Below are 144,179 nucleotides of genomic sequence, written 5' to 3'. Positions count from 1 at the left end.
TCAACCCAGGGCACCCACACCTTCTCAGACTTGTGTGAGCCGCCAAACGTAAGGTAAGTGACCTTATAGAGCTGCTACCTCACATAACAGACACACCCCAGGATTCGTATTAGGAAGTCCACAAGTCCCTTCAACAAAGCACAGCCTTTGAAATACCTGCACATCCACCCCATACAGTGATAAATACTTTATGGACTTCAAGAAAACTCCAGTAGGGTCCATGGAATTCAGATCAAGGAAATTCCTCTTACTGGCGAGAATCCTTCCCATAACATTGAAAAATTCATGTCTTCCACAGATCAGACATATTCAAGAAATAATTCCAGCGGCTAAACTGTGCTCAATTTATTATAAATGTAATTAATAATAAAACAAGTGTTTCTGAATATCTAAAGAGACAGCAAGTTACAATTGTACACATTCAAGCGCTGGATACATTTACACACTTCTGGGTGTATTTAGGATAGAATGATACACAACAGGAGGTGCTTCACAAACATTAACCATCAATAGTGGGGGCATGGCCCAAAAAAGTTGAGGAAATAAAAAATGATTTAATCACAGTGGGCATTGTTGTAGGATTGTATAGTCACACAACATACATATTGTGACAGACATACTACGGCGCTGCGGATACCTTGTGGCGCCTAACAAATAAACGATAATAATAATAATAATAATACTATTATATGACAAGTAATTTATTTAGCTATGACTGAGGGTTGGTTAGAAGTGGTTAAAATATGTTATTCAGAAAATGTACATAGGAACAGAAGGGGACCAGTTAATTATACAAGGTTTGGGTAAATGGACATACTCTCTGCAGACTTTATTCAGGGATACACTGGATGTGGAATCCTCCGTATTAATACATCTAAAATGTAACACTGTTATAACTTGATGTGTGGATCATTTCATGGCCGGGCAATTTGGAAACGTAGAACTAGTAAACTTCACCAAGCAGACATGTAAAGATTCCACGGTTTGTGACTAGTATGTGGTAACAATGTGATCATGGGGTGTAAATGGGACTTAATACTTGTGTACAACACGCTCTGTACCACATATCATGGTATGCACTCTCCAAAAAATTGTGTTAGAGATTGTAGAAGATGCTCTTCAAAACAGTGCCTTCAAATTGCCATAGTATTAAGCCAACTTATCATGCTAAGAACGGTTGACATGTTACACAAGAGCTCACGGTATTAGTCATCTGCTCAACTTTGTAGTGTCGCTCCGAAATAAAAAATATGGACATCCCGGCACAAAGGCACCGCAGTCCATAAGCAAAGAAGAGGGGATTATTCAACAACTTGAAGATGTTCGACAGTGTATCAGCTGTCCAGCCAAGAACAAGCTATGGTCACTGCAGAGATCCATGTCACTTGCTGGAATGTTATTTAATACACCTGCTGCCTAGACGGTCTGTTTGTGGTCTGAACCCATAATTCAGGAGACTGCAGCCTATCCATTCATCGGTGACATCATAGAGGATACCTCTTAGGTCACTGGTTCCTGGTGATAGGCTGGATTCTCATCAATATTGCTTCAGACTACAACGGTTCACTAGGTTGCAGAATGACAGTAGGTGCATATATGGACTGTGTATACTGTGCACATATGCATTGTGAGGGTTGTGGGGATGTTTACTCTTAACGGATTGCTGCCACTTAAGGATGCAACTTAAATAGATTTAAAATTGCTTTCCAAAAATCACAGACACAAATCTGCCGACAATACTTGAGCAGATTAAGTGGCTAATGTGTCAAGCCATGCCCTAAGCTCAGAGGCGGAACTAGCCAGCTGTGTGCCCCGATGCAGGAAGGCGGGGATGAGGGAACCGGGGCCCCTGACCCTCTGCATCTGCCATGCAGCAGGCCCCATTTTCTCCATGGGCCCCTGCACCAATGATAGTTCGGCCACTAACTAAGCTGCCAAAACTACAGCCTTACAGTCAAAATCACACATTTTTGGGTAGGCCCCCACCACTCTGCGATTATTGTAAAACTATTGCAGGTGTATAGAAATAATTTGAATGTAAATTAGAATGTTACGAGCACTTTTGCTACCAAGACCGGTTTCATGGTCGGTTGAGCAAATCATTAACCATTTCCTGACTGTTCACAGTGCAGCTACACGACGTCAGTGCAGTCCACACATGTACTATCCACAGATTGGATGATGGAAAAGTGCACTTACCCAATTGCAGAATATCATGAAAAACAAGCCATTAATGAAAAAAGCACCCTGCAGACGTACTTTTGTACTAATCAGAACAACCACAACATCATATATTGTTTTAAAACTCAATACATTTTTTTCAGTTCCAAGGGTCCTTTTGAGGGGATTAAACTCTAGAGAAAAAGGACCACTATGTATTTCAATGAATACTGATTAAGCAGAATATAAATTGTATACCTCAGCTTTGCACTGATCCCTTTCACTGCTGCACATATCAAGCTGCCGGAACACCCCGTCCAGTTGTAGCGCCATTTCATCCACCTCGCTTGTGCCGTCGGCCTGTCCCTCCTTTACCAAGCCGTTGCCATGCTCACACTTCAGGTCCTGCAGCGTGTTACACAGGGTTTTCAACCTGCTGATCTCTCTCAGGGCCTGCTCATACTGTGACACTAGCTGCTTGCTGGAATTACCAGGCAAGTTCTCCGAGCTGAGGTCAGTCTGCGTCCACTGGTCGGAAGGCTCTTTTTTCACTTGCTGGCTTAACGTTACAGCCAACTGATTCTCTAAACTTTTCACTTGAACCTGCAGTTCCTCGTAATACTTTTTGTAATGTTCTTTTTCATGGTCAACCACAGAAGCGAGACTATGCTGGTGATTTGTTTGGCGTGTAGGGTCTGCGTGTGAGTAGGTTCCATTGCATTGGCTGTAGGCAGTCTCGTTTGGCATCTGCTGGCTTGTTTCAAAGTCAATGTAATTGCTGGAATCTTCTTCCCGTTTAACAGTGATTCCTGGCCTCGTTGTCTGGGTAGAGGCTGCCACCATGGCTTCTGCACTATCCAAACTGTCCATAGGGACAGGACAAGGACCGGGGCTGTTTTTAGGTTTTGAGTTATCGATCTTGGGTTTGGGTGTACTGACGTGCTCAATGATAATCACGTCACCATCATCAGCCTCTTCGATGTCATCGCCGTCTGGAAGCTCTATGGTCTCCACTATAGTGCCCGGCGGCTTTTTCACAGGGACCGGAGGGGAATCTAGTGGAAGTAGACGTTTTCGCCTAAAACAAAAAATGTGAAAGATGGAGGAAAAACAAAACAAAAAAACAGTAGGTCTACTACTCTACAAGTCCTACATCTGAAAAGCCATTAGCCCAGATCTTGCATGGACGAGAACTAAAACGACGTATACAGGTCTCACATATTGCTCTAAGGGCTAGATTTACTAAGCTGCGGGTTTGAAAAAGTGGGGATGTTACCTATAGCAACCAATCAGATTCTAGCTTTCATTTATTTAGTACTTTCTACAAAATGCCAGCTAGAATCTGATTGGTTGCTATAGGCAACATCCCCACTTTTTCAAACCTGCAGCTTAGTAAATCTAGCCCTAAATATCTGACTGCGTCTGATATTACAAGTGTGGAGGAACATAGGAGTGATTGGCAGGTCTCCACCAACAATTGCTTAAATGGACTCTAGCCCTATATATTTTTTATTTTGCCTTTGTAAATATTTAGACATGAATGTATAAATATAACCCTGATACATCACTTTACCTCGTTTATGTGATGGTGCTAGTAAGTCGGCTGCATTTAGCACAAATCAAATTGTTTTCTTTTCTCCCCAGAATCCTCTATTCTTCTCCCAGAGTTATGTCAATCTAAGAGATTTTGTCTAGTGAAGTGTGTGTGTGTGTGTGTGTGTGTGTGTGTAGGAGGGGGGGGGGGGGGGGGGGCTGTATTGAAAGATCCATAAATATGTCCAAGAACAAGCAAAGAAGTGGACGACAACACCCACTGTACATAACCTGTACACATAAGAAGACACTATATACCACACACATTCCACAGTGCACACAATTCACCACGGATCGTTGTACAGGATAGTGTACCTTTAGGCAGGGCTTACGCCCCTTGTATTTTGGTTTTGTGAGACAATGTATGAAGCCAGTGTGGATAGAATGACCCAGCAACCACTTGGGTACAATTACAAAAAGCACCACAAATACTAGCAGCAGTGTAGAGATCTAGGCATTTGTCGAGGGAAGGATTCATTTTCCATGATTTAATATCGCATCTGGCACTGTAACGGTTTTAAATTTCTTTTTATTCAGTAATATCTTCTAGCAAGTTGACCGTTAATATGCATTTGATTTATAATTTTTTATTTGTTTTTAGTGTTCCATAGGTTTGGTTGTGTATGATGCTGCAAGTATGCAAAAGTTAGTTGTCTCTTTATTGAACTTACGAGCGATCGGTTTTGCTTTATATTCATCCACATTGTTAGTAGATGGTTTATGTTATACTCCACTCTTAATAAAATAAACTATTATCCCTTTGATGGTTCCAGATATAAGCTGAAGAGCAAGAGAACCGTTTTATTATTTGGTGTAAAATAAAAATATATTTCTTTTTAAACAGGTTTCAATAAAGACCACCCAATTGGATTGTGTACAGTTTGGTGATAATCACAGACATTACCTTCTTGTAACAAGATAGACGATGTTGCTGCCTCTACCGTCTATAAGATGATTTTCCCTTTGGGAAAACATATATAAAATGTACCTTGCTTTTTATAAAATGTATTTTTTTTATGTCACAAGGGGACTTTCATACACAGAATTTTATTTTAGCATTATTGGCCCCATGATACAAGTGACATACCATGATGTTGGCCTCTCCTGAACAAGATTAAATCTATCCTTTTATACAGCAGCACAACCATGTACGCCAGAAGTCTGCTTTGGGCACCAAGTGTGGTGAAATGAGGTATTAATATCACCTCAGCCAGTCTGCACCTCGTATCTCACAAGTGGACTATAAAAACATATACTTTTTCTAGCCCTCTGGTTCCCCATATTTGTCAGTCATATTTAAACTTGTATCTCTATTTGAAAGTTGTTAAAATGTCTGCCAGCATGTTTTTCTAGTCTTCTTGCAGACCAGTCCATTGTTTCAGCCTAGGCAAAAGGATTATTGTCCACCAGTCCTGTATGAATGTACATCACACCAGGAGGTCTCATGTATCAAAATAGGGAAAAGTTCCACAGACAGAGCTCTATGTTTAATTACAGAGGACTGCATTGTGTATTTAAAATGTAAATGTGTCTGGATTGTGATCTCTCCTATTTAAACAAACTTCGCTGAATAGCCACAGAACTATACCTATCCCTAATTATATCAAGAGTGGCTCATCTGCTATGCCTTTGTCTGTATGTTTACCTGTGAAAAGGTAAACGCAGTAAAGGACCAATCAGGCAGGTCCTGAAATTTCAGAGGTCGTCATTTTTGGGCTTAAAAGAGAAAAGGGCCAATCGGTCCCTGGAGTACTGCTGTTGCCCTGATCTACCTCTCCAGGTCTTGGGGAGCTGTGTGTCCGCCAAAAGCAGAGTGAAAGTGACTCTGGACCACTACCTTGCTGGTAGCCTTAAAATGAGAGTGGGGGAGAAGCTTGGATGGATAGACAGCAGTCCCCGAGAGCGGCTAGGATACTGGTAAGGTGTTTACATTATACCCTGTATGTTGTCTGTGCCAGACCGTAGTGTTATTTGCTGCAGATTATTATTTAAAGATGTTTATTGCTGTTTGGTGCTACCATTTTGTTAAATAAACGTATTTATTTTATTTTGGATATTTGCCTGGGTGATTTTGAACCTTGGATAGGTACTGGGTAGGCCAGATGTGCGGCGCAGAAGGTTACATTAAACCCGGTATCATCACACCAAGCAATGGTCTTCTAATAAAAGACCATTAAAGATATGAACATACCCCATGTTTTACTGAGCAAGAAAGGTACAATACAAATCTGCTTATTTCCCAGTGAGCCATTTCCAGTGTAAATGTTCATTTAATATCGCAACTGGCAATAACTTATATTTACCTGCTTGGATGGATGGCAGGTGGGGCGCCAGGCTGCAGTGCGGCCTCAGGCGTTGAGGCGAGAGTTGCCGCCGAGGGGCCCGGTTTATAATGCGTCTGCACGTGATTCAGCGCCGCCTGCATTTCTTTACTTGGTGGTGTAAACAGAATTGTGCCTTTTTGAAAGACCTGTACCAACATAAGGAATTAAGAGGGAAAATGTAATTTTCACACATATTAAACACCTTAATATAACGTCAAAAAGTTTGATTTAATTTAAAAAAAAAAAAAAAAAAAGTGTCAAATTTTTTTGTAAGATGTTAAAAAAAAAAAAACAACAACAAAAAATACCTGTTGAAGTTGATCAGATTTTCTGTAAGGAAAAAATAAATAAAAAGTATTAGACCGAGAGAGGTTTTATTTTATTTCATCATTTCTCATCTGTCAAAGCTAAAGATTTAAAACAAATGTACATTCAGTTCCAGTCTGCATCACCAGAAATATATGTTCAGAGATTAAAGATGAGTATTCAAAATATATGTATAAAAACAAAAAGAAAAAAAAAAAAAAAAGGACAGCCAACAGGAACAGGGGGCCATTTCCACATACACTAATAACAACCATTACTCTCATCTATATCAATAGAATATGAATTGAGTTCAACAGCTTTCTCCACTTATCCCAAAAGATTCCTATCCCCCCCAATTATAAGAATAGCGGGCATTCTATGGGCAGAACATACCACCTTCCCCTGTGACTGAGCTGTAATAGTCATTGTCGTGCGTCTACTGGATGGATAAAATAACTCCCGAACCACAAATATACAAGAAACAAAAGAACAAATGCAGTCTTATAACTCCACATGTGAGGACCTCAGAATAATTCAACTGACACAGGTAGAAACCAGGGCTATTAAAAGCCTTGCAATAAAACATATCTTTTACATGGAGGTGTAAAATAACATTAAAAGTCTCCAAGTAGTAAATTATATATTAAATGTAAAATACATATCAATGGCTGTGTGTTTAGCTGGCAGCGGAACTTTAACTAGCAAGACAATGACTGAAGGAACGTCGAGGACACATTCTCTGCAATAAGCCCTCTCCAGGAAACCCAACTTGCCTTCGCTTAGGCGTCTTCTCATACGTCGGATGAGTGATTTCATCTTCATCCTCTGGTTCCTCAGGTACGCTGCAGTCTCTGGTTCACATAAAGCAAACACAAACCAGCAATAAATCACACGGCGAGTACCATGATGAGCGCTATAAGATGAGAAGGGTAACACTTACCGGAACTGAGGGTCAGGGTTCATAGAACAGTACCACTTTGCTGGGAGTTTCCTCATGGCATCAGGAAGCTTTCTCCATTTCAGGCAACTGTCGCACTGGGCCCAGGTCTGATCAGGGTTTTTCCTGTGTAGACAAGAATAGCACAATCACAACTGTCCCTGCAAAAATGTACATAAGGCGACAATAGTTGTATACGTGTAAGATCCAAAACGTATTGACCTCTTCACCAATAAACTTGCATTGTACCCATTTACAAGTCCTGTGCATTATGTTCCTTTATATTGCTATGCACCTTGGTCCGTTAAATAACAGGAGAGGTATCTTACATCTCCCATATTCTCCAGTTTCTCCATTATCTCACTTACTGGACATCTTCCACTGGAAGGCTTTGAGGATGTGAATTCATCTTTTCTTTCATCGCATTCCAGTAATCGTTCAGCTTGTCTCCTAACGCAACCAGTGTGAGCCTGGACAATGACAGACGTTTCACAGGTTTTATAAACACAATCTGGGAAGTGAATTGGGGTCGTATTTCATTGTGTCCCACATACTCACCTATAGTCATTTGTGTAGTCAAAATCCTGTTTGTTATGGGTGGGCTGTAAAAACTTACATTCCACAATACCGACAATACCAACGCCCATGTTGTTAGCCTAAAAAAAAATTAAAAATAAATCTAAAATAAAAAAATCCTTCTAATGAACCAATTATAGAAACCATACATTAAAAGCAAAAAACTCACCTTTAGCTGACAGCCAACTCTGACATATGCCTTAATGAGTCTGTTTTTGTGGTACATCATTATCCCATAATGGTCCTTGTTCCGACAGTTGTAGCCAAAAGTGAACTTCACGGTATTAGGCTGACAGCATTAAGGAAAATCTGAAGTACACATCTGTCCTGCTTGGAATATATCCCCAGCAAAATAACATTTTATGTTTGTGGTAGAGGAGAAGGGTGTTTTTAGGTTACAGGTAATCTCCATCCAAACCTTATCTTTTTTTAAATAAATTACACTTTTAGCTTAACTTAAAAAAAAAAACTACAATTTTATGTTATTGCCAAATATTATTCAGTAGATACAGCAGCATGTAAAATGGATAGGAAAAGCTGATGGCCATATGGATCACAGACTTCTTTACCTAGGACCCCACTCTTTCAACTATATAACTCTCAGACTGTGGTTTCCTGATTGTCTCCATTCCCTTCCTCACATCATGTCACTGCCCCTGTCCTAATAAACACATCACTCATCTCCTGATATACTTTGTGCTGCTGAGACTCTGTTCCTTCTAAATATAACTCTCAGTCCCCTGCTCACTTCATGTCACATGCAGCCCTGTCCTCTCTATGACTGGACAGGACACTGCCTCCCACATGATCAGTTCACCTACTGCTGCTGTGAACATTCTGATGATCTGATTGGCTACTATTGGAAGAATAAATACAACAGATGTATTTTAAACTGTGTAGCCTGTAAACAAAGATAACTAGGGATTCCCAGCATTCCAGATGCAATTTAAATCTGATCAACTTTGCTTACTGTTTGAGAAAGAAATGGAAAAAAAAAAAGGCCCAATGATGACACTGGTCCCCAAGGAGTTGTTAGCCTACTTTCTCTTAAGTATTACCTTAACCCATAAGATGGCTGGTTTGACTGGGAGAAGGCAATAAGTTTGCTGTGTAAGTCCCACTCCCAGTTATTACAAATGTAGTAACCATTTTGGAATGCAGGCAAGCACAGGATTCCAGAACACATCTCGGAATGCAGGCAAGCACAGGATTCCAGAACACATCTCGGAATGCAGGCAAGCACAGGATTCCAGAACACATCTCGGAATGCAGGCAAGCACAGGATTCCAGAACACATCTCGGAATGCAGGCAAGCACAGGATTCCAGAACACATTTCGGAATGCAGGCAAGCACAGGATTCCAGAACACATTTCGGAATGCAGGCAAGCAAAGGATTCCAGAACACATTTCGGAATGCAGGCAAGCACAGGATTCCAGAACACATCTCGGAATGCAGGCAAGCACAGGATTCCAGAACACATCTCGGAATGCAGGCAAGCACAGGATTCCAGAACACATCTCGGAATGCAGGCAAGCACAGGATTCCAGAACACATCTCGGAATGCAGGCAAGCACAGGATTCCAGAACACATCTCGGAATGCAGGCAAGCACAGGATTCCAGAACACATCTCGGAATGCAGGCAAGCACAGGATTCCAGAACACATCTCAGAATGCAGGCAAGCACAGGATTCCAGAACACATCTCGGAATGCAGGCAAGCACAGGATTCCAGAACACATCTCGGAATGCAGGCAAGCACAGGATTCCAGAACACATCTCGGAATGCAGGCAAGCACAGGATTCCAGAACACATCTCAAGTTAGAGAACACCCTTATTGCAGCACCATATACAAATCAAAGTAGAACAGCTTTTGTTACTGTAGTAACAAGTAAGGAGCGAGTTGCTCCAGGCCTTCTATATCCTTCCTGTGTCCCATACCACACATTGTACTTCATCTTACCACAATATCTTACCCTAGTAACCCTATATACACACACAAGTTATTTGTAGAGAAAGAGACACTACCTACACTAGCTGGGAAACCAGCTTTAAAGCCAAACAATTGTGAGTGAGCCTTTAGTAATTGTTTTACACACTACAAATTAATATATGCAGTAAATTCTAGACAACTGTACGTTTAATGTGCTTTACATTCCAACATGAAGAGAGTCATACAATGGAAAACAGTTATCATAGGGCTTTTACTGTATGTTATTTGCATTTTTGACTCTTTTTAGTCCACATCACCTAATAGTAATGGCTGCTGCATAAATAATTAGATAATAAGAGACACTTTATCTCATACATTTCCACACAGTTCGAGAACCATACACATATAAGGATACCGCCAAAAACTTGGGCCTGTATACATCCTTCTCTATAAACGCAAGGCTCTTGGAAATGAGTTGTGTTTGAACTTTTTGGCCCCTGATAACAATCTGCATCCGTGGTCTCAAATATAAAATGCTGCAATATGCCTGAAAAACAAAAGAAATGTGAAATGAAACCATTTAACATTACCATTATCTGGCTACAAATTATATCTATACAATACACCCACAGCGATTAAAGCAACACATCTCTTGAACAATTGTTAAATTTATATATAAACTCTAGACAGCACTAAATAGGCAATTGCTCGATGCTAGGACCATTGTTAATGTAATATCATACCCATCATTTATATGGTGTAAGACATAATACTGCAATTTGTGTTACTATAGCAATCAAGCAAGTAAAAAGGCCAGATTCAGTATTACAGGCTGGGCAGAAAGGGCATTTGCCCCGGAAGTTCAGCTACAGATTGCCCTGCAGGACCTGCATTTCACAACACAATAAATTCCTCTCCATACTGAACGTTAATAGCCAAAACCTGAAAATTTTACTTACCAGACCAGCAGCACAGAAAGTCAGTTTTATTAGTCCACACAGTAGTAGGGACTAATTGAGTCTTTGTCACACAGATGACCACTCTCCGATTGATCAAATTCGGTAACATTTGCACTGGCAAATCTCGCATCTGTTCTTGGACATCAGCAAATATATATATATATATATATTTGCAGTCCAAGAAGTACAATGGGCTCTGCCAAACAATGTTCACCACAATAATTCCAGAACTGGCTCACTTCCTACTTAGCCAACCGATTCTTCAGTGTCTCTACCTGTGGCACATCCTCAACTCTTACAAGGCTGTGTTCTCAGCCCTCTGCTTTTCTCACCTTCTCTGGTTGAACTAATTTACTCATTTGGCCCCCGGTACTACCTTACACTGACAAAACTCTACCTCTGCTGCCCTGACTCCTCCCCTTCTATACTATCTTGTGGGCCCATCTGTCTGCGATCTCCCCATGGATGACCAAACTCCACCTAAAGCTCAACATGTCCAAAACTTAGCTCATCATGTTCCCCTTCCCAGAGTCACCAACTCCCTTCAAATCTCCTTCACCATCAACAACAATTTCCCGAGTGCACCAAGCCTGATGCTTTGGTATCACACTTTACCCCACCCTCCATTTTACTCCTCACATCCGGTCTCTCTCCCAGTCCTGTTGTCTCCACCTTAATATTGCCAGAATACGTCCTCTTCTTACCCAAGATGCAACCAAAACGCTTATCCATTCTCTCATCTCAAATGCTGCAAACTCCTCCAATCTAGCATTCCCCTCACCCATCTATCCCGCTAAATACATCTTAAATGCAGTAGCAAAACTGATCTCTGTCTCCACTCTACATATGCTACACCACTCTGCAAATTCCTACGCTGGCTCCCCATATCCTCAAGAATCCAATTTAAAATTACTCGCCAATACCTACAAAGCCCTCAACACCAACACTTCAAATCTCAACTCAAAATACTCTCTCACTCCACCTTAGCAAAGCCTGTGACTTCCACCTCATCTCCTCCATGATAACCACCTCCCACTCCTGCCTACAAGACTTCTCTCGTGCTGCTACTCCTCTATGGGATTCCGTACCACTGCTGATCAGATTTCTCGCCAGTCATCAAATCTTCAAAAGTGCTCTGAAAAACCCACCTCTTTAAAAGAGTTTATTGCTGAGGAAAATAAGTGAACGTTTAAAAAACTATTCTATAAAACTATTATCCACGCGCTTATCATTTCCCGGCTGGACTACTGTAACCTTCTCCTCACCGGCCTCCCCCGCTCTCGCCTCGCCCCCCTTCGTTCTATACTCAATGCGGCTGCGGGGCTTATCTTCCTTTCTCGCCGCTCCTCTTCTGCCTCCCCTCTCTGCCTTGCCCTACACTGGCTCCCCTTCCCTTACAGAATCCTTTTTAAACTTCTTACCCTCACATACAAGGCTCTCTCCAACTCCACTGCCCCTTACATCTCCAATCTCCTCTCCATCCACACTCCCGCCTGGCCCCTGCGTTCAGCCAATGACCGTCGCCTCTCCTCCACTCTGATCACCTCATCCCACTCCAGAATTCAAGACTTCTCCCGAGCTGCCCCCCTGCACTGGAATGACCTCCCACGGTCCATCCGTTTGTCACCTAACCTGTGCTCCTTCAAACGGGCACTCAAAACTCATCTCTTCCGCATTGCCTACCAGCCTTCCACCTAACCCTCTCTCCATGCTCACTCTCCTCAGTAGAGGGGAGCGATTGCTCCACTCCTCCGACATCCTCTGTGCCTGTCGTCTGTCTACCCTCCCTATAGGATGTAAGCTCGTATGAGCAGGGACCTCCCACCTCCTGTCTCGCTACCTTCTCTTCTGCTCCAACCTCCACTCACTTGCCTTGCCTGGAGCCTCTGAAGTTTTGGCACTACTCGTTTATTGTATTGTACTGTTATTCCCTGTACTGTCCATTGTTTGTATTGTGTACGGCGCTGCGGAAACCTTGTGGCGCCTTATAAATAAACGATAATAATAATAATAACGTGGCTGCTATCAGCATTAGGCCCATGACTCAATTTTATAATGTGTCCTCCAACTTATGTACTAACCAAGCTATTAGTCAGTATCATCATTCTTAGAGAAGACCTTGGACAAATGTTGAGTCTTTTATTTGCTTAAACTGTCCCGGGCAGCCTTACAGTTTTTGTCTGCAACATATGTAACTTTTAGTGTGCACAGACATGAATAGGTCTATAAATATGTGAAATGCTTCAAGATACATCTCTCGTGTCTGTAGTGGTGCCTATACCGGTGTGTGAATAAAAAGGATTCATTATTACTTTTATTGTTACATTATTACACTTTCTTTGAAGATTTGATTCTGGCCATATACACAGATACACCCTTGTTACTGTCCCAATCTCCACTGATCGATACTTGCTCCTCTCGTCTCAGCTCTGCCCTCTTCCACAATTTATTTTTACCTCTGCTTTTATTTTCCCTACCTTGTCTGCCCTTGTTTACATTTGTTCTACTTTCTCACTTGCGCTGAGGAACAATATGATGCCGTACAAATCCAGAACAACGGTTTCTCTTTGATAGAAAACAAAGCTACAAGGTGCCACCATTTATTATGTTTATACACTCAGCTGGGTGGATGGAAATACCCAGCTTGCAGGCACACCAAATGGGTACCCCAAAAGGACCAAGTAATAGGCTGTTTTCCAAGACCAGGGAGCTCGCCCAGGAGTGAAGATTCCCAATTAACACTTAAGTCACAGACCAGGCACTGAGTAAGACTACATATAACCAGGGCCCTGTGTATAACCTCTAGCTCCTATCAACCAGCAGTGAACAAAGCTATAAATGGGGATCAATTATCCCTACAAAGAACACAAGCTTTACTGAGAACGCAGAACTGAGCAGGAAAGCTACTTGCACCATTCTGTCCATCCCGTGTGATCTATAATGTCAATGTCTATAGACTATTGTCTGACAGCAGAAATCAGCAGCAGCTTCTCCCCATACATACCCTCAAAGAATAATCACTGTCCGGGGCGACCTGATCATTCCTCTCTTGCTTCTTGAAGCCTCCCTTCGAAGTCCCATTGATCTCTTCAGGAATCCTTATGTCATATTTATCAGTCATAAAATCAAATTCCATCAATCCGCGCTTGTCCCTAGAAGTGTGGAAAGAATATGGAGAGCCATAAAACCAGAACAAAGAACAATTTCACAGCAATTAATAATCCCGTATGGACAAAGGAACTGAAATGTCCTACAAGTGGTGCAGAGACTTTCAAAGCAGTAGGATCAATGAGTCCCTTGAATATGACACACTGCTCCTTACAGGACTCTTGACGCAAGGGAGCTGGACACGACTTTCTGAGCATGGGTTAATTTGGACAAGGTCTGACTTATATTGCCAATAATTATCAAAGGCCGAAGACCGTAACAGTCCCGTTCATACCCGTACAAAGTACTATATCTTGCAATCGTACATTTTAAATATCACATATATTAAAGAGGGAACTATGTGGTTTAAATTCAGGTCTATCCTTACCTTCTTAAGTTCCAGATAATGATCCTTGTTCCCTTTTTGGTACCAATTGCATTTATTTCTGCCAGCAGTTCGCTCTCAGTCGCCAGGAGAGAGTGCGTTAAGATCGCACTCATATTTGCGTCAGAGTCTGCCGTCTTCACCAGTTGCAGTTAGAAGTGTTAAGGCAGCTCACAACAGTTAGGGATTAGCAATTAAGCAGTAAAAAGGAAAGTATTCAACTTAATGAGGTATTCAGCCACATCTAACCTTTTATAAAAATGCCCAATGTGATTCTGTTCCAATCGAGTGATGTTGTAAGTTAATAAGAAAATGTATATAAAATGTGTACAGTATATAACCTTACTCTCTCCCTCTGTTTCCCTGTGGGATTAATTTTGCGTCTCTCAGTGTCCCCCAATGGTAGGAAAGAGAAATATAAATACATTCACTCCATCATGTTACCAAAAGAACGCACAGTCAGTTTCCTAAAAACAATACAACATAACAGGCCAATATAATTGCAGAAATAATTGGATTTAATGGTGTGCTTGTTTTTTCTAACAAAAAAAAAAAAGGATATATTTAGAAACAATTATGAAACTGGGAATTTTCTATATCATGCTCGACATGTTTATAATTTAAGGTTTTGTGTGTCCACCAATTTGATTCATCTGTGTCTATACATTTAGTGTGACACAAACAATACCTACTGTAGATCATGTACATTTGTAAAAGTTGCCATTATTAGAGAAAAATGTTGCAAGTCGAACCATAAATGAGGTGCCAGGTAATTATCCCAATTTAGAAAAGGCAGGTGTAACACTTTATAAACTTCCCTATTTACATCTGTACTCTCCTTTTTTTTCTGCATTAGAGACTTTACAACACATACACATGACTTGGTTAAAGCCTGAAATCAAGATAAATCACGTCAGAATTTTTCTGCCTTTAATGCAGAACCAACATAATTCAAGTGAAAAACAACATAGGAAAAAAGTGAAAAAAAAAAATTACAATACCCAAGTTCAGTGGATCCCAAACTTTTTCAGTTCAAGGCACCCTTAGGGTCTCCATAATTTTTTCAAGGCACCCCTAAGCCAAAATAATTACCAAGTAGTCCCCGCCTTGCTTACCACTGGCCCTGCCCAAGGCACCTCAATGAGATCGCTGAGGCACCCCAGGGAGCCTAGACGCACAGTTTGGGAACCACTGCCCTAGTTGCATAAGCATGTATAGCTCTAAGCCAGCGGTGGCCAACCTGTGGCTCTAGACCCACATGTGGATCTTTGAGCTTTGAAATGTGGCTCCTGTAAGGGACAAATAAAAGGCATGTGGGGAGGTTGATTGGCATGTAAGGGGCACGTGGGAAGGTCTGATGGCATGTATGGGAAATTTAGGTAGATTTGATGACATATGTGGAGGATGATGGTCATGTAAATGGCGTATGAGAGGTCTGATGGCATATAAGGGGCATGTGGTAAGATCTGGTGGCATGTGGGGAAACTGATTGGCATGTAAGAGCAATGGTGGAATCTGGTGGCAGGTAGGGAGGTCTGATTTGCATGTAAGGGACATATGGGAAGGTCTGATGGCCATTGTGGAGGTCTGATGGGCATGTAAAGATTCAGAGGGGCACATTAAGAGGTCTGAGGGATTGTGGATGCAGTAACAGTGTGATCTTCTGTGAAGAGAGTATAAGTATCTCTTTGAACCCTCCTCCGCTGGACACGGCAGCGAGGTAAGAGCGGAGCAGTGCAGAGCTGAGCTGATTTTATGATTATTCTGAACATTTTGGCAATGTTGGATATTTTCTTTTTTTTGCTTACCTAGATATTGTAAATTATGCCAAATTTTCAATGTATGTGTGTACGATATGTATGCACATGTTCATACTAGGTACATGTATTTACACACATATATAAAAAGGTAAAGTTAGCTCTTTGCAGTACCTATAGATATTATTTGGCTCTTGGACTCTGAGTGGTTGGCCCCCTCTGCTCTAAGCTAATAGAAACAAAAAGTTCCAGGTGCATCGAATTGCGCTGGGATCTCCAGTACACAGCCCTCGCTGGGGCATTGTGCACACCTTTCATAATGGCCCTGTAACTGTGTTAAAGAGTTAAATCGATGACATTCAAAATCATTTTCAAAAGGTTATTAGCATACACCGGCCAGCATTGAGTGACTGTGATTAAGCTCAAATAAAGATCGGCTGGTCCTGCAGGATTTCCTTGCAGTGATTTGAAACAAGCCCCGTTTGTTCTGGACAAGAAAAGGATATTTTGTTTGTTGAAGGAGATGATGGGAACTATGACATGTTGTGCTTCGATATTCTCCAGGAAGGTCTGAGACAACATCCCGATATGCATCCCGGAGTCATTTTTGGTAAATACAATGGCGTCCTTGCCCAGACGCATGGATCCAGATTTAAAGCCGTTTCCATAAAGCCCCACAGGAGCGTGACCATTAATGGCAACTTTATCACTGAAGCCGAAACTACAACACAGCAAGTTAGACAAGTGAGTGTTATGCAAGACCGACTCTCCAATTCATTTACTATGGACATATTTAACTCTCCCCGCGGTAGCAGAATGGCCATTGTGACCACACCCACCAGCTGTGACATTACAGGGTGTCAGACAATCCCAGTGTGACCACACCCACCAGCCCTGACATCACAGGGTGTCAGACAATCCCAGTGAGACCACACCCACCAGCCGTGACATCACAGGGTGTCAGACAATCCCAGTGAGGACACACCCACCAGCCGTGACATCACAGGGTGTCAGACAATCCCAGTGAGGACACACCCACCAGCCGTGACATCACAGGGTGTCAGACAATCCCAGTGAGGACACACCCACCAGCCGTGACATCACAGGGTGTCAGACAATCCCAGTGAGGACACACTTACCTGAGCATTTTATGCAGCTTGTCCTGAGTCATCCCATTCCCATTGTCTGTAAATGTTAAGCATGTCTTTTGTTTTAGAACAGTTTGATCGATCCATATTTGCTTAGCATTGACGTCTGGGTCATAGGCATTATCTGAAACCAGTGCAAGAATGACACCATCAGTTATTATCAGACATCCTAAGGGCAGTGGGAACAGTGAATATGTCAACATTGGTTGTACTATGCTAAATAACAGCTATGTTCAACATATAATCCATACATTATAGCAGCCGATAGTCTGTCCCCAAAATATTTACCGAACACCTAGCTGGCATAATCCTGTGCATTACATATATCTGTAACACAAGACTAATGTAATCATCCTGCTTTACCTAACATGTGCAGCTATAATTATAATCAAAGCTATAAAGCACATATCTAAATATATACAGATATATTATGCTATTATTAAACACCTTGGGACACATTTAGAGTAAGGAGCATATCCAGCTTGTTAAGATTCTGCAACTTCCGAGATAAGTTACACAAGTGTCTGCATATGCCTAGTAGACATAGATTAGATAAGAATGATATAATCTTAGCCTAGGATGTAGTAACATTTATATATAGATATATCTGCACTATCGCCTAGGATTTCCCAGGCAGCTGTCCAATGGGGCCCGATCTCTTGATCACCTGACACAGCATATTTTTTTCATTTTGCAAACCATCTCCACTGACTTTATTCTCTGCTCTAAGTATACAGCATTGTGCAGCCCGCTTTGAAAAGCAACCGTTATGGCAGATTCCTTTTATTGAACTGATACAAGGCTGTTTACCACTTTTAACACGTGAATTCTTACATTTAATTTCATGACCACAAAATCCCAAAATTTTTCAGATATGACACCAAAACACATTGTCCTGTGTTACCCTCACTGCCCACAGCTCTATTACAAAATAAGATATCGACTCCACATTATATTACAGACAACTGAAGCCCCTCCCACATCTTTCAGACAGTGTTCTGATGGGATCTAATAAAGCTCAAACTGACATCACTAGTCCTATCCACCAATCCACACAGTGCATTTCTGCACAGCAAGTTTACAAAACTGTCACTCAGACTGTGTCTGCCTGGCTAGGCAAGCGTCTCCTCCAACAACCAGCTGCGGGGAATGCAAACCAGCATAATGGACTCATTTAGTTATTTCATGTATATTATTCAGCTCAGTAATATGTAATAATGTATAACACAATATTGGTTTACTTGCCCCTTTAAATTTTAAGATAGTTCCCTTTTAAAGAGCATCTTAGATTTTTTGGGTGTGTTGGGTGGGAACAGCGTTAAATAAATAAAAGACACCACAAACATGGCACACAAAGTGGTTACCAAGCAGGAGCACAATAACCCAACAATTGGAAGGATTTAACAAAAAAAACAAAAAACAAAAAAACAAACAACAAATAATAAGTATAAAAGGCTATAATACAAGACGTACCTACAAGCTCCGCAATGGCACTGAAAGGCCAGGTGTGACTTGTGGAATTGGTGTGCAGGAACTTGGGGCACAACTGAAAAACATAAAGACAAAAGGAAAACATCAGCACAACAGACTTATTTTACAGAATGTTGAGTACTGTAGCGCAAAAAATTTTGTTACCACTTTTATTTATTTTTTTGCACCCTACATAGGTCACGACAATGCTGAGATTTGTAGACACACAACAGCTGTAGGGGCACGGGCTGAGAATTCTGATGTAGGGAATAGTTCAACAACTGCTCACTACTTGTATACAATATGCACTGTAAAAAATGGCTTATAGCTCGGTCATGATATCACTCTCTATAATGGATTGTCACAAATAATCTGCATATGCGCCAGTTTCTGGCTAGTTAATAAATCTTTCTTTGATTAAACAAAATGGCTCTCAGACATCCAATCGCTTTGCAACTTTTTGGTGTAAAATTCTACACATTCTTAATTGTAATCTATAAATTGATATTGCGGCAGATTGATACATTTGGCAAAATGGATGGAAATCAGTAATCACATTATTAAAGCATATTTTTCAGCGTTTAGTATTAATATTCCATGCAAGGAAGGCCAAAGTGCGAAGATGAAGGACTACCTCATCAGCACAATGGATCAATATGAGCGTTCCCCTAAATATATGAAACATTTCAGTGTTATACTGTAACTAGTCTGTGAAGATAGGTCTGCGACTACACTGAAGCACCCCAAAATTCATTTAGTACGAACAGCTGGTCTGTGGACCTATTCTGTTTCTCAGACTTGTGGATAATTTGTAATCGGTGCCCTTTACGTGGTTATGCGTTTATTTTGTAACATTTTATTGCAGTCTGAACAAGCACAACTTATTCTTTTGTAATATATAGCTAGGCTAATGTTTGTTCCATTGTTTTTTCGATTTGTTGACACAACAGCAAGTGCAAAACAATGCGTCCTGCATTCCCAATGCACTGCAGAATCCAGCCACATGCCAGACCCTGGCATAGCTGTTACACAAGCTTATGTGGTTGCATCTCAAGTTCCGTAAATCTTCTGGCAGTCAATAAAAAGGGGAAGTAATAAAAGATATTTGTAGATCGCAGCCCTGGGTGAAAGACGCCGTCTCCTTTAGTTGATCATTTACTTTTTTTGTGGGTGTGTCGATTGTGTTTTGTCAGATATTCTTGGTGCCTTTAGGTTTGCAGAGAAGGTGTGACATTTTTTCACTTTTAATGCAATTTTTCAGGGTTCCTCAGTGTGCACTTTGAATGCACTACAATTGTATTATTATTTAAAGTGTTGCCAATTTAGTTTTTCCCTATGATCATGTCATTCTTTACCAATGAACGGTTGTATTCTGTGCTGGGGAGAGGTCTTAAAAACACAGCTACAGTCTTGGAACTTGTGAGGAAACAGAGGATCCCACTAAGGGACTTTTACAGCCCTGGCCCCACTCAATCCCTACCACTGGACCTTGATTAAAGGGGTGCCTCTAAGCACAACACTTGTGGTGCTACTAGTGCCCAATTTATCCAGCAGTTCAATGTTTAAAACTGTAAATGTTGTACTGTGAATGTTGCTATATATGTTGACTATACAGCATGCCGATGTTCTGATATATTTCTTAAGTAAAACTATGCTATTATTAAACACAGTTATGTACGATACGTATTTAATAATTGCCTAGTACAAGTCACATGTTATAATTTAAGTGGTAAAACGGGCCCTTTGCAATCTGCAAGCAGACATAGGCTGGGTACACACTACAGGTTTTTCGCCCGACTATCAGGCCAACCACACGATAAATGATCGTTAGATTCGATATCACATAGGTGTGTACTCTCCAAGGATCAACAAATATCGTTCAAATGCACATCGTATCGTTTGATTTGATTTTTATAAACGGACTTAAAGTCTCTATAAAACGATGTTGTTCCAATTCTGCAGTGTGTACGCACTCACGACCGGCAGTGTCCATAGATCTCTATAGAATATACAGAGTCATGATCTTTGCAGCCGATGGTTATGATGGATGAATAGCACAGATCTGAAGGTAAATCTTGTAAAATGTGTATAGTGTATACATACGATCGAGACTTTCAGTTGTTGATAAAATCATTAACGATATTGCATTGGGAGAATTTTTTTGTAGTGTGTACCCAGCCATAGTCTAAAGATGCATAGGGGCAGATTCAATTCCCCCCAAAAAATACTCACAATGTGCCTCCGGCGCGGCGTGGAGACACCTTGCTCACATATTTTTTTTTTAGTGAAATAGTCACTCATTTATGATCACACCTCAGAGCTGCAACCAAAAATGATCAGATATTTTTACTGTAGTGCCGGTAAAAACGCACAGCCGCGATGTTCTCAGGAACATTGTGGTTTACTGAATTTGCCCCATTGACCATCTGAGTAAGGCACCTTCGTGTTGAGACTGTAACCTGTAACTTATTGTTGTATCTATTGTAAATACGAGCGGGCATCCCAGGCCGGGAGACATGGGTCAGTTATTTGTGTTAAATCCCACAAGGGCTGCGCCATGTATTAAGAGATGCTACCAAGACACTGTTGCTCACCTGGCTATCATGTATTGTATATTGAAATTTGTAATTTATTGATAAGGCGCCACAAGATTTACACAGCACTGTACACAATACAAACAGTTGACTATACAAGGTCAAACAGTACAGAACAAACCCAGAGTAAACCAAGAGCAGAAAATCCAGGTATAGCAATATAGAGAAGTTGGAGCAGAACAAATGGTATAGAGACAGGGGGGCCCTGCTCGTAAGAGCTTACATCCTAAAGGGAGGGAAACAGACAGGAGGCACAAAGAGTCAGAAGAGGGGATCAAGCGCTGGAGGAGCGAGTAAGGATCGGGAAGAGAAGGGTGATGAGAATGAGTATGGAGAGAGGGTTAAGTGGAAGTCTGGTCGGCTTTGAGGAAGAATTTTAAGTGCCCGTTTGAAGGAGTACAAGTTAGGGAACAGTCAGATGGAGCGTGGGAGGTCATTCCAGTGGAGAGGGGCAACTCAGGAGAAATCTTGGATTTGGGAATCTCTCACCCACAGAATTCTTCTGTATTAGGAAATCCCATCCTACAAGAGATCTCTATTTTTTTTTTTTTTAAATCTCTTTATTTTTGCAAGAACATGAGATCCACACAGTAGGTTACATAAATAAAAAATAAGTTGAGGTAGATGAATCAAGACATAACGATGAAAGTATAGAAAGTTATTACAAAACATGAAGCAGATTATTACAGAAAATTTGTTTTAGTATTTTAACAATGAATTAATCTATATAAATAAGAGAGATGAGGAAATGTAAATTAGACTAGAAGGTTGATCCAGTCTACCAATGAATTATAAAGAACTCAACTACCGTGGAACTCCATAAAGTTATTACATAATTTTTATCACTTTTTTTCTATAAAATAAGGGGAAAAAAAAAAAAGAAAAAAGGGGGGGAAAAGAAAATAGAAAAAGTGTGTAAAGAAGGGAAGGACGAGGGTAAAGGGGAGAAGGGGTATATCTTAAGTATATGTCGGAGGAGAACATTTTCAGGTGGCAGGCGTTGTTGCTTGATGGTAGGAGTACCAGAAGTCCCAGACCTTGTGGAAATTTAGAATTTTGTCATGGAGAAGACTGGTAATATATTCCATAGTGGCCAAGTACCACACACGGGAAACTACACTTTGAAGGCTAGGTGGGTGGGGGGGATTTCCACTCTTTCGCTATCTGCAGGCGAGTAGCAGCACAGATGTGTTGGACAAGTCTGTCTCCCTGTTTATTTAGAGCTTTAACTCGGGAACATAGCAGCATGACCATTGGGAGATCTCTATTTTTTACCGTTTATTGGTAGCCTTTCGTCAACGATCTTTGGCCAGTTAGGAGTTGAAATGGGAAGATGACCTGGGTGAGGAATTGGATGTGGACAAATGCTCCAAGATTAGGATGCGAGTTGCTAAGAGCTCTATCTGTGTATGCACTAAAGAGAATACATATAAGCTACTCTACAGGTGGTATTTGGTCCCCACCCACCTACAAGCTGTATATCTCCTGCTTCCTCTGAGCTTTGCTGGAGGCTCTGTGGCCAGAATGGCTAATTTTATCATATTTGGTGGTCATGCCCCAAGATCACAAGGTTCTGGCAAAGAGTTCACAATCTGATTTGCAACACTACCTCCATGACTCTACCTCCTCACCCTTCTTACTCTCTGACATAGATCAGTGCCCAACATTGATAAGTACACTTTGGCACTTACAGACCACATACTTAATGCCACTAAGTGTACCGTAGCAGCTGCCTGATGTAGAGGAGGTTGTAAGTGATGGTAAGAAGTTTGAAAAGAATTCTGTACGTGAAGGGGAGCCAGAGTAAGGCAAAACAGAGAGGGGAGGCAGAAGAGCAAGAGGAAAAGGAAAGGAAGAGGAGTTTCATGGGCATGTTAAGGGTAGAACAAAGGGGAGTGAGGTGAGCCAGGGGAGGCCAATAAGGAGAAGGTTACAATAATCAAGACTGGAACTAATACAATGGTGTTACACCTGCACCTGGTATCGGTCTGAGTGATCAAAAAGACCCTGTATCTTCACAGAACTACTCTAGGAAAATCTAATGGCTCCATTAAGTTATCCAATATAAACACATCTTCAGCAGTTTTTTTTTTATGGATTTGATGTGAATAATATTAGAAAAATTTGTATTTAGCAGCTATATTGTATTATTTCTGTGTTTTATTAATACTCTATGTTCCTATAGGTAGTCCTGTAACTGTTTTTCGAGGTGTGCAATTTCTTGACTGCTTTACCTTTTATCAGTTGATTAAACCCTCTAGACGGGACTTTAGCTTTTCTATTTTAACATGATCTCCGAAGAGAGTAAAAAGTCTGTTCAGGCGCCTCCTTCATATTTTGGTGGAGCTGCCTTAAATCAGCAATGCATCAGCATAACCTGACCCAAGTTTCAACAGAGGAGGTAAGGTCCCGGACAAGCCCCCAGGCCTGGCTTCTTCATCTTTTGAATCAGCCAGTTTCAAGATTTAAGAAATCTTAATAAAAACACTTTACCTTGGTGTTTAAATAAGTCCCCCAGTCCATAGAACTGTTAAATAAGACTGCTTTTACAACCTGCTACTAGAACTGCATGACACGCTCTATAATATGAGCGCGCACTACAGAAAAATTATGCATTTTTTTCACCCATTTTGGGTAACTCCACCCTGTCCACCACCTGCTGTGTGCCTATAAATTGATTGAGCACCATTGCTGTATTCCTCTCTATAATGTCTCATTGTTTGTTTATTTTTTTAGGCTAGCATTGATTATTCAGTACTGTGGCATTACATCTAGTGCAGTCGTTTCAGCTTTACAATATAGGTCACAATAGTTTCATAATGGCCACAGACCAGTGCATTTATTTCATTTGAATGGCCTTTCTGTACTCGTGGGTAAGAGGCGTTAAATGGCTTAAACAAAAAACAAAACCACTGCTTTCAAATTTATTGAGTATCAAAACACAAGTACTTTTGTAAACGCAATACAAATTTTATACTTTTCATTAAAATGGAGTAACATAGATAAATGTTGGTGCTTCCTACAGACAGGTAAAGAGCACAGAGCAGGCCAGAATTCACATTTCTCCTGCCATGACCACCATAATTAGATGATGGTATACTCAGGGGACCAAGCATCTACTAAACATAGACCCTTCAGAGGGGGAAGGTTAAATATAAAGTAGTATTTCAATAGACATCTCCTTTATGACTGTAGCTGATTGAGCGATTCATTTTAGTGTAACCCCTATTGCCCTCTCTGATGCCGGGAGCTTCTAATCAACCATATCAGTAGGGGGCTCACAAGAAACAGAGACATTACCTGATAGATAATGATTAGCATGGAATGCAATTGAGAAATGTAATATGTCCTTATGGTAATATCAGATGTATTCTGTGTATACATTGTGACTTGCCAGCGACATACCAGGTATTGCTACTTTTAGCAGTGAAAGTGACCAAGCTATTTGGACATAATTTCCATTGAATGGCTGACCACATGTGTAAGTTCCCAGATGGTTAGTGATGTACAGCTATAGGTCTCCGTATCAGATTTATAGACACAGACCCTGTAACATCTATTGATAATTTTTGGGGTGGAAAAAATTATTTATATTTTTTCATGTATGATGCAGGTTTTATAGATCATTTGTAATAAGACGGTACGTGTCATCCACTGTTACTGGTGTCACCTTGCCAGAGCCGTAACTTAGAATACTAGCGCCCTGGGCGAGAAAGACAAATGCCGCCACCCTAGCCCTCAATTTTAACCAAATTAACCTAAAATATTCCTAAATTGCGTCCCCCTTCAGCATTGCGCCATGGGCGGTCGCCCCCTGTCGTACAGCCCTAGTTACGGCCCTGCACCTTGCCACCAGACACTCGCCAGCTGCGAATGCCAACTGCGCAACAGTTGTAGGAGAAACTTGCTACCACTACTAGGCTTCTTTGCGGCGCCTAGAACCGCTTACTTCTGGGTAGCTGGTATAGCGGCTTCAGTGCCTCTTGGCTGCGGGGAGGCATGTCTTGACCGCTTACTATGCATCGGGACTGCTGTGTTGCGGGCAGAGCGTTGACAGACACTGGGTTCAACACAGGACAGCTGGGGAACTGATTAGAATGTAAGTAATTATCTGTTGGTCACAGGATGCAGCTGGCAATAGGCCTTGGGCAGGATCTTCAGGGAGTGATGTTTTAGTGCTCAATAAGTCCTTAAAAATGTACTAGCAATCTCCAGACGCTCAGATGGTATAATACTACATGGTCAAACAGAGCTTCTTATAAACTGTTGCTGACATGTTGGCAGGGAGTAACCCAGGCCCTGATCCTAGCTGGCACCACAACATCTGATATATTACATTCAATGTTTAACATTAGGATGCAATATATTCTCTAATCTTGGATTTAACACAATTTCCTTAACAAAATTTAGATAAATCTGCGATTAACTAAACTACATGCTGGTTGCATTATTCACGGAGTTCATCTTTTAACAAGACAGGATAAAAGGTAACACCCTCCTGCTGTGCATTCAGACTAAAAAGATGTTGGAAACTTCTGAGATGAAGACTTAATTAGCACGATTAGCTGCCTTCAGAAGTTACAAAAACAAATTTCCTCCTATATGGAAATATACAGCCTCAGAAATCAATACAGAAATACAACACAAACCAGTACATTTGCAATGATATACAGCGGCCCACTGTGTTCCTAATTCAAATAAATCCTTAAGACAATTTACTTTGTGTTTTATGTACAAATACAGAGTTGTTATTGTCAGCTAAGGAAAGAACAGCTAAGCTGTAGAATTAACGCCACTCTTGTATTCTACACCATATGCCTTGTCATCATCTGTCTTAGTTTCCAACATTACCCAGTCATCGTAAAACAGCATATTCCCATCAGCCCCAACTGCAAGGGCTGATGGAAGAGAGATTGAAAAGCCCATGCCACAAAAGAAAGACAATGATTCTTAGATTGTAAACTAATTTGGGCAGAGTCATCTACACCTCCTGTTATGTATAGTACATAATATGTAGTCAAGGTATCAAACCTGGGTAACTAGGCATCCCATTTGAGTGTCACTTCCCACTTGGTTCTGTTACAATGCAGAGTCTCAGATAATGGGGAGAGGGGATGTCCTGGCCATCAGATATGCTATATTGTTGGGGGGGGACGGGGGGGGGGGGGACAATATTAAGAATTACTGTTGTCCTTCAATACCCATGTGAGGACAAGTAAGCTCCTGAACCTACAAATTAACCATGTCTTAACAATCGGAATTTCCAAACCAAAGAAAAACACATGCACATCAAAAATTCTCACCCTGCTTTCCTATGTAATATCGATGTGGAGAGGGAGAGACTAGGGTCAATTAGATAGCAGCCTATTAACTAGGGGTGTGCACCGGGCACCTTTAGTGTTTTGGGTTCTGATTTGTTTTGCCAAAACACCTGACGAAAGGTTTTGGTTCTGATTTCGGGTTTTAGGTTCTGATTTATTTTTAAAAAAGCATAAAAAGAGCTACAATCCTGTTTTTTTGTTTTTTTTCTACTCCTACGCTATTATTAACCTCAATAACATTCAATAACAATCATTTCCACTAATTTCCAGTCTATTCTGAACACCTCACAATATTGTTTTTAGTCCAAAACGTTGCACCGAGGTAGCTTTCTGGACTGCGTAGTGGAGTGGGCCCGATACCAAATTGGGCCACAATACCTCCGCCTTCAAATGGTCTCAATTCCACTGCACAGCTGCCTGCTCCTACATCCTCTGCAGCATATACAGGGTGTAGTTCGAGCGCGTCAATACCTCTTGTTTTTGACGATGACAGGTCATTTTCATTAATTTTGGATTTGGCCCCAACATTGTAGTTTAATATCTGATACGCATCTATCTGGACTGCGTAGTGGAGTGGCCCCGGTACCCAATTTGGTACCGGGGCCACAATACCTCCTCTAACTGGTCTGAATTCCACTGCACAGATGTCTGCTCCTACCTCCTCCAACTGGTTTAAATTCCACTGCACAGATGGCGGACACCGGACGCACGTCTAACACCAACATAGCTGTGCCGGTGACATGGCCTGCAGGAATATCTCTGATGGAGATAGAACTAGGCCCCAAAGAGCACATAATGCCAAAAAAGAGTTGCAAGATGGAATTGTCCTTGGGCCCTCCCACTCACCCTGATGTTGTTGAAATAGGACATGCACACTTTAACAAACCAATCATTTCAGCGACAGGGCCTACCAAACTACTGTGGCTGCTACCAAACTACTGTGGCTGAAATGATTGGTTTGTTTGGGCCCCCACACAAAAAAAGCTATTCATCTCTCCCTGTACAAACTAAACAGGCTCTACTGAGGCAAGATGTCGTCCTCATCCTCAACCTCTGATTCCTGGCCCCCTTCAGTGTGTACTTCCTCATCCTCACACATTATCAATTCGTCCCGCTGGACTCCACAACCACAGGTCCCTCTGTATTATCTGGAGGGCAGTGCTGTACTTGATTAAGGCATTGATAATTCATTTTTATGAACATCATTTTCAACATTCTGAGGAAGCAACCTCCTTCCCCGCTCACTGACCAGGTTCCCCGCTGCACTAAAAACTCTTTCCGAGTACACACTGGAGGGGGGACAACTCAGGTAAAATAGAGCCAGTTTGTACAGGGGCTTCCAAACTGCCTTTTTTTCCTGCCAGTAAGAATATGGACATTATATGCAGCACAAGAGAGCGTACCCCTAAACCACACACACTCGGCAAAGCCTTTACAAATTATCTGCGGCACAGCAGAGTACCACTGGACTGGAGTTATACAGCAGTACCTAGTATTTTTAAACTATTTATTTTATTTATTTTTTTCAATTATTTTTGGATAATTTTTTTATTTATTAAGAACTTTTGGATAATTTTGAAATAACAATGCCCTTAGCAGAACAGAGCATAGGACACAGGCAGCACCACTGGACTCAGCAGGACAGAGCACAGGACACAGCACAAAGCTACACTAAACTGAAAACCAGGACAGGAGCTCCCTAACTACAACCTCTCTCACGAGTGATCGCAGCCAGAATGAAGATGGCGGCCGCTAGCGCTGAATTTATGACATCCGATATCCGATGCGAGACTTGGATGTCATAGCCTCGGTTTGGCTTCATTTCCCGCCCGGAAGTTCCCGAACAGTGCTCGGATCCCGTCGGATCCACACTGTTCGGATGGGCTCGGATTTCGGAAATCCAAGCCCGCTCATCTCTACTATTAACCTACCAGTATGTTTTTGGAGTGTGAAGCACATGGAGGAAACACTTGCAAACACAGGGAGACCATACAAACTCCTCAAAAGAGAATTGAACTCATGACCCCAGTGCTGTGAGGCAGAACCACATAAGCCCACTGTCTTAACATCGTCCACTAGTTTCTCAGCCCCAACGGTTTTGCATCGCTATAAAATAAGTATAAATCACACAGACCATGGCTAGGTTTTAAATTAGTTACATACAATTAAATATGTGAAAAACAATAACTAAATATACGGCAGGCAGGATACATCTGCCACCTTAGGCTCATGTTTCCATGAACCTGGTCCTGTTTACCAAGTGCCTAATGCTTCAGTGGTATCACCAATCCCTAGTGACCAGAATATTGGTACCTCCCACATATTGCACACATTTTAATAAGTACTCCCAAAACTTGAGAACGGGGACATCTGGGTGAACCAAAACTTTGTTTAGGCCATCACATTCAGATTTCCTTTTAGGCCCCAAGTAAGTTAAAAGTACCTATTCCCACTCCTGTTAAAGCTAATCACATCCAAAACTAAATGAAATCAAGTAAGTACAAATAAATACTGTGTTATGTACCTGCAATTCATGGATCAACTAAAAAAAAATAATATTAAGCTTATTACCTGAAACGGGGATCTATAGTGTTAATTGTAATTCTGTGGGCAACAGTGACTATTCCTTATGGAACATGGCACGTTCATATGTACTACCTATAGTCAGTTGTGAAGATATGTTTAATCACACAGGATTAGCAGTAAGGCCGGGTGCACATTACAAGTTTTTCAGCACATTATCATGCCAATCACACGATAAGCTGAAACGATGGTTGTTCGAAAGCACATCATATCGTTTCTTTTGATTTTTAAATGAGACTAAAAATCTCAGTCAAAGATGTCCTTCCAATTCTGCAGTGGTTATGCACTCACAATCAGGATTTTACAGAGTCACAATCTTTGCAGCCAATGGTTATGACAGATGAAGAGCACAGGTTGGAGGGTAAATCTTGTATGTGACAGGATTGACCGCCTATGCCACCCAGTCTGTTGTTGCTGGGAACCGGCTGGACTTAGTTTGCCACTGTTCCCTTTTGTTATCCCAAATGCGCCCTCTTACCGCAGTAGGAGGGGCTTACAAAGGCTGCCACCACTGGACTCCTATACCGGCATCCAGAACCGGGTTCCTTCTTTGTAACAGACGCTGCTAGCGTATCTCGTTGCTGGTGTACCTGGGCTGGTACTCCTGACCTCTTACTATGGATCAGGGTTGCTGTGGATGGATCCCCCCTGGCCTATCACACTGACCAGGGCTGCATGGGTAGCAGGCAGAGCGGTGGTACTGGAAAAGCTTGGGTCCAAACCTCAGAGACAGCCTGAGAACGGATTAGAGTTAGGGTAATCTGCAGGTCACAGGAATACAGCAATATTGAAGATGTTTTCAAGCAGGTCTTTGAAGCAAGATGTTTATTTGCTCTGACACTGGTTGGAGGTACCAGTGATCGGGTCAGATGTTGAAATCAGAAGAACAAGTTTCCAATACAAGCTAGTGACTTTTATACAGTTCAGACATAGACTATTTTTAGCATCGGGATATAACCTGCTTACACAAACATGGATTTACATGCATTGCAAAGCCACTAATATTTACACTTGGCTATGAAATTCTTAAAAACCTTGCTGTGATGTACTGCGTCTTATTTCAGAGGCAGGATACATACTAGAAAGTCAAAAGGTCTATCTGACATGAATACCTTCTTCAGACAGTCGCCGAATACACATTCCCACAGAACAACAAAAACCCAAAACAAGCCACTTCCCCACATCACAATACACCAAAGGCTTTGTAAACAAAGGCTCATTGTATCAGATATATACATCAGACACAATGCATTTCCTCTAGAGAGGCTAAACAGAAAAAACACATTTTCCACCATGGTCTCAGAAATAACAATTTCCTATCTCAAAATATACACAATATTAAAAAATAAGTGCATTGTCAATTTATATAAATAAACGCCCCCCGCTATTTCCTCTAAATAAATTCATACCACAAGTTATTTATATGTGATCCAGTCACATTGTAAAATGTGTGTAGTGTGTACACATGAATCGGCATGCTGATCGGGCCTTTTTTTTTTTCCTCCCAGTTGTTGGTAAAATAGTTACTGATATGGCATCGGGAGAAATTTTCTGTATTGTATACTCAGTTTAACGATTATTCTACCAATCTAGAAGCCCAGGTATCTGCAACGCTAACTGCATAGACTGCTACGTCTGGGATACATACAGTTTCCCCCTAATCACTAATGATTACAGCCCAAGAGAGAAAATGCTCCTATTAGGCCAAATCATTTTATTTTCTCATGGACTCTTATCTGCCCACTGATGCTCATTATCAGCTCAAGCAGACTTGGGACAAGGTTACACACATTGGAATAATCAGCAGCAGCAGACTGAAACTAGCACAGGATCTTGACAGTCCTGCGAAACAGAAGTTTTCTTTAAAAGAAAAGCAAAATTTAGCACTTTTCTACAATTTAAATATGCTATTCGACCAGCAAACAGCAACCCACTTAAAATGGGAGAGCCACAATTTGGATCACAGGGCCGGCACTGTATAAAATAATAAACAAGCAGCCCCTCCACCACCACCACCCACAAAAAAAAATAATTTAAAAATACTCAACTTATCGAACAACCCCCCATTCCCAACACCTCACTAGCACAGACTGCCACAAAATTATCAAAGCTGTGAGTCCCTAAGACTTCCCTTCACTGCCAGCCAAAAATGCTTATCCAGAGAGACTACTCGAGTTGATCAGTGGCATTCAATTCTCGCTTCTCAGCCTATTGGCTAAGATCAGGTGAGTACCTGTCCAGGTACGGGGGATGATGAGCCTGAACGGGCCATGGGAAAGCTTGGTCTGACTTGGTGGCTCGAGGTGTCTGTGCCTCCGGGGGACAGGGCCCAGAGGTGACCTGAAAATGCACGGGTAGTGGTGGCCCACTATTACATGCACAGAGCACAATACACCCTGCACCACCTTTTATTTCTTGGTCCCAGCCCTTTCGTTGGGCCAGAATAATTTTTACACCCTCCTGGCATGTGGCTGGGTCCTATGGGTACTTTTTTTTTTTTTTTTTTTTTACAACATATAGCACGTATGCACTTTTTTTGCACATATTTCCTTAGTTTGATTTTCGTTTGCACGGTTTGGGCTTGACCCTTAGGGGCACCCCTCTACCTAAGTTGTCCGAGACTCCCTCCTTCTGGGGGAAGTTGAAGAGCGAGTCCCCCAGGGAAAGGTTTGGCCGACCTCTGGGTAAAGGGGACTGCACGAGCCTTGCAGCGGAGGCAGCCCTGAAGACCCTTGCCCCCTAAGGGGCTTCTTGCCTCCGGGGTCGGGGACTTAAAAGGACCCCTTAGCTTTGGTGAAGCGGGTCTGAAGACCCTTATCTCCCTAAGCAGCCTTTTGGCTCATGGAGATGGGGAGTAACAGGGCCCTGTCCCTTTTGGGAAGGGTTCAAAGGCCCAAGCCCCCAGCACTGTTTTTTACAACACTGGGTGATTTGGAGCACTGCACCTCGGGCTTCAAAAAAAAAAAAAAAATGTGGCATTCAACTCTAGTGAGCAGGTGGATAGCAATTGTTTTTTTATGGGGATTTTTTGGCTTAAAAACAAAAAAAAAATATTTTAATGCCTTGTGATGTCAGCTGAATTTTGAGGTAGATTACAAAAACGTTGACTTAAAGGCCAAGATGATAGATTTGGCGATTAACAAATTGACTGGTAAACAATACATAAAATTGTGGGGGGGTTTTATTACTATTTCTGCAAATTTAACAACACTCCACCTCCCAAAATCTACCCATTGCAATAATATCTAAAAGTAACAAAATATCATTAGTAAAATAAACATAATAAAATAAAGGGAGTACAATGAAATGTATGAGTCCACCACCCAAGTACACATAAATTGTCCCTGCAGAGTGTAGACGTCACAAAATAATTTAACCCATTGCACTAACTACATAATATAAAAGGCAGATTCATGGTTAAGTGCATTCTTCCTTACAGTTCAATTTTCCCATATAACCCAATTAAATTAAATATATGTTTAGCAATGCTCCACAAGAAAAAAAAAAAAAAAAAACTTGTACAATGACAAAGTAATTCTCCAATAATCAGATAGCAAAAATTGTGAAAGTCTACAGTTACAAAGGGGTCAATAACATGAAAACCATTTAAGTTGTTTACAACTACTCTGCATTGGTGTTAACCAAGGGACCAGTAGGTGAATACTATGCATATATACTGCTTTCCAACAGTGCAGCACAGGTGAATAAGGAAATTACAGGGATGTAGTAACACTCTGCCATTTCTAAGAATATTTCCTGTAGCCCAGCACTAATAATCTGCTGATTGCAGCGTGAGGCCAGTGACATATAAACAGATACCATGCAGTATCCATCCCTGCAGCTCTGTGTGTGTGAGTAATACAGTAGTAATGTAGCGGTTATTACACAACATGCTGTCAGATGCAGGAAGCGAAACCAAAACCTCACACTTCCGGCACATTCTACCAGACAACTAATTAACCATTCACAGACTATAAACAGCCACCAGCCCCCTCCCCCAGCATGGACTGACACCCCCCACCCGGGGGCAGGAGGCTATATAGGAGAGGGGTATATGAGGGGTATTAGGGTAATACTCCTGCACCACCCTCCAATGACAGAACCCCCCACTGATGAATGAGGAGTTATAGTCAGTGTGTTATACATCCCGGGCTGTAATCACTGGGGTCATGTGACTGATATCTGAGGTATTATCACGGGAACAGCCAGTAGACAAATAATCACGTCTGTCAGCCCTCACTGCTCCCCCCTGTGACTCCCGCCACCGCCACCCCCACAACCTCACCGCACTCAGCCGGATGCCGTCCGTTGTCAGCGCTGCCATCTTGTTTAAAGGCGCCAGCGGCCCGCAGAACAGCTGAGCACACCCGTCTTCCGGTGGGCGTGGCTTACCCCCACCACCAAGGCGGCGGCCAATCACAGAGCGCGGCTGCTCTCCGGCCCGACTTGCTCGTGTTTACCCACGTGACGCGGGCCAGCCGTTGGTCAGCTGACGAGGGAGGGGGGTGTCATGGCGGCTGCAGCGGGGAGCTCGGGTCGGGGTTTTTCCAGACTTAGGACATTTTTGGGCTGTTTCATATATAAAAAAAAAATTTTTTGACTGACTTGTTACTTTTTTATTGGCTGACACATCGTTTCTCCAATGCTGAAAAGGGTGTGAGAGAAAATGGGCGTGATGTGGGAGTGGTTTTATACGACCTATGAGGTGTATGCAAAATTATTTGAAAAAAAAAAAAGCTGTAGTAACTTGCAGCACAGACCCACTTGCCCAATATTCAACCCAGACCCTCTTCTAGTGACCAATGTATAGTACAGAGAGTATTATTATTATTATTTATGTCATCATCATCTTTCATTTATAAGGTGCCACAAAAGCTGTGCAGCACTGTGCATATTGTAATATACAATACAGACAGCAATGATCACATTACATTACAGTTAAAAAAATAATAACATACTTGCCAACTCTCGGAAACAAGTTTCCGGGAGAGGGGGCGGGACGAGGCCAAACGTGTAATTTACGTCGTGGGGGGCGGGGCTAAAATGACGCGATTGGCCTCGTCCTGCCCCCTCCCGCCATCCAAAATGGCGTCAATCACCGAGAATCGCGTCATTTGACGCGATTCTCGGTGAAATCCAGGATGCGGGAGAAATGCCAACGAGCCCGGGAGACTGAACTGAATTTCGGGAGTCTCCCGGACATTCCGGGAGAGTTGGCAAGTATGAATAATAATACAAAGACCAGACATCTAATTAAATTACACAGAGATAACTTGGTAACGCAGTTCTTTACATGGCAGTGAGCGAGTGTGATGGTAATACATACTTGCCTACTATTGGCAAGTGTAGTCCAGGAGAGGGGCATGACTAGAGGGCGGGAGGGGGCGGTCAAACGCGTCATTTGGGCCCCGCCCCCGCAACGTAAATGATGTTTTGGCGTTGGGGGCGGGGCCAAAAAGACGTGTTTCACCACGAATCACTACATTTAGGCTAGTCAGTTGCTGGATGCGGGAGACTTGCCTGCTCTACTGGGAGTCTGTGAGACCGCCCTGAATTTAGGGAGTCTCTCAGACATTCCGGGAGAGTTGGCAAGTATGTGGTAATGTCATACTTTCCTGATTTTAGTTAGGACCCTCCAGAAGATGCTAGATAGAGGCGGGGTGCGGTCAATCACATCATTTTGGCCCCTCCCCGCTACGAAATCGACATTTTGTCATGGGGGGGTTTGACAAAATGATGCAATTCACAGCGAATCGCGTCATTGAGGCATCCATCCTGCCCGCTTCAATAGGAAGGATGTGGAAGAATTGCCTGCTCTCCCGGGAGACCTACCCAGAATTCGGGAGTCTCCCAGACATTTTGGGAGAGTTGGCCAGTATGGGTAATGTACAGCATGTAGTAAGCCTGCGCTCAAGAAAACAGGGCTAGGGAAGCAAACCAAGAGGGGAGATCATTACCAATTTCTCAACAGTCAGTAACAAATCAAACAAAATACAAATGGCACACTAAAACAAAACATGTACAAGCAAGGCAGAGTGATACAAGTGTGATCCATAGCATGGAGGGAAATGTCTCAGTACAGATAGATCATACTTGCCAACTTTTCCTCGTTGGCTTCAGGGAGATCCCGGGGGAGGTGGGCGTGCAGGGGCGGGGAATAACAAACCGCATCATTTTGACCACGCCCCTAAACGATTGTCACAATTCTGCCCAGTTACAGCAGGGGGCGGGGCTAAGATGACGCATTATTTGCTTCATTAAGCCCCCTTCCCCTGCCACTTATCTCTTGCTGGGACGAGAACTGGGAGAGTAGGCAACTATGCCTTAAAGAAAAGCAGCTAATGAATCACTAGAGACTGAAGTGTCTTACATTTCTGTCTCCATTACTGAAGTCATGTTATCTTTCCTGTCGGTCTTTGATTAAATCTTGGTCTCCATGAAAATGGCCGCCTCCATAGGCATTAATACATGGACATAGGACACAATTTCTGAACTGTGTCATCATGCCACAGATGGCGAAGCCAACCACGTCTTGTACTGGCTCAGCATCAGGGAGAATGCCAGACTCTTCAGGGAGTGAGGGAGATCACCCCTATTTCAGGGAGTCTCCCTGACATTCAGGGAGAGTTGGCAAGTATGAGATAGATGCAATCTACAATATAAGCAGTAGTCAAAGTAGAAATTTAGAAGTGACAATATGAAAAATGTCAGTGTGAAGAAATAGGGTTCTCGCCTGTTTGTCTGATCTGTCATCTACTGCTGCTACTATGTGCAGAACCATTCCTGCAGTTCACTAATTCAGCTGGTCGCTAGGTAAATAGTTACAAGCTTGTTTCAGCTCTCAGTCTGGCAGAATCAGCTGTCCAATTACTTACCACACTCATGCAGCTAATAATCCTGCAGTTTCTGATTGGAGCTGCTGGCTTTATAAACCTCTTCCTGGCATCACTCTAATACTAGTGATAGTTCCTGCTTGACTTAGTCTGCTTGTATCCTGACGTGCTGTTATCGGTGTTTGACTCCGATTGTTTAAAGGATTCTGCTGTCTTCCCCATTTCGGAACCCTTGGCTTGTTAAATGGATCTGCATATAGATCTCTACCTGCCCTGACCCCTGGCTTGTTTATAGGAACTGCTGCCTTCTCTTCTCCTGACCGTGGACTGTCAGTATTTACATTAACCCCTGCCTGTTTGATTGTCAGTTTGCAACACTACACCATCTGTTTGTTCGCTATAGTATAGAAATTTGGGAGCTGAATGAAAATAAAGGATAGATATCTGAAGCTATAATAGTGGTTACAATAAAAGTTTATATCATGCTCTGATTTGTTATGTACTGAAGACACTATGAACTTATGCCTAGGTTTGGGAAAGGAAACACTTAAGCCTTGAGAGGACGGAACAATGACCAACTTATCTACCTCAAATAATGCTCTGTATATACGCCATAATAGTTAGTATTATAGGAAGGTCACTGTCACAATTATGTATTCTGTGACAGGACATTAACATATGGAATATTCTGCAGATGTATGGAGTTCCGGGAACCATAATACTGAATAGGCTGTAAACGTCCAAAATCATTTGTTATCGTAAGAATAATGGGTTCCTGGGACAAGTTCATCATATTGTATCAATACATGACTTGTTCACTGTAAAGTACAATTACAACTAACAAAACTTGGATAAATGCCAGCCAAAGGGCTATATAAACTACTGATATGCTTTTAGTAACTATGTCTATTCTTGTATGAACTAGGCATCTGTGTGCATGCAATAAATGGAAGATTTGCTTTTCATCTGACTCTGCATTCTGAGATATTATTTCTATATCAGCTACCTGCTACTGTGTGCTGTCCACTTCACCAGGCAAGTGCCAGATCAATTCTTGTCAACCTCTGCCTGTCTGTCTCTGAGTTCTGTCAATAATATGCTGGTTGCTCACTACCTGCTACCAGGTGCTGTCTACTCCACTGAGCAAGTGCCAGTCTGATTCTCCGTTTACTTTACGAAACCATCAAGGTTGCTCACTACCTCCTACTGTGTTCTGACCACTCCACTGGGCTATTGTAAATCAACTACTACTACTACTACCTGAGCTTAAGTACTGGGGGCAACTGAATACTGTGGAACGTATCTAGTATGTTGGAAACGAGGCTGCTAAATGCGAACATCTCAAAGCGATTCTAGTAGTTGAGGATTACATACACCTTGCCCTTAACAGTAAGTGAATGGAATGTGACAGTGTTACAATGAAGGCTGTAGGAGAAGTTTCGGTATGGTATATCACCGTATTCACTCCATCAAGTAGTATTCATTATTTTTCAGATAGATGTATACTAGAATATGAAGTGTATAAGAAAACAGACTGTTAGAAAGATATATCTTTATATGATACAAGTCATGCCCTAAATTGGGGTGATTGCATGAACTGGATTTTACAAGAGTGTATGAGTATTGAACAATTAACATTAAGGGGGAGATTAAATTCTATTCAATTGATGCACATTATTACAGTTAGTACAGTAATTTTAACACGGATTTCTGCCTGCGGCTTAGGGAGCCGTGAGCAAATATCATTGAATCTCCCCCCTAAGTAAAGATACAGCTAGAACATCAGCTTATTGTCAATGGATGATTATTTTTGATATTAAAATCTAGCGAAGAAATCTTGAGAATTAGTGAAAGTGAGGAATCTTTATCATCATCATTTATTTATATAGCGCCACTAATTCCGCAGCACTGTACAGAGAGAACTCACATCAGTCCCTGCCCCATTGGGGCTTACAGTCTAAATTCCCTAACACACACACACACACACACACACACACACACACTAGGGTTTAGTTTGTTAGCAGCCAATTAACCTACTAGTATGTTTTTGGAGTGTGGGAGGAAACCGGAGCACCTTGAGGAAACCCACGCAAACACGGGGAGAACACACAAACTCCACACAGATAAAGGCCATGGTTGGGAATTGAACTCATGACCCCAGCGCTGTGAGTCAGAAGTGCTAACCACTGAGCCACCGTGCTGCTCAGATCAGAAAGGAAGAATGGCTAAAGAAATACATTGTCTACTGTTTAATCAGTTGCAGTAAGAAATACAAGTGTATGCATAGTTTTAATAATACAATTTTTAATGTTTGTGCGGTAATGATAATTGTAAAGTTGTTGTTTTTTTTAAGACATTCCTGGCAGGGGAGGGCAAGACTTGACTCTTCAGCCTATTTAAAGGTAAAAAAAATGCAGGTGGCCCAGTGACCCAGCCCAACGTAGCCCAACTATGGGAACAGCCCAGGGAACAGATACCCCCCTGCCTGTGAGCAGACAAGAGTTGCAAATTAATATAAAAAAATCACAGAGACTTCTGAATTATTTTACACCGTGGTTTGTTCATTCACAAGAATAAGGGACTGTCGGTAGTGAACTGGCAGCATTTGTTTTAGGTAGGGCGAAAAACTGCAGCAGTAACAGTTTGGTATCACTTTATCATCATTTATTTATATAGCGCCACTAATTCCGCAGCGCTGTACAGAGAACTCACTCACATCAGTCCCTGCCCTATTGGGGCTTACAGTCTAAATTCCCTAATACATACACACTGACAGACACATAGCAGACAGACTAGGGTCAATTTGTTAGCAGCCAATTAACCTACTAGTATGTTTTTGGAGTGTGGGAGGAAACCGGAGCACCCGGAGGAAACCCACACAAACACGGGGAGAACATACAAACTCTTCACAGATAAGGCCGTGGTCGGGAATTGAACTCATGACCCCAGTGCTGTACGGCAGAAGTGCTAACCACTATGCCACCGTGCTGTCTGAGAGTTCTGATACAAATAAAGAAATATGCTATAGTATTGCATTTGTTCTGCATAGTAAATGAGAAAACATTTGTATTGGGGTTTAAATAAATACATTTAAGAGTGTGATCTTTATTTTTGGAAAATAGGATGCAAATTACCTTAGGATTTTATTTCACTTATATTCTCTGCACACATTCGGTACTGTAAGAGAGGGTCCCAAATGTAAAACCAAATGACTCATCTAGGTTTTCAATTATTTTGGCATTTGTGAACATACAAAAATCTAATTTTATCAGGCCAGGATTGAGATATTTTTATAAAACAAAAGAAAACATTTTGTTCAGAACTTAATAGGCTTTAATTTGATATACCACATGAGTAGCTTTGAAGAACTCAAAATTTGAAAATCGACCCCCCCTCCAAAAAAATATATCTTAAGCTTTTCAAAAACTTTGTGTTTATTCCTTAATGTTTTACGATTGCCCATGCCAAATTTAAAGGTGTGATCTCAATGGGATCTTATATTTTTAGTCTTTTTTGTTTATAGTAACTAGAAAAATCCCGATTTTGGGCTATATTGCAGTCATATGTCAAAAATAAAAATAATATTTTGAGTTTTTGCTTCTAGGGGGTGGGGGGCTGCATTTTTTTGTAGGCCAAATTCACCTGGGGAAATCACGTTGAACAGGCTAGAACTGAGTGACATCATGACAGGGACCTCATGCTGTTGGTTTCCTGTTATAGTGTCGCCAGCGCAGCCCGTCTAAGGTCAGTGCTGGTATTAACTTATTTGGGGAGACCCCCAGCTTTTGGAGCACTGTTGCACTACTAATACACTACTGTATTGAAACTTGCCCTTAGCCCTCATCCAAGATGGCCGGTACTGTCTCATGAAGATTCCATCTTGGATCTCTATTATGAACTTGCCCTTAGAGTAGCCCTTATCCAAGATGGCCGAGACTGTCTCATGAAGATTCCATCTTGGATCTCTATTATGAACTTGCCCTTAGAGTAGCCCTTATCCAAGATGGCCGGGACTGTCTCATGAAGATTCCATCTTGGATCTCATTTCCTGTCGTGAACATAGAGAACTTATAGTTATTTATAAGGGTTAACCCATCACATAATTGTGGGGAATAAAGCCTACATCATAACTGCAGTGTTTATTTGATATATCAACTGAATCCATTGATAAATTGAGCAACTATGTTGTAAAATTTGAAGTCTGCAGGACTGTTGAATGTGAAAGCTGAAAGGGGGAACAGGAACATGAATATTTAAGGTTAATTAGGTTCAGTTGTGGCTCAGGGGGCATCAATTTCACTTCTTGCCCCAGATGCTAAAATTTGTAGTTAGGCTCTGCTATTGACGTCACTTGTTGGATACTTTAGATTAGTATATTAAAATAAATCCTGTTTACTTTAGAACTACCTGGCTATTGGATTGCATAAACGAGTGCCAACAGAGTCAACTAATTCTATTCATAAAGATATGTAATAAGCTTGCAAAATTACAAATTAACTATCAAATATACTATATGAAGGAGAATATATTGTAAAGTTTGTTAAATAAAATTTTTTAAAAAGTAATCAGCAGTGGGCATAGCAAATTCTGCTGCCGTACCAACAATATAAATAGAGGCAAACGTATCTTATTGCCCTGCAAAAAGGCAGATCACTTGTCAAATATAATATTGACAAAGCTTTGAAAGAAGATGTATTGAAACATTTATTAAAAAGTACATATTTGATATTTAAATGGAAGCAACAGTATGTTCGCAGCTGCTATACGTACAGTGAGATGAAAAACAACCATATCCAGGGCCTGATCAGCCAATAGGCAGATCAGGCTGCAGCCTGGGGTGCTGGGACCTGGGGGGGGCACAGCGTCGGCAGCATTTAAGATTTTTTTAACATTTATTTTTTACTATTGATTACTTGCACCCGGAGCCGCCCCTCCCCCCTACGCTTTCGCTCCCCTTTCCTTCCCCCCCTCCTCCTTTGCTGTCATCATCACGTCCCGACAGTGTCAGTGAGGAGCCCGGCAGAGAGGAGCAGCAGCCCGAAGACAAATGTCAGGTAAGGAAAGCACTGTGTACAGGGGAGAGGGGCGGTGTGCTGCAAGGGGGGGGGGGGATTGTGATTCAGAGGGGGGAAGTGTAATGCAGAGGGGGCAGTAATGTGATGCAGGGTGGGGGGGGGCAGTGGTTTGATACACAGTGGGGGGGGGTAGTGGTGTGATGCACAGGGGGGGCAGTGGTGTGATGCACAGTGGGGGGGGGACAGCGGTGTGATGCACAGTGGGGGGCAGTGGATGTGATACACAAAGTTGTGGGGACAGTGGTGTGATGCACAGTGGGGGCAGTGGTGTAATACACAGGGGGGGCAGTGGTGTGATACACAGTGGGGGGGACAGTGGTGTGATGCACAGTGGGGGGCAGTGGATGTGATACACAAAGTTGTGGGGACAGTGGTGTTATGCACAGTGGGGGCAGTGGTGTAATGCACAGGGGAGGCAGTGGTGTGATGCACAGTGGGGGCAGTGGTGTGATACACAGTGGGGGGGCAGTGGTATGAAACAAAGGGGGGGCAGTGGTGTGATACACAGTGGGGGGGCAGTGGTGTGATGCACAGGGGAGGCAGTGGTGTGATACACAATGGGGGGTGGCAGTGGTGTGATACACAGTGAGGGGGGGTGGCAATGGTGTGATGCACAGGGGAGGCAGTGGTGTGATACACAGTGAGAGGGGCAGTGGTGTGATACATAATGGGTGGGACGTGGTGTGATGCACAGTGGGGGCAGTGGTGTGATGCACATGGGGGCAGTGGTGTGAAGCACAGGGGGTGGCAGTGGTATGATGCAGAGGAGGGAGGCGGTGGTGTGATGCACAATGGGGGCAGTGGTGTGATGCACAGGGGGGGCAGTGGTGTGAAGCACAGGGGGTGGCAGTGGTATGATGCAGAGGAGGGAGGCGGTGGTGTGATGCACAATGGGGGCAGTGGTGTGATGCACAGGGGGGGCAGTGGTGTGATGCACAGGGGGGGCAGTGGTGTGATAAAGGGACATGTTAATGCTGTCTATTCGGATTACTTGTCATTTTCATTTGGACCAATAAAGGAAGGAAGATGCCCATTGCTTTTAACAAGTACATAATACATAGGCTTATTGTGTTTTTTGTTCCGAAATCTAAAACCTACACACATACCATCTAGAAATCCTGTGTTTGCCCCTGAGCAGCAGCGGAGTCTGGACTGTGTCTGCATCAATCATCGCTGCATCTGGATGGCTGGAGGAGGTAAGGGTTATTTTTTATTTTACACAAAAGTGAAGTGTCTGAGGGTCTGGGAAGTGGGTATTTGGTGTGTGCGAAATTCTCTAGGAAATTTTGCCTAGGGCGCTGAATAACCCTGCACCAGCCAAGAGGGGCATAGCCGCATAGTTAAATAAGGGCGTGCTGTAATGGGCAGTGTGTGCTGAAAGGGGGATGGTGTGCAGCAGTGGGGGGCAGTATGTGCTGCAGTGGGGGGCAGTGTGTGCTGTAGAGGGACAGCAGAGTTGGCTGTAAGGGGGGAAGTATGATGAAGGGGGACTGAGTGTGCTGCAAGTGGGACATTGTGCTGAGGGGCAGAGTGTGATTAAGGGGTACAGAGTGTTGCAAGTGGCACAGTTTCATGAGGGGCAGTGTGTGATGGAGGGGGCAGAATGTGATAAAGGGCACAGTGTATTGAGGGGGCTGTGTGATAAGGGGCACAGTGATTTGATGGCTGGGGGGAAGAGGGTCATGAATTGGCCACTGGGTGTTGAGACATATATTTATACATCCTATCCACTAATGATATAGATGAGCAAGTGGAAGGTATGTGGGAGGAGCTAAGGTGGATGATGAATTGGCTGTGGAGTAGGTGATGAATTTGCCAGGGGCATCATGAATTGGCCACTGGGGTGTGAAATGGCTGTTGAGGGGGCATGATCTCTGTATTGTTTGTCGTTCATGAGGATAAAGCTAAACGACAACAAAAGCTTCAAGAACAAGCAAGAAAGAACAGCAAGAACAGGTAAGAGAATCTGTCTAAATTTGTTTGCTGGATAATAATCCTGAATGTTCCTGTAATGATTTGAGGGGGGTGGGGGTGGGGGTGGTTACGGGTGTATTAGCCTAGGGCGGCCCTAATCATAGCCCACTGATGTAAGTAGGAGTGAATAATCTAAATCTTGTAGGAAAAAATTGTACTAAAAAAAAACATTTAGCTAATTTGCCTACATACACTGTTAGCAGATCAGCTGTATTACAGTAGTACTCAGCTATAGGCTGAGTTATTGAGAGCAGGCCCGGAGGGCAGGGGGGCATCGGTCCCCCGGGCCGCTCAGTTTGTGCATTGTTAGGGCCGGCCGCCCAGATCCCCCCCCCGGCTGCACTATAACCTAATTATTACCGGCGGCCGCATCACATGACATGCGATGCGGCCGCCTCAGCCCACAGGCGGGCGCGTCACATGACACGCGATGCGGCCGCGTCACTGATGACGCGATGCGGCCGCATCACGTGTCATGTGATTGCGGCCGCCTGTGCGTCCCCCGGGCTGCATCTTGCCAGCCCGTGCCTGGTACACATTACAGAAAATTTCTCCCGATGCCATATTGTTAAATGATTTTACCAACGATTGAACGTCATGATCAGCATACCAATGCATGTGTACACACTATACATGTTTTACAAGATTTACCTTCAGATCTGTGCTCCTTATCTGTCATAACAATCGGCTGAAAAGATCGTGACCCTGTAAACCCTATCGAGATCTACCTACACTGCTGGTTATGAGTGTATACACACTGCAGAATGTGCCCGACATCGTTCCATCGTTTATAGAGATTTTTAGTTAATTTTAGTAAAATCAAGTAAAATTATACAATGTGCTTTGGAATAATAAAACACGAACATGGGAGTGTACACACTAATGCGATATAGGACCGAAGGGTCGTTAATCGTGTGATTGACACGATAATCGGGTGTAAATCCTGTAGTGTGTACCCAGCCTAGGTCAGTTTAAAGTAAGGGCCTTAAATTCACTCTTGCCTCCACACATAATTTATTCAATCTATTTGTGGGTTTAAACAGATACAAGGATTAGCCACAAAAGGTTTCTGGCATGCAAATGTTTGATGGTGTGGATTGTGATTTGGAGGTTGTTAATACGATAGAAGCTCTTCTCTAGAGAGAACATCAACCATTGTGAAGAGAATGAGGTAAAGGTCATTGATAGTAGTAGTCCCATACATTCAAGACTTTTAAAGAAAAAAGTCTGAATTTTACCCCATTCAATATAAAAGTTTCTTTGGGGGAAGTTTCTGTTGAGTCAATTTAGAAGATTTTAGAACCCTACGCGCTAGAGGGGGTAAGAATGTCCCAAGGAAAAATGTGTCCACTCAGGAAAGAAAGACTTTGAGAGGACTTATGTTTTCCAGTAGTCTTATGATAAAACTTGCAAAGGAGGTGGAGTGCAGAACAGATTTCTGAAGCATATAGACAATACTACATTTTATGGAAAATTAATTTGACAGGTACCTTGTAGGAAGTGTTGAGGTAATTTTTGGACAATGTCTTTTAATTTATCACTTATCCCAATATGCTTACATACTATCTCCCAAAAATTCATAAATCACTCACTTACCCACCTGGTCGTCCCGTCATATCTGGTGTTGGGTCACTTACTACCAATCTATCATTTTATGTTTATTAATTTTGACACATTCACATTGCTTCTTTCTGATCACATTTAAGAGTCACTAGAGTTTTTAAAACCTTATTAAATATTTCCAATGGAAAGCGAATTATCAGTTTCTTTTTCTCAGCATTTACATATTTTCTTCTTTACGATAGTGCTCTCAGGAAGACACAATATTAATTTATGTTGTCATCCATTCACTTTATTTTGTCACACAATTATTTTATTTTTGATTCTAACTTTTCTTTGCAGACCCTGGGGACTGCCATGGGCACCTAGTTTGCTCCGAGTTTTGCCAATCTTTACACGAGACCTTTTTGAAGAACAATATTTTTGGTGTGGTCCTTTCAAAGTGATCCTAGTGCTTTATGACTGATACATAGATAATGTATTTCTTAGACGTCAAGATTACCCAAAAATCTCTTGAACACCGACTTCAAGGAGTTATACAAATTGTAAAGTGAGTCTCTTTGGGAGTCTAAGCCCAAAGTGGAAAATGCTAGGGCCTTTGTTTCACAATATAACTCATGTTCATCTAGTATAAAAAAAATTTATTAAGATATTTAATTTTATTTTTTTATGAAATTAGATGAAACATTAAAACCTTTCCAAACGGATCATACACTGATGTTTTTTAGAAGGTCTAATATTCCGAAGAATATGCTTGCTCCAAGTTTTTGTTTGTAGAGAGGAGTGAAAGAAGAAGTTTAGTCAATTTCGGTCCAACCTTCAATGCTGCCTGAAAAACCAACAGTTTCTTATTAGATGTGGGTAAGGCAGCTGCATCACATGCAATCATGTGGAACATGTATATGTCGAATTTTGTTCGCTGATTAACCAGGAGAAATAGCCTATTGAGAGCTTTTTGAATTGTCGGGCCACACATGTAATGTACCCAGGTGCTCTGGGTACTAGCGGTTGTGGAGGTTGGGTTGCTGCAGGTCTGAGGGGGCATGTGGTGTAGTTTGAAGGGCATGTAGTGGGCATGTTAGTTGGTCTGAGGCCAGGGCCTGTGCTGGCTCCTTCAGCATACCCCTGCCAGAGTTTTCGCATACTCAGTGAAGCCCTATACCCCCGGTGCCTCTCCTGATCCCTGCTCTGTTCAGAGTAAATACTCGCATGGCAGGGGCAGATCTAGAAAGATTTTCTACCCCGTGCAATTTAGGGGGGGCGATTTAGGCCCCGCCCCCTTTCTGACTTTTAAGGCTGCCGGCGGCTGCACAGTATGTGCAGGTCCGCTCGGTAGTGACAATGTGCTGCCTGGCTGCTCTGATTGTGTTTAAAACACAATCAGAGCAGCCGGGCTGCACATAGTCAATGCCGAGCGGACCTGCACATAATGTGCAGCCGCCGGCAGCAAGCCCCTGCTAGAGGGGGCGATTGCCCCGATCGCCCCCCCCCCCCTGGATCCGCCACTGTCGCATGGTAAGGGGGTAGGTGGATTGCCCTGCAAAGCTTACTGGCCTTTCTGTGTTTCCCCGGCCCCGTCTGAGGGGCATGTGGGGGAGTTTTGAAATACACGTGGGTTCTGAGGGCTTGTGGAAATCTGAGTTCATGTGGGTACATTTTGTGGCAAGTCGGGTCTGAGGGCATGTGCGGCTATTTTTGAGCATGAACAAGGTCTGAATGGCATCTGGTGGAATTTTGGAGAAATTGAGCGCGGTTAAGGAAAATTAATATTTCTGGACACAGAGTCAAATGAAAGGCAAACCTTTATGATGTACAGTATGGATATGTAGTTCATACAAGAATAGACATCCCAATATCAGTATACAGACAGCTTATATAGCTCATGGACTGGCACTTATCCAAATGTAATAATAAATAGGAACAGGTTCTATGATGAACAAAGCATGTATTACTACAAGATAGCAAACATGTTACCAAGAACACATAAATTCTACCATTACAAGAGAATTGACTTTAATGCCTATTCAGAAATCCTTCTTGCAGGACGCAGGAAATCTGTTTACTATTTGGAGTACCATATCTCGAGCAATATCTCATCAATTGTCCATAAAGTTAAATACATATGACAGTAAACATTCTATAATCTTAAAATTAATTAGATTAAGACGTTACTTATGTATAGAGCATCTAAAGTTGGTAAGAGCAGTTCCTTTAAGACCAGGGGGTAAATTTAAAAAGCTGCGGGTTTGAAAAAGTGGAGATGTTGCCTATAGCAACCAATCAGATTCTAGCTGTCATTTTGTAGAATGTACTAAATAAATGATAACCAGAATCTGATTGGTTGCTATAGGCAACATCTCTACTTTTTCATTTCATTTTGGGATGAGTAATGTGAGCTTGCTGATCTGCTTTCAGTGACATTTGTAGGCATGTTATCTAAATGTTTGTTTTAGATACAAGTTTGTTTATTTTTACTACATGGTTGAGTACTTGCTCATGCTTACCCCTCTTTGGTTCAAGAAGCCTTTGAAAGGGCCAAACAGAGAGATACAATAGAACTGCCCACTTACAAGCCAGACAAGAAGTACAAACAATTAGAGTACCCGTATTTTATTACGGGTTATTCAACATCCGCCGGATGATACGGAAATCCCTTAATAAACACTGGCATATCCTTATGAAGGACAGTGGGAAGCCCCCAATCTTCAGACTCAGTAACTAGGAATCATTTACCACTGGTAATACCTGGTTAGAGAAGGGTCCCAGTGAGAAAAAGGGGGTTACTACCACTGCACCAAATGTGTCAATTGTGTGACACTAAGGCCCAGAAATACGAAGCCCACATATGTCTTTGAGTTCCGACAATCAGGAGAAATATTTAAGATAAACACATTTCTAACATGTGAGAGCCAGAATGTGATTTATCTCCTAGAACGCCCCTGTAACATGCAAAATTGTATTGTGCGCATGATCACTCTGCGTATGCTTTAACTCCAGAGTTAAAGCTTTTGTTGGGGCTCCATTTCTTCTTCAATCTGGACCTGCTCTCTTTTACTGTTCTCAAAGAGGGTCCATCAGTGCTCAGAACACCGCCACTAGCACCACCTCATGCTTTTGCTTTTAAAATGTTGATATGATTTAAAAATATGTTCCTATCTGTCGAGTTGCAAGCTATACTGTAGTCCGTGTCCCCACCTGCTGGAGAACCATGTATGGTCATGCCTGAAATTCGTTCCAGCAGGTAGATTGACCAGTGTCTCTGATACGTCGGCGGAGACACCTCACGTCCATTTTGTTGGCTGGAATCTCCGCTGATTTTTCATCGCACCACACAAGACTATTGATGGAAAGTAAGCGGAGATTCCTACCACAACTGCTGGCAATGTGCACTGCTCGATGTCCGCCAACCACATCGGCAAATAAATCTCCCCCTAAATATTCTGCACATCTTATATTTTCCTTCTTGTCAGACTAGTTTGAGATGACTGAGTATGACGATAACAGCTCACAATGGAGTGTTTACCAATTAACAATGACACACCGGCTTGAATCCCAGTGAAGGCTTCTTGTGACCTTTGATGCGTCATTTCCTCTTCATGTATCACAAATGTCCATTGTAAGTTCTCTTTGGAATTGAAAAATTGCCCAATATGTGTTGCATGTCCTTCACTCGGTACAACTGTATGCACTAAATCTACAACAGTAACTAAGTAAATAGAGCTATGAGATACAAATAATGCATTTATTGTTTATATAATCAACATTCATTATACCCCACATTTCTGAATACCCGGCCTTCATACTTTGTAAACTAAGAGCCGAGATTCAGGATATTTGCAGCTTTAATCAAAGGTTTAAAAGTTCCCATTTCTACAAACCCACCACCAGCAAGATAAAAAGAAATAGCGCCGTTATGGGATTACATTCATATTAAAACACAGTAGGATCATGTTTAAAGCAACAAAAAAAAGAAAACACGTAGTTTTATCGACTGAAAAACAAAGTATTTGAATTTACAGAGATCTCGTCAAAGAAAAGTATTCTGTACAGTGGGAAAGAACGAGATATGTCCAGTTCTCCTTCAGTTACAGTCCAGTCTAATAGTTCACCCCACATTTTATATCCATCTTCTGTATAGTCCTGGGAACGGGCCATCGGGTATTAGATATACTAGGCTACCATAGGGGATAGCTACTTACCAGCAGAACAATATAAAGTAAGAGCCACTTCCTCTTGCCGAGAAAAAAATGATTCGCTGGGCATTCTGTGACATCATAACCCCACCTACTAGGTGCTGGAATCCCGGCCAATGGACAAGGCCGAGGATTCCAGCTCCAGCCCGCAGGAAGTACCATCCCCAGATCGGGGCAGAGCTTATCTTTATCGGATGGATTTGTCCAGAAACCCATGCTGTAATTCTCACTGCTACCTGCTGGATACTGCTTTGCCTATATGGATGGTAAATACACTTAAAAGTGGTTTTCTGCCGCCAGCTGACTAATTTATTGGCTTGTACATGCCTTCTTGCAACATTTACTAGCTTGTTTTTTTTTGTTCTACTGACTTCTTCCCGTTCTTTCAGCCATGTCTTTTCGCCATCAGGCAAGTCTTGTTGCCCAGGGATACGACACACAGCTGATCATTGGATGCAATTTTATTAAGAGGACGAGTTGTTCCGTAACCCAGGGCAACGAAACTAAACAACTCTGACTAATACTACAACTACATGGCTAAGAAGCACAGCAAGAACCCTGAAAGATAAACCAATGTAATTAGTAAAAGTTGAAGAAGGGCCTGTACAAACTAATATGTTATAGGCATATGATTTTTTTTTTAAAAATATACATTTACTTGATGTCACAGTCCAACATTCACATGAGAATTGGTTTACAATCTCTGCGGGTAGGTGACCGGTACATAAAAAATATATACATCATGTACAAATAGGATTTAATTTCCTTTAATGGTCAGTAAAACGTGTACATGAATCATTATATGTGGAATATTCTCAGCTTTCTGCAGATTTCTATTCATTAACAGGATTGATAGTTACAATACTGATTGATAAAATATCATTCAAGGAGGGGTTCTATGTCCTAACTGATATGAAAAATTGTAGATGAACAAAACCATTGAACGTGGCATCTCTTATATATGGGGATATCTTTATTTTACCCAGCAAAACAGCTCTACCTATTGTAATATTTTAGCAAGAGTGAGTTAAGAAAAGATAAAAGTAACGCTAAGACGAGATCTCCAATTGATCTCGTTACAGAAGTACTAATATACAGCCCCAGCAAGAAAAAGGGCTACTTACAAAATAAAAAGTACAAAAACTAATATTTTGCTGCAAGACTAATTCCTATTGTGCAACATTATATTTAATTATAAAGCAATATGTGGCTCTCCAGCTGTTGTGGTACTACAAGTCCCAGCAAACTCCGCCAGCCTATTGCCAACCAGCCATCTTGGAGCTACAAGTTCTACCGGCATGTGGCTTACCAGCTGTGGTAGAACTACAAATCCCAGTGTGACCTGTCAAGCTCTAGCTTACAGGGCATGCTGGGACTTGCAGTTCCTCAGCCGCTGGATAACCACAGGTTGCCCGTCTCTGCTATAATGCTTTAAATTTTGTTGTCACTGTTAACGGCAAATTATCGAACTGATTGCCGAGATCCGTGCAGTGTAACAGCGTATAAATACAATAACTCAGAACTAGCATTATTAATTACTAGCAGCTAATTACTTTGACCCCAATCTCTTCTGTAATAAATAAATATACATAAATCATGTTTATATATAGGTAGAACACACTCAAAAAAAAATCTCTTTGGGACCGTTTTGTAATTAGTTCACCCCCTCAATGTAAACTTGGAATGTTTCTTACTGCAATATTTATATCATTAGTGCAAAGGGAAGGAGAAACAGGAGCAAATTGCAAAATTTCACCAACAGGAAAGGATTAAGTGTAGCAGATGAAGCTTCTGTTTTATATCAGCCCCGTTCATTCAGTGGGAAACCGCCTTGATACAGCCCAGAACTTCTCACAGGTTGTAATTCCCAGCGTCCTAATACTATCATGTTATTAGAACGTAAATGTACTGGAACCACTAGCAGCCAATCAAAGGTCAGCTCTCGTTTTATAAACCGCAACGGAAAGAGGACTGAAACTGGTTGCCACAGGTTACAGCACCTTTGTGGATATTACATTGCGTTTATATTCTATGTATCTATCGGTGGATTTCCCAACATATTAGCGGTAAAACTTATCTTTTGGGGGCATATTTTCCCATAAACTTGTATTATAATAACAGATTTACTGATCTCTATTATGGAAGTATTTGCATCTTTTTCACTGGCTTCTTGTCTACGAAGAATGTCTGCAGTTTATAATTCACATTTTTTTCTATGAAATAAAGTAAGTTATGTTCCACGGCCCGGTCACATGATCAGTACTAGGAACAGTTTTCTCGTCTGATTAATTTCCCATGCTCTCCAAGAAGTCACATTCCACGTTCTCTTCTAGTTCCCTCAGGACTCGCATAGTGTCCTCTACCGGGTATTCCACCGAGATGTCCGAACTGTGCTCACTGACCGCTGCTCTTCCCTTCACTTTAAATACAAAGCTGAGAGTCCTGAAAAACGGCATCAGTTGTGTGATCTTGGATATAGAACGGAGATTGAGAAGAGGGAACTCATTCCTCTTCATACTAGAGTCTTCAGACACATTTTCCTGAAAATAAAGGTCATAATCATGTTAGAAATAGAGACCATGGGATAGGTGTAGTCAAACATTAGGCATCTCCCTGAACTGCTCAATATGTTCTCAGCTCCGTGTAATCCTCCACTTATTAAAAAGGGAGTTCACACCCAGACAACAAATTTTCATGCATATTTTGTTTTTTCGCTGGTCCTGAAGGCATCAACTAGCAAGCTCAGGTCTGTGCCCTGGATACAAGGGTATCTACAAAGAGGTTTTGTAGTATTTAAAGGCAACAAAAGTAATTGGGCAATACTTTTGTCTACAGTTGTACAACCCCTTCAACTAATATTAACGTAAAAATCTACTTAGTCAAATAACATATGCAAAAAGACACCCTATAACACTCTCAAAATAATTTATACACTTAATGAATGGTGTGTCTTAATTGTCCATTCTGAGGTTCTATACAGATTGTAAGGCAGGCAAGCTGACTGTCCCTACTACTATTTTTCTTCTAGTTACTAAGATGAATGATCTCGGCAGCACAGTGTCTCAGTGGTTAGCACTTCTGCCTTACAGCACTGGGGTCATGAGTTCAATTCCCGACTTATGGCCTTATCTGTATGGAGTTTGTATGTTCTCTCCGTGTTGGCGTGGGTTTCCTCCCACACTCCAAAAACATACTGGTAGGTTAATTGGCAGCTATTAAATTGCCCCTAGTCTCTCTCGGTCTGTATGAGTGTGTATGTTAGGGGATTTAGATTGTAAACTCCAATGGGGCAGGTACTGATGTGAGCGGGTTCTCTGTACAGCGCTGCGGAATTAGTGGCGCGATATAAATAAAATAGATAATGATGATGATCTTCTAGATTGTAATGGCTGATTCATGCCATTTAAGGTAAACACTTCTAATAGGGCAGTTTCTTAAAGCAGATGGATTAATCACTGAGCGTCACTGAAGCCCAACACACACCAGCTTTACAACACATTCAGATATGGCTCCAGTGGTCCAGGTATCTGCTCCCATTGCAGTCCCAGGAAAACAAACACTTACCCCAAACCTCAACTTCATGAGCTCCACAATGCGAACAACATGAGGTTTACATTCTTGGTGATTTTCCACCACATCTGCAGGGACAACACAGGATTCCGTGTCCACTTCAGGTACAAATGCCCATCTGTACCTGTAATGCAAAGGGAACAAAGATTTATCATTGGATGGTCGAGGAATAAGTATGAATATTTAATGCATCAGCGTTTTATAGCAAGATATAAACATAGCACAAGAAAACTTACTTGAACTTGGCCATTAATAAATATCACTATTGGAATTGTTAGAAACGCTTATGCTCAGTACACACAGAGTATATATAATTCTGATAGAACAGATGTTGGTGTTACAAAGCAGGTATGTCCATTATAAAATTAAACTCCAATCACTGCCTCGTCGGAATCTGAAATACAGGAACGCTGAGTGTGCAGAGCATAAGAGTTTGTAGCAATCTGATTTATATCTTCAATTTTATTTTATTTATATATTTAGCAATCAGAAACTTACTCTTATTTTTTTATATGCAAGTTTAATAGTCACCAATGAATGTTCTATAAAAGAGTTAGTACATATATTAATCCCACAGTTTACTTTTTAGAGTTAACTAAAGGGATTATCCAAATCCAGAATCCAGGTGACTTTTTTTTTTTTTTTTTTTTTTTTTTAATTCTTTTTTTTATTGAAAAGAAAATTAAACATCTTTTACAAATATATCTGTTTTGCATTGAACGATGCATTAAAGTCATTAATAAACATTGCATTGCATATAAAGATACACGAATGAGGTGTGTCAGTGCACCAGTATAGAAAACAAAGTACCATTTAGTATACCATAATACATCATGTAGGGATGGGGGAAAGGTCAAGAGGAATACAGACAGGGAAGGAGGGATAGATCAGAGATGAGAGAGAGGGGAAAGGGGGGGGGGGGGGGTGGGTTCACCTATTCCACTGAGAATATAGTGGTGAATCCTTAAATTCGAGCCACTTGAACCATATATAGTAATACTCCCTATCCAGGTGACTTTTAATTGGCCTGCATAGATAGAGAAGACCAGAAATAAATATATTTATTTAATTTAATAAAAGATATAGTAGGGTATGTAAAAGCCTAAACTAAAGTAATCTGAAGGTACACAACCCCTTTAAAACCAGTGTGCATTCATCACACATGACAGCACCGGGCACCAGCAGAATAACCTACATTTGAAACAGAGGCATCTTGTCTGGGGGAAAGGAGAGCGTTGTATCCAGAAACTTGCAGGCAGATAAATACAGGTCCAGACAGCTCTGCTGGATATCAACATAGACGGGTCCATTGCTCTCTGTCACTGGAGCTTTCTGTTTGCTTGATTTGCTATTCCTGCAAGGAATAAATAAAGTCAGATGAATTGACATCAGACGATGCGGAAATCCTAAGTGCAGAGCAGAAATATCATTACTACTGTGAAAGTAACTTTTCTCACCTTATGAGCGAAAAAAAAAATCTACAACGTAATAGCCAGTGTAATTTATGGATAGTAAGTCTGCAATGTCATCCAGGAAAACACAATAGATACAACGTGAAAACTTCTAACACTATTGGAAATACAAGATGTTTGTGTCCTACAGGCCGGGTCACTAAGCACAGATCTCATTGTTACATCACGCTCAAACAATTACGGTGAAATCAATTAGGACTTACTTTGGTGCGGTCTCCTCTTCCATCAGATCGTCTTGCAGTTGGACAAAGGCATGGATCTGAAAATAAAACATCTGCTGCGTTATTCCATGTTCGACAGCTTACAGTCATATACGGCACCTTAGTTTGATAAAAACATCCAAACTGGCCAGACACTGCACCAAGAACATAGATTGTGATGACAGCAAAGAGTTGGTACACATAGGGTGCCCATCGCAGTGCCTATTTTTTTTTTAATACAGTACTTGAGATAAGGGGGTCTCTAGTGGCCAACATATTTTGCCTCTCATTCTGAAAAATAAAATCCTGACATCATCATTGTGGTTGGGAAACCTATTGTCTGTAGTTCCAGTAGTTCAGTCTAATCACTGATTGGACTGAATGACCAGATAACCATACATGTGTCGGTACCATGATTGTGGGCATGATTAGGTACTTAAAGGCCAGGACATATGAGTGTACTTATTGTCTGCACAGAAGGATAAAACAAAACTATGTGTCCAACAAATTTTCTACAAACCGTACATCATTTCAGTACCAAGCAGTGTGTACAGGATATCGTTCTATTCTCACCAGCTCAGTCACCATAATTGGCCATAAGGAGGTAAGATGCTGTGGAGAAATTCTCAGTAACAAGACGCGGAAAAACAGGAACATCTGTGCTGCCATGATAGGTGTTTGTCCAACGCGGATGTTTTCCGTCAGTCGCTCTGAATGTAAACAAAAAACATACTGTTACACAGTAACGACGGCTATTGCAATTAATTACTATGTATTAGAGCACAGACCCTCTTACTGTGTTATCAGAGAAATATTTGTGCAGTTTAAAGTTTAACCTTGAGCGTCTCAGAAGCAGAGGTTTTCTATGCCAACTAATCTGCCAGAGAGCCTGTAATATGGGGGAAGTGGACAATATCTTGTTACTTTGTAATCAGTATATTATGTCTTTCTGTGTTGAAATGCAATCTGAAATGTATTATTTACTGTCCAAGTGGCTGTGAGAGTGAAGACACATTGGCCCTGATAATATTGCCAGTCCAGCTGGCTTTTATCACTAAAACACTACCTAACCCCTACAAATTGGTTGGTATACTTCTGGGGAATATTTACCCTGTATAACTAACAAGCTTGATCACCGCGCTAAGACTGGTTCCAGTCTTGGCGCGGCTGTTGAAATTGCGGCATCGATGTCTGCGAAGACTGCCCAGCCTACCATGTCTGACATATTATCAACAAAGGCCAGACCTTATTAACGGACACTGTTGCTGGTAGAGGAGGTGTCTAAGGTAGAAAGTGGCATATTCAATGTGGAGTACAGTGACCGAGACAAAAGATGATGACTTGGAAAATTGCATTGAATGCAACAGTGTCAGAATTATCGGTTGGTCCGAAGGATGGTTTGCTCAGTGCTATTGTAGATCATGCCACGGGGCCTACCTACTCTCCCACCGCCAAGGGAGCGGAGATGAGGACAGATACAAATTATCGGGGTCCAGGCCCTGCAGCCAGGTAATTATTTTTTCAAAATTACTTTTAGTTTTTTTCTCCAGTGGGTGGCGGGCGAGGGAGGCTGTTATGTAGGAGGGATGAAGTGAGCAGACAGCTGTCAGCAGCTCCCAGTCCCTGGATAGTGACATCACACACTGTCCCAGCAGCCTGCAGAGCAAGGAGGAGGAGGAGTTCCAGCTCAGCTTAGGTAAGTATGCTGAGCTGGGGGAGAGGGGGGGGGGGTCATGATCTGTCTGGGGAGGGGTTGTAATGTGGCTGCGGGAATGGCGTGACTTGTCTCAAAAGGGTGGCGTGTTAAATGTAATATTTTATTATAATGTATATATTATATACCGTGTGCTAAAAATTAAAAGGCGCTGAAATACCCTTTACTCCGGTTTCCTCACACACTCCAAAAACATACTAGTAGGTCAATTGGCTGCTATCAAAAATTGACCTTAGTCTCTCTCGATCTGTGTGTGTGTTAAGGAATTTAGACTGTAAGCTCCAATGGGGCAGGGACTGATGTAAGTTCTCTGTACAGCGCTGCGGAATTAGTGGCGCTATATAAATAGCTACTGCTGATGATCTGTGTTAGTTCTCCAAGATGTTTGGAACAACCTCCCCGACGAGCTTCTTCAAAAACTGTGTGCAAGTGTACCTAGAAGAACTGATGCTGTTTTGAAGGCAAAGGGTAGTCACACCATATATTGATTTTAGTAATCAATTAACAAAATGTAAACTATTAACACTTCTATTTTTGAAAGCACTCTTACTTTGCAGAATTGTTTTCCATACCTGCCTAAAACTTTTGCACAATATAGTGTGTGTGTGTAGCTATATTTATCTATTTATCTACACACACACAAATATATACACACACACACACACACATATAGCTTTCATGTATTTAGCACATTATACAAAGTGACAGCTAGAATCTGATTGGTTGCTATAGGCAACATCTCCACTTTTTCAAACCCGCAGTTTAGTAAATATACCCCTAAGATGCTATATTGCCTGCTGTTTGAAAATACCAAGATTTCAGATCCATTACACTGCAAAACCAACAAGGCTCATTTGTGTATTTCAACTTTGCAACAAAGGCCTACAATAGGCCAAGCTGTTTCACGCTAATGAGTACTAGATAATAGGAAGACACTCTTCTTCTTGGATCCGTCAGATACTCAGCACTGGTTGGAAACTACAATCTTCAGCAACAAGGATTGATAGAATAAAATCATACCACGGCCCGACAGTTGTCCCAACTATTTCCCAATGTCATCACTGTCATCACTGCCTGTCCAATGACCAAATCTGAAGGAAATGATGTTATTAACAGAACCCGAGAATCAAAACAAGTAGCGTCAGGAAGCGCGGAGGGATGTGCAACGGCTGAAAGAGGAGAATGATAAATATCTTGTTTGCTCCAGATCTAGAATGTTTGACTTTAAGGACAAAGCTAGTAAATAGCTGTCTGTACTTTGTAGGGAGATGACCTATATTCCCCCTATTTTGCTAACAAAAATCAATCTTGTCATCTGATGCACCGGTTATCAAAGCTAGACACTAGTTACTGTGTAGTGCACTAATATTAAGTATACTTGGTACTCTGCCATGCTGGTGGACCAGGAGAGTAGGTATCTGTGGTTTATAGTAACTCTCTAGACGGAGTTAACCTTTAAGGTGGTACCAGCTTGCTCTGAGTTGTCAGGTCGCGGCGGGGAACGGTACCTTGTATCAGGGGCAGATATAAGTGATACTGGTCCAGTTCTCCGCTGAACACGGCAAAGCCTTGACGTTTCAACAACATGGCCTTCTGCTCGCTGCTGGGGTAAAGCTTCAGTGAACTGCTCGGCATATCTACCAAAGAAAGAACAAGAAATGTGAGTTATATATGCCTGCTTGTTTTTATGTACCATATTGGGTTAACTTGCTTGGCTGCACTACACCTACTGGTCAGGAAGAACGGTTTCCGTCTCTGGTAAGATTCAACACTCACTTTTAAACATACATACATTAGCCACCATTTTTAGAACCAAAAGTTAAATTTAAAATAAACCCCTCTCATTATTTCTGTGCGCTTTGAAAGACGATCAGAAGCGTACTTACTCATCAAATCCTTGAACATGGTTTTCTCGTGGGTCAAAAGATGGTCGATGATCGATTTCCAGCTAAACAGCAAGAACACAAAAACATTATGAAGTGTATAGTTATAGGGTAACACACCAATGTTTATTTAATGAGTGCAAAGAGCAACCACGTGTCATAACTTGGGGTAGCCAATCAGGTTTCAGCAGTCTGCGAAACGCACATTGACGTTCGCCTCGCTATATGACTTGGGTGATCTCTGTTTTATGAAAATTAATTTCTAAGAAACCATCTTATTTCCAGTCTATTTGGAGTAGAAGCCACCAACTATAAGTTAGTTAGTAACCAACAGAAGGATAAGATAGATGCTACTCTAGAGGATTTGTACAATCGTCCTGAAGGGTCTAACTCCTAAGGCTGCTGTGTACGTTGTATAGCAGCTTCTTGGTTAAGCACTGATATCAGTAACAGCTGCAGTTATACTTGTAGCTTAGAAGAGGCAGGTTCATTTTGATGCCAACAATTATTAATTCATGGACAGGTGAAAAAAACCCACAATATAACCATTCCAAACAATAGAACCAAGTAAATTTAGTGGCAATGGTCTGCCTTATCCAAGTGACGTAACTACTGAAGGAATCATTTCCAGGTAAACAGCAACACAAGATCGTTATGAAGAGAATATTTATTTATTTCATGAGTGCAGAGACCGACCATGTGTTGATACTCAGAGCAGTTTGGTGTAGTCAGACTTATAAAAGCTAATATACTACCAGTTGATGTAGACTAAGTTGGCCACAGCCGAGCCGTTCAGTGCAGATCCTGTCTCTATAAATCAAGAGGACAACAGGTCAAAAGGGGTATATGGGGGTATAAATCTGGCGTCTTACTGAATGCATGATGTCTCCATCTGGAAAAATCCTGGGTCCATGTACAAATCTAGAACCTCCTTTTTCCAGGCTCTCTTGGTGTAGGCGTATCCACTGAGACTGCTGAGGACCTGGGCACCAGCACGAAAACTGGGAGCATTGTAGGCACTAAGAGAGGAGAAAAGTGTTCATCTAAGTACATCTTATTATGATTCGTGTACAGTAATGCAGCCAACCCAGACCATAGATGCTAAACCCAGACCATAGATGCTAAACCCAGACCATAGACCATAAACCCAGACCATAGACCATAAACCCAGAACATAGATCCTAAACCCAGACCATAGATCCTAAACCCAGACCATAGATCCTAAACCAAACCCAGACCATAGATCCTAAACTCAGACCATAGATCCTAAACTCAGACCATAGATCCTAAACCCAGACCATAGACCATAAACCCAGACCATAGACCATAAACCCAGACCATAGACCATAAACCCAGAACATAGATCCTAAACCCAGACCATAGATCCTAAACCCAGACCATAGATCCTAAACCAAACCCAGACCATAGATCCTAAACCCAGACCATAGATCCTAAACCCAGGCCATAGATCATAAACCAAACCCAGACCATAGATCATAAACCAAACCCAGACCATAGATCATAAACCAAACCCAGGCCATAGATCATAAACCAAACCCAGGTCCTTGAATCCTAAACCAAATCCAGGCCATAGATCATAAACCAAACCCAGGCCATAGATCATAAACCAAACCCAGGCCATAGATCATAAACCAAACCCAGGCCATAGATCATAAACCAAACCCAGACCATAGATCATAAACCAAACCCAGACCATAGATCATAAACCCAGACCATAGATCATAAACCCAGGCCATAGATCATAAACCCACGCCATAGATCATAAACCCACGCCATAGATCATAAACCCAGACCATAGATCATAAACCCAGACCATAGACCATAAACCCAGACCATAGACCATAAACCCAGACCATAGACCATAAACCCAGAACATAGATCCTAAACCCAGACCATAGATCCTAAACCCAGACCATAGATCCTAAACCAAACCCAGACCATAGATCCTAAACCCAGACCATAGATCCTAAACTCAGACCATAGATCCTAAACTCAGACCATAGATCCTAAACCCAGACCATAGACCATAAACCCAGACCATAGACCATAAACCCAGACCATAGACCATAAACCCAGAACATAGATCCTAAACCCAGACCATAGATCCTAAACCCAGACCATAGATCCTAAACCAAACCCAGACCATAGATCCTAAACCCAGACCATAGATCCTAAACCCAGGCCATAGATCATAAACCAAACCCAGACCATAGATCATAAACCAAACCCAGACCATAGATCATAAACCAAACCCAGGCCATAGATCATAAACCAAACCCAGGTCCTTGAATCCTAAACCAAATCCAGGCCATAGATCATAAACCAAACCCAGGCCATAGATCATAAACCAAACCCAGGCCATAGATCATAAACCAAACCCAGGCCATAGATCATAAACCAAACCCAGACCATAGATCATAAACCAAACCCAGACCATAGATCATAAACCCAGACCATAGATCATAAACCCAGGCCATAGATCATAAACCCACGCCATAGATCATAAACCCAGACCATAGATCATAAACCCAGACCATAGATCATAAACCCAGACCATAGATCATAAACCCAGACCATAGATCATAAACCCAGACCATAGATCATAAACCAAACCCAGACCGTAGATCATAAACCAAACCCAGACCGTAGATCATAAACCCAGACCATAGATCATAAACCCAGGCCATAGATCATAAACCCAGGCCATAGATCATAAACCCAGGCCATAGATCATAAACCCAGGCCATAGATCATAAACCCAGGCCATAGATCATAAACCCAGGCCATAGATCATAAACCCAGACCATAGATCATAAACCAAACCCAGACCGTAGATCATAAACCAAACCCAGACCGTAGATCATAAACCAAACCCAGACCGTAGATCATAAACCCAGACCATAGATCATAAACCCAGACCATAGATCATAAACCCAGGCCATAGATCATAAACCCAGGCCATAGATCATAAACCCAGGCCATAGATCATAAACCCAGACCATAGATCATAAACCCAGACCATAGATCATAAACCCAGACCATAGATCATAAACCCAGACCATAGATCATAAACCCAGACCATAGATCATAAACCCAGACCATAGATCATAAACCCAGACCATAAATCATAAACCAAACCCAGACCATAGATCATAAACCCAGACCATAGATCATAAACCCAGACCAAAGATCATAAACTCAGACCATAGATCATAAACCCAGACCATAGATCATAAACCAAACCCAGACCATAGATCATAAACCCAGACCATAGATCATAAACCCAGACCATAGATCATAAACCCAGACCATAGATCATAAACCCAGACCATAGATCATAAACCCAGACCATAGATCATAAACCCAGACCATAGATCATAAACCCAGACCATAGATCATAAACCCAGACCATAAATCATAAACCAAACCCAGACCATAGATCATAAACCCAGACCATAGATCATAAACCCAGACCATAGATCATAAACCCAGACCATAAATCATAAACCAAACCCAGACCATAGATCATAAACCCAGACCATAAATCATAAACCAAACCCAGACCATAGATCATAAACCCAGACCATAGATCATAAACCCAGACCATAGATCATAAACCCAGACCAAAGATCATAAACCCAGACCGTAGATCATAAACCCAGACCGTAGATCATAAACCCAGACCGTAGATTATAAACCCAGACCGTAGATCATAAACCAAACCCAGACCGTAGATCATAAACCCAGACCGTAGATCATAAACCCAGACCGTAGATCATAAACCCAGACCGTAGATCATAAACCCAGACCATAGATCATAAACCCAGACCGTAGATCATAAACCCAGACCGTAGATCATAAACCCAGACCGTAGATCATAAACTCAGTCCGTAGATCATAAACCCAGACCGTAGATCATAAACTCAGACCGTAGATCATAAACCCAGACCATAGATCATAAACCCAGACCATAGATCATAAACCCAGCCTACATAGCCGAAGCTCTGCATGACTTAGGAATGGTCGATTGTCACCGCCCCAGCTCCCCTCCAAAAACGCAAATACATTAATAACATTCACAAATATATGTGCAAAGATTTTAGTATCATACATAAAGACTTCAGGTAAAGTTGAGGGAAGATGTTTGCTCAGATTCATAAGAACCGTCCTGCCTATGGAATCTATAACAGTGGGCTGCGCTACTTTCTCAAATGACTGATAACAGAGAGCAGTAACTTGTACAAATGTTGGCCACACAAGTTACAATTAAAACATTTGATAATTTGAAGTGGAAATCAATCAGACTGAACACAGTTGATGTGTGTACAGCTTTTACTAAGCTACAAATTTGAATACAATGTCAAAACATCTTTCCTTTGGTATTCCTAGGTATTTTAAAATCGGTTAACAGAAATGCATATCAAATCAAGTTGTGTTCAAGGTCTAGTAAAACGACCCATCTTTAGAATCGCTTCATAGAAGCAAAGTGTTTTCTAATCCCAACCACGCCCATTAATGTTTCTCTTATAACAACAACTACAGAATGGGTAGAAACAGTGCTTGATGGAATCTCGGTTGTGGCCACTCCGTGTGATTGGTTAAACTGACGATGATTTATATTCGATTTTATATTTTATTTTGTTGCTATTTTGGCGTTTGTTGTTCGTGGGAGCGGCTCGGTTTATACCCATTGTGTATTTGTTATTTTTGTACTCAGTGTGGTGGCATTTTGAGGTTTAAATAGGGCAGCATTCAGAGAATAGCTTAATACGTATATCCATTTATTACTGAATAGTTCAGCTTAGGGGTGCAGTGCAGTAACCACCTTTAACAGGCCATTAAGGACAATAAAACGTGCTAGCAAGTTATGTTACCTGTGATTTCGCAGATAAGGGAACACGTGGTACAGGAGACGAGATATTAAAGGGACCGCTTTCTCCTTCTCATCACTTCTGTAGACCATGTCCAGGAGAACAGCCAGGACCTTCACATGAAGAGATGAGGGGGTGAAACACCCAAAAAGAGTTTGTAATTTAAAGCAGATCTGTGGTCTACAAACAGCGGAGTAGTCCGCAACTAATAGTCACAAATCATCACTTCGACTAAGAACTAACAGCACTCACCTCGGCGAGCATTGAGAGAGCGTGAACGCTATAGACAGACGGAGCGGAGGCTGAAACCATGGAAGACTGAGCGGCAGCGTTGTCGTCTGTACGGGAAAACGTAGAGCTCGATCACAACACAAAACAACTGCTGTAGGATACAACCATTGTCCTAATTGCTTATCATTAGTCGGCCCTCTCCCACCCTGGTCTTAATGTTGTCACTGGACTCTAGTGAACTGATCGTGAATACTGACTGAGCACACACAATGTCTGCCTCCTCCATTGTACGTAAACAATACAATTAAAGAGTAAACATCTTTTTATAAATACAGGGTGATTCAAAAGTCGCAGTACACCCTTTTATTTCAAAAACTCTACAGGAAATTGGGAAACCTGAATACTCCAGTAAGGTATGGGTGACGTGGTCTATCCTTTACGGTATGTACCAAACATGGGCGCCATCTTGAAATCGGCAGATCGGCCCAATTCCTGTAGAGTTTTTGAAATAAAAGGGTGTACTGCGACTTTTGAATCACCCTGTTTATGTGTCCTATAAAGCAGAACTAGTAACATTACTTTATGTTATCATTTTACAGAATAATCATTTCTTTTTACCATAGAGTTCTTCGTCTGTGTCATCTATAGACACCTGCGGCTGGGCCTTCACCTCCAAATTCCTGCTCAGCCAGCTGGTCTGCTCTAAGGATGATCCCGCCACGTTCCCCACCGCCTCCAGGATCTTCTGAGTCACCTCCTGAAATGGTCATACACGTGTTCATGAAGAGGGAGAGATCAATGGATATCGGGAACGTACATATCAAGAAGCCAGGAATGCGGCTAATTTATCTTCGATTGTCACTTAATACCACTTGTATGCCGTTTCCACAGTAATAAGGACGCCCACCCAAACATACTGCAAATGTTATTATTTCAGAATTTTCTAATGCAGTTCCTATACTTTTGTCTGTAGTGTTGGAGAGAGCACAACTTGTTCCGTCCATATCGCTCACCTACATAGTCACAAGTTGTACATTCATTCGCTAGATGCCGGGTCACCAAGTGTCTAAGGGTCATTTACAAACTGCAAAAAACTGAACGGCTTTTCTTTTTGTGCAAGTGTTTTACACCTAACGTATTTCAGGGAGGTGGCCCAAATACAGGGCTCTGGAACCACCACCATAAAACTAGAGAGGAGACAAAGCCCCACGTTCTAGAGAGGCCTCCAGTTCCACACCCACACCTCACCAATCCTCATCCCGTGTTGTTGTCCCTTCCTTCAAAACACCATCATTACTTCTAAATGCAGCAACTACTGCGGGTGAAGGAGCAAAACCTTCCCCAAGCTGCATGCTCAATGCAGCTCCAAATAGCAGTTAAAACAACGGATGATGCTGTCTCCTCCAACTGCCTCTGTACACTGTCTGTGGCAGGGTCATTATGTACAAGCGTTCTGGGATGTGCTGACTACCTTTGGTAATACTGCACTTGACGTCCCCTTTACCTCGGTGGGCCAACCTGGAATTCCAAGACTTGACAGAACACACTAATGCTTCCGGCAGCCATAGGCCGCTAGGCTATTCTTCAACAATAAATTCCCATTACCCCGACATCCCTAGAAATGGCCACTTCCAGACTCCTCTTTTTCTTCCAAATGGACTGGCTAGAAACCACATACAACAAGGAGCTCTTGACCTCAACCCATTTCCAGTGCTGGGGAACATTTATACATACCCTTCCATCCCACACAAAACTTGCAAATGCTTCCAATACACCTCTTGGTATTCCCTTCAGCTTTTGACAGATTGTGCCCCTATTACTATTTAACACACTTACTTCCCCGTGACCAATTATACCACACTAATTTTCCTCACTTTTCCCATATGTTCTTCTCACATCTCACTTCCGACTCCGTGGATGGATTGCTGACTTGTTTAGCTTTGGGTGAGGATTGGTTTCTGATCTTAGTTTTTGTTTTAATATCAGTTTACTTTAGTTAGCAGTTATCATCATCACCATTTATTTATAGATCGCGTCTGATTCGGCAGCGCTGTACAGAGAACTCACTCACCTCAGTCCCTGCCCCATTGGAGCTTATAGTCTAAATTCACTAACACACACACACACACAGAGAGACAGACCGAGAGAGAGAGAGAGAATTAACCTACCAGTATGTTTTTGGAGTGTGGGAGGAAACCGGAGCACCCAGAGGAAAACCCACACAAACATGGGGAGAACATACAAACTCCACACAGATAAGGCCATGGTTGGGAATTGAACTCATGACCCCAGCTCTGTGAGGCAGAAGTGCTAACCACTGAGCCACCGTGCAGTTATACTTGTAGTCTTAGCTTGGTTCTATCAGGCGCCCTGGCTCTCGGCTGGTTGGCACACATCTATAAATACGGTTTTACTTATTTTTTAGGCTTGTGAAAATGTGGATGACTGTTCATCTCTGGGCACCTTTGCTGTTTATATGCCTGTATTGTTTTACATTGTGTTCGGTTGATCCCTCGGTACTGGGAAACTGCTCCATTTCTTATTCTACTTATTTGTGTTCTGCATTGTATTATGGTATATACAGTTATCCTTCTTTTTCTACTTTTCAATGCAACAATAAAAAATATTTTGGAAAAAAAACAACAAGAGATGAGAAATCTAGAGAAGCTGATCTCTCTGCAAGTCTGATAATAAAATCTCTGTGAATGCCAAAGTCTCTTCTCAAACTAAACCCCCTGCCAGGATCCCCATTTTAAAATTTGGAAAAAAGTTGTTTCTTGCTTTATTTTATTTTAACTTTTTTTTTTTCTTCTCTCCTTTTCAAATTCTCTCTGTTTCTCATTGACATGACTGGGTGTAAGCAAACAAAGGGTTAATGTGTTTTAAGGTATGGTTCAGATGCCTGCTGTATGTCACATGGCTTTGATTGTTTATTCTGAGTCTGTTGTCACAGAGGGGAGGCCAACCCTTTTATTTATTGCTCAGTCCATAGAGCCATAAAGCTTGAAATGTATTTGCCTAGAAAGGACTATATTAGGGGTAACACCAGGCTCAGTGTATATTCCTTTTAAGAAGTATATTCTACTATGTTTCCTATAACACATATTTATGCTAAAGGATATATACATGCCCCATAAGAAACCTATAGGGATAATGCTTCTGCCCATGAAATCAACATAATCATGTGTCATATGCATTTGTGAAGAAAATCATACAAGGTTTAGTGGATGTATAATATCTGTAGATCCATTATCAGAGCTGTTCTTGGAAAAAAAAAAAAAAAAGACCAAAAAAACAAACCTGTTGTGAAACAGATTAGCATACCAGAACACATCTTGCCATGATGTCACACAGAAGGGGAAGGGAGGGTTGGGCAAGAAAGAACAAAGTTTAAAAAGTGCTATAATAATTTTAGAAATGGTCAGGGGATCAGTCTGCTACTGAGAACTGACCAAAGCCTCTAGCCTTTCCCCAGGCGGCAGATTACATGAAAAGTCTGGGAGTGAAGTTTTCTGTTTCTGTGTTTTATTTGTTTCATTTTAAACAAACGCTTTTGCATCTATATTTCTTTATGTCATTTTGTTGTCACCGTTTTTTTATTCAATAAGCATTGTGACCTTTTGCCATATTAAATGTCATGTTATAATGATCTATGATCCACGTGTCATATAGACTTGTTTTTTTTTTAATTACCTATTATTGTTTTACTAATTTGTAATGCACTTATGGGTTACTGGGAAGAAACCAGGAAATAAACAGAAGGGGTATTTGGAAAAGGTAACAAAGGGGTATTAGCAGACCTAATTTTTGCTTATCGTGGATGCATTTCCAGTACATAACAATGCATCGGCAACAACGCTACAATCTGGATATGGAGCTCTTAGCGGATTACACAGAGTACATCAGAATATTCTGTATTGCATTTTACAGTTTCATATCCAATTTCATATCCATTACTGTTAGCCATTTGGTTCAGTGCTATACACATGACACTTATACCATTTGACCTGTCATTTTAATTACCATTAATGAATGGTTAATAGATTTTGAAATTCTGTTTCTAAAAATTCTCTCCCAGTCCTCCACTGTAAACGTAGTGTTTAAGTCAGCTGTTAGTTGTGATGGAAACGTATTGTGTTTTTTAGAAGTCATGCTGTTATTCCTCTTTTATGATTTTCGGAAATCAGGTATTATAAAAGGTGGAATCACGGTAAACTGTGAGTCATTTGCAGAGTGACTAGATAGACTTGGTTTAGTATCTCTGGTTACATTAGGTGGCGACTGCATTTTGGGATACGTCAGCTCTTGAATTAAACCTTAGTGGTGGCAGGACCTTTAAAAATGAGACAAATTCTGTCTCATCCAGACAGGTTGTTCTGATTAACCCTTTCATACCCACACCCCCCCCCCCCTTCTGGTGGGTGTTGTCATGACACTCATTCTTGTTCAATCTTGCATTTTCTCTCTCATTCTCCCTCTCTTGTTCTCTCTCTAAATCCGCTGCTCATGGCAGCATTACAATAACAGAGCCCCTTTCATACTATTCCGCCTTTCACCCAGTGAAGTCCAGGTGGAAGAATTGTGCAAAATTCTGTAGCCAATTGCGGAACGAGGCAAATATTTCAGGGATCAGTTATGAAAACTAGTTTGGCCATAGCATGGTTAATGCTACACATATATTTGTGAATATTAGAAGATGCTCTTTCATGTGGGATCAATAGACAGAGATATCCTGGTATAACAATGATTTTACCTGTAGGTCCTTTTGGTCTTTCTTGTTCTCTAGGTTCGGTGTCCGGGTTACAAAGTCATTCAGTATGCTGACAGGAGACATAGACACTATTACATGAAGGACTTGCCGATACTCTTCTTAAGTTACTATCACTATAAAGTTCATGTACAGACAAAGATATGTCCTAAAGTAAAATATACACTGAAGATAACTATTATTCTCATGGTAAAGTGGCAACATATGTCACAGCGCTGTACAATGGGGAGCTAGAAAAAACATAAAGCACATTACTGTAACCCTGAAGAGACAGGGAGCGAGCGAGAGAGAGAGAGAGAGAGAGAGAGAGAGAGAGGGGAGGAGAGAGGTGGGGGAGAAGAGAGGGGGGGAAGGAGAGAGGGGGAGGGGAGAGGAGAGAGGGGGAGGGGAGAGGAGAGGAGAGAGGAGAGGAGAGAGGAGAGGAGAGAGGAGGGGGAGAGAGGAGGGGGAGAGAGGAGGGGGAGAGAGGAGGGGGAGAGAGGAGGGGGAGAGAGGAGGGGGAGAGAGGAGAGGGAGAGAGGGGGGGTGAGAGAGGAGGGTGAGAGAGGAGGGTGAGAGAGGGGGGGGTGAGAGAGGAGGGTGAGAGAGGAGGGTGAGAGAGGAGGGTGAGAGAGGAGGGGGAAAGAGGAGGGGGAGAGAGGAGGGGGAGAGAGGAGGGGGAGAGAGGAGGGGGAGAGAGGAGAGGGAGAGAGGAGAGGGAGAGAGGGGGGGTGAGAGAGGAGGGGGAGAGAGGAGGGGGAGAGAGGAGGGGGAGAGAGGAGGGGGAGAGAGGAGAGGGAGAGAGGAGAGGGAGAGAGGGGGGGGAGAGAGGAGGGGGAGAGAGGAGGGGGAGAGAGGAGGGGGAGAGAGAGGAGAGGGAGAGAGGGGGGGTGAGAGAGGGGGGGAGAGAGGGGGAGGAGGGGTGAGAGACAGAGAGAGAGAGCACCCAGGTGGAGAGGGGGGGGGGGGGGGAGAGAGCACCCAGGGAGGGAGAGAGCACCCAGGAAAACAGTGTCAAAAAGCCACAAATACCAATGTTGGGTTATCAAATGATGACCAGTCCTGACATAAGATGCTTCCAACATAGGACTGAAGTTTGACCCAATTTAATTATGAAAGTGAATAATTATTTAGCACATCATTATAAGACGGAAATAGCAATGGTGGAGCTTTGAGCTCAGCATCATTGTAGGAACACAGGCGTCTTTCGTACACCCATTCTGTATTGCATTCCACCACATGGGAACACGGTTTAAAGACACCTCAACATACAACTGCTGGTCCTGCACCATGGATGCTGCCTTCACCTGGACTACTCTGCATTGTCGGGGGAGACGCAGCGTTCAGATTTAGTACCGTGCAGCTGACACTTTAATAGCATGTATACAGCCATACAACTGGTACTGTGCACATGTTTTTAAGATGTTTATATATGTTTTATGATCTATTAAGGGTTCAAATTAAGACAAAACACTTCACCAAGAAAATTAAGGTGCGTCTTCAACAAAGACCAGAAAGGAAACACAAATAATGAAGTGCCCATTTACGTCACCGGGTGAGTGGAGGAGATCACGATGGCGATATGTTGGGAGATGAAGGCGTTAGTAACGTACGTGCAGGAAGCCAAGTTTTAGTAACTTTAAGCTCCTGTAATGAGGAATACTGCGGAAACTGCAGGGATTTATACACAAAACGGTCTAAGAGTAAAACAGGATGATGCCCTAGAACTGTAATCTTCTATCATGTACTTTTTGTAGCTGCTTAACGGAAATATCTGCTCCGTTAGCTGTTACATATAAATGTACTGCTGCAAAACAATACAAGTCAATACAAGGCTGCCTCTGACTTTCAAAAGACGCTACACATGCACCAAATAAAATAAACAAGTCTTATCCTTGTATCACAGGTCCACGACAAACGTCAGGGTGGTAATAAATAGCTTCTGACTAAATTGGTACTGATGCGTGTGTATTAATGGCAGGGAAATTAGATTGTAAGCTCCATTGTCGCAGGGACTGGTGTGAATGAATAAAGGTTCTATGATTGTACAGCACTGTGAAATATATTAGTCCCATATTAATATAGAATGATAGTAGTAATAATGATATTGTGGAGAAAGGCCCATTCAGGTGCTGGGTCGGGTGGATCAAGTTGTCGCCTCCACAATTACATTATAAACAGCAGACCTGATATGTTATAGTCTATATATTCTATTATTATTAATAAACAAGCGCATATATTAAATATATCAACCATTTGCCTTGTATCAAAATCAGTAAGAAAATCAGAGAATTGGGAGCTACCTTAACAGCAGGAAAAATCCTGGTGGAGCCAGATTGAGCGGAACGGACTCCTTCAGGAGCGTCAGCAACGACTGGAAGTTTTCCTGCATCTCGGCTGGTGAGAGCCTGTGACAAGAACAAATTATTAACGGTGGCGTTATACCCTTCTATAGAACACAGTAATCAATAATGAACAATGTGGACTAACACTGTTTTTTTAAACATGTGCAAGTGTGCTCATTGGACCTCTTAGTGTATTTCGAGATGCATGCCCACTTTACAGCCTGAACTACTTGAGTGAAAGGGGAATGCACTTAATACTACTCTGGAGTAACATTATTTAAGGATTATGTAAAAATTATATCATCATATTTCAAAAGATAGATCACTGTCACACAGTCGTACTTCTTTATTAAATGACAGTGATGTCACCTGCTGTCCCCATATGCTTCCAGCTGTATGACCCATTGGCCCTAGCTCTTACTCTCTGCTTTATGGCCTGTTGGCCCTAGCTCTTACTCTTTTCTATATGGCCCGTTGGCCCTACCTAGCTCCTAGCTCTTACTCTCTTCTATATGGCCTGTTGGCCCTAGCTCTTATTCTCTGCTATATGGCCTGTTGGCCCTAGCTCTTATTCTCTGCTTTATGGCCTGTTGGCCCTAGCTCTTACTCTTTGCTATATGGCCCGTTGGCCCTACCTAGCTCCTAGCTCTTACTCTCTGCTTTATGGCCTGTTGGCCCTAGCTCTTATTCTCTGCTTTATGGCCCGTTGGCCCTAGCTCTTATTCTCTGCTTTATGGCCACTTGGCCCTAGCTCTTACTCTCTGCTATATGGCCTGTTGGCCCTAGCTCTTATTCTCTGCTTTATGGCCCCTTGGCCCTAGCTCTTATTCTCTGCTTTATGGCCTGTTGGCCCTAGCTCTTATTCTCTGCTTTATGGCCTGTTGGCCCTAGCTCTTATTCTCTGCTATATGGCCTGTTGGCCCTAGCTCTTATTCTCTGCTTTATGGCCCGTTGGCCCTACCTAGCTCCTAGCTCTTATTCTCTGCTATATGGCCTGTTGGCCCTAGCTCTTACTCTCTGCTTTATGGCCCGTTGGCCCTACCTAGCTCCTAGCTCTTACTCTCTGCTTTATGGCCTGTTGGCCCTAGCTCTTATTCTCTGCTTTATGGCCCGTTGGCCCTAGCTCTTATTCTCTGCTTTATGGCCACTTGGCCCTAGCTCTTACTCTCTGCTATATGGCCTGTTGGCCCTAGCTCTTATTCTCTGCTTTATGGCCCGTTGGCCCTACCTAGCTCCTAGCTCTTATTCTCTGCTATATGGCCTGTTGGCCCTAGCTCTTACTCTCTGCTTTATGGCCCGTTGGCCCTACCTAGCTCCTAGCTCTTACTCTCTGCTTTATGGCCCGTTGGCCCTAGCTCTTATTCTCTGCTATATGGCCCGTTGGCCCTAGCTCTTATTCTCTGCTTTATGGCCCGTTGGCCCTAGCTCTTATTCTCTGCTTTATGGCCACTTGGCCCTAGCTCTTACTCTCTGCTATATGGCCTGTTGGCCCTAGCTCTTATTCTCTGCTTTATGGCCTGTTGGCCCTAGCTCTTATTCTCTGCTTTATGGCCTGTTGGCCCTAGCTCTTATTCTCTGCTTTATGGCCTGTTGGCCCTAGCTCTTACTCTCTGCTTTATGCAACTTGGCCCTAGCTCTTATCCTCTGCTATATGGCCCTAGCTCTTATCCTCTGCTATATGGCCTAGCTCTTATTCTCTGCTTTGTGACCACACACAACATATATGTGCTGAATTTATATGGTAGTATTTCTTTATGTCTTGACACTAGTATAACTGCTGGTCCAGGATAATATCATCTTAGGTGGAGTCTTTAACATGGCTAATCCCAATATACTTGTAAGATCATGTAACTGACCATTTCAGTTTTAAAAACACACTTATTTGGGTGCCATATATAACGAAGAAACTACACTTAGTAGACACCCTGATGAATGAGAATACACTCGCCTTCCATCTGCTCACAACACCCCACCAGGATACATTTCTTCCTGACCACCTCTTCCCTTTTCCTCTAGATTTAGAAGACACGGATAGAACCCACTGAAGTTTCAGATCACAAGCTGGTCTGGAGTTAGTCACCCATGGGAGCTGTCAAAGGCTCATTTCAACCATGAAGCATTTGGCGAACTTGCATCAATTTCAGAGGATGCAAAACAACACTTGTAATAATTACTAAACTGATAACCAACAGCATATTGATAGCCTCAGTTTGTTTTGAAGTACTCTCATGGCCGATCTTACAGGAGAAATGATTTCCTACTCTAGCAAGATCCTACGTGAACAGGGGTCCACATATAACACACTAAAAGCTGATTTACCATCCACTGTTCATAAGCTACAAACCACATTCCACAAAGGTAAAACACTTTTAGAATATTCCAACAATTCAATGCCTTGTTGAACCCAACTGAAGAGAGAAAAATGTCCCGCTGGCAATATCAGTTCCAAAGATTTGGAAATACATCCAGTAGATTACTATCTAGTGTGCTTGGAGGAATACACAGTTTTCACATACACAGTAGTCTTAATTGGCCTGGCAGCACTTTCTCAAATGAGTGCAATCATTTGTAGACATTTCAATCATTTAAAAGACCATACCTTGCTTTCATGGATTTCTAATTTGCTATATTAAAGCTCTGATATCCTTAGCACGTTCACACAATCTTATATAACAGTGGACTCCCCCAGCTGCCCTAACAAATCCCTTTTCTGCAAAGATATAAACCTTCCTCATATCACTCCACAACAGGCTGACTCTAAAGGCTTCATTTAGAGTTAAAAGAGGAAATTTTGGTAACTTGGCAAAACTATTCTGACTTGTAGGAGGAGGGCTAATTTAAAATGTGTCAATAGATTTAGAGTTGTGAGGGGGCGTGTCCTAGCTCAACTCTAAATGGCGGCATAAAAATAAAGCTGCTCATTACCTGTGTGCTACATGCAAAAGGGTATTTTTTTTTTTTTTAGTATGGAAGGAGAAAGATCAGGTAGAACGACTATGGAGGTTAATAAGACGGTGCAGGAATTTAATAAGCTTGCCTAAAGAGGAGAGTTATCAGGGAACACTTGAAGGAGTGGATGTGAAGGGGAAAGTCTTCTTGTACGAAGGAGAGAATTCCACAGAGTGGGTGGTGCAAAAAAATAAATAAAAAAAAGAGGGAGCAGGTAATGACCGTGGATCCTGGGTAGAGCGGAATGATCAAGTTGGGAAACAGTTTTAGGGAAGGGAAGAAATGCGAGTTGGTACAGATCTATTAATGGCCAACTTATTTGGTCCTAGTTCCACTTAAGAGTTCAGTATCTGTTCCCCTTCCTATGTCAGTGCTGACATTTTTAAACTCAGTGCCTTTATAAGAGTTAAAACATTACAGCCCAAACTCCAGAATCGGGCAATGATTTTCCTGAGCTTGGTACAACGAATAGTTTATACAAAATATGTTGATCTTTCCAACGCATCCTCCCAAAACTACATGGACATAATATAAACATGTTAACCTACAATTGTGGTCCAACTAGAAGGTTGGTCACACACAGTCAACAGATAGCGAGAGAAACATTGCCACTTACAGGCTATAGAAGGTAACTGCACACCGTTAAAAAAATGCACATTGAAGCTCACATGATAAACACCTTTGGATGGTTTAAGAGAAAAATAATAATAATCAGATAGCAACACTATCAATTCTTTTGGTGGCTTCTTCTAATAAAATTAGATGAATCCTTCAGTACCCATGGTCTGTGTTCCCTGGAGATTGTTACCTCTGTATAAACGCAAAGCTGAACTGCAGCATGGGGATGTCCACTAATGATGACTTCTACAGAAATGACACAAAGAAACATGAATGAATTTAGGGTATTCGAGTAGGTGAACGTTAGAAATAAGAAGAGTGACTCCGTACACGTAGCAATACCTCATCTCCCTTTATCTGTGGCGGTTTCCTAACCACCTCCTTCACTAGCTGCAAAATAGCATCTATCTTCAGCGTCTTCAGAGCGCACACAAGGTCAACCAAGGTCATCTGCGTCTCACTGGGTACCGGGATGATCTGCAGGAAGGGTCAGGAATACGGACAATGAGCTTTATAGTCCTATCAGGACACAGACATGCACTGAATCCATCATGGTCTATAATACCCTTATTTATATGAATCCAATACAAACTCCCAATACAGAACACGTTTATCTTTCTTCAGTATTGTGCAGGGTCTACTAACTCTTCCCTGTAACATACTCCCTCAATTCTGTAAAGTACCCCCTAACCAGGGGCAAACGCAGGATTTGTAGAGGGAGGGTTTCCACACCGCGCCGCCAGTGGGCGTGATCAGCATGCATAGGGGCGTGGCTATAATTTTAGACAGTGCTTGGCTGCTCTCCAACTCTTCCTATCCCCATAATATACATGGGCAATGCTGCGTGCACTACTGTTAGGTGCATAGAGCTCTCCGTTTTCAAGCAGAGCTGTGTGAAGTGGGAGCAGGGTCCAGCCACCTCAATTATACAGTGCCCCAGGCTTGGAGGGGGGTTTCCATGCACTAGGAACCCCCCCCCCCCCTTGTTCTGCCTATGCTAACATTAGTACATGTTTAATAAATACTCATTTAGATCTTTACTTTTGCATACAGAGGTGTGGGATATTATATCTATATCTATAATTCAGGAGGTTCTGTAAAGGAGAATAAAGTAAATAATTGGTGCAGTTTGGTAACAATAGCACGGACACGGATATGAATACGTGTTCCTACAGTCACTGTGAGAAGCCGGGGATGCACAAGGGAATGATTAGGGGATAATTTAGCATATAAGCAAAAGTGTTTTTATGTGCTCCAAAATGTATAGGGTCCTAAGATAATCTGTTGGTTTAATTCATACTTAAAGGCCCAATTGTAAAGTATTACGGACTTTGCCAGCGCTATATAAATAAATGTTGAAGAATTCCCTGTTGAAAGTGTCTGCTGTAACACTAAGCACCAGCATGGATTACTGCAAGTTACACTGACCAGCGCTAACATCTGATTGATTGAAGTGCAGCCCATTTGGAATATTTCAATCAGATTACATAAACGTTCATGTAATTACACTTGAGAATGTCAATATTCGGATATACAAATGTACACAATCCATGTAGTGAAGTCTTATAAAGTATGTAGCCAGAATCTATGACATCCGCACATATATAGTGACCTACAGGCATAGGAGAGAGGGGTCACTGTATAAAACGTGTGCGTCTGTGTGCTTCAGCCACGAGTTGCTGTTACTAACAGTGAGCAAAGAATCATCATAGAAGTAAATATCTCCTCAACAACAATACTTAAAGGAGACTTGTCGTCTACAGACGCTGAAAGCTGCCTTTTGGTTGGATGAACCAATATCCATAAGAATGTAGCCTATCAATTCATGAGGAACCCGTGACATCACTGAGCATGTGACTGCACAGTGTGTAGCCAAAAGGAAAACACTACAACTGAAGGGAAGATTGTATGAGGTTATATAGAGGAAGAGATCAGTCTGATCTGACCTGACTCCCAGTGTTGGTACATTAAAGTGGGGGGTGCACCCTACCATAACTTTTATCAGCTTGAACTTGCTCTACTGTAACTTTTATTATGCATACTGTTATTTTTCCATCTCATATCCCAGGAAAAAAAAATTCAAATCAACTTGAGGATACCAAAAAACATGACTGAAAAGCACAGAGCAGACAGAAAAATAAAGCTATGTGTTTAGTAAAAGCTGCAAGGGGGGGTGGGGGGTGATTCATAAACCAATAAATTAAAGTTATCAGTAGGTGTAGAGTCTTGTTAACACCAGGTAACGCCCCAAACAATGAGATGGATGATAAATATTACACCTGCAGGGCTTCATGACCTGCACTCTGACAGCCAATGTAGGATAGGTCACAGAGAGCATTAATAACAATATTTAGGTTGCTATGAATGCAGCATTTTACACAGAGGTGTGGTGAGGAAGAAAGCACATCTACACTACTCTATATAAACACTGCTGGTGGGCTTGGATAAGGTAAACACTTATTCATACACATAGTAATTTATATATATATATATATATATATATATATATATGTAACTATATGTGCCAGTTTGCTTTATAATTTAAGTGAACAGGATCTCGGAATGTTGCTCAGTAAAGGACATTCCGAGACAAGAACAAGACTCTAATACAGATTTCACATAATTCTGTTCCTCACCTTGGCTTTACTCTGGGCCTTGTTGAACCTCTTCCGCTTCCAGACAGCAGCGACGGCTGCGATGAGCTGCACCCCCAGATGTACCGTCAAGGGGTTCAGGAAGTCCAAGATCTTCTGCTTCAGTGTCTGTAAAGATGGAGCGGAACATTTATGTGTTTATCCTCAACTCTTCTGTGGTATTGCTGGGTTTGATACAGGTCAGGGACTCATTCCAAATGAGCCATCGTACGGTTATATATGAGGGTGCCTAAAAATCACACAAGTGTTAACACTACTAGGAACTAACTAATAACACTGTCCTCTTATAATTTGCGGCTGCCAGCAGGCAGGAATGGAAGTACAGAACATTGTCACACCCTAATTTACACATCCTTTAGACGCAGAACATTTGCTGATGCGGTCATATACCGTAGCGCAGAACCTATAAAACTCATGGTCTCATCAGAAAAATCACGTTCTTTCAATCACCCTACATTCCAGTTAATTTACCATTTACACTCAAGTTAGTTTGTGTAAGCTTGCGAGCAGGGCCTTCTCACCTCTTTGTCTGTTTTACCCAGTTTGTTTATTAGTTTATTATGTTTGTCCCCAATTGTAAAGCGCTACAGAATATGTTGGCGCTATATAAATAAATGATGATGATGATTCATTTTATCGTCTCGATCCGGACATCGTACTGTGCAGGGAACAAACCTCTTCTCTGCTGCCCCCTACTGTGCATGGTGCCAACTGCAGCCCTCTCTGCGTACGAGGTCAGTGACACCATCCTAGGCTGTATTTTCAGCTGTTTAGAGATTTTTGTGAAGTTAACGATCACTTCCTCTTATATAGTAACAAATGTATAAAAACAAACAAACAGTTATATAAGTTTGCTATCTGGCTGTTCTTTTACAGATTTTATTTTATTAATTCAACAACTGCAAAGACTTCTTTAATGTTTTATAAGCCTTAACATTGTATGGGGGCGATTCAATTCTCCGCAATGTGCCGCAGAGTGCAGGCAGAATGTTAGCGAAGGCCATACGCTACAATGTAACATCATGGATTATTCTACGCACCAGGTGCACAGGAAAGTCTCCCGGTCTACTCCCTATGTCAGAGCCATCTTTTCCATTGGGCACGATGGGCAGGTGCCCGGGGGCCCCACGGGCAAGGGGGCCCCATAAGCAGAGCTCTTAATTAGAATAAATAATCCTGCAAAAGAAAAAACCTGCAAAAAAAACCTTCAAGGGTCACTGAGCAAGTACATCTATCTATCTCTATACATATACATATATACATATATATATATATATATATATATATATATATATATATATATATATATATATATATATATATATATATGGGCTCCGGTGCACTGCTTTGCCCGGGGGCCCATAATGTTGTTAAGATGGCCCTGCCCTATGTCTCAACAACAAAACTGCTACAGATTATTCCAGGGTTCTACCCCCTTCCTGTGACCTTGCAGTCTTCATATCTCCAACTTCAAAGTGTTCTATTGTTCTAGAAACACTCTGCCTTCTTTCTGAACGCTATTAATACATTTGATATAATTGAGTGTTCCTATTATATCTCCTCTAAGCTCTACATGTTCAGCACTTGAAGTCTTTCCTCACTTGTACTTTGTACGTTGCCGTTTCTTGTTTTTTGTTTTGATAAAAAGTTTACTCTAAGTTTTTCAGCTTACAGTACATCAATACAGCCATCATCGCTGAGGGTAAATGGGAAATAGGAGGCTTAAAAGGGGCATCATTTCATCAGAAATCATAAAATGTATCAAGTAATATAAACAGAAATGACCATTTAAAGTTTAACAGTCCAACCAGTATGAATATTGTTCTGCAGTTGTTTCACGTTGGCACTTTTACTTTTGATTGTTTGTTGATATAATGTACTTGATAATTTGTTTATAATGGCTAAGATTGTAATTGCCTGTATCTGTAGTCATGTACAAGGCAATGTTTTCCAATAAACTCTCTTTTCTGAATTAAAAAAATTTAGGAGCTCATCAGAACTGAAGAGATGTCAGGTTGAGATTGTGGTGGAATCATTTTTCTAATGTAGAGCTGACTTCTTGTCTTTAAGTCTACTGAAAAAACCACTGCATCAGCATCTTTTTATCCAGGAATTTAGCCGACTCCATAACGTTGAGATGACTCTTGGAAACAAAAGGCTACATGGCAGCTTTATACGGGAATCAGGAAACGAAGAGATAGTTTCTTACTTTGGTGGTTTTGAAATAGACGGACGATGAGCCTTTAATTGTCCCAAGCAGATCCGAAGGTCTCCTCTCCCTCTCCTGCTTGGTAATGACGCTCCAGAGAAGGGACAGGCTGTTGACAATACGAGGGAGCTCTTCCAGTAGAGCGTTACGGGCGTTCTTCAGATTAGCTGGATCGGATGTTGAAGACTGGGTAGAAGACGAAGGAGCAAACAATAAATAAGATGTCACAGGTAAGCCCAGGGGAGGTTACAGCTGCCAGAACCCCCTCCCTCCCCGGTCAACAACCGAATCACTGTGTACAATATAAAGAGAGCATGGCACTGCATTTCTACCACTGTACAAACACTTGACACCTCTTTAAGCATGTAACGGTAAGCCTGCTTACTTCGTCAGGTTGTCGCCAATGAGACAGGGTCCTCGCCATGTGTAGGAGATGTGATTGTGTGTGTTATGGATGTTTCTAAACGATATCTTAATGCATTGTTTGCCATAATGCACTGCCTTGTTTCCCTTACTGTCTCAGGCTATATTGTTCACTGAACCAGAGCAGACTAATTGTCTGTGTTAAACAGATAACAGGGCTGGCTTCGTGAGGCAGTCAAACACATGGAGGTAGCCATACTGACAATTTTAGATAGGAATCATGAAAGTAAACTATGATTTTCAGTATTTCCACTGTAGCTCTGTTGAAAACTAAAAAAGGTAAAAAGAAGTACAACTTCCCCAGTACATTGCAGACAGCTGGAGTTCCTCACATATCTTTAGGACAGTGTCCTGATGGGGTCTCATAGAGATACAAAACGATGAGACTGCAGTGGTGTGAGCTACTGTGACATCACTGGCCCCGCTCCTAGAATCAAACAATCCACACGGTCCCTTTCTGCAAAGCAAGACTGCCAAGCTGCCAGTCACTCTGTGTCTACTCTACTGTGTTAGAAGCTCCTTCTTTGTAACATAATAGCCTGCTATAGAGGAGTAAAGGGAGTTTGGTGGACTTATTGAGCTAAGTTTAAACCCTCCAGTTATTTCATATGTATTGTTCAGTTCAGAAATACAAAGATGTTTATATATAAAAATACCTTCTTCGTCTGAGCTGAATGATCCAAAAGGCAAAAATGTCCGATAGTGGTGAGTCCTTCCAGCAGGGTGAGCGGGTAATCGGGGGAGATGTTCTCACGTTTACAAGTCGTGCTGTTGGTGAAAGTAAACTACTGAGATCCTGATTCTCAACTCCTTAGATCACGTTTACAAAGATTGGCAGGAGCTGGCCAGACCCCAGCCGTGAGAGGTGCAGTAAACCAAGCAAGTGTGTTTCTACCGTAAAAACTTACTAAAATGGACCAATATTATTTAAGGGATTTTTAATATTGAACCCCCTTATTCTCAAACATTCCCGGGACCCCTGCCCTGTTCAGGAGACACTAACCCACCTGGTGCCTTTTCTCCTGTTACTAATGGCACAGTACACTACACATAGCGACTTGTCAAGTGTCCTGAACACAGACATTCTGATACTTGCGGGGAGGAATGTCTAACATTAAACATGTTTGAATGCACATAAAACATCAGTGGTTCTCTTATTTTATCCAACAGAAAAAAATAGTAAAAACATACATAATGTAATAGAATTTTTAAAAAAAAGAAAAATGTAGGAATTACTGATGCTGATTTTTTTCACTGAAAAGTAGATTTGGCCCCTAAAACCCTTTTTTCAGACTTTTATTTATTGATGTCAGTGGGATATGTCAAATATCCCTTCCAGGGGAAATAAAATGAAATATTCTACATAAAACTGCCCCACCTTGTGATTTGTTACAGTGTATATAATATTACTATTACTAATATTCAGCAAGAAGAGCGGTTCAATAAGTATTTTTCATAAAAAGAGTTAAATGAAGCAGGAGGACAGAAGTGGCTGCAATTAACATGCTAAGCCGGTTATCATGCTAATCAGTCTGACTAACATGCAAATTGCTCCCTGAGACGCTCCAGGACGAACGACCTCTAACACTTTATGCACAGACTTTAAATAGTTTGAAGCATGACCATATAGATAGCGTTGAGTAAAAATGCAAAGAAATATATGATCTAACGACTTAAAGTACTCCCTTCACCTAAACACAGCAGAGGCAGCTGAGAGAGACACAATACATACATACACATATATATATATATATATATATATATATATATATATATATATATATATATATATATATATATATATATATATATATACACACACACACACACACACATAAATACACACACACACTTACTATATTATATATCTTACTATTGCATTTGTGTGATATGTTGCAGTTATTGTCATATTTACAAAAGAAGACAATTTGAAAAAACAGATATGTATATATTCACTTTTTTTTTTACATACCTTATTTTTATGGATTCATTTTCATACTGCTTCACAAGTTCATCTAAGTTCTTACAGATCTGTGCAACAAACGGCGCTACAGTCAATCCCAAAGATTTGCCAAAATAGGGCAGAGATGACGTAACCAGGGCAACCCAGGGCGGGTGCATTCCGTAACCGTACTCGGGGCGTAGGGCCCTCACAACAGCCGAAACGAACAAGCCCTGCGACGTTATCGCATGCGACTGCACATACTGCATGGCGTTAATGGACTGCTGAAAGTTGATCCCTCGATTCCACTCCTTGGACAGATCCACCGGGGAGTCCTGGTCTTCCTGTAACTGGCGCAGGTGATGTTCCAAAACAATCAAAATCTGGAGCAGCTTCAGGAGTTCAATCTGAAGAGGATGCTCGCTCCAAATCTGGTCTTGACCAAAGTTAATGATGCTCTCTTCGAACAAGCCTTCATCAGCCGCGTCTTTGTTGCCGCCGAGCGACACCTGCTCGTACTTCTTCTGACTGGTGTACATGGAAGCGGACAACGACAGAAGAACAAACTCCTGAACTTTGCACCTTTCCAGCAGGCTGTGTATGAAGTTGACATTTTTCCCTTCTGAGTTCTTGGCGACGGTGGCCAGTTGAGACATCATCCTGATGAGAACTTCCACGCTTTTCACTTGGACATCGCGGTTGCCTAGCACGTCCTTGTAGCTCACCTTGAGGTAACAAGGGTAATAAGAACGCAAAAAACTCAAGCAAAGATATGTCAAAAGCTCAATCAAGAGAGAATGAGGACACATTGACGGTGACAGCGTCTGAAGCTTACCGTAGAAGCTCTGTCCAACAAGTGCCTCCTGGTGACGTGCAAGAAGGTTGTATATTAAATTGAGGTGCGCAGTGGAGCTGGTGTCCATACTGGTGCTGGCTACAGCTTCAATAAACTCTTTAGGGTTGGTTTTTAGAACAGCTTCCAAGACTGAAAAGGCATACAATACCCTCTTGGAGTCATAGGGTTGCAAGTATAGTAGGATGTGTTTGAACAAAGCCTCAATCATCTCCTCTTTCTCTTTTTGCTGCTTCAGAAGCTTGGTGCTTCTAATGGCCTGGAGCTCCAGATCCGCTTCATCGTCACTAGACAGCGACTCTGAGGTCTGTGTAATGTTAGACTCAGTACGTACCAAATTTAACAACACACTTGGTCTGGGCACGTCCACGCAGGACATGTTTGGCTGGCAAGAAGGCTTGGAAGACTCTTGCCCGTCAACGTTGTCACTGTTACTCCAGTGTGGGTCAATGCTCGAGTCCACAGAGCTGGGATTGAACGAAGACGTATTCTCACTGGCGCTTTGACCGACGCTGGTGTCTGCAGACTCTGTGTGTTCACTGTCCTCCTGATCACTGTCCCTACAGAACTGAGAGTCCGCGTTATCGGAAGCATGATGATTGGTCAACTCGTTTCTCATCTTCTCAGGATCCTTCTCCACTTCAGCCCAGATGGCTTCTCTGTCAACCGTGTTAAACGGGGGTAGATTTTCATCAGAATTGCTTTCAGGAAAGTCATGGCATCCTACAGTGTCCTTCAAAGATCTTTTCCTCCTGCACCAGTAGCTGATTTCTTCTAGAAGTAAAAAATTTTAAGAAAATATAGAGTTGTGATTTTTGAATTCAATACAATCAAGAATTTTCTGTAGACCTTACTTAATGCCAATAAGAAGGGAAAGTATTTCCATTATTATTATTATTATTAATATCTTTTATTTGTTAGGCGCCACAAGATTTCCGCAGCGCCGCACATAGTACAAACAGTAGACTATACAGGGTATAACAGTACAGAACAATAAACAAAAAGTACCAGTACTTCTGAAACTCCAGGCAGGCAGATGCAATAGACACGGAGCAGAAGAACGGGTAAGGAGACAGGAGGGAAGAGGGCCCTGCTCATACGAGCTTATATCCTAAGGGAGGGTAAAACAGACCAGGCACAAGAGGAGCCAGTTGAGGGAATGGGAGAGAGGGGAGAATGAGTGGAGGAGATGGGGGTTAAGTGGATGGTTGGTAGGCTTTGAGAAAGAGGTGAGTTTTGAGTGCATGTTTGAAGGAGCACAGAGTAGGAGAAAGGCGGATGGAGCGAGGGAGGTCATTCCAGTGAAGGGGGGCTGCACGGGAAAAGTCCTGGATTCTGGAATGGGAAGAGGTGACCAGGGTGGATGAGAGGCGGCGGTCATTGGCCGAGCGCAGGGAGCAGGCGGGAGTGTGAATGGAGAGGAGGTTAGAGATATAAGGGACAGTAGAGTGGGAGAGAGCCTTGTAAGTGGTGGTGAGGAGTTTGAAAAGAATTCTGTAGGGGAAGGGGAGCCAGTGTAAGGCAAGGCAGAGAGGGGAGGTAGAGGAGGAGCGGCGTGAGAGGTAGAGGAGTCTTGCGGCCGCATTGAGTATAGAGCGGAGGGGGGAATACCATGCAATATTACAGATACTGAAAACATTTTGCTTTAGATAGACTGTGCACCAGTCCTGTGGTAACAAATCATCTCTACAATCATAACTTTAGTAATAACGGATTAAAGTGTGTTGTACCTGATGAGTTTTTCTGTTTAATGCAGTGAATAGATGTTCGCTGGGTCTTTGGATGGAGCAGAAGCAACAGGACAGGTTCCAGAATCCGGGCGACGTCGTTTAAAGACAGCGCACGTACCAGCCAGCCCTGAGCGGCGGCGCCAATAGCCCCATCGGCACAGTTCAAGCTGTCCAGAACCACAAATAAGGACCTGCGTACGGGAACAGGTTAGTACAGCATTACTACCAGCTTCTTGCTTTCACTGCGCCACTATTCAAAGTACTGCAAACATTACTTCCCCCAAATACTTCTGCTGTATATTATAGGTTTAGTGGAGTTTCTCCCAGTAGATGCTAGGAATAAAAGCGACAGTGAAATTACAAACCTCACTCATGACTTTAAAGGGTACCTGCGACCTACACACAGAGGAGGCAGCCATATTGAAGGCTGAAACAATATTAACAATAAAGCGGCCGATCAAGGCATTATGAAGTTTCATGACCAGTGTTTATAACTTAAATTGATTGGCTGAATTCTCATGAACACTGGCTCGTCCCACGTCTGCCACCACTGTGCTTAGAGCACAGGACATCCTTAAAAGGGAATTATCACTTAAGAAGAGTGTCCTGGGATCACTGGGGGATTGTGTGTAAACCAGTCTATCCATAATAAAGTACCTGGAATGAATTAAGATAATACAGATAATACAGGAAATGTACCGATACATTAATGTTTTCTATGATCATCATAATTTATTTATGTAGCGCCACTAATTCCGCAGCGCTATACAGAGAACTGATTCACATCAGTCCCTGCTTACAGTCTAAATTCCCCAATTAACACACAGACAGACAGACCGAGAGGGAGGGAGGGAGACCGACCGAGAGGGAGGGAGGGAGGGAGACCGACCGAGAGGGAGAGAGGGAGACCGACCGAGAAGAAGGGAGGGAGGGAGGGAGGGAGACCGACTGAGAGGGAGGGAGGGAGGGAGACCGACTGAGAGGGAGGGAGGGAGGGAGACCGACCGAGAGGGAGGGAGGGAGGGAGACCGACCGAGAGGGAGGGAGGGAGGGAGACCGACCGAGAGCGAGGGAGGGAGACCGACCGAGGGGGAGGGAGGGAGGGAGACCGACCGAGGGGGAGGGAGGGAGGGAGACCGACCGAGAGCGAGGGAGGGAGGGAGACCGACCGAGAGCGAGGGAGGGAGGGAGACCGACCGAGAGCGAGGGAGGGAGGGAGACCGACCGAGAGCGAGGGAGGGAGGGAGACCGACCGAGAGCGAGACCGAGAGAGAGGGAGGGAGGGAGACCGACCGAGAGGGAGGGAGACCGACCGAGAGGGAGGGAGGGAGGGAGACCGACCGAGAGGGAGGGAGACCGACCGAGAGGGAGGGAGGGAGGGAGACCGACCGAGAGGGAGGGAGACCGACCGAGAGGGAGGGAGGGAGGGAGACCGACCGAGAGGGAGGGAGGGAGAGAGACCGACCGAGAGGGAGGGAGGGAGGGAGACCGACCGAGAGCGAGACCGAGAGAGAGGGAGGGAGGGAGGGAGACCGACCGAGAGGGAGGGAGACCGACCGAGAGGGAGGGAGACCGACCGAGAGGGAGGGAGGGAGACCGACCGAGAGGGAGGGAGGGAGGGAGACCGACCGAGAGGGAGGGAGGGAGGGAGACCGACCGAGAGGGAGGGAGGGAGACCGACCGAGAGGGAGGGAGACCGACCGAGAGGGAGGGAGGGAGACCGACCGAGAGGGAGGGAGGGAGACCGACCGAGAGCGAGGGAGGGAGGGAGACCGACCGAGAGCGAGGGAGGGAGAGAGACCGACCGAGAGCGAGGGAGGGAGAGAGACCGACCGAGAGCGAGACCGAGAGAGAGGGAGGGAGGGAGGGAGACCGACCGAGAGGGAGGGAGGGAGACCGACCGAGAGGGAGGGAGGGAGGGAGACCGACCGAGAGGGAGGGAGGGAGGGAGACCGACCGAGAGGGAGGGAGGGAGACCGACCGAGAGGGAGGGAGGGAGGGAGGGAGGGAGACCGACCGAGAGGGAGGGAGGGAGACCGACCGAGAGGGAGGGAGGGAGGGAGACCGACCGAGAGGGAGGGAGGGAGGGAGACCGACCGAGAGGGAGGGAGGGAGGGAGGGAGGGAGACCGACCGAGAGGGAGGGAGACCGACCGAGAGGGAGGGAGGGAGACCGACCGAGAGGGAGGGAGGGAGACCGACCGAGAGGGAGGGAGGGAGGGAGGGAGGGAGAGAGACCGAGAGGGAGACCGAGAGGGAGGGAGGGAGACCGAGAGGGAGGGAGGGAGACCGAGAGGGAGAGACTAGGATTAATTTTGATAGCAGCCAATTAACCTACCAGTATGTTTTGGAGTGTGTAAGGAAACCGGAGCACCCGGAGGAAATCCACTCAAACAGGGTGAGAACATACAAACTCCACACAGATAAACCCATGGTCGGGAATCAAACTCATGACCCCAGTGCTGTGAGGCAGAAGTGCTAACTAGGCCACATAGAATTACAGGTTTGATTAGTGGAACCATTTTATTGCTATATTTGCATGTTTTCTCTCCCACTACCTCCCTGAAATATAACCAGGTTCTGCCAAACCGACTCTGGAGCTGTTGAAGAAGTCCCAGTAAGTCCTACTAGGCTTTGGCTGCCTCTCTCTTTACCATAGAATATGTGTTGTAGAACAGGTACATCCATAGCCTTAGTAAACATTTACAAAATCATTTTGTCCTTAAAACACATATCATTAAATTTTAAAAAAAAAGCAATAGGCTGGACGAGCGACAGTCTTAGGTTAATTACAAAACTTTTACCTATCGAAGGACCGGTTATGGGATGTGACGCGGCTGCCTTGTATTTCTCTAGTCAGATGCCAAATCACCGAGAATCGGAACAGAGCCTCCAGCCGGATAACCTGCAATATACAGAGATGAAACATATTCAGAGCTGTAACGTAAAATCCGAATCTGATGGATTCCGCCGCTGAGTGCTCTGACCAATCACGGCCCATCGGTCGTTCACATGATGCACTAATTCAGGCCTGGCCAACCTGTGGCTCTCCAGGTGTTGTGAAACTACAAGCCCCAGCATGCTTTGGCAGTAGATGGCTAGCTGATGGCTTGCAGGGTATGCTGGGAGTTGTAGTTCCACAAACACCCGTAGAGCCGCAGGTTGGCCAGACCTGCACTAGTTAATATAGACAGCGCCGTCTGATTTTTAATTTTGTATATTCTAAATAAAAATTCAACACATACTTTAATAGACTAAACTTTTAATAATAGTTACTTAACTTGAAATAAAGAGAAAGCATTTGTATTTTATAGTGTACGCTGTAGTATACAAATGTATATGTTAGAAGGGATTTTAGCCATTTCAAATGTCAGAAAAAAAAACAGCTCCCGTCCTGGTATATAGTATATAGAATTATTGCTCCAGTAAGGGGACACATGTCATTATAACACTTATTACATCACAGCCATCTCTTCACTAACCATACCCCCCGTGCCTCCTGCTGAGGATGCGCTCCAGGAGACCACTCATCTTACTTTGTCGTTGTCCAGCAGGGTCTGGCAGATGATCTCCTCGCAGATATTAGCAGAGGGAGCCAGGCAGTGCAGTCTGTAGAACAGCTCCACACAGGTGATGTGGTGCTCTCTGGTCTCCATGTTCAGCTGATTCCACAATACATGAGCCACTCTCTGCAGGGAAAGAGTTATAATCACTGCTTTACCAACCAGCACCCAGCAGTATCATCAACGGGAGCATGATAAATACCACAGCAAATGTGCAACGGTGGTCCAGTCAACTGCTACATGGAGCCACAGTGAGGCAGGACATTGCAAAACAGTACATGGGAGCAAAGACCAGCACGCTGTGTCACAAGACATATTATACCATAAGCGGCTTACGGTCCTGAGCCCTCATCGGTTACATTCCCTATCTGTGAGGAAGACCCTTAGCAGCTGTGTCAGAACCAAACTCGTATACCAAAGTCTTACACTTAAACTACGTCTGTTATTTATCTTTTAACCTTGCACTGATATTAATACTATTCAGATTTCAGCAATTTTAGAATAGAAATTAAAGGATTAACAATACTAAAATAAAAATTGCTAATAACATTCCTAAGAACATATGTACAAGTTTCCACATACTGACAGAACTTCAAATAGTGAACATTTTATTACATTTGCAGCAATGTTTACCCAAATTTCCTCCCATGGTCCAGAAACATGCTGGCGGGTTAATGCTAGTGTGTTAGAGATTTACCTCCTGAGATGTATTACCAGTTTCTGACACTAGGTGGCGATATAGAAAATACCATTGACCACTTATGAATGAGATGTTACTTCTTGGCTGCTGCTGTTGTAGGGAGATCGTTATGCTAAATAAACCTGGTGTGGACGTTACTGCCAGTACTTCTTTCTGCTACAAAATATACTGGTGACGAGGATGCCCTCTTTTCACTGAATCTACCTGCATCATTCCTTCCACACCCGGGTGAGCCTACAATGCCTTTGACTGCATGGCTTAGAGTGTTTGAAAAGTACTTCCTTGCAATTAATAATACAGACCTCTGGGAAGCCATAATACGTGCTTTACTGATACACTGACATTGCGCAGAAGGCCAGTGCATTTATTACACGCTTCCTTTAGCGGATGACAGATAACATACTGCTGTAACAGCATTAAATGACATTTTTGTGCCTAAAGTGAATATTGTAGCTGAATGTTATAAGTTACGTCAGTGTGGCCAGAAATATGGTAAATCTACAGAACAGTATATTGTTGAGGGAGACATAACCAACCTCCGGATACTCTAATGGACCCATCATTGCACGTGACAAGTAAACTTCTAGTTGAAAACCTGGGGGAGACTTATTATGCACATTGAATATATAGTGTGAACTGACATCTGCTTTATTTCAACCTGAAAGATGTAGCCCTGCATTGTGTTTAACGGTAATTGATTTGCTTGGTCCTGACCGATATTGCATTTGCATATGATTTTGAAGACATTTACAGTTTAAAAACCAAAATAGATGGGCTCTTTAAATATATTCAGTTCTGGAAGGTTCCTTAAATCGGTTACATGTATCATTGTGAAGGCTATTAGATAATTTAGATAAAGTAACTTGAATGTTAGAAGGTTCTTACTGTACAGTAGAGACATCGCAGATACACTCCAGCATTACCAAACTCACCAAGTAGAAATCTGTCCTTTCTGCAATAAGTTTGAGGACCCCTGGCGAGACGGGCGGAATGGTGACCATCTGCAGCTTTGCAAAGACGGAGTTGTACCCAGACATCTTAGAGCGTTTCATCTTGTCTTCCATGACCAGAGACAGGGACTGTGAGTGGTTAATGACCTCCAACAGAGTGGAAATGGCCATATTCTGAATGTAACAATCCTTCACACAACAGCAAACAGTCATCAGGGACTTGAACCATAGAGGAAAGCCGGCGTCACTTGACCCTGGTATGAATCAGAGACAAAGAGTTGTTGGATTAGGCTTAAAGGCTAGGAATGTTTAACGTCATTAAAGTGAATCGCAGAACGCTCTTATAATTGTTCAAGACTTTCCGTTCTTCAAGTGAAAATGGAGGACTTTCACATTTCATACAAGCTCATCCAGCTTATAGTCTTCATTGTACTGGAAGAACCTTTTGGTATCTGTAAGGTGTCATGAATGTTGGATAGGGATATTAGTCGACACAGCGTTAAAACTAACAAAATGGTTAGTTTATTTTGAGGACAGGAACAGCAGCAGTAATGCAGGTACCAAAGGGCTAGTGGCTGCAGCAGTTGTAACAGTTTTAGAATGCAGCTAGAGTCATGCAGCTGGATCATACAGCAGCAGGATACTGATGTTATTAATCACCCCCCCTGCACCAGTTGGCACTAGAGGACCAATAGAGAGAGGAGACAGCATATGGAGCGCACTTCTCTCCAACACACTACCCCCTATCGTCCAATCTATAGGTTGGGAGAGGTGAGAGGAAGGAAGGAGCCAGCAGCACGCCAGAATGCTACGACTTTGCTTGTGGGAGCTCGTGGGCAGGAAAGACTGTCAGCTCTGTGAACTTACACGAGTGACTGAGAGAAAGATGGAGCAGGCTGTGAGAGGAGAATCTACAGTTCTCCAGCAGGGCTTCTGCAAACTTATATTAACCACCCTCTAAGGTCATGTTTACAAACACGTTGTAAAAACTTTTGAAAATATGTAAACTTAATATGAAAAGCCGCCGAAAACCTTGCTAGAGCCGCTGTTTTTCCTAACCAACAATAATGGTGTTTTCATAATAAATCCTTTTTGGAAAAACTTTAATACCACTTACCAGGCACTTGGAATAGTGTGGCATAGAGCTGTTCAGTCTCTTCTTCCGATAGATAAACTGGGAAGGTGGCGCAATCCAGTAAAAAGTGACAGGCGGCAGCGAAGGCTTCCCTGCAGTCTTCAGACATCTGCCCCATGTTCTGGATGAAGCGGTCAATGTCCCACTCTTCTTCTGAGCCTTTATTTGCCTTCTTACTGGGGCTGCGGGATGGAGAATAATCAGCCTTATTTATTTTTTGTTTCGATGCCGGAGGCCGCTGAGTGAAGAAGTCGGTCAACATCTGCTTGAACTGGGGCACCGTGATCTGTTTCTGCTCCCACGGCCCTTTCTTCTTTACAGGCTCGGTGGTCGGGTCATTTACCTGGGGACTAATCATACTGTTCTGTGCTTGTAGCTGTATCCCAAACAAATGCTTGCTGGCAAACTGAGCCACCAGGTCCTGTATGTAGTGTAGTGTCCTCTGTACACTGCCCCCCTTCTTCCAGATATCGCCCTTATCTGGGCATACCCGGGGCATCCGCAGATAGCCAGACAGCTCTGGGGAGGATGTGCTGAGGCCGATTCCACTGTCTTCAGACTTCAGCGGAGGAAAAATAGGATCTTCTGCGATCTCGGCCTCAGACTCACTGTTTGGTTTCAACTTCTGTGATTCTTTTGATGGACTCTGCAAGGACAGAGTAAATGCTGTATGAGTAATAGTCAATACAGACTAAGAAATGAAACAAAGGAAAACTTGACTTGTAGATTCACGATTACATTGACTCAAAATCATTAGTTTGGTTGAGGGTCACGACAAGTTTTTACTGACCTCTATTTTATTTTCTTAATGACAGGTGAAAATGTATAAATTTACTGACAGGTTAGGTAAGAAATGGTTTACAAGTCTACAGTAACTTATTAGTTGGTTACTTTACATTTAGTATAAAAGGGTATAAAAAAATACATGAATTCAGCCCATGTTTAAAGGTTTATAACATGCAAATAGTGATATGTTAACATACAACTAAAATGTGCACAAATCACGGCCTTGCTGTAGGTACTAAGTAGATTGACGCAGGGCGCTGTGCGGTCAGTATGACTTATCTACGTACACTGTCTGGGCTGACAGGCTCCATATCCAGGTAAGCCGGTGGCATCTGCACTTTGCTGAGGACTTTGAAACACGTCTTCAGTGCCTGAGTCAGCTCTGGCAGGCTTAGCGTGTCCATGTTCTCAGCTGTGGACTGAGCCATGTAACTCAGCATCTGGGGCAGGTACTGCGTCTGGACTTCAGAGTAGAGTTCCTGAATACAGGAGAAGAAACGATAAGGACACTGGGGACTAATTCATCACTGTTACACTTTTATAGCGGTCACACTCCGAGAACCCCTGACAACAAGTGTGTGAAATACACAGAATACACCCATGTAATGGAACGCACAGTATATACACTATGTAATGGAACACACAGTATATACACTATGTAATGGAACACACAGTATATACACTATGTAATAGAACACACAGTATATACACTATGTAATGGAACGCACAATATATACACTATGTAATGGAACACACAGTATATACACTATGTAATAGAACACACAGTATATACACTATATAATACAACACACAGTATATACACTATATAATACAACACACAGTATATACACTATGTAATAGAACACACAGTATATACACTATGTAATAGAACACACAATATATACACTATGTAATGGAACACACAGTATATACACTATGTAATAGAACACTCAGTATATACACTATGTAATGGAACACACAGTATATACACTATGTAATAGAACACTCAGTATATACACTATGTAATGGAACACACAGTATATACACTATGTAATAGAACACACAGTATATACACTATGTAATAGAACACTCAGTATATACACTATGTAATAGAACACACAGTATATACACTATATAATACAACACACAGTATATACACTATGTAATAGAACACACAGTATATACACTATGTAATAGAACACACAATATATACACTATGTAATGGAACACACAGTATATACACTATGTAATAGAACACTCAGTATATACACTATGTAATGGAACACACAGTATATACACTATATAATACAACACACAGTATATACACTATGTAATAGAACACACAGTATATACACTATGTAATAGAACACACAATATATACACTATGTAATGGAACACACAGTATATACACTATGTATTAGAACACACAGTATATACACTATGTAATAGAACACACAGTATATACACTATATAATACAACACACAATATATACACTATGTAATAGAACACACAGTATATACACTATATAATACAACACACAGTATATACACTATGTAATAGAACACACAGTATATACACTATGTAATAGAACACACAATATATACACTATGTAATGGAACACACAGTATATACACTATGTAATAGAACACTCAGTATATACACTATGTAATGGAACACACAGTATATACACTATGTAATAGAACACTCAGTATATACACTATGTAATGGAACACACAGTATATACACTATGTAATAGAACACACAGTATATACACTATGTAATAGAACACTCAGTATATACACTATGTAATAGAACACACAGTATATACACTATATAATACAACACACAGTATATACACTATGTAATAGAACACTCAGTATATACACTATGTAATAGAACACTCAGTATATACACTATGTAATAGAACACACAGTATATACACCCATGTAATGGAACGCACAGTATATACACTATGTAATGGAACGCACAATATATACACTATGTAATGGAACACACAGTATATACACTATGTATTAGAACACACAGTATATACACTATGTAATAGAACACACAGTATATACACTATATAATACAACACACAATATATACACTATGTAATAGAACACACAGTATATACACTATATAATACAACACACAGTATATACACTATGTAATAGAACACACAGTATATACACTATGTAATAGAACACACAATATATACACTATGTAATAGAACACACAATATATACACTATGTAATGGAACACACAGTATATACACTATGTAATAGAACACTCAGTATATACACTATGTAATGGAACACACAGTATATACACTATGTAATAGAACACTCAGTATATACACTATGTAATGGAACACACAGTATATACACTATGTAATAGAACACTCAGTATATACACTATGTAATAGAACACACAGTATATACACTATGTAATGGAACACACAGTATATACACTATGTAATGGAACGCACAATATATACACTTTGTAATGGAACGCACAGTATATACACTATATAATAGAACAAACAGTATATACACTATATAATACAAGACACAGAATATACATTATGTAATAGAATACACAGAATATATAGTATGTAACAGAATACACAGTATATACACTATGTAATAGTACGCACAGTATATACACTATGTAATAGAACACTCAGTATATACACTATGTAATAGAACACACAGTATATACACTATGTAATGGAACACACAGTATATACACTATGTAATGGAACGAACAGTATATACACTATGTAATGGAACGCACAATATATACACTTTGTAATGGAACGCACAGTATATACACTATGTAATAGAACACACAGTATATACACTATATAATAGAACAAACAGTATATACACTATATAATACAAGACACAGAATATAAATTATGTAATAGAATACACAGAATATATAGTATGTAACAGAATACACAGTATATACACTATGTAATAGTACGCACAGTATATACACTATGTAATAGAACACTTAGTATATACAAACTATGTAATACAACACAGACTATAAACTATGTAATAGAACACACAGAATGTACACTGTGTAATAGAACACACAGTACATACACTATGTAATAGAACACACAGAATATACAGTATATAATAGAATACACAGACCATACACTATGTAATAGAACACACAGTATATACACTATGTAATAGAATACATAGACTCTACACTATGTAAATGAATCAGAGCTCTACATTATAATACACTATAGAATGACATTAAATGTGTCTATTTTCTTAAGACAGCAAAGGACAAATTATTTTTTTTTACACAAAAATAACTATTTTTAAATTCTAAATAAATCATTAAACAGATATTTATGATTTTCAAACCATAAAACAAATTTGAGCAGAATACTGCCGCCTAATAGTATATAAATAGACACACCTGGTACAGGTTTAGAGATATATTTAGGATACAGGTTCCAGCTAACTAGCGACAGAGGAGCGGTATAAGAAAAGACTCCTCTTACTCACACATAACTCACAGATAATGTATTATTGCAGAGTATCTGTCTGGATATTGAATATACACACACGTATGAACGTAGGGACTACACCACATCGATGCCTTGGCTGTAACCAATTTTATACCCATACTAGATGAGAGTCACTAAGCCTCTTTATCGCATATTGTGATAAAGCGCAAACAGTGACTTATTAGTGTTTCTATAAATGCAGGAATGGAGCAGAGCACAAATAAGGTCTCGGCGCTCCCGTACCAGAGGAATGACATCCAGCAGGAAGACCAGCAGAGTGCAGACCTCAGAAACCGAGGGCGCTCGGCCCACGTACTTCACGTCGGAGGAACCCCCGTTGTTTCTACGAATACATCAAAATAAATATTTCATTAGTTTTATGGTAACAAACTCTCGTTTCATGACATCATGTAATTTAATTAGCGCATGTTGTTAATTACGGTAGATAGAAACCAAGAGCAAGTGCATGCTGATAGATGATGAATTTATCAGTCATTTATTATTAAGATATGTAATACAATTTAATATCAAATGTATTCTGTATATAGGATGCAACACTTGGCTTTTCGGTGAGCTATATTGGACGTAGCTGCTTTCAGCGACCAGCTGAAAATTCCAGTAAATGGCACATTACAGACACACCCCCTGTAATATAACTTCTATGGAGAATAAAATGATTCACGCTTATCAAAGAAATATACAGATTCTGGTCCTGGTTCATTAAGGCAAAAACAATGAGTAAGTTTTCTCCGGGACAAACCATGTTACAATGCAAGGGGTGCAAATTAGTTTATTATTTTGCACATAACATAAATACTGGCTGCTTTCTCATGTAGGACACAAATACTTGATAGCTTTATTTTTACACTGAAATTTAAAGTTGATCTAGGACATGTTCAACCCCAACTATAAATCTGTCCCCACATTTAAAATTTTCCTCCTCCTCTCATGCAACATGGTTTTGCCCAGGTGCAAACTTTTTTTTAGCTTTACTTTCCTTAATGAATCGCGGGAGCTGACAGACACGGTGAGATGTATTTTCCCTATAGTATACATACCTAAAGCTCTGCTCAAAACACACGGTCATGTAATCCCACAGGAAGTCCGAGCTCAGAGATGTGATCAGTAGATTGACCGTTTTCACTATTTCAGAGGCGTTTTTGTTTTCTTTAATTGCACTGAAAAACAGGAGATAACACAAAGTAAATGAGTATGTGGGTAGCGACAAGAGACAAGCTCAGTAATTGTATATATAAAGACATAAAAGCTAATCTGTTTGTTGCATAAGCAATTGTACATAAAACAACAACAACAACATATAAACATAATGTTATTGTACAACCTGGCACGGCATATTCAACGACCCGCACACCCGTATACATTATATAATGTAATCACTGAACAAACAATGTCCTGTATGTTAATCAGCAATTAATCACCAACGCATTTTACTATAGGGCCCAACGCATTTTACCAGGCAAATGGGCCCAAATGGATTTTAGCCGGGCAAATAGTCAATATGCATATTAGCTGGGTAAATGATATATTACTTTCTTCAGCGCGTAAAACTTACACTAAGTATAACAGCTGTATTTGCTTGTGGAGAACGAGTCTACTGGAGTTAAAAATAAAATATACACATAACAAAACCAAACAGTATTCTCCTTTTAACAAAGCATCGACCAGGAGAAGTACAATCTGTAATATGTGACAGTGTACTCCAAGCGGCAGAAGTATCTCAGTTGTGTTTCCTATGAGTAGGGCTATGCGATGAAATACAATTAACGAACAGATAATTATAAAGGAAAGAGTACAGCGTGGCTATTAATACCTTAGGAGCTGGCCGCCAGCCTGAGTATAGCTCAGCTTTATATCTGTCCCGAGAGCATGCTTGCAGTACGCGTAAAAGGCTCGGATCACTTCCAAGAACAAATCTCCCACCACCGGAGGACCTGACCGGAAAACAGGGAATGGAAAATAGTGCATTATCATAGGTCCATAGATGTCATCCTTGTCTCTCCTTTAGTCCTCCGTCTATCTCTAAATCCTGCCATCTTCACCTATGATATACAACCAGAATAGTGCCCATTCTTACTCAAGAGACAACTAGAACTCTACCCTACTCATCTCCCATCTCAACTACTGCAACCTCCTACTAGTTGTCCATTTTCCGCTCCCATCTATCCTCACATAAATGATGACCGATCTTCATCTCCTGTAGCCCCACATCTACCCACACCCCCCATCTGGTTCCCCAAAAACACGTCTTACTGTATGAGGCCTGACGGCTGGCAGCTCCAAGCTAGTCCACAGTATATTAAGTAATGTAAAAGGTCTTCATTTTAATATCCTACGTATTGTTTCTAACTCGTGCCTGTTTAGTGAGAGGTTGGGTTTACACACGTGTAAGTGCACAGAATATTGGGATGTACAGCTACAAGTCAGATTGGTAGACACATTCCCTGTAAAATCTATTTCAACTTGTGTAAAGAAAATTATTTGAAGAAATAATAATATTTAAACTGTATTCATTCTTTCAACAATTTACCAGACTTGCTGACATACATTCCGACAATACTGGAACCATTTAAGCCACGCCCCAAACACACAAATTTCAGTTGAGGGCACTCCCATTCCTGGTAAACCACACCCCTTTGTGGTTTATACGCGCATGTCACTATATAGGATTTTCCCCAATTACACAGCATAATATAACTGCTATCAATACAGCTTAATAATAAAAGAAGTAAATGGTGTTCCCAATTAATGCATACATTAGATAATGTTATTCGGTGGCCGTGCACAGTACCTATCTCTGGCTTGTCCAGGAGACTGACCAGGATCCGGAAAGGCTTCAGATAAACCTGTAGGCCCTGCTCGGAATCCGAGTACAGGATATTCTGCTGTAAGATCTGCATTAGAGCCTGGAGGGAAAGGAAAAGATTCCAGTTTAGCTCCATAGATACAGGAAAACAGGTTGTATATCTGCGAATATCAGAAAAGAGAACAATGGCTGATAATTCACAAATAAGGGACATTATCTGGGCGTGTTCTCGCGTGGAATGGGCGTGTTCAGTATTACCCCAACATTCCAATCAGCAATCATAGCAGGTTGCATTAACTAGATAAACATTTCTTCTGTGTTCTATTCTTTTAAAGTGAACCTGTCACCTACACACAATGGATGCAGACATTTTGTGGGCTGGTCCAATATTTAGCCAATCAATTCATTAGGAATCGATGACACCATTTAGCCCTTCGTGTGATGTTACTGGTTCCTCATGAATTCATAAGCTGCATTCTCGTGAGTATTGTTTCAGACCACAAAACAGCTGTCTCTGTTGTTTTGTAGGTGAAATATCCACTTTAAATTCAGGCCATGCCCTCGTCCCACCCATTTGGGGGAAGGTTACACCAGTTTCTGTCTTGCAGGGATTGGGACTGTTGGTAGGTGTGTAGTTTGCGCTACTGAATATCTGTCAGCACAGAGTAAAGCGATATGAAGATACTACAGAGATCCCAACTGCAGCCCCAGGAAACAAGAGAATAGAAAAAAATGAAATGTTTTATGTGACATATTATGGAAATACATAGAAAACTACAAGGCTATTTCCTTATTCTTTATCAGCAATGAAGAGATGTGTTTTGGACATATAGTCCCTGTTTAAACTGGTTGAGCATTTTGGAGACGTGATTAATACAAGTTCTGATTTTTTTACCTACTCACATGTGCCCACTTTTTCCTAATGGAATGCTATGCAAAGTTTCTCCAGCAGGGGGAGTGCTGAGTTTATCTATATATATATATAACAAAACATTTCCTGAAGTTTTTCTTTGCACAATGGAAGCACAAAAATACCCCGAAAATAAAAAAAAATAAAAAAATACTCTGCTTTGCTAAATAATATTTGCTGCGTGTGACTTACATAACAATGTGAATGGAACAGAGAATATACGTTAGACTTACTTGGATCAATAAATCTTTGGAGTATTTTGCAAAAAAACTGTTGCAATAATCTTCTTCCCCCACAGACGCCTTCAGTTGCGGAGCCACAACTCTCCCTTTAATGTCAGACCCTGCACGGGCAAAATGGGGTTTAAACATCGTAAATGGTAATGTAACCAGAGAATTCTGAGCCGACTGTAAATGTGCGCTGGAGTATAGAGGTGTGAAAAAGTTTTTGCCCCCTTCCTGATTTCTTCTATTTTTACATATTTATCACACTTCTGCTTCAATCTTCAAACAAAATTGAATATAAAACAGACAACTTGAGTGTACACAAAATACAGTTTTGGTCATAACATTTATTAAAGGAATAAAGATATTCAATACCTGTATCACCCATGTGAAAAATTCATTGCCAGCCTAAACGTAATAACTGGTTGTGGCACCTTTAGCAGCATTAACTGCAACCAAACGCGTCTGGAGATCAGGTTATCACGTCGCTGTGGAGGAATTTTGTCCCACACTTCTCTGCAGAATTGCTTTAATTCAGCCACATTGGAAGGTTTCCGAGCATGAACTGGATCTCTAAGGTCCTGCCGCAGCATCTCAACTGGATTCAAGTCAGGACTTTGACTAGGCCACTCCAAAACCTTCATTTTGTTTCTTTTGAGACATTCAGAGTTGGACTTGCTTTTGTGCTTCGAGTCGTTGTCCTGCCGCATAACCCGATTGCGCTTGAGCTTCAGATCACGGACTGATGGCTGGACATTCTCCTGCAGAATTTCCTGGTAGAGAGCAGAATTCATGATTCTGACAATTATGGCTGGTCGGCCAGGTACTGAGGCAGCAACGCAACCTCACACCATCACGGTACCACCACCATGTCTGACTGGGTGAATGCTGTGTTAGCTTGACGTCAGCTGTAACAGGACCCATGTCCTCAAAAAAGTTCAATTTCTTACTCATCAGTCCACAGAACATTAGTCCAAATGGCTTGGGGGTCATCAATGTGTTATTTGGCAAATATGTTCCTCTTGGTTAGCAATGGTTTTCACCTTGCAACTCTCCCATGGATACCATTTTTGCCCAGTCTCCATTGTGGACTCATGAATGCTGACATTAACTGAGGCGAGTGAGGTCTGCAGATCCTTAGATGTTCATCTGGGTTCTTTTGTGACTTCCTGGATGAGTCGTGGATGCGCTCTAGGAGGAATGTTGGTGGGCCGGTCACTCCTGGGAAAATTCACAACTGTTCCAAGTGTTCTCCACTTGTAGATAAAAGCTCTAACTGTGGTTCGCTAGAGTCCTAGAGCCTTAGACATGGCTTTGTAACCCTTTCCAGATATATTTCAATAACATTCTTTCTTATCTCTTCTGGAATTTCTGTTGATAGCAGAAGACTGTGCTGTTTCATCATCATCATCATTTATTTATATAGCGCCACTAATTCCACAGCGCTGTACAGAGAACTCATTCACATCAGTCCCTGCCCCATTGGAGCTTACAGTCTAAATTTCCTAATATAGACAGACACTCACACACAGACACAGACACAGACAGACAGAGAGGGAGAGACTAGGGTCAATTTTGATAGCAGCCAATTAACCTACCAGTATGTTTTTGGAGTGTGGGAGGAAACCGGAGTACCCGGAGGAAACCCAGGCAAACACAGGTAGAACATACAAACTCCACACAGGTAAAGCCATGGTCGGGAATCGAACTCATGACCCCAGTGCTGTGAGGCAGAAGTGCTAACCACTAGGCCACTGTGCTGCTGTTTGTTCAGATCTTTTAGCCAACTTGTTGGAAATGTTCTATGTAATTGATGTTTAGATTCACTAGGGCTGGCAGTAACCACGCCAGATTAAATTGATAATTGGGTTAATTTAGAATACACACAATTTGGTTCACTGGTAGAATGAGTAACTAAGGGGGCAATTACTATTTCACACAGGGCCAGTTGGTGTTGGATAACTTGTTTCCTTTAATAAATGAAAATGACCATTTAAAAACTATATTTTGTGCTTACTCAGGTTGTCTTTGTCTTATATTCAAATATATTTGAAGATCTGGAACAATTAAGTGCGACAAATATGCAAAAATAGAAGAATTCAGGAAGGGGGCAAAAACTTTTTCCCACCATTGCACCTGCTAATTCCTCTATGTTTTCGCTAAGGCATATAGTAACACAGTACAGTGCATAGTGGTACAAGATATGAGGGATCAATGTAGGATCAATAATTACAGCACAATTAACTAGAACTGATGCACCATTGATAATCATCATTTTCACAGTGAGAATATTTTCTTGTAGTGGAAATGAAATGGTCTCACCATAAACAAACCTTAATTTCAGTACAAGACTAACAAAATAAAATAATCATTGTAAAATACAAGCAGACTCCATTGTCATATGGTTTTTTTCCTGAGGTATTAAAATGAGGCATATATCACAACAAATAAAAATCCTAAAATCGGGAAAGGAATATGCCCCATCCAAAAAGGTGGAGTGACAGCGTTATGTTAGGGGCGTGACCATATCGCAATGGGCGTGGCCACATCCCAGGGAGCGTGTCTAGTGCTTCTGAAGTGCTAGACCACCAACCCCCATATAACACCCTTGAATTGCTGTGTCTACCTCATCATTGTGAGCGGGGACATACCTCCCAACCCCCACAAGTCGGCCCGCCGGATAGTCCCCTGAAATCGAAACAGCTGGGGGGTAAGATGACAGGTGTAAAACAGAGAAAACAATGCAGTGCTAAATAGAACACAGGAACTCTCCATACAAGTAAACAATATCACAGAGCTCTCTGACTCCCTGCCACCTACCTAGTAGCCACCTACCTAGTAACCAGGCGAATAACCTCCTGTTTAGTGACATGTCTCGTCTCAGAACCGTCTGTGTGGCTGAGGACAGGATGTGGATGAGATCCTGCCGGGGGAGCGACATAGGACAGTCACTGGGTTCCTACAGAGAGAGATCATCAAATTCACAGTCACAACAGGACAATATCTGGCAGATACAATGCTAACACGACCCCAACAATGTTCTAAAACAATGTAGAGATGTCCATGCACATGGCCAAGTCATCGGCCAATCAGGAACATCACAATCAATTGGCGTCATTAAGATAAGATAGAACGGAACCTTGACCAAGCCGGGCAGATAATCCATTTGTTCAGTGATCATCTCGACCAATCAGGACACAATGCCCCTGTCTACAACCAATGTGGCCTATCTTACTTATCAGCAATGTAAGGGGGCGGAGGAAAGCGCCATCAACCTAATATTGCACTGAAGTCACAACGGCTGTGACTTAACTCGCAAAGACACCAACATCCTTGGGCCTGATTCATTAAAGATCTTAAATGAAGAAGTTTCTTATTTTAGTTTCCTGGACAAAACCATGTTACAATGCAAGGGTTGTAAATTAGTTTTCTGTTTTGCACATAAGTTAAATGCTGCCTGTTTTTTCATGTAGCACACAAATATCAACTTTAAATTTCAGTGGACAAATAAGCTATCAAGTATTTGTGTGCTACATGAAAAAACAGTCAGTATTTAACTTATGTGCAAAACAGAAAACTAATTTGCACCCCTTGCATTGTAACATGGTTTTGTCCAGGAGACTAAAATAAGAAGTTTCTTCAGTTAAGATCCTTAATGAATCAGGCCCCTTGTCCTCAATCTGTTGTGGATTCCTGACAGAGCAAAACAAATAAAGTTTTAAAAAAATATAAAAATCTAAAGAAATGGAGCCAAGAACAACCCCCCCCCCCTATTCATTATCTCTATCCAGAAATAAAATAAATAAGTGAGAGCAGGTAACTAGTTACCTGGGAAATGGGGGGAACTAGTTTGAACCATTTCCAATGTATCTGATTAGTTGTCTGATATAACCAGTAAGAAGTGGGTTCAACATACAGCAGAGTTTATTCATTTAGCGCTAGTAAGTGACCGTGGATGGGATTGTTTAACTATTTTTAACTCTTTGTAACCGTTCTGCACTACATCAGAGCAAGAACAGAACATGAGGACACAGCACAAGGCTGGATTAGTACCGCATTGCCTGAACTAGGTCATACAGTACAGAGATGACAACATATCACGTGATTAGTGTTTAACGGCAGAACAGGCCAATTCACAGAGGTGCAGAGCAATCTGCGATTGATGTTTCTGCCTGGACATTTCGTGGACGCCATTCCACACTGTACTTGTAAATTCGCACTAGTAGAATGAATAGTCTACGAACAGAGGTGGAATAACGATGCTCAATTCATTCTGCTGTGTGGTGCGATTGAGGTTGGACTGTGAATACTTATGGCTAAACTTCTGCCGGTGAGACGTACAAAACTTTACAGCTAAATGTGGAACAAGGCAAAGATACGTTGAGCAGTTCGGAAAATTTCGCTTGTCTCCAGGTCCGATCGGGCTTGGGATACTGACGTTTTCAGCAAGGGGCGAAATACTACAAGAAAGTACAATATTTTTACAGTAGGGCTCAGTGTTCACAAATTGCATATTTTTCGTTGTTCTTAACAACAGCACTCATTGCTGTTCATTAGGCTATACTATTAGGTGTAACCATACAGTCCATATCTTTAGTAACTTTAAGTGTGACGTGCACTGAGCACCGATGCAATCACAGTGTAAACTATTTGTAGGGTGATAGCGCAGGGTGCTTGTTGACAACAGTCCCGCGTAGAGAGTTGTCAAAGGATGACAAACATATTCAGCACAAGCAGAGCTGGATGATGCAGCGGGAGGACTGAACTGTAAGCGTTATCTTGAATAGACATTTTCACTAGGATAAAAGCTATAACTGCCTCATGAATGAATACACCAAAAGAGATTGTTATATAGTACCCTAAATGCTCATCCCAAGCTGTCCAGCACTTCCTCCAATATGCCTTAGATTGGATAAACTGGTTCAGACTGTCTGGTAAAATACTTCATCTGCCCCATTCTCTTACTCTTACCAGTAGAGATGCTCAGGCTCGGTTCACACCCGAACTTAGAGGATCTGAGTACCGAGCAGAGTGTCTCGCGCCCTCGGAACTGAAAACGAGCCAAAACGTCATCGTGACGTCGTTGGATCTCGGGAGTTTTGGATTCCTTTTTAAGATCCAACATCACGGAAAGTGGGAGGGAGGGCGGACCGCCATTTTTCTTTTCTGCCACTGCTGTGCGCCAATGTGTCCTAGATGTGCTAGGAACTGCCGTGTGTTTGTGTCATTGCTCTGTCGCTTACCATCCAGCCAGGTCGCTGCAGTATTTGTCCGAAAGTGTATGAAAATAATATTGTGATCTGTGAGGTGGTCAAAATTGACGGCAAATTACTTGAAATTAGTGTTATTGAGGTTAATAATAAAGTAGGAAAAAAAAAGAGCAAAATTATGTGATTTTAGCATATTTTAGGATTTTTTCTAAAAAATCCAAAACCAAAAACACGCGAGGGCAGTTTTGTCAAAACCAAAGCACGAAGGTAATCCAGATCAAAAACCAGTTCACGTGGGTTCAGTGAGTATCTCTACTTACCAGGCTCGTGTGGAATGGGAAGAAATAGAGCAGGATTTCCAGTGTGTTCCTCTGGACGAGAACATTTGAGTCCATTACTGAAACGCAGAGAGATTTTATCTGTAGGGAACATAAAGATACGTGAGTTAGTGTATGACGACTAGATCTCTAGGGACTAACCATTGGTCCCTAACGTCTCCGGATCAAAAACAAACTGTCTGATGGCTCAGGCTAACTGGAACGGTGATAACTGGATTTATACCCGGCAAACAACGCTCCGTATATAAAGTGCAGTATTCACGCCTTTGAAGTTATATGCGTGTTGGACTGTACGCCGATTAAAAACATGTTACTTTCTGTAAAAAGCATCTAAGCTACAAAACACTGATTTTAAAGAGGACCTGTCACTAAGATATGGGGATTTATTTGATTATTGATTTAAAGGTGACTTTATTTTTTTAAGAACTGTCCTAAAATAAAATAAAAAAATACTTTTTTTGGGCATCTCCATCTTCTTTCATATTGGGCGATACCGTGCTATACATAGACTGAAAGCAATTCTAGGAAGTGCGTTTTATACCTAAACAGTTAAAGAGGTGACTGGAAAACAGATGCCTATTAATAGCGCTGTTTAATTATTAATACAATTCCTGGCATGTGGAATAGATATTGACAGAAATATGACAGCATGTATTGAGCAATGTTTGCGTGGGTTTCTTCCGGGTGCTCCAGTTTCCTCCCACACTTTAAAAACATGTAGGTGAATTGGCTGCTGACAAAATTAACCCTAGTATGTGTGTTTGTATTAGGAAATTTAGACTGTAAGCTCCAATGGGGGCAGAGACTGATAATCTCTGTACAGCGCTGCAGAATTGGTGGCGCTATATAAATAAAATGATGATGGCTCTAACATTCAAGGAAAATATATTTTGGGGCAGGGGTGTTGGTTCCACTTTGAAATGCATGTACTTATTAACGGAGTCTTCTTCTGATGACCTATGGCCCTCACTGTAGCTGTAGTCAAGTGTTGCAAATATTGTAATGTATAGGTTGAAATACCTACAGGCATCAACACAAAAATTATCTACTATACATGTAAATTGGAAAGTTCCATTAAACTACTTTCACACATATAAATTAAATAATTGCATTTTACTTATTACATGCAGCAATAATTAGATTATCCCTATGCCAAAAAGAGGTTTATAAACCCATAAACACACAAACCTATTGTTTCCTGCTTCCCCATAATCCGTGTCCATTAAATAAAAAGACATTTGTCCTAATATGCAGGTTTAGCAAAACAAATAGAACTAGGAACCAATGAAATCAGTGATATAACTGGTGTATTAGTGATGTCCCTCGGTTCTAGATATTTGATAGGCTGCATTTTATGCCTCAGTGATGTCACTGGTTCCCACTGAATTGATAGGCTGCTTGCTCAGCCTCCACTGCATACGGCCAAGAAGAGGAGGAGCCAGCCTTATGGAATGTCCACATTCGTGGACATTCCTGTAAATGACATCACATGACCCTGCATACTCACAGCCAACTGCTTGTCGTTTCCCAGCATGTAGCTCTGCTCTTTAGCCTCTACGTCTCTATTGATGTGACTGACCACAAACAGAGAGGCCGGGAGTCGGATGGAGCTGCTGACAAGGACGCTGCCCCAGAGGGAGCTGTAGAACACTTCTTGTCCAACCACCAGGGACAGTTTCTGAACTAATGCATCAGTCCTGAGAAATCGGAAAGTACATGAAAATCAATTACCTTGATATTTTTGCTGCCACGACAAGTCTCAGGACAGCGGCAGTGTAGTAAGGAGTGACAGACACAGAGACCACAGGACAGCAGCAGTGTAGTAAGGAGTGACAGACACAGAGACCACAGGACAGCAGTGTAGTAAGGAGTGACAGACACAGAGACCACAGCACAGTAGCAGTGTAGTAAGGAGTGACAGACACAGAGACCACAGGATATCAGCAGTGTAGTAAGGAGTGACAGACACAGAGACCACAGGACAGCAGTGTAGTAAGGAGTGACAGACACAGAGACCACAGCACAGTAGCAGTGTAGTAAGGAGTGAAAGACACAGAGACCACAGGACAGCGGCAGTGTAGTAAGGAGTGACAGACACAGAGACCACAGGACAGCAGTGTAGTAAGGAGTGACAGACACAGAGACCACAGCACAGTAGCAGTGTAGTAAGGAGTGACAGACACAGAGACCACAGGACAGCAGCAGTGTAGTAAGGAGTGACAGACACAGAGACCACAGGACAGTAACAGTGTAGTAAGGAGTGACAGACACAGAGACCACAGGACAGCAGCAGTGTAGTAAGGAGTGACAGACACAGAGACCACAGGACAGTAACAGTGTAGTAAGGAATGACAGACACAGAGACCACAGGACAGTAACAGTGTAGTAAGGAGTGACAGACACAGAGACCACAGGACAGTAACAGTGTAGTAAGGAGTGACAGACACAGAGACCACAGGACAGTAACAGTGTAGTAAGGAGTGACAGACACAGAGACCACAGGACAGCAGCGTAGTAAGGAGTGACAGACACAGAGACCACAGGACAGCAGCAGTGTAGTAAGGAGTGACAGACACAGAGACCACAGGACAGCAGCAGTGTAGTAAGGAGTGACAGACACAGAGACCACAGCACAGTAGCAGTGTAGTAAGGAGTGACAGACACAGAGACCACAGGACAGTAACAGTGTAGTAAGGAGTGACAGACACAGAGACCACAGGACAGTAACAGTGTAGTAAGGAGTGACAGACACAGAGACCACAGGACAGCAGCGTAGTAAGGAGTGACAGACACAGAGACCACAGGACAGCAGCAGTGTAGTAAGGAGTGACAGACACAGAGACCACAGCACAGTAGCAGTGTAGTAAGGAGTGACAGACACAGAGACCACAGGACAGCAGCAGTGTAGTAAGGAGTGACAGACACAGAGACCACAGGACAGTAACAGTGTAGTAAGGAGTGACAGACACAGAGACCACAGGACAGTAACAGTGTAGTAAGGAGTGACAGATACAGAGACCACAGGACAGCAGCGTAGTAAGGAGTGACAGACACAGAGACCACAGGACAGCGGCAGTGTAGTAAGGAGTGACAGACACAGAGACCACAGCACAGTAGCAGTGTAGTAAGGAGTGACAGACACAGAGACCACAGGACAGCAGCAGTGTAGTAAGGAGTGACAGACACAGAGACCACAGGACAGTAACAGTGTAGTAAGGAGTGACAGACACAGAGACCACAGGACAGTAACAGTGTAGTAAGGAGTGACAGACACAGAGACCACAGGACAGCAGCGTAGTAAGGAGTGACAGACACAGAGACCACAGGACAGCAGCAGTGTAGTAAGGAGTGACAGACACAGAGACCACAGGACAGCAGCGTAGTAAGGAGTGACAGACACAGAGACCACAGGATAGAAGCAGCGTAGTAAGGAGTGACAGACACAGAGACCACAGGACAGCAGCAGTGTAGTAAGGAGTGACAGACACAGAGACCACAGGACAGCAGCAGTGTAGTAAGGAGTGACAGACACAGAGACCACAGGACAGCAGTGTAGTAAGGAGTGACAGACACAGAGACCACAGCACAGTAGCAGTGTAGTAAGGAGTGACAGACACAGAGACCACAGGACAGCAGCAGTGTAGTAAGGAGTGACAGACACAGAGACCACAGGACAGTAACAGTGTAGTAAGGAGTGACAGACACAGAGACCACAGGACAGCAGCAGTGTAGTAAGGAGTGACAGACACAGAGACCACAGGACAGCAGCGTAGTAAGGAGTGACAGACACAGAGACCACAGGACAGAAGCAGCGTAGTAAGGAGTCACAGACACAGAGACCACAGGACAGCAGCAGTGTAGTAAGGAGTGACAGACACAGAGACCACAGGACAGCGGCAGTGTAGTAAGGAGTGACAGACACAGAGACCACAGGACAGCGGCAGTGTAGTAAGGAGTGACAGACACAGACCACAGGACAGCGGCAGTGTAGTAAGGAGTGACAGACACAGACCACAGGACAGCAGCAGTGTAGTAAGGAGTGACAGACACAGAGACCACAGGACAGCAGCAGTGTAGTAAGGAGTGACAGACACAGAGACCACAGGACAGCAGCAGTGTAGTAAGGAGTGACAGACACAGAGACCACAGGCTATCAGCAGTGTAGTAAGGAGTGACAGACACAGAGACCACAGGATATCAGCAGTGTAGTAAGGAGTGACAGACACAGAGACCACAGGATATCAGCAGTGTAGTAAGGAGTGACAGACACAGAGACCACAGGATATCAGCAGTGTAGTAGGGAGTGACAGACACAGAAACCACAGGACAGTGGCAGCGTAGTAAGGAGTGACAGACACAGAGACCACAGGATAGCGGCAGCGTAGTAAGGAGTGACAGACACAGAGACCACAGGATATCAGCAGTGTAGTAAGGAGTGACAGACACAGAGACCACAGGACAGCGGCAGCGTAGAACTAAGTTAGGAGTGACAGACACAGACTGTGGTGCAGTTTTGATGTTCTCTCCCTGGTGACAAAGAAATAAATGTATTTATATTCCTACCTGTCATAAATCTCAGACCCCTCTTCCAGACCCGGGAGTAAGCCAGTGATGAATGCTTGGAGACTTGGCAGCAGGGACCTCTGGAGAGGTAGGAAGTAAGTCTCGTACAGACCAAGCAGTATGGGCTTCACAGACATGGCTGCATGTGACAGCAGTGGGAACAGACCCGAGCTTCAGAGACACAAAAGACAGAGGATTAAAAAAAGTTGAAATACAAAACCTGACCAGAATTCCAATATACCTTGTACCGAAAAACTAGGTCTGTGTGAGTACAAGTAAACTACACTAAAAATATATTAGTATATGTCATAGTAGAGGGCAGTCAGTGACGGAATCATCTTTCAATGTTACCACACGTGGAAAGAGGATGAGATCTGGCTGTTTGTTTCTGTACGTCACACATAGACCTATTGCGGTCTTCTGATCCTATTGATTCTGAAAGGGGCATTAACAGACATATTGGTAGTTTTGGCGACATAATACTGCAATATACTGTCAACTTATCTGTGTGGAGTTTGTATGTTCTCCCCGTGTTTACGTGGGTGTCCTCCAGGTGCTCCGGTTTCCTCCCACACTCAAAAACATACCAGTAGGTTAATTGGCTGCTATTAAAATTGACCCTAGTCAATGTCTGTCTGTGTGTGTGTGTATGTTAGAGAATTTAGATTGTAAGCCCCAATGGGGCAGGGACTGATGTGAGTGAGTTCTCTGTACAGCGCTGCGGAATTAGTGGCGCTATATAAATAAATGATGATGATGATGTAATGAACTGTTTAATATGGGCTATAGCAGCTTTTTGTAGCCGGCCATCACTGAAACATTCTGAAGACAATGAGTGGGAAACACGGAGGTCCGTTGTTGTAGCCAGGTACAGTTCTGTTCAACTACTTGATTGCTACTCAAACCATTTGCACATACTGTGTATTCCGAAAGGTTTATCTTGAAGAAAAGGTGTTTGCTCCCTATAGTCACATTCTTTTCCATATATACACTGCACTTAAAATAAAAAGATATTTAACATAAAATATTATGAGCGATTTGTTTAGAAAACAAATCGCTCATAATAAAAGGTAAATTTTGATTGGGTTAAGATATAAAACCCCTCATTAAGAGTTAAACATTTGGAGAACGCTCTAATGCATTTTACCTGTACAGGAAGAGGTCTCTGGACAACCATTTTGTCCCTATTATCTTGAATATAATTTCGTAGGTCTCCAGAGCTTTCAGGTGCACCCCGCTTGGCAGCGCTGGGTGAAGGCATTGTGCTAATCTCTTGCTTATGATCAGACGCCTTGGTAGTAAGCAGTACTTCCAGTTACTCTGCAGGGCCTGCACAAAGATATATAAATAAAACATTAAATCAGTGCTGCTTTTATATACATTTCAATATATGATTAAACACCAACATAATTTGCAGGGCGGTAAAATTAAAAAATCAGAGTAAACTTAAAAAAAAAGGTTCTAGAACAATCTTTTTGTATTTATAATTGTGGGATGTTTACGAACATTCTACTGCTGTGCAAATTTGCACTGTCTCCACCAACCAATCAGCATTTAGCTTGTATCTGTCCAGACTCAGTGAGTTAGACAATGAAAGCAATTCTCTGATTAGTGTGGTGCAAATTTCCACCTAAATGCAATGTTAGTAAAATAATCCTGAGTGCTGTACTTAAATGTCACATATTTAAATAACAATGCATTTTGGAGCGCCCCATTTAAAGGAGCCAGCCCCATTTATATGTTAACGTTAAACTCTATCTTAGCAGAGACAGGTGGTCTACCCTATTAATACGTTGGCACAAGCCTTTGCTGCATGCACAGCCTATAGGGATGTAACTGCTCAGACCAATAGCGAGGTCACAACCCAATCTCGCACCCCTATTCGGGTGGATATCGCTTAACCGTAGGACAAACTGCTTCAACGTGCACTTCCCGGGCTCCACTTAGGCAAAGGAGCAGCTCAGTTAAACTTTATTTTAACTGGGAGTGTTCCTTTATTAATAAAGCACATGTACACCCGGATCTGAGTGACACATTCTTTTTCATCTTGTACGTTTACTATTTATATTAAAACTTGTACACGCAAAACTGTACTTTTTCCCGGCCATGCATCGAGAAGACAGTTCCAAATTTTTAGAGCATCACAAGCTGTTTTTATACATATCCATATTAGTGCATTTTGGTATTTAATAAATGCTAGAATAAAATATAGAATTTCAGCAATCAGTATTTCATTTGCTTTTAAACATTAACTGCAAGAGAAGTCTTTCATTCACATTACCTTATCTAATTCAGTGACAACTACTAACATGTCTGACATTTCACAGGTGAATGATACCAATATGCCCAGGTAGGAACAGGTGGGTAAAGTGGGATATACATGTCTGACAACTTTCCCGATTTCCTTGAGCAGGTCCCAATTTTCAGCAGCTGAAATATCCATGGTTTTGGAACATCACGGGGTAAATGTATCAAGATGAGAGTTTTCCGGCGGGTTTGAAAAACCAATCAGATTCATTTATTTAGTACATTCTACAAAATGATAACTAGAATCTGATTGGTTGCTATAGACAACATCTCCACTTTTCAAACCCGCCGGAAAACGCTCAGCTTGATACATTTACCCCCTGGAGTATGGTCTATTTTGTACCAAATTTCCAACTGGGTATGGTGGCAGGTGTGCAAATATATATATGTATTATTAAAAAGACAGCTCAAATGGAAGATAGCTAAGACTAGCTGCTATTTCACTGATTTTTTTTATTTAAATCATTAAAATATAGTCAGACTTATTAGTCTATATATGAACATTCAAACCACTAGATAGGAACAATGCTCCCAAACTTTTGTTTTCACGTATACACTTATTTTGTCTACCTTGTATGTCCGTATTTTATATACTCTCTTACTTCCTTCCGACCTCACCAACAAGCCACAATATATCCTGTAGATAACAATTCTTTTGATTTTGACAGGATTATCATCTGGCATTGCAGTTGTTTTTGAGCCACGCACATTGCCTGCAATATCAGGCAAATTGCCATCTGTACACAATGCATTATCAAAATTTGGATGTGGATTATTATTTGAGGAGCACATTGCTTTTCTGAATAAATATACATTATCATCATCATCTATTTATTTATATAGCACCACCAATTCTAGAGCGCTGTACAGAGAATATATATATTTTGACATTAACACCATTGGAGCTTACAGTCTAAACACACACAAACTAGGGTTAATTTTGTCAGTTGACAATTAACCTACCAGTATGTTTTTGGAGTGTGGGAGGAAACCAGAGCACCCGGAGGAAACCCAGGCAAACATACAAACTCCACACAGATAAGGCCATGATCCGGAGTCAAAACGCATGACCCCAGTGCCGTGAGGCAGAAGTGCTAACCACTGAGCCACGGTGCTGCCCACACCATGAATAAAATGCCATGAAAAATACCATATACACACCACAACAGAAATAATGTTTTATTACTTTTAAGTGTCATTTTAGTGAGGAGTATCACAGTTAGGTGCGAGGAAGCTGCACTAGTAGACAACTGTAAACAGGAATAAAGCATTTGGTTCGGTCATATAAGCTGGAGTCACATGACCTAGTATGCCAGCGTGTCAGTACAATGTAAACAAACCATAAAGAATTCACATTGCCTTTCTGTCACAAGTGCTCCGGATGAGGACATTCACTGTACCTGGTGACTACACACCCAGAAATACTCAGAAATGAAAGCTACAAGGCGTACTAAGCTCCCTCTTCCCTTTTGTTTTATAATGTCACCTTGAGGCATTATTTACACAGTCTATTTACAGAAGCCTGTGCTGGTTGCCACAAGTTAACGTGGAGGCAGACATTTTGTTGGATGAACCAATATTTAGCCTATCAATTCACTAGGAAAAAGAGAGGCACGAGGCACCACGTGGCTGCTTATAATCAATGGTTCCTAGCAAACGTATAAAACAAGGTTATGTCATGTCCTTCCTTATTTAATCAAAGCAATTATTTCTGTTGCTATTGAAAAATTGACCACTGAGTGTCTCTGTTCCATCGCGATCATTTTATTTATAACGGGGAATTTTTGGGGGAAAACAAAATCTCACATCATAACTCACAATGCAACAATATATTTTTCATTAATTTATTTCTCAGCTATTCTTAGGAGCCCATAATAAGCATCAGAGGGCAGCTCCCAGTTCCCAAACATTGCTTATAATGGGACACATCACCCTCATTCAGCCTCACAGACATATTTTTAGTAAGATAGTCTTGAGGGTATATTTACTAAACTGCAGGTTGGAAAAAGTGGAGGTGTTGTCTATAGCAACCAATCAGATTCCAGTTATCATTTATTTAGTACATTCTACAAAATGACAGCTAGAATCTGATTGGTTGCTATAGGCAACATCTCCACTTTTTCAAACCCGCAGTTTAGAAATACCCCTTGGATTGTGTCAACAGCACTTTGTATTTCACACCCACTTCTATACTGGTGACATTAATACAGAGATACAGCCTTGAGCTGCCTACTAAATGATAAATGCTTCTGAATGAATAAATTGGGATTCGGCAGTGTACATGAATGTGGGAGGTTGTACTTTGTACGCTAGGGCTAGATTTTTGTCCTAGTCTGGCTTTGCCCTAGAGTCAGAACAGTAGTGTTCAGTCCACAGTAGATTATCTAAATTTGCAGCCAAAAATAAGGAGAGTAGTATGAAATATCACACAACGGGGTAGATTTATCAAACCATCTGAAAAAGTGGAGTTGCCCATAACAACCAATCAGATTCTAGCTATCGTGTATCCAGTACATTCTTGAAAATGATAGCTAGAATTTGATTGGTTGCTATGGGCAAAACCTCCACTTTTCCTTTTTTTTTTTAGAAAGTTTGATACATTAACCAATGTGTTTTATTACCTGTGCTAGCTGCATTCTGCCAGATACTCCCTACATGAAATCACAAGTAACGGCTCACAATTCCTGCACTGCTCCCACTTGCAGAAGTCTCGGCAATAGAGTACGTAACCGCCGTGGTCACTAAACACAGGAAGGTGAATGCCAATATGTGTCGTAGTTTGTGTTAAATTGCTCAGCGCATGCTCAGAAAAGAAATATACACCAGTGAATGCAAGTGGATGCCATTCATCTCAGAGTGCAAGAGGACACTTGGGATGAATTTAGGGCCAAAACGGGGAGGGGCGTATGAACATGGTCAACGTACAGTAAGGGGGTGCCAAGCTTGAGTGCACACAGCAGCGTCTGATTTAAGGTTTGGCCATCTCTAAGGTACGTGTTTTTCTTCATAGTTACCTACTCTCCCGGGGAGACTCCCGGATTCCCAGGAGAGCAAGAAATTCTCCCGAATCCTGGGCAGCGCTGTCAATTAAACGAAGGGGACAGGGATTAGTGACATTGTGTGCCCCATTATGGCCCCGCCCCCAGATTTAATTGGCCCAAAATAGTGATGCCTGTTTTTGGGGGTGGGGCCAACGACGTGATTCTTCTAGCCCCGCCCCCAGGACTATATTATTAACAGGTGACAATAATTGAATACTTTTTTTCTATGCATTCTGCTGGGACTTAATAGTCCACATATGTATTGTACATATCCTGCATTGTATTGCGACTGTCTCAAGCTCCGCATAAGCACCTAGACAGCTACTGGACTGCACTGGCTTTCACAGGATATGTTTTGAAAAAGGATTTACAGTCACCAACCAAAACAACATCTCCCATGATCCTCAGCCAGCGAGCGATGTTTTTATTTAAAGGTTTAGAGCTACATGAATTGTTTTTGTAAGTTCTATACCATTTAAAAGGAAGTTTGCAAACACAAAATAAATCAATCTCCCAGGGTCCTTAGCTGGGTAGAGTTTACATACTGCAGCGTCTACACAAAAAGATCACTTCACATTAGAATGAAAAATAGTTATACTAGCACAAAAAAAAAAAACAATGACAAGTCTGCATGCCTCCTAGTTCCTCTAAACGACACAGAGGTGCTATTAAGCAATCGATACACAAAGCTGAAACTGCAATCATAAGTCCGAAGCCAGACTTACTTTTTTCTGCCTGTTAAAAACCCTGTAGTTGTTGTAATACTGTTTCCTCACATCCTGTCCAGAAGCATAGAAAAGAGGCAATCTAGGGAATACCAGTAATAAGCGTTTTATTGGGGAGTGGGTGAGGTTCGGAAAACCATTACATTAATTAATGATTAGAGGTCTTAGCTATGTATTCGGAGCAGTTCTGCAGCTTTAAAGTGCTTTATATAACTGTAAAGTCAGTCTGGACATTGCATTAAGAAGATATTTATAGGAACCAGAATGGATAAACTGTCACTGCAATCACCCAGCTATTTCATACTTGCCTACATTCGGTAGGTGACGTCCGGGAGAGGGGCGTGATTAATGGGCGGGAAGCCTCGAATCGCGTCATTTTGGCCCAGTCCCCTCGAGTAAAATGACGTTTTGTCGCGGGGGCGGGGCCAAACTGACGCGATTCTCGGTGAATCGCGTCATTTTGAACAAGGAGCCCGGGAGACTGACCCGAATTTTGGAAGTCTCCCAGACTTTCCGGGAGAGTTAGTATGAGCTATTTACACAGGTCGGACACTATCTAAGGATAGCGCATTCATAGACAAGACACTCTGAGAATTAACGTCTGTATTATGTTGCTGATATTCTAGAAACAGATCAGCACCTTAAAAAGATATCAATGTCTATTAATACGTGTGGTTTACTTCCACTTTATATTTATTAGAAGTATCCTATTTATTTACTAAGAACTTAGAGGTACAATGATTTAAGAGGTGTTGTACTCTGGACAGAGCATCCTATTGTATTCAATATACATCCCCTACTCATCCCGGATGTCCTTAGCATTCCGGGCGGTCAGATGACCGGAATGTTCATCAGCACAGCCAATCAGCTCATCTGGGGGCGTTACCTCTAAAGAAGCCATAGGTATTATGGGGAAACGCGTTAGAGACGATTACACAGAGATCAAAAGACGGTGCCTGAATTTTCATTACTAATATTGTTACATTGTGTCAGGCACCGTCCCCGCACTCACCATCGGTGCCAGGGACGGACCCCTTCCTTTGCCGGCAGCTCGTCCCAATGCTAGCAACGGGACACCTCCTTCTTCCTCCAGGCTTCGCTTTCTGTACACATATGCAGCTCGCTCGTGTCTCCGCTGCCAAGCAACGTAACGCTTCTCTGTGCTTCCAGTTGGCGTTCAGCTGTTCTGAACGTCGGTCCCACTGCTACCAATCAGGGAACTGGCTCCTCTAAATAAACCTGCCCCTAACACCAGGTAAACGCTGGAGTATCTAGGTCTTCCTATGCTCCAGCATTCCAGCCTGTTTCCCAGCTCTCTGACTGACCTCCTGTATACCGACCCGTCTTCCTCTGGTTCTGCTCCTGATCTCCCTGATTGCTCCCGCTGTATCTGACCTGTGGCTTGCTGACTCCGATTTGCCTACTCCTCCGGTACCTCGTTTGCCTGAACGGACTGACCTCTGCCTGCACGACCACGTCTGTTCACCATCCACTTCGCTGATAGCTAACTTGGGGGGCCGCGACCTGCACGTCCCTTGCAGCAAACTCCAAACTCCCTTCCGGGGGTCCCTGGCGAAGACCAGGGACATGTTTAGACTCCGCCCCTCCTAGCTTAGCAGCGCAAATATCAGCAAGTGGCCTTCGGTCCCTGTATCTCGTCACATGCCGTTATACTATCTTCCTTTGCACACTGGATCACAGAAAGTGACTCTATATTTACATATGGACAAAAGTGCTCAGTAAATATTATTACTGTTTATTTATCTAGCGCCAGTCATATTATGTAACACTGTACAGAGAATGTGTAATCATTCACATCAGTCCCTTTCCCATTGCAGTTTAAATTCCCTAAATAAAAGCGAGCTTATCCCAACATAGCTAAACTCCTATTTATGCATATGCGACACAGTGATTTAATGAAATTAAATTAAGCTAATGAACACATTTTAATGAAAATATTGTTCTAGAACACTGAACTAGCTTTTATTTTCACAAACACAGTGATCTTAAATGTCCTGGTTGCACCTTTTCAAATGATTTTATTTAATTGTACACATTTCATTCATTTAAAGAAGCGCACCTGTCCATTCATGTAATGTATGTAGGTTTGCATGTGTGTGTATGTTAGCATGATTATTAGTCATACCTCCGAACCTCCCTATTTGAGGGCAGCGGTGGGCCGTGGCATGCAGCCAACGGTACATTGCCATGCCCTGTGGTACACTTTAATTTGGAACTAAAATATTTGTGCTCGTTACATAGGTCAGATTCATTTAAAGGGGATTTTCTCGCTACATCATGAACATGAAAGGGTTACTGCCCTCTGACGCTAGCGATGGGTACCCCGTGCCTTTTTATGGGCAACACGGTGGCTAAGTGGTTAGCTCTTCTGCCTTACAGCACTGGGGTCATGAGTTCAATTCCCGACCATGGCCTTATCTTGGAGGAGTTTGTATGTTCTCCCCCTGTTTGCATGGGTTTCCTCTGGGTGCTCCGGTTTCCTCCCACACTCCAAAAACATACTGGTAGGTTAATTAGCTGCTAACAAATTTACCCTAGTCTCTCTCTCTCTCTGTCTGTCTGTGTGTGTTAGGGAATTTAGACTGTAAGCGCCAATGGGGCAGGGACTGATGTGAGTGAGTTCTCTGTACAGCGCTGCGGAATTAGTGGCGCTATATAAATAAATGGTGATGATGATGATGGGGAGCCAATTTAACCAGTATTATGTTGGTACTATTTTTTTAAAATCATTATTTTTTAATGTGTAAAGGTGTTGAATTTTTTTTTTTTTTTTACAAATATTTTGTATGTATTTTTTTTACCCCTTTTTATATTAGTGGAACTGAAAGACGAAATCTGCAAGCTACCTATAGAGTTAACCCTTAACAGTCTGGCCCACTATCGACTGCCCAGGAGATAAATCGGCCCCTTAAAAGGGACGTTTACCTGCATATTTGAATTTTAACACGATTTAATGAATGCAGCCATCACAATGGTCATAGAAACCACACTCTCTCTACTAAGAGCACAGTTGCAGACTCCGGGAGTAACTGAATCAATGCGCTGCATTCTGATAAAATATTGGTTCAGCCCAAATAATGGCCTCCACTGTGACACAGGTACATTTCAAGCTGTTTTCTTGCATCACTAAATTCTGAATATGCATTACAATTTTTAAATACTATAATTACACAGACAGGGAGGAAACGTTTCTTCAGAGAACAAGCCTACTCTAGACTAGCATACGGTCACATCAATAGATGCCTCGATCTAGTCAGATCGAGTGGATTCCAAAGCAACATACTTATCGGATAATAGAATAGAAAACTATGGCAGTGGTGTTCTCCCAACGTATTCTCTACAGTCACTGGAGTGCTGGCTAAAATGTACAACTTTGTCACCAGTAATTGAAGCTGGCTGGTCCAGGCGGGGTGAGATGCTCTACAGTCACTAATATATGTAAGTACTGCAGCTCTACAGCTGTAATATTGTGAAACAGAAAAAAGAAAGGAAAAAAAAAAAACAAAAAAAAAAAAAACAACAAAAACACACAACACGTCAGTGTGAAGTGACAGCAATGTAAAGGTAGAGGGGATTAAAGAATAATTTCACCCTATTTCAAAAGCCACCACACCAATGTCAAATATATGCAGGTGGTTATGTCAGTAAGACGCAAGCAAGGATTAATATAAATCACAGTTATGGATATAGTAATTTATTACATCTTACACAATTTTTATTTTTGGGCGCAGTTATAATTTAATGGTTACTCTTACTAATTGGTCTGTACGAAAAAGGTGGTTAAAAGGAATATTATTATTGCTTTATATGTAGAGAGCAACGGTGATGGAGAGCTGGACCCTGGGGGGGGGGGGGGGGGGAGAGCAGGTATAAATAAACCTGTAATATACAATGTAGCAATGTAGGGAGTGTGGACGTGAAATATATGTGAAGGCCCTAGCCCTGAGAGCTTACAATCTAGTGGGGATGGGGTACAGTTGAGGAGCAAGTTTGGGACCACAGGGTATTTTTCCTTCACTTGTTTTCAGTCACCCCTATATTATTTATTTTTAAATCTGTTCCCTCTTTATTTCCCCCTTTACCCGTTCCTCACACCTCCTCTTCTTTATTTAATGCTTTCCATTAATTTTCCCTCTCTCTCGATTCCCCGTGGTTCATGCTCTATATTTCTTTCTCTCAGTATCTACTTCTCCACTCTGTTAAAACACAATCAGATCGGCCGGACAGGATTCTCTGCATGTCTGTCAGCCGCCGTGAACATCAGTACAGTGAGCTGCCACTGCTGCTAGCGGGGGTGGTTGCCCCGATCGCCCACCCTGAATCCGCCACTGGCAGAAACCCCCCCATCAGCCGCTGGTCTGGTTCCTCTAGCCTACGTCTCAAGCCTGTCTGCTCTCCGTCTTCTTCTCTTGTTGTTGTCATATGCATTATGCTGAATTGTTTCTGTATGTCCTACGATTTATTCTGTTAATTGTCCATACATTTATTATTTTGTTATACTCGCTGTTCTCATGTGCGTCTTATCTGTATCACGTTTCAGCAACTGAATCCCAGCAACGAATATGTCCGGTGCAAGTACGACGATGAAAGCAATGGTTTGAGCGGTCGTTCTGGTTTAGTGGAAACGTTGTACCTAAATACAGTAAATCAGCCTCTCTCTCCTTGTGTAGGTAATGAGTGCACTTTTGCTAAACCATTAGGTCTACTCCAGATTTTAAAAAAAACAAATACTTCCCCTTTAATGAGGTTACACAAACCACAGAGTAATTATTTCTCCAACAGCTGCATCTTTGCATGACTTACTCCAACATCCCTTCACATCCTGTTGGAGCCTACTGCTGGGGACACACCCTCAGAGCACAAGTTGTGTACTCGAGCCAACATCACAACTAAAGACAAACAATTAGAAATAAAAATTTCTGAACAGGAAACCAAAGCGGGACTGTATTTATCTGAAACACGAAATGTAATGTTTAGCCTGGGCAGAGGGGACATCCCAGGATTGGATGTGATAGGATAGGTTAGCTTCGTTCTATCGTTCGGACCGACTACTGATCATTATAACAAGGATAAAGATAAAACAGCTAATAAATACAATGGCTTTAAAGTTAATGTCTCCTATTTACATCGCAGAGTGACCCGCTCCCAAACATGACACCGGGACAATGACCTGGCTCACAGCTCATTAATACATTTGGCTAAACACTCCACAAAGCAGAAGCATCACGAGGGAACAAAACTCACCATAAGTTTTATAATGCAAATAAAAACCATTACAGGAAGTTTCACAAACTCCTAAACTCTAATGTGACCCCTTTACATCGGCAAACCGAGGGGGGTTTCTAGTGTCTGGAAACCCCCCTCCAAGCTTGGGGCACTGTATAATTGAGGTGGCTGGATCCTGCTCCCGCTGCACATGGCTCTGCTGGAAAAGGGAGAGCTGTGTGCACCTAACAGTAGTGCACGCAGCATTGCCCATGTATATTATGGGGATAGCAAGAGTTGGAGAGCAGCCAAGCACTGTCTAATATTATAGCGACGCTCCCATGCATGCTGGTCACGCCCACTGGTGGCGTGGTGTGGAAACCCCCCTTTACATATCCTGCGTTTGCCCCCAATTTAACTACTTTATATCAGAAACTATATAAAAAATGTCTTTCACACCCTACATTTAATGAAGCCCATATTATCCTTATTTTGAAAGCTAAAAAGAATCCAGAGTCGATCTCCTCTTAAGCCTTGCTTAAAATCATGGCTAAAATCATTGCTAATAGTCTGCAATTGTTCTTGCCTATTCTCCATCGTCTCACCAGCTCGGCTTCACAGACGGTAGGCACTCGGTAAAGGGAGTTCGAAGGGCGATAGCCGCTATAGTACCAGCCTCTCTCAGGGCATCTCGCTCTTCTACAGAAAGACTTGATAGAGAGAAAGCGTTTGGTAAGGTCTTCTGGACACATTTACAACAAGTATTTCAACAACGTGCCTTTGTCCCAAACATTCTCCCAATTTATCAACTTTATACATACCTCCCCGACTACTCTCCTTAACATCGATGGCATTAAAAGCGCCCTCTGGTAATTATGACAAGAGGCACTCGTCAGGGTTGCCCGTTGCCGCCTTTGTTATTCAACGTGGCTTTAGACCACTTGCTCAGAATTTTGGAATCTATGGCTGAATTTAAGGGTACTGGGTTTGGTACTTTGGAAATTATGACATTTGCTGATGATCTCATACTATGCTCTATACATTCTCTTTCTCTTATTTTGGATAAAATTTAGACCATACAATGTTCTGGATTCACAGTCAACCAAGATAAATCCGTAGGCATGCTTCTATACTCTGTTACTACACCACAATAGTGCAGTCATAAAATTATCATGGTCAGATTCCGAACTCGCGTACTTGGGAATTCAATTACCAAAGAACATACAGAAATTATACTCCTTAAAACTTGAGATTGCTCATTAAACGGGTACTTGAGAAAATCCGTAGCTGGAACAAGGTCGCACTAACCTGCTAAAAATTATAAGCTTCCCGAAACTATTCTACCCTCTGCAAATTTTAACCATCACTTTGACCATTTCTGATGAGAAACTTATAGATAATGAGCTTTACAAATTTATATGGCACAATACACATCCGCGCATCAGTTAGGTCCAACTTTAACAGAGTTCATCAGAAGGGGAGGGGGGAGGTTAATTTTGCAAAACATAATTGTACTAGTCTTCTCAGAATCACCCCCTTAGATTGCTTGTTTCTATCGGAGATGGAAAGAACTATGGGTAGTAGAAAACCTCTTAATTATTTCGACAGTGGCTCGAAAAGGTTTTCTCCAATCGTGGATACTTGAGACCACCTGATTTACAGTGTTTCAAAATCAAACTTTTCTTTTTGGATGGAATGGTTATAGGCGTCACTGCACAAAGAGTAACTTACAAAATTACTGTATGACATTTGGGAAATCTTTAAAAACAGCCTCCCTCAATGTATTCAACAACACATTCACCCAGGCTTTCACAACACTACATGGTATGAGACACGTCTTCTACTAGAGCAGGGGTGTCCAACCTTTTAGCTTCCCTGGGCCACATTGGAAGACGACGAGTTGGTTTGGGCCGCACATAAAATACACTAACACTAACGATAGCTGATCATCCCAAAAAAAACATAGAAAACATAGTTAACATATTAAACTTACTTGGAAATGAAGTTAGTAAGAGTTAGGAAACCTATTGCAGAATCATGATTAAAGCAGTAGTCCCATTACCAGCTACAATTTAACTTACCTGCATCTGCCCCTTAGTGGGGTTCGGGGAATTAAATGCCAAAAACTTTTTTTTCCTCTCTTTCTGCACCCAGGAATCATTCTTTTTATTGACCAGTTTGAAATGGTCACCGATATAGGTAGCATCAGGAGGACTAATAGAAATCTACAGAGCTTTAAAGATAGGGTGGTGGGAAAAATGGCTCATGGAGCAGCCTCCGATGAGGGTAACAGTGGGTGATAATTTCACCCTACTCAGCACTGCATTTAAAATGGTTTAAAATATTAAAAATACAATTATCTCTTAATATTTATATTAGATACATACAGAGAACACAGCTAGTTCATAATTGCATGGTGCAGAAAGTCCAAATTCAGAGTAACAACAATAAGATACTGGATAATCTTTCACTGCTGCTGATAGTTCGCGCGGGTGACTCCTCTGTGCTGCGCTACGCAATGGATGTCGGGAGTGATGACGTCACCCCCGACATTCACTGCGAGCACCGCACGGAGGAGGAGACCAGGGAGGGAGGCGGAGCTTAAGCTGACGTGACCGCAAGGTAAGTATTTTTTGTTTTGCAGGATATTTTTTTCATTAACAGAGCTGCCCCCTTGCCACAACCACTGGGCCACATTTACAGGCAGGCTGGGCCGCATGCGGCCCGTGGGTTGGACAACTCTGTACTAGAGGATCCCCCGATCTTGGGTGATGAATAGTCATGGTGTACAGTCTGTGCTACAAGATAATACATTTTATCTGTTTCCCTTCATTGTTAGGCATTTGTCTATTGTACAAAATGAAAACAATTACATCTCTGAGCTTCTTGTCCATTACAACTACATCTCATAGGAGACTCAATGATACCAATTCCTGGCCAGGTCCTGCAAATCCTGAGCTCTAAAACTGTTGACGGTCTATCACAGTGATGGCTAACCTGTGACACTCCAGGTGTGGTGAAACTACAATCCCCAGCATACTTTGCCAATAGATAATTAGCTGATAGCTGGCAGAGAATGCTGGGACTTGTACTTTCACAACACCTGGAGTGTTACAGGTTAGCCATCACTGGTCTATCAATTATACTCTGTGCTATGTAATTCCTTGATGTCCTGGTCATCGCTGTTATTACACTGTAATCATCGTCAGCAGTTATTTATATAGCGCCACTAATTCCGCAGCGCTGTACAGAGAACTCATTCACATCAGTCCCTGCCATTGGGGCTTACAGTCTACATTATGCTGTTTGTTCTGCATATTGTATTGTTTCTTTGTACCTAGAGCTGTCATTTTTCTTTGTATCCATGCTACATGGTATTATGTTATTCCTTTTTCATTTGCATTACCCCAATAAAAAAAAAAAAAGGTTTTCCTTTTTTTTTTTTAATAAAAAAATAAAAAGTTTACAGCCGCAAACAATCTGTCATTATGGAATCTTGTCCCTTCGTGTGGTTTCATGTTTCTGCTTAGAATAATTATCTGGTGTCGGCAGCGGACACACACAGGAAAACTAAGGGCAATAGTTTCATATTGAACAGTCAGAATGAAACACTAGTCTATTGTTTTGAACAAGCAAAGGTCAAAAACAACTAACACATGAACAAAACGTTACACTTTGCTCAAGGACTTCTGGTGCCAACAGATCAATCTGAACACAAAGGAGCATATTCAATTGTTGGCGTTATAGCCAAAATTCTCGCTGCGCGCGCGCTATTACCATCATTACGGTAATAGTGTGCGTAAATACCGTTATTACGGTAGTTCTCTCGCTGGATTTCAGCTCGCGGCTCAGGGAGCTGCGAGCTGAAATCTGACTAGGAAGTACCGTAATAAAGGTAATACTTTTTCCGCGGCGGAAAAAGTTAACAATGGAATACCCCTAAAGCATTAACCACTAAAATACTGGATGAAGATCCAACAACTCTGGTTTATTGATTACAATGTTGTATTGTAAGAGACACTTCACCTTTTAACGTCATTCACAGTGAATAAACAGTAAATATGATCATGGATACATATTTGCATAAACACTGGTAGCCACTAAGTGAATTATCAGTACTGCATTTCGGCAGCATCTGTAAAGGTTAGTAACATACCGGGCTGGATAATAAGGGGAAGAGACGCAGAAGAACCAAAAGACAGATCTGCCAACCAACAAAATATTCGTGGGACAGGCCATATTTCCATTAGCCTTAAAAGGTGTGATCTCCTAAAGAAATGCTGTATGGTCTCACTAAAAAGCTTGGCCTTTGACCTATACTGTCCCAGTTTTACAAATCAGGAATGTTGGCAGATGTTCCAAACATTAGGTTTGAACAAACTTGTCATATACAAATTTATGGAAAGAGAATTGATAGATCCTTTTTTAGACACTGGGATATATTTACTAAACTGCGGGTTTGAAAAAGTGGAGATGTTGCTTATAGCAACCAATCAGATTCTCGTTATCATTTATTTAGAACATTCTACAAATGACAGCTAGAATCCGATTGGTTGCCTTAGGCAAAATCTTTACTTTTCAAACCCGCAGTTTAGTAAATCTAGCCCCTGATGTGCTGGTAATTACACTTGCGACAATTTATCATACACCCCGCCGATAGCCTCTATAATCGCTTTCCGCAGAGGACTGTATGATTAATTTGGGACAATCCCATTCAGCCAGCTGACTGCAATCATTAATGTTCCCATAAATGTGTATAGGTCAAGTGTGTTCAAAGCCAGTTTGTTTTTAGAAATATCGCAAGCATTCCTTGTGTGTAATCCTTAATACCAGCTGGTATATTGTATAATATCGATAGACGTATGCAATTTTAATAAATGAGGAATAGATATGATTCTGAGATAGCGGAGTATTTATATAACGTAAGTGTTAGCGCAGTCAATTTCCTTTTTGTAAAATCTAATCCTATGTTTGGAAATTACACTATATCAATTAGAAATTAGTGGCGCTATATAAATAGATGATAATGACGATATCCTTCTGGATTTCTTTTGATTTAGCTCATGCCCGGGTTTCTTTTGATATAGTTCAAGCACGCTGTTTTTGTTCCAAAAATTAAATGACATCTACGGTTACAATGCATGTTGACTATGGGGCACAGTACTGGGCACCAGTCTATAAAATAAGCGGAACTGGAGTCGGTACAGAGGTATAAACAAAGTCAAGACAAATTGGGCAAGAAGGTCGAACCCTCCCTCTGCTCTTATCTCATTTCAGCCCTAAACGCATAACGCCCAGCATTTGGGCATCCAGCATCAGGGCAAGAGGTGTGGCTCTGTCACGTTGGGGGCGTGCCTAGCGCTTTTGAAGGGCTGGGCTGCTCTGTAACCCGCCTTCCAAAATCCTCTATTGCCTTTCTCAGTGCTCTGCCATGCGGAGCAGCAGTGAATGAGACAAACCTCCTTAATCTCCCACCAGCGGGACAAAACTGTTCCGATCGGGATGGTGGGACATAGTCCTCAAAGATGTGGCGTGGTAACGGCACCAAGTAATCACTATTCTTGTTGGGCAGATAAAAAAAAAAAAGTTAAATTTGTAGTGCAGGAAAACCTGAGGCAGCAAAATGATAAGTGATATAATAAGTGTGACATTGCCCCAAAGGCTCTTTGGTTTGAGAGGTCTGTGCGCACCATAAGGAACAATGGTTCTCTATGTTGTAAGCTTGCGAGCAGGGTTCTCTTACCTCTCTGTCTGTATGTATTACCCAGTATTGTCTTATTAATGTTTGTTCCCAATTGTAAAGCGCTACAGAATTTGCTGGCGCTATATAAATAAATGTTGATGATGATGATGTTGTGCAGCGAATGCTATCCATACAGGCTGCAATGAACCATGGAGGTTATTTGGAGAAAATTATATGACCTCTATGCTGCATCATTTTTCTGGTGGTTTAGAATATAATAAAAGAAAAATAATTAAATAGTCAGGATATTGATTTCACTACCAAGGAAAGTGCTTACCGGCAGATTAATTGCTTAGATCTAAAAAATGGTCTGGATGTTTTCCTTACAAGGAATGGTACGGGGAAAGAGATTTAATAATCCTGGTTATTGATCCAGGAATATCGCCATTAATGGGTCAGGAAGTATTTTTTATTTGAGTTTAAATTACGAGTTTCCTTGCTGGAGGTTTTGGTTTGACTTCTTTTTGATCAGCAAAGCTAGAAATTATAATAAAAAAGTTGAACCTGACTATGTAATGTACACAAGGTGAAGGAGGCACTGAAGGACTAAAAGGACATGCTCTCCATCTGGTAACAGCAAGTCAAACAAGATAACAACTGAAATTTGCAAACATCGACAAAAGATAAAACGGAGCGTGAACCAGTCTTGGCATTATGAACACACAGTGTCCGGGTGACTGCATATAAAACTCAGAATTTTTTTTACTATGCAGCTGTCCAAAGGCCATCCCTGTATTTAAACTAGTAGGGTGTCTGTAAGGTTTGTCTAGAGCCCATTTCAATGCATGGATTGTTAGTGTGGCAGAGAGCTCTAAGGAAACCATTCCCGGTATTGTCAGCTGTGCTTTATGTACAAAAACCTGTTCAAAATATAGTTAGATCAATGTATAGCTGCTCTCATAAACCGCTAACAAGGGATAAGTGACGGAATTTTATACTAAATAGAGGACGCAGCGTATCCAATACACAAAAAATAGTCCATGTTATTATTCACTGGACAAAAATGGACTTTGTGCATCCGCCACTAATTAATGTTACTACAGGAGAATCTGTTACCATGCTATAACATAAGCTAGAGGTTAGCGACATGTATGCTTATATAAGAGCATGCAAATATTTGCTGTTACATTAGAGGGCGCTGTGGCACACTCTGTCTTATGATGTCATGGGGCTCTTTCTCGAATCTGGAAGCAATTCATGCACAAGGAGCACAGCGCTGTATTAGAGAGCACTTTGATTTAGCATTTCAGTGAGCTGGGAAGAATCCACTTGGACACTTGGACACTTGATCCCTAATCCCTAATTACACAAAGTATTTCATGTCTTCCAAGGGTCCTGATTTTTTGGGGACAATTCCAACATCAAACAGCAAAAAGAGGAACGGAACAGGGGTATGGTATGGTTGGATAAGAGCCACGACCTAACACACCATGGCTGAGTCCCATAGCAAAATTAGTGAGAGTCCGGCAATTCCGGCCTACCTCCCCCACTCTGCCATTCTGGGCATGCTTGGAAGCCAGCGCATGCGTAATACTACGGCCCCCGCGCCAAGTAGCAGCCACACCCACCGCAGGGATGGTAGTCCAGCCACAGTCAGTAAACGTACAACTTCCTCTGTGATAATAAAAATAAATCCAATATTCCTTATATTAAAGAACTGCTATTGATTTTTAGCATAGTATATGTACAAGTTCCTATACTTTGTGTATTGTACTTAGATTTGCTATGCAGCAGAATAGAAGCTATTATCGTATGTTATCAACCATTTCAGAGACATAGAGATTGCCTGCAGGGCCCTTGATAATGTCGATACTAATTATTGACAAAAAGACTATTGTGCATAGGAAAACAAAAAGCTTTCCACAAATTATTATAGTTTATCTCAGATATCTTTAGTTCTGAAACATTTACGTATTTATTTGTGAATGTTATTGGCAGCTCTTTTTATAAAACAGTGTCTCTTAGGTTTACAGGTCCTGTACTGTGACTACAAGGGGTTCTTATACTGGCCACAAAATAACCTAATCATGCATATTGGTAAATACGGTTAGAGGACTGCTATCGGTCCTTGTGGTCCTATTTTGATCACACCAACAGGCCCCAGTATATGGCCCCCATTGGGCCATATACTCGTCATATTGGGTCAATTGCCTGATATCAGCTGTGATATATGTTTTATATATTGTGTTTTAGTTGAATTTATCTGTGCTGATGTGTTGTGCTTTTCTGCTGCTAGGTATATTGTATTACATTTTCTCCTTTTTAAGCCCTATATCTGGCTGCAGTCAGGTGCTTCATCATATACTGCTTATTAATATACATTTGTAGTCAACAGGTGACAGTTATCCCCACTTGCTTAGAGTATAATCAGAATTTCTTTTCCACCAGAGATGATACTATATATTCTTTTCTTTTAGATATCTTGTGAAGCTAATGTTCTCTAAAGGGTAACCTTGGTCTACTAACAGTGGAAGCAGCCATATTGTGGGTGGAATCAATATGGACGAGAATTCAGCCCATCAGTTCAAAGAGAACTAGAGGAGTGAAACAATGGGAGAAAGTTTAGTTCTCTCTAAGGATTGGGGGGGGGGGGGGTTGAAAGGTAACGCACCAACAAAGGACAACCAACACTTATATATTTTATTTAGAAGTATAAAATGTAAATTCACTGTGTAGCTTTACCCTGACATTAAAGTAAATTGTAATGGAGTAATTTTTCCTCCTATCACAATTAGCAGGCGACAAACCTAAAACCCTTCATTAGTGCTCAGCAGGTTATCGGGAAGTGGCCGCGAGAAGTTGCTGTACCAGGCCCGACATTCCTCTTGGCGGCCCTTGTGACAGAATATCACTTATTTTCCGACAACCATGGCCACGCCCTGTGTGCGAAACCACCAGTCTGTAGAGATCATTTTATTTTGCCAAGACAAACGCCAGCCTATGGATTTAAATTCGCTCTCCTGCCCCAGAGCGTTGTACGATAGAGAAAAAGCCGTTTAAAGATTGCAAAAAAGCAACTAGCGGCTTACGTATCTTAGATGCACACGGCGAGATTTACTAAGGCACACAGCCGCTTGCACCCAAGGATGAGCCTCCAGGGATGTTGAGTGCTTGCAGTCATTGAGAACGTTTGTCTATGACAGCCACAAAAGCTAATTAAGAGATTACGACATTTATGTGGCATTTCTATTATTATTCAAAAATGTCACATCTCGACAAACAGGCAAAAGTGCACTGCTGGTCAGATATAACGATACTGTGTACGTGTGGTATAGTATTTAGCTAACTAAAACACTATTTGCCTGCTTTGAAGTTAGTATGTAGGAACAAATTTATTTATTTACAATAATGTGCCATAGTCCATCCCTCCCAAATGAACGATCTGACGAGAGTGTGAAAATTTATCCCAAAGATTCTATAACGTAGATAAATCAGTGTTAACTTCAGACATGTAAGAAATGATGACACTATTTATGTAACATACACTATTGGAAGCCTGGACAGCCTGGTGTTGTGAAACTACAAACCCCAGCATGCTTTGCCAGCCAGCAGTTAGCAGGACATGCTGGGACTTGTAGTTTTTTATGACACCTAGAGAACCATACGTTGTCCAAGCCTGCACTGTTGTATGTGCGCATTAATCAGTCCACACAACAGATTACACCGACACTGACCTATTTTCCACATCCCAAATCTGCAGTGTATTAGTGAGCAGTGTAGTGGAAATTGTCAGGCACAGAGAGAGCCTCACCCAGCCGTTAGTGAGGCAGTCATGCAGAACCTGCAGCATCAAACTCTTTCTAGAAAGGAGACTGTGCAGAGGCCAAATAAGCACCGAATTATTGTGTGAAAAGGTCCTTGAGGCCACGTCTAGTTATTCCTGTAACTGGTCTCCGATATAACGGTTATCAGAGCTGGTGTATGCTGGTATCACATGTGGCCTAGTTTCACTACTAGTAATAATATCGTATTACCCAGGAATAGCTCCTTCAGCGTCGAGTTATTACACCATCGCCAACAGCTAGAGAGGTGTAGTATATAAAATGGTCTATGGTTAATAAACATCGCACATTTGTTTAAAGAGGATCGGAAACCTCTTTACGGAACTTGTCTATCTATACATAGATCAGCCACAACCTTAAAACCACTGACATGTGAATTCAATAACATTGATTATCTTGTTACAATGGCACCTGTCAAGGGGTGGGATATATTAGGCAGCAAGTGAACAGTCAGTTCAAGTGATATCATACCCAACCATAACTTAGTTAACTTATAACCCTCACACAAAATAAATAAAGTCCTATGATAAGCCTACCATTATACAGTAAACAGTTAATGCAGGTACATCATTTAGACCACACAAGTCTCATCTGCTGTAATTTATACGAATGTTCTATAATGAGATTACTTCCTCTTTAACGTTTGAGAATAGTTCCTCTACAAAATGATTGGATAATTTAATTCCCGGTGTCTCGTGTAATGGAGGAACTAGCACAGAACCTCATTAATTCTCTGAATTGATTGAATAGATGTTAAGTGTCTGGACTTCCCTGTGATGCGAGGACAGAACTGCGTTACAGTGAGAAGAGCGAGCCGGGGAAGGAGGGAATTTCACACATGGAAACACAAACAGACCCAACCAGGAAGTCACAGCGGGCGAACAGGATACTGGTGCCCCACTCACAGCCCTGAGGCACGAGGTCCCAGCTTCATGCAGGAAGGGTGTTTAGCACAAAAACAAAAATGTTGTTTGTTTTTTTTTGCATGCGTGCATTAAAGTGTATTCTTACAATCTGCGTTTAGGATCAATTGGGTTAAAGAAGTCCAGTTAATATTTTTTTAAGAGATGAATTGCTCCGTTAAAATGGCAAGACTCCTGAGGCTACCAAGAAAATCACGGATTGCTCTGTCAGCTGGGAATGGGGGTTAATGTCTCAAAGAAGTCTTCTTTAATTAGCCGATAAATAAAAAACACTGTTGAATTTATCAACAATGTTGTATTTATCAATACTAATATACAGTACGGTGGCTCAGTGGTTAGTACATCTGCCTCACAGCACTGGGGTCATGAGTTCAATTCCCAACCAGCCTTATCTATGTGGAGTTTGTATGTTCTCCCTGTGTTTGCATGGGTTTCCTCCAAGTGCTTGGGTTTCCTCCCACACTCCAAAAACACCTTCTGATCTTATCGATTCTGATAGGGTCATTAACAGACATATTGGTAGTTTTGGCGACATAATACTGCAAATTACTGTCAACTTGGCCTTATCTGTGAGGAGTTTGTATGTTCTCCCCGTGTTTACGTGGGTTTCCTCCGGGTGCTCCGGTTTCCTCCCACACTCCAAAAACATACTGGTAGGTTAATTGGCTGCTATCAAATTGACCCTAGTCTGTGTGTGTGTGTTAAGAAATTTAGACTGTAAGCTCCAATGGGGCAGGGACTGATGTGAGTGAGTTCTCTGTACAGCGCTGCGGAATTAGTGGCGCTGTATAAATAAAATGGTGATGAAACATGGGAATTATTTTAATATGTTACAGAGGCAAGTGAGCCATCTTGTGTTCTTCCTGTTTAATCAGAAGGGTAGTCAAAAGTTGTTCACAGAGGCAAAGAGTAAATTGGGTCCCGTAGATTACTTGGTATTCCGAGCCCACGTATTTTAAGACATATGGCGGTGCCCACTTACGCCATCACCACAGAACGTTGCCATATGTGTCAAAGACAATCCAGGATTCCTAGTCCACAACCTGGATCAATTCATAAACTGCTCTGTCAGTGGTGATCCAGCAGACATTGGGGGGAATTCAACTGTAAATTAAACTACTACATCTAAAACTACTACTAAATTAACTACAGCCCCATTATCGGCAGAGTTATAAGGTAAACCTTTAAGGAGGCTAGGGGTAGACCTCACTCCCATCGCCCACAGGGCCTGGATCTCATATCTTTAAACACATTATTCAGAACTCAATGTAAAAGCTGAACTTTGAACTCTAGATACCTTGTTGAGCTTCCCAAGTGAAGAGATAAGATCGGCCCATTCCGTGGAGGATTCAAAGTTTCTCAAGGCCTTCTCGATGACAGAGGAGTAATTCCTGTATCTGTAATCACCCAGCAGTTCCTGCTCTTCTGGGTCCATCTTTCATCCTTGCTTGTGGACACCCTGCAAGCAAGAGAGGGGATGAGTTAGGTCTCGCTTGTCCCGTCATGAAAGCAAACCGTACTCCAACAAAATGGCCGCAGAATACGTTCAAGGTCCATATTCAATACAGTTTGCCATTTGGTCAGGATGTGGAGTGTGTGTATTATACATTTATGTTGTATTTATCTTCCTTTTTACAATAAATCCTACTGAACTTCTCTTTTTTACTAACAGGGTGGCAAAACATCACAAGAAGTAAAAGACAATGTAAATGTAATCACAACTAAGGCATTCATCATCAACCGCCAAAAAAGAAAATAAAAAGGCAATACTTTCCATCACACTGTGCACCTGCCCAACCAGCAGGTGGCAGTCTTCCTTAAGCCTGTTGCAAAACAAACTGCTATGGTCCAATCGGTCACCTGTTTGAGGTGTGAGGTGTAGAGAACACCAGGTACTCTGCCTCCATCTGATTTTTTCCTCAGCTTCTCAATCTTTGCTAATTCTGAACCTCGGCGCTTCTGATACTTTCCTTTCGGATGCACTGACTGGATGGTAGTAGTACTATAACAGTGTTGGCTAACCTGTGACACTCCAGGTGTTGAGAAACTACAAGTCCCAGCATGCTTTGCTAATATATAGCAGCTTATTGCTGGAAGGGTATGCTGGGACTTGTAGTTTCACAACACCTGGAGTGTCACAGGTTAAGCCAACACTGGACTATAAGCTGCTACTGACTCAAGAAGCTCAGAGGTTCAAAACGGTTAGGAAAGCGCGAGGGGGCGGGTTCCTCCCAAACGGCAGTGTCTCGGCATTGGCCTCCCACCATTATACTACTTATGGGTATAGTAGCTATCTCTGCTGGGCATAGCTCAGACTCTCCAAATGTTGCACTCTAGACATGGAGCAGATGACAGAGTCCAGTCAATAACATAATGGACGTACTTTTTACTGGGTGGTCTCCAGGGGAAACTTTTTTCCCCACATTCAATTTCCAAAACTAGTAAATTAAACATCATCTTATCCAATAGCGATGGTCTCATTTTAAAATAATATGGTTACCCTGAGCAATCCACAGACATGGCAGATGGTCCTTACTGTAACATACATTACAGGACAGTTCTATTCATAAGAGACACATTCTAAATCAGAACAGTTTTTTCATTTCAGGAACTAAACACACACTGTTACCCAATATGTGTAGGTCTCCAGTTATGTAGTAATTTCACCCACTTCCCCTAATAGACTGAAACCATCAGTTTTATCTGCATCCATTGAAAAACCATTGTCATGATAAGCACAAATATTCACACACACGTAGCAATAATTCAGTCAGAGAAGTGGGGATGAGGGGGTTTAGTTCGGGCCTGGTCATCCTGTGTCTGTCCAGGTATTGTGAAACTACAAATCCCAACATACTCTGACAGCTATTGGTTGGCTATCTACTTGCAAAGCATGCTGGGTATTGTAGTTTCAAAAGCCAAAAGGTTGTCCGGGTCTGATGCAGAGAGACTTTACAGCTGTTTACAAGACTACATGCATGAATCAGATGTAGACATCCTCTCCACTCCCTGGACTATTATTGCAATTTGTCTGAGTAAATTCTGCTATATTTATCCTTTTGATATTATGACCATGATTTTAATGGATGCAAATAAAATGAATGGTTTTAAGCTATTACAGGAGAGTGCTCAAGCCATTATCTTTTGAAAGGAATGTACAATAATATTGTTGTTGGGACTCTAAAGGCACCTGTAATAAAAGTATTTACTGTGTAATGATATGCAAATATGTAAAGCACCTTTGGACAGGTGATCAGTAGCCATCGCCTGAGATATTTCATCGCTATGAAGTAATACTAGTACGTTTTGCACTGTGAATTTCTGGGATGGATTATGGATTAACTTCAGATCCATACAAAAAAGGCATCCAATATATTGAAATACCTGCCTGGGTTACTAGATAAACCAGCGAGAGGAGATTCCAGGATACCTAACCTGCAGCGTTACTCAAAACAACTTCCTTGATTGCTAGATAAACGACCAGGATTACACTGGAAGCTGCAGGTCACCAGAACGGAATTAGTGATTCTAAACTTAGAGCTGGAAATTAGAGCAGCTAATTATTACTGGAGCACCAGGATCCAAGGCAGGTGAAGCCACAAGACTTCCTGTCACAGTCCATTATTGAGGATTTTAGAATGGGTTTGGTGGATTAAAAGGATGTGGAAACTTATCATATTACTAATAATTAGTCTAGCTCTAAAAATGGCCAAGAATGTGTCAGTCATATGGGAACAGATCTAAAAAAAACACTGTAGTTGTCTTAGTAATGTAACTAGTTTCTGCTCTGTACAAAATAAAAATCAGATCTGTGCCCAATTGCATTTAGACACACTACAGTGTTCTCCCCAGAAAATGTTGCCAGCCGGGTGGCATTATGAAGCAAGGGGCTAAAAAAATTTTAAAGCAATTTCTAACCCGCTCGTCCAGTTTGTTTAGGAGACCCCCTTCCTCTTGTTTATAGGGACCACTGATAAATTGGGCCTCTGCAAATGAGTGCAGATCTGCACCGTAGGCCACAGCTCAGCGCCGTGTTAGGCCAGACCCGCTCCCCTCATCGTGCCACTTCTGCGTTCCATCCTTACGATATAAAAGTCCCAGCGCGGTTACCATTGACGCGGACAAGTCGCAAGGTCAGCGGTCTAAAGTGGGGCATTGACGCGGTGAGCGGACAGACTTAGAACATTGCTGCGGCCTAACAAGCAAATTAGTCCCTGTTTTCAGAGGCCCAATTTCATGCAAGGTTCCCACGGACAGAAGCAGGAGGTCCCACACCAAGCTAGAAACTTTTAAAAAAAAAATTGGGCTAAAAAAAAAAAATCAATATCTTTTAACTATGTACAGATCACAAGGACATTCCTGGAGCTGTCATGTATATGTTCCACATTCCTCAGACACTGCAGTGAAGAAAATCAAACAGAGGAGGGATGGGACGCAAATATTTACAGATGCCGGGACATCCAGATATAACACACACAGTCTGTATCCGACCACAGACTCTGCTGAGGAGAGGTGTGTGCAGGCCGGGTGATCTGGAGTCATCATAACTATTTTAATACACAAAGCAGACACTTCACCACAGGAGACTGCTTCAGATCAATTAAAAGCTACAAATCAGCTAAAGGAAAGTCAAAGCGAACATGTTGGGTTACCCGTATGTCACAAACTTGCCGTGACAGACCAGTCCTACTTGTGCCGCTTGGCCAAACTTGCAACTCGCCACCTGCAAGTGTCATGTGCACACCAACTTGCTGCCCCAGTCTTAGATGGCTATTGCTGCCACCACCAGGTTCCATCACCCACAACTGCTTATGCTTCTGGTAGAGCTGCTGCAGCACCTCTTTGCTGGTTACGCTGGCTAAATCTTCTTGACCAATTATTTTGGCTCAGGATTGCTGGGTAGCAGGAAGAGTGCTGAGGCAAGAGACCGGGCTCCTGGAACTGCCTCTACCCGTTCCCCGCACCCCCAACCCACACACACACACACACACACACACACACACACACACACACACATACACCTCAGATCCATAGTGGACAACCAGGGGTAAATGAATTTTATTATTTCCTAAGTTCATTTTGTAATCATCATCATCATCATTTATTTATATCGCGCCACTGATTCTGCAGCGCTGTACAGAGAACTCACTCACATCAGTCCCTGCCCCATTGGAGCTTACAGTCTAAATTCCCTAATATAGACACACAGACAGACAGACACAGACTAGGGTCAATTTTGATAGCAGCCAATTAACCTACAAGTATGTTTGGGTTTTTTTGGAGTGTGGGAGGAAACCCGAGCACTTGGAGGAAACCCACGCAAACACAGGGAGAACATACAAAATCTCCACACAGATAAGGCCATGGTCAGGAATTGAGCTCATGACCGCAGTGCTGTGAGGCAGAAGTGCTAACCACTTAGCCACCGTGAACCCAGACACACTGTGATTTACAAATAAAATATTTTTTTTCCTTTGCTCACCCAGTGCTCACATCAAAGTTTTGTAAATTACTAATGACAGCAACTGGTCATGCAATTATTATTATTTTTTTTTTAAGAAAATTGGCCAAGCATTGGACAACGTTTGTTCCAAAACTAAACGATGGAAATCCAGTAAGAACTTAGTCCACCAGCAAAAAAATCCAGACAAGCCGTTGGCCCACACTGGAACGTGTGCAGCGATATCGCCCGCCCAGGAAGCTATAAGGAGGCACGTATGGCTAATTTCCATTGCAATCTGATTGGATTGGATGATTGCAATGAAATCTGTGCAATCTGATCTCCGTGTGTGTGGCTAAACTGCTGATAGATCACCTCAGATTAATGAATAAACAGATTTGCACAATTTGGCCCTATACATGTGGCTGAACAGTCCACAGATTCAGTCATTAGGTGACCAGCCAATGGGAACAAAGGGAGCATTAGCAAATGGGATTAAAGAATTTTAATTTACTGAACACTGCTATATAAGAAGCTCCAGTTTAGGTCATCTGCTGCTCTGAAAGAGAGGTCGGCACCCTGTGTTTCTCCAACTGGGCATGCTGTGACTTGTGGTTCCACCACACTGCAAGCCAAAGGTTGCCTAAGTCTATTCTAATCTAAGAGTACAGCAGCACACTATAGAGACACCTGTCTCTCTGCAATAATTAACTGTCTACATTACTGAAGAGACATAATTTAGCCTCTAGATAAGCGGTTTCCTGTATTTCCAATAATCTAGGAATGTCATCTGTTTATTATTATTGTTATTAATCTTTATTTAGGCAGTACCAACATTTTACTTATTATCATTTACAGAGAATGTTTGGTCTATTGGTCCCCGAATCAGCAGAGCTTACAATCTAAATTCTTTACCACACACACTACCATTAATCTACCGGTATGATTTTGGACCGTAGGAGTAAACAGCAGCCCCGACAGAACCCCACAAACACGGAGAGATCATACAAACTCCACACAGATACGGCCCTGGTCGGAACAGAACCCGCGGTCCCGGTGAAGTGACCCAGCAATCGGCAGGATCTTTTACAAAGAAACATTAGGGTGTTACAAATCCACACGCAACCCAAACAATTCCAACACATGATTGTGCAGCACTGCTGATGAATAGGAGAAAAAAGGCAATAAAATAATGTACAATAAGATGAATAATAACTATAGTGTTTATCAAAGAGGCCGGCTGGTGAGCACAGCCATAGACCTGGTAAATATTAGCCGTGTTCTTCCCGCCACTAGCTGTGTTTACCACAAAACAGAATTATAAGAAGCCCAACGCAAAACATCTTTTACCTCCTTAGAGGGGGCGGAAGCCAAATCTCAGCCTACACTTACGGGAAATTCCCATTTCTAGGTGAATGTCAACCACTCTGACACAGACAGACCAGATAACTCCTCAAAGATGAATTTAAGACATACTTGCCAACTCTCCCGGAATGTCCGGGAGACTCCCGAAATTTGGGTCGATTTCACCAACTCCCGGGAGAGCAGGGAAGTCTCCCGCATCCCGCAGCTGCCTTCCCAAAATGACGCGATTTGCCGTGAATCGCATCATTTTGGCCCCGCCCCCGCGACAAAAATTGCATTTCTATCGCGAGGGGCGGGGTCAAAATGCCACGTTTGGCTGCCCCCTCTCGCCCTCTAGTCACGCCCCTCTCTCCTGGACAGAACTTGCTGAAAGCAAGCAAGTATGATTTAAGACATAAATGTGTCTAAACCAAGCAGTGTTTGGGGAGCTAAATACTGAAGGAGGTGATCCTAATGTGGTAGAAGGTAGAACTTGCGGTAACTATTGTCCCCCATTGATATTTCCTGTCAGGTTCCCAATGCCACAAAAGGAGGTGAAGAATGCTTTGTCAATATCCAAAAAATGAGATGGGGGGGAGTACAACTATGAATGAGCAAGGCATACCAATGGGCCAATAGGAATGCTTCTGTGGCCCGCACTGTGAGCACTTCTGTTAATGACCTTTAGTACGTACAGATAATGTTATCTCCCACAGTCCAGTGTGCAGGGTTAAAAAAAAAGGCTATATATAATGAGGTTTTAATGGTATAAAAAGTTGTTGATAATGTTCATTTAAATGACAATTTTGTTACAAATTCGACAATTTTTTCAAGCTTGACTCAGAAACACTGTTCATGACAGAAACTCCAAATTTGCCACAGGATTTGCTCATCTCCAACAATGAGATACCTCATGTGACTAATTGCACATCTACAATCAAAATAAACTTTCGTATTGATGTAACAAATGAGGAAGCATGGCTGAATACACAACAGAAATCTGAAAAACCAAAATACATTTCTCCTGTGACAAAAAAGTACAACAGATGCTGGCTGCATACACACTACCTGCTTCACTGGTAAACCAGGAAAATCCAACATTGCATATAAACTGGTTATGTGGATAGCTAAGTCTCGAAGGCAAAAGGCCAGTTCTCCAAAACCTGGGAATCGTGTGGAACCACTTGCAGCGAATCTGTCAATCATCGTTTTGAAAAGATGTTCTGCAGCAGCTGAGGTGTGCACATTCCACTACAATTAATGTATTCTATAAGCTGAATTTATAAAATGGGACAGTAGGTGGGTACAACTTGTAGACTTATAGATACAGTCAGGACACAGCAAACACAAATGTGATATAGATTTATACCCAGTGCCCATTATCCCAGTGAGAGGAGACGTATTTAAGTGCATTATTTTAGCAATGGAGACTGGTTCAACATGGTGCATACACTGCTTTCCCCACGGAACGGGGTGTATTTCACCGATGTAAATAAACACTAATGAAAGCAAATAAAAAGTTACTCCTGGAAATAACCATCATCAATATTTAAATATCAGGCAACTAATATAACTAGTTCATGAGAGGATTTAATCAGGGCACATTGATCACTAGTGAGTGGTCATATATGGGATCACTATCTCTATCAATATGAAAACAACAGGGATAAGTACTACTAGTGGCTGAGTCATTTCATCAGAGGAGGTGACCAGTGCGAGTGGTGCCACCAGTGGGAATGATCAGGGGTCAGTGGTGCCACCAGTGGGTATGATCAGGGGTGAGTGGTGCTACCAGTGGGAATGATCAGGGGTGAGTGGTGCCACCAGTCGGTATGATCAGGGGTGAGTGGTGCTACCAGTGGGTATGATCAGGGGTGAGTGGTGCTACCAGTGGGTATGATCAGGGGTGAGTGGTGCTACCAGTGGGAATGATCAGGGGTGAGTGGTGCTACCAGTGGGTATGATCAGGGGTGAGTGGTGCTACCAGTGGGAATGATCAGGGGTGAGTGGTGCCACCAGTGGGAATGATCAGGGGTGAGTGGTGCTACCAGTGGGTATGATCAGGGGTGAGTGGTGCTACCAGTGGGAATGATCAGGGGTGAGTGGTGCCACCAGTGGGAATGATCAGGGGTGAGTGGTGCCACCAGTGGGAATGATCAAGGGTGATTGGTGCCACCAGTGGGAATGATCAAGGGTGATTGGTGCCACCGGTGGGAATGATCAGGGGTAAGTGGTGCCACCGGTGGGACTGATCAGGGGTGACTGGTACCACCGGTGGGAATGATCAGGGTCAGTGGTGCCACCAGCGGGATGATCAAGGGTGATTGGTGCCACCGGTGGGAATGATCTGGGGTGAGTGGCACCACCGGTGGGAATGATCAGGGTCAGTGGTGCCACCGGTGGGGTGATCAGGGGTGAGTGGTGCCACCAGTGGGTATGATCAGGGTCAGTGGTGCCACCTGTGGGATGATCAGGGGTGAGTGGTGCCACCGGTGGGATGATCAGGGGTGAGTGGTGCCACCAGTGGGTATGATCAGGGTCAGTGGTGCCACCGGTGGGATGATCAGGGGTGAGTGGTGCCACCAGTGGGTATGATCAGGGTCAGTGGTGCCACTGGTGGGATGATCAGGGGTGAGTGGTGCCACCAGTGGGTATGATCAGGGTCAGTGGTGCCACCGGTGGGATGATCGGGGTGAGTGGTGCCACCAGTGGGTATGATCAGGGTCAGTGGTGCCACTGGTGGGATGATCAGGGGTGAGTGGTGCCACCAGTGGGTATGATCAGGGTCAGTGGTGCCACCAGTGGGTATGATCAGGGTCAGTGGTGCCCACGGTGGGATGATCAGGGGTGAGTGGTGCCACCGGTGGGAATGATCAGGGGTCAGTGGTACCACCAGTGGGTATGATCAGGGGTGAGTGGTGCCACCGGTGGGAATGATCAGGGGTCAGTAGTGCCACCAGTGGGTATGACCACCAGTGAGCGGAGATATGAGGACAGGTTACAGAGATTACAGGGATAACGAGGTACCGCACATGAACTGAGCCTCATACAGCTGAGGTCACAGACTACACCCACCTGCTGTGCTGACTGCTCCCGGCCGGGCACCCGCTGCTCCCCGGCTGCACCGCGCTGGGATGTGGAGACTACCGGTCTGACTGACAGCAGGAGGACCGTACCACTCTGAGGAGGAGGGGTGTGCGCTGGGCTGTGCCGCCAGCAGGGTGCGCTCGTCCTCTCTCTTCCTTCACATTAATACAGCTCTATGGCAACATCCGAGGTCGCGGTGATCTGTTCCCGAGACAGACTGTTCCCGAGCCCCCCCTCTGGGGCACATGGTACAGTCCCACAGGCTGGGTGGTTGGTCAGGTTCTATTAGCTGGTGATGTCACTTAGTGTTAACCCCTTCTTCCCTGAGGACACATCATCATTATTACTGTGTACACTTACTATTGTGTACCATGTGAGATTAGATATAGATATAGATATATATATATATATATATATATATATATATATATATATATATATACACATATATATATATATATATATATATATATATGTGTGTGTGTGTGTGTGTGTGTGTATGTATATATATATATATATATATATATATATATATATATATGTCTACATTACATATTATACTTAAGCAACCTGCAGCATCCAATATGTCCTGGAACTACAAGTTCCAGCACGACCTGCCAGCCTCGATGGCTCTCCACCTGTTGTGGAACTACAAGCATCAGCATACCTTGCTAAGCCTCACATTCTGGGCCTTGTATTCTGACAACTACGCGAGAGCCAGGAATTGTCTGCTCTAGATGGAGATACTTTATAATGTATTAATATGAGAATACCCTGTAATCCTGTTTGTCACAGATACATCATGGTATCACTTTTGGTCTGCACTTTGTACTTGTTCAAACAATATAACTGACAGATGGTGATTAGAGGGAAATTAATAGTTTATTACAGTTATATTTAGGCCAAAACAATCTTTTAAATTCATGGCGATACATCAATTATATCCATGGGAATAAATCAATTTATTACACTCATGTTGACAGTATGGATATGAAGGATGTTTAAAGGATGTCTAAACATAAAATGGTTAAGGGGTCTATTTAAGAAGCCGTGATGAGTCATCACACCTCTTCCATCAATACATCAAGGGGTTAAAGCAGGAGATAGAGATTTTCCTGCCTTAACCCATTTCACGCTGGTTACTGCAGTTCCCATAGACCTCCATGGGGAGGTCTATGTGCACCTCTTCAGCCAAGCTTATCAAACTTGTCAACCAACCTCTTAACCTCCCTAGACTATTCTACCCCATTTCCACACTTCTATTCTAGTCTGCCCGCTTACCATCCCTCTACGCAGTTCACACAGGACTTACATGTGTTCTTTCTATAATCAAACAGCCCTCTGACCCCCTGACCAGCATTGCTGCCCGATTGCATCATGTCACCCAGTGAGCACTTTTGACCCTTGCAGTCTGGCTGGACCAATATGCAATCATGTATCCTATGGTCCTATAGATTGTAAGCTTGTGAGCAGGGCCCTCTTACCTCTCTGTCTGTGATACCCAGTCTTGTTTTATTACTGTGTTGCTTTCAAATGTAAAGGACAGCTGCATATAGCTGGCGCTATATAAATAAATAATAATAATAATAATAATAATAATAATAATAATATCAATAATAGTCATAGGATTTCCCTTTATGGGAAAATGTTTATTAGGCATAATAAAGGCTCCCTACACAGATCACATAATGACTAACATAGCTTTAGTACTGAAGACAAATATATAATATCTAATTATGCGCCTATGCAGACTTGCACGATTCACTTTCGCCAACCTGAAACTGGAGAGGCAGAAAGTTGGAGGGAGAGGTTTTCTAACATAGGCAGTATATAAAGGAGTGTTCCCACAACTGCAATTTCAGTGGGACAGTCCCGAATTTAGGGCTCTGTGCCGCTGTCCCACCCTGCGGACATGTTTGTCCCGCGGGTGGGAATGTTTTGGGTGATAGCTAATCGGCACATGACCACGCCCCTATTGAGATGTGGCAACGCCCCCAGCCCCGCTGATAAGGGCTTGCATGTTGGGAGGTACACTTCTGTGTCTTTAATCAGCCTCAACGGCCATATAATAATCTAGTAAAGATGAAACGCATCTATAGATGGCTCATTTAATTATGTTGCATTTAAGCGCAAAATTTATACTAAACCACAACAACCAATCAGCAATTAGCTTTTATCTTTCTAATGCAATAAAAGCAAATGTCTGATTATTGGTTACTTTAGCTTGGTGCAGATTTTGGAATTAACTTCTGTATTAGTACATGAGCCCTAAATAAACAATTACGGTACATTGATTGGTTCAATTCATTTTTCACAACACAGGCAAAAATTGTATCTTTGAAAGTAGACAATTAAATCTTTTCTACTCTAGTATTAAATACTAGTTACTTCAAGAAGAGCACCTGATATGGTAGCTAATGCTAAATGCAATGCTGCCACCTAGTGTACATAAATGAGAAATAGGAAATTAGATTTATTTAGGGAGATGCAGTTTCTAATTGGTCCTTCTCGCATTACTCCTTCCATGTTTAATGAACAGACCATGCCCACCTGTTTCACATGACTCATTTACATGGTTCTAAAAAATAAGATTAACTGATGGAAAAATACATGAGATTATTAAATATGTTATGCAAAATGAAACACTACAATTACTTCTGTTAAATAAAATTCCACATAGTGTTAGTAACTGAATTCTTTAGGGAGATACTACTGTCTGGTCCAGCAGAAGATTGTTATTGTCAAAGCAGCATATGAGCGTACCTCCCAATTGTCCTGATTTTGTAGGGACATCCTGATTCCAGTGCCTTAAAGGGACAGGGCTTAGCACAAAAGTGGATGATTTTTTTATGCAAATTTGTTCAGTTATGGGTGGAGTTTGGACAGAACAGGGCAGGGCTTATTTTGTCACGATTTTGTGATGCTAATTGTTGGGAAGAATGTATGAGGGCTGAGGAACTTGGGCGCTGCCATAAAGTTCTTATCATGGATGCCTACGTAAATGTATTTAATGCATAGTCATATATATGCTGTATGCAGTGGCAGATCCAGAGGGGGCTGATGCAACACATCTTGATAGGGCTTATTTACTAACGTTGCATTTACGTGCAAAAATCATACTGAACCATAACTACCAATCATCAATGAGCTTTTATCTGTGCAATGCAAGTAAATTGATTGGTTCTACAACATTGTATTCCTCCCTCTCTGTATAAATTCCTTAGGTATTATTTAAATTTACTGTTGGTTTGTGCAGAAGTTCCCATCATAATGACATTATCTGCATGGCCGGCCATAGTTATCATGTATTCCTATATAAATGTATTTAATGCACAGTCATATATATGCTGTATCTGTATAATATGTCTGGCTGCTGAATGTATTAGGTTAATGACATTCAAGGGCATTCGTGTTGTGTTTTATGCTAAAGGGGGAGGGGGGGGGTTAATGTCCCCAAAGCACCATATTGTGAATGTGACACCCTTTCGGAGGGAGTGTCTGCAGGACCCAGTATTTAAAGATTATGACTTGGGGTTCGGAGAGGGATGAGCTTTCCGGTGTCAGTTCAGTTTTCGGGTCTACTGTATGGAGGGATTCCAGTTCTAGCCTAAGGGGTCAACTTAAGAGGTGGTGAAGATCCTAAAACACAGTTATAAGACTCTATCATCCCATTTTGCTATTTAACAAAGGTTTAGAGCAGGCGAAACAGAGATTTCTCTGGTTTTAACTCTATAACCGGAGCTCTCCGCTTTCTTCATAAACATCTACGGGGACTGCAGCAATAATCAGTTTATTAAGCTGCAAAAAGCTTTGTTTATCGCAGCAATTTCAGGCGATCTCAGGATGGCGTTACTGGGTTTTTACAAAGGATCCAGCTGAAGCCTCAGACGTCGCTGGATCCCTCACCTGTGGAAGAGCTCTGGGTATGGCCATAATTCATCCAATCACTGGCAGCGTCAGGTTGCTGGTAAATAGCAAAAAGGCTTTGTGAAGGTAAAGATGCCGGGGCATGGTAAATTACAGCGGTGTTTTTTATTATTATGCATTTCTGTGGTTTGCATATTGATTGTTACTGCACTCTGTTAATAAATAGACCCCTAGGGGGGATACTCCTTCGACTCTAATTCGGTTGAGTGACGGGGAGTGAAACTGAACGGCGTATGAGTTATTGTGCGCTCTATTGAGACTGAGAGGGTGCTGATGCTGGAGTGTGCCTGGGTTCTGAAAGGAAGTCTCCAGGAAGCAGAGAGGTGAGGTCACAGGCAGCCAGAACAGGTCAGGGCAGAGTGCTGGTAACTAGAGATGCTCAGCCTCAGTTTTCCGAAAACCGAATCCCCCCCCCTGAACATCGCCAATCCGAGTACCATGCTGAGCCAGCTCGGTACTTTCCCGCTTCCTCGGATCTGAATCGAGGCAAAACATCATTGTTGCGTTGTTGGATCTTGCGGGTTTTGGATTCCATAAGTACCTCCCTCCCCAGGAGATCCAACGCCATTGCTCACACAGAAACAGGGGTAGCAGTGTTCTCCCTGCAAACTCATGTAAGTGAAATAGCAGTA

General features: G+C 42.1%; 2 protein-coding genes across 2 annotated transcripts in view; both read right to left on the bottom strand.

Annotated features, from left to right (window-relative positions):
• Positions 1-33,587, bottom strand: part of MORC3 (MORC family CW-type zinc finger 3) — a 36,992-nt gene extending 3,405 nt beyond the window's left edge. Inside the window, exons 1-15 of the mRNA XM_075197229.1 lie at positions 33,479-33,587; positions 18,699-18,771; positions 17,217-17,349; positions 16,584-16,798; positions 14,324-14,471; positions 13,793-13,940; positions 10,245-10,376; positions 8,066-8,185; positions 7,879-7,976; positions 7,689-7,790; positions 7,324-7,446; positions 7,157-7,234; positions 6,386-6,407; positions 6,057-6,223; positions 2,419-3,238 (exon numbers count right to left, since the gene is read on the bottom strand). Of these exons, the coding sequence (XP_075053330.1) occupies positions 2,419-3,238; positions 6,057-6,223; positions 6,386-6,407; positions 7,157-7,234; positions 7,324-7,446; positions 7,689-7,790; positions 7,879-7,976; positions 8,066-8,185; positions 10,245-10,376; positions 13,793-13,940; positions 14,324-14,471; positions 16,584-16,798; positions 17,217-17,349; positions 18,699-18,771; positions 33,479-33,517 (2,418 nt within the window). The 5' untranslated portion in view covers positions 33,518-33,587. The remainder of the gene's footprint in view (positions 1-2,418; positions 3,239-6,056; positions 6,224-6,385; positions 6,408-7,156; positions 7,235-7,323; positions 7,447-7,688; positions 7,791-7,878; positions 7,977-8,065; positions 8,186-10,244; positions 10,377-13,792; positions 13,941-14,323; positions 14,472-16,583; positions 16,799-17,216; positions 17,350-18,698; positions 18,772-33,478) is intronic.
• A 14,773-nt stretch (positions 33,588-48,360) lies between these two features.
• DOP1B (DOP1 leucine zipper like protein B) lies at positions 48,361-139,703 on the bottom strand. The gene is made up of 37 exons (XM_075197228.1): positions 139,609-139,703; positions 131,047-131,208; positions 109,150-109,331; positions 108,003-108,173; positions 104,947-105,136; positions 103,422-103,520; positions 100,727-100,850; positions 97,901-98,010; positions 96,743-96,857; positions 95,765-95,885; positions 94,992-95,111; positions 94,177-94,276; positions 90,681-90,872; positions 89,590-90,253; positions 88,455-88,726; positions 86,796-86,948; positions 86,064-86,164; positions 83,261-83,451; positions 80,708-82,304; positions 79,392-79,503; positions 78,313-78,498; positions 76,086-76,211; positions 73,792-73,926; positions 73,640-73,695; positions 69,841-69,945; positions 67,544-67,610; positions 63,409-63,547; positions 62,812-62,897; positions 62,563-62,672; positions 58,540-58,686; positions 57,671-57,732; positions 57,293-57,421; positions 54,644-54,780; positions 54,074-54,129; positions 53,594-53,752; positions 52,393-52,522; positions 48,361-51,368 (listed from the first exon to the last, which is right to left on the bottom strand). The coding sequence occupies exons 2-37, from the start codon at positions 131,182-131,184 to the stop codon at positions 51,114-51,116; spliced, it is 6,837 nt and encodes a 2,278-aa protein (XP_075053329.1). The 5' UTR covers positions 131,185-131,208; positions 139,609-139,703; the 3' UTR covers positions 48,361-51,113.
• Positions 139,704-144,179: the final 4,476 nt, after the last annotated feature.

This window comes from Mixophyes fleayi, chromosome 2, assembly GCF_038048845.1.
Source record: "Mixophyes fleayi isolate aMixFle1 chromosome 2, aMixFle1.hap1, whole genome shotgun sequence".
Classification (NCBI taxonomy): domain Eukaryota; kingdom Metazoa; phylum Chordata; class Amphibia; order Anura; family Limnodynastidae; genus Mixophyes; species Mixophyes fleayi.
The sequence above is the reverse complement of the archived record's forward strand: the minus strand, read 5'-3'. Positions and strand labels throughout refer to the sequence as shown.

Coding starts and splice junctions, on each gene's coding strand:
- DOP1B (XM_075197228.1), bottom strand. CDS start 131,184: ATGGACCCAGAAGAGCAGGAACTGCTGGGTGATTACAGATACAGGAAT. Junction 83,452..86,063: donor CATAACCGGTCCTTCGATAG/GTAAAAGTTTTG, acceptor TCCCGTACGCAG/GTCCTTATTTGTGGTTCTGG. Junction 57,422..57,670: donor CATGTTCAAGGATTTGATGA/GTAAGTACGCTT, acceptor TTTCTTTGGTAG/ATATGCCGAGCAGTTCACTG.